The following is a 118,220-nucleotide window of genomic DNA, read 5'->3' on the forward strand; positions in this document are numbered from 1 at the left end:
ACCAGCAATGAAAAGGCATTTTATTCCCCTCATCTGTAGTTTCAACCAGCAGTTTTTCAGAAGTGGAGCAGTTTGTGGACTTTGTTTTTGTTGTTGTTCTAATTTCTACGCTTTGCCCACTAACAAAAACATTCGTAATATATAGTGCTGTCACAGTCTCTTATGTGAAGGATGAGAAACCTCTCCAGGGAGTGGACTCCCTTTCCTCAGTGTTGGTGACAGGCTCCAGTGCCTTGAAGTGCATATTATAGAAAATGGATGAATGCACATTTTCTTTTGCCCAGAGACAAATTTTGTGTGCCACATATTGATATTGGATATGTTTGGCTCATCAAGAGAACACTTTAAGTTCAAGTCTGGTTGGGCTTGAGGGCCTTTTTGCTTTGAGTTTGCATGTTTCCCCTGTATGTTTTCTTCTTCTTCTTTCTGTGGGTTCTCAGGTTCTCTCAGGTTGCCAATCCACCGACTTCTGGTTAGTGAGTATGAGGTATTTGTGAATGTGTGGTTGTGTGTCTCTCTATGTTTGCCCTTGCCTGGCAACATGTCCAGTGTAAATCCTGTTTTATTTCAGCTAGGATCAAGTTGAGCAACCTAGGTTTAATACTTGAAACGAGATTATTCTCAGTTTTCACAACCATGTTCAATCTGCCTATCATTTGTAACCTCACTCTTTCTTTTAAATTGGCTGTGTTACATTTTTTTCAGAAGAAGCATTTTTTAAAAATCTTTCTAAATCTTAATAAGTAGAGTACAGTATAGTATAGTAGAGTGTTACTTTATTAATCCCAACTCTAAATAATCTTTTCTTTTTTTGTTTTTTTTACCTGTCCAGCAGATTGGGAGTCTGGCTGCTGTTCTATGCTTTGTTTTTCCAAGATGAGCTTTTAAGTGTAAAGCTCCTCCTGTTAACATGGTTTTTTTATTATTATTATTTTATTTTATTTATTTTGGGTACTAATCTAATACATGATATTGCTGGACCTGACAGGGGGACAGAAAGTCAAAGAAACAAAACAAGTGAACAGACAAGCCAACACCAACAAAAATGTTGAAGAGAAGGAAGAGGTACGACAAGGGTACGACAATTTATATACATATATATATATATATATATATATATATTATATATATATATATATATATATATATATATATATATATATATATATATATATATATATATATATATATATATACTCTGGAGTCTAGACAATCGGTCTGCACTGTTTTTCAAGTAAGGAGTCCTTATATTGTTACATGTAAAAACCTGAGGAGTCCCCATTTTTGTAATCAGGATTAATAAATAACCCAAGAAGAAGTTTGTTATGCTTTGTAGCAGCAGAGTTTTGTTTCACAGGACGGGGGCATGTGAACACGAGGGAGGACAAAGATGGAGCTCACTCTCTCACCTTTGACTGTTGTGATGCATTAATCTTTTCTCAGGCGGGGACGCTGCCGCCCACACCAAACCGGATGCTTAGGGCCTGCACAAGCTCCAATTCTGAGTTGTGGATATCTATATTACCAGTGTAATGTTTTGTTTTAGTTCCTAAATATGGAAAATATAAAGCATAGTTAATTGTGGCACAACACTAATTAAAGTATGGTGGAGTAATCCTCATGATTTGTAGCTGTTTTCATGTCTCGGGGCCTGAGCAAATTGTCTCCATGGAGGGTAAAAATCCTCATTACTAATAAAGTAGAGTGAACATGAAAACGTGAAACACATGTTTAGATCTTATCTGCTTCTATTAAATGCAATTAATTTGTGCTGTTTTTGTTAAAATGAGATTAAAAAATACAGGGATCCCTTATTTTTTTAAGATTTTGTTGATGTTTAATGCTGTAATGTTTTTCTGTGATTGGATTTATACTTGTGAGAAAGATATCAATCAAATTCACATTGTGTAACAAACCTGTGACTAAAACTGAACAATTTCAAGGATTCACATGGTATTCTTGCTCTTGTATATATTACTTTCTATTTCCAGAGTTGTCTCAGCCCAGCTCTGGCTCTTTAAGCCACCCACATGTTTGGTTTGGTCTGTAAATCAAAAATAATAAGAGTGATGGTGGTGATGAAACAACACTTCATGTCCAGTTATGGATACATCAGACACGAGCCTGCCGGTTCCCAGGCAACACGACAGGAGAAAACATACTCACTCTATCGGTGGTGAATCACAGCTAATCACTGGCCCCAGGGAGCAGATCCCAGCAGACACCAGTGTTACAGCACTGGACTGTAATGAACTGCGTTTTGTTTCACTGCGAGCAAATTCTGCAGTTTAAACAAATTTATCTACAGATTAAACTTGATGCTCCCCAAATAACATCTTTAGGTCCATTATATTGCTTTTTAGTGAAAAATTATAAAATAAGCATCTGCAGAAAGTATGTCTTTTTTCAAAAGAAGAAGTTATATAATCAAGCAAGCATGCATCCCTAATGCAAGTTTTGTAAAGCTACCAGCAGGTGGCGCCACTTAACTGTACAAAGGAAGAGCGAGGTAAACCATTGAGTTGCAATCCTTTCATCAGGGCATGTTTATGTTAGGGCATTTTGAAAATGGGTTTACAAACATCTATTTGAAAGTAGCTCTATTCATTCATTCATTTGTTTATTTCATTTTCCTGATTCCAGCCTCTTTGGGAAATTATAACCAAAGCAATGACTTAAATACTGCAGTTATTGAATTGATTTTATCTCTGCTCAGTTCAGAATTTACAGATTGAGTCATTTTAACTTTCATAATTAAGTTGAGTGTTTAGCCTGCACACCTTTATTATGAGTGGAAGTGGAATTTTAACTTGATTTTGACACACTAATGCAATTAACCACTCTGGAGTCCAAACATTTGCAGTAGACAAAACATGGTTTGATTATTCTGAGATAAAGCACAATATTGCAGCAGAAACACGAGTAATCATATTACAACTGTTTATGTTATTTAGCAGGACAGTGTCTCATAGGTGTGGAATGCTGGTTTCTTGGAGAAAAAAAAAGATATTTGCCCCCACTCTGCCCCAAATACATCATCTGAGGACCTCCCAAAGGATAATCTTGAGAAATATTTCCAGTAATTCTCCCTTATCTCCCTAAAGATACCGACTAAACGTATGGATTTACACCATACTTCCCCTCAGAGGCCTGCTAGCAAGCAGAGATAAACATTGTAAGGTTTTACCAGATCCTGACCTTTAAATTGTGTTTAAAATGAAAGAATAAATGTTGGACTGTTAGTGCAGAGGAATCTTATCCTGAGGGGACACAGTTCATCTTCACAGCAGCAGCTCCGTTCATGTTTGCCTTGTGACTCTGCAGAGAGAGATCAGAGTCTGTGTGCAAACTTTCATCCCCAACTCATGATCTGCTTTCATACATCAGCGTTACATGAAACCACATGTTGAGTTTGCATGTTTTTCCTGTAAATTCATAAGGTTTCCACGAACGTGAGGTTATTTGCTACAGTTTCGTTTTGAGTATGGCACTTTGTGTTTGTCCTGAGCAGCACTGCACTGTCCACCAGGGTGTGCCATGCAAACTTCTATATACACTCAATAAGTCCAGTAAGTCACATTTTTTAAAAAATACTTTATTGAGATTTTACATTTAGAAAACATAAAACAGAACACATTATCCCCAAAGATACCACCCTCCCCGCTCACTCACAAAAAAAAAACATTCTGTGAATTTTCTTTTAAAAAGGAGGAAAGTCACAATCGTCTTTCCCCAATCCTGCCCTGTAGTAGACATGAGAAAAATCACAGTCATCCAAACATTAGGAATCATTGTTTGAGGCTCACAATTGTTCATGCCAAATGTAGTGTAAACCTTGGTATTGACTTCATTTCCTTTTTTTAATTGATGATGGTAAAGGAGACGTTTTGGGGATGGTGTTCATTCTGCACATAGGGGTCAGAGGGCACTGAAACCCATTAGGCCTAATGGAGGCCTGTGAACATTAAAAGTGATGACAGAGTGACCTGGAGCCACTCAGATGACAGGACCCAAGTGTTAGACGGGTGACTGCCCGTCCCTTACTGCAGCACAAACAGCTCAGAGTTGAGCTAAATTACCAGCATGCACCTCATTATCCCAGCTGGAGCCGAGTCTGATAGCCTCCATGGCATGCCTGTGGTGATTAGTGTATGGTACAGTGCTTTGTGATATTGTCCTTTACATAATGTTTCAGTCAAACGTGGGGCACGGGGCTCTGCTGCCAGTAACTGGCCCATGGTTTGATGGACCACTGGCTGGAGTCCAAACCTCCTAATACAGCTCCAGTTGTCCCTTTTTTGGACCTCCTGCACAAGATTCCAGGAAGTATTGGAAACTATCATCAAAAGACAGGTGACTGCTGTCTAAATATTGGAAACAGTAGTGCAGTCAGTGGAAGTAAGATACAAACACACAAAAAGTTGTAAAAATGATCTATATTCTTCTTACAGCTCAAATCTCTTCCTTAATCAACTTTTTAAATCCCTGTTGTTTTGATGTGAAGTGCTCCAAGTGAGTAAACAGACCCGGAGCATACCAGCCCACATGCAGCAGCACATAGTTCCAGGAATTTGTTTTAGTAACTGCACGGAAAGAAAAGTATAGGCTACCTCTCATTTTCTCCCCAGCGCTGGAGAGCTGCGCTCCGCCCCGTCCAGGACCAGCAGATTCCATGTACCACTCGCTCCTCTGACACAGGACTGCTCAGCCGCCTCTCCGGGACGAACAATGGGTTGGCAGGATCAAGGATGGCTCGTGTGTGCGAGTTTTCTCGGATTCGTGGCCGCCGTGCAGAGCATTAAACGGGACGACTTCTTCCCGTACGGCCCCAGCGCGAGAGACCAGCTGCTGGACCCGGGGACGGACCAGACGCACCGACTGGAGCTGAGCAAGCCAGTGCTGTTTTATGATGGCACTTTCGACAGCATCTATGTAAGTTGATCCGTAACTTGGCACACTTTTTTTTTTTGTCTTTAAAACTGTACCGTCAAAGCAAGCGCGTGGGATTCACTGGCCCGGCTGCGCTCCTCGCTGATTTGCGCAATTGCGCACACATTACAAATCGAAATGGGGTTAACATTCACAGCCTAAAACAATTCCTGGAAGTTGCTAAATGTAGCGCGGGTCGAGTATGAGTTTGCTCTGTGGATTTGGAGGAGTTGAATATATTGATTTCCTTATCAAGGAGGCTGCGGTATCTCCAGGAATGCGCGCGTCTTACCGCTTCCCTTGAGTTTATCATTTTACTATTGACTCCAAGACCTAAAACTAGAGGAATCCCATTTTGTAATCCTCCTCGAAAACATCTATTGATGGTCCCCTGTCAGCGTGATCACTGTTACATGTTTATTTAAACTCAAAAACGCTGCTGCAGACTTCACGTGTTTATTATTTGCCGGCATTTTCACCCCGCGGAGCTATTAAATGAATCTGCACCATTGTGTTGGACGGACAAGCAGCCCTTTATTCCCTGCAATTCTGGGTTTCAAAGGAAAGTGCTACATCTCTGTTTTAATTGTGCTGCACGTCGTTTCCTCACAATCAGAGCATAATTACACTGAAAGAACTTAACATTTCACGAGGTTTGGCACATGTTTGAAACATTATGGAGTCTGAAGCAGATGGCATGAAGCAATTAAAAGTGGTATTCTACAAAGAAGTGCCATCACTTTTTAGTAACCTCTGTGGTAAATATCTTTTGAAATCAGTTATCCAATAGTCTCACTCCAGCAGATGTAATGGGAGAGGCCATGCCCAGGCGAAAAGTAGTTACAGCATGAGCCTGAAGCTGAAAATAAATATTGGATTCCTTGTTAAAACAATCAGTCTTGTGGGGTTTCCCACTGCTGACTACATCAAAATTATCCCGTATCACCAACCACAAACATTTCTCGACTGCATTCAAGATGGTCCAAAGGTTTATTCTTGTTTTTCATTCATGAAACTTGCTGTCTGCCCTGAGCTGCCTGTGCCTTGAGGGGACAGCAGTAATGAATTTGGTTCCAGACATAGTTACAGAAAAATGTCTCCTCTGATCGGGAGATTTCATTACCTCTTCATTCATGTGATTCAAATGACTGAGCCCTATTTTGTTAACCACTAAATTACATATCTCAGTATCATCCAGTGAGATACGAATCACTGATCATTCTCTCATTCTCATTCTGTTTCATTTTGGCAGGAAGTTTCTGTGATGAAGATTAGTACGCAATCGTCTGGCTCTCTGGGGCTGCTTGTGAGGGGCAAGAACAGGAAAGAGTATGGCCTGGGCCAGGAATAGTGCTGTTTCCCTTTGCTCAGGAAGTGAAGGAGCCACACATGCAGCGTGTGTTTTTGACATAAGCTCAGGATTTAGTTGTTTTAACAGCTCTTGGATGTTTTCACAGTAAACCATTAGAAGTGTGAGTCATGTGTTACACAGGATGATATTTACTCTTGAGCGCTGCGGTGGAAAAATGATGGCCAACACAGATACTTAGTTTGGACCAAGAACCAGAACAAGACTGACTAATCTGAGTTCACCTCACTTGACGTAACTCTCCAAGCTATCTCTGACACGAGCGTTTCATTTCAGGTCAACACCAATGGCTTTGTGGCCACAACAGAGCCAGCGGGCGAGTCGACATATCATGGCAAAATGCCTGCCAAATTTGGCATGATTGCAGCTCTGCAGGGGGACCTGGACACGAGCGATGGTGTGGGGAAAGTCTTCTTTCGACAGGACTCCAGCCCTGCAGTTCTGCGTCGAGCAGCCGACCACATCAACAGGGCCTTCCCCGAAGATGACGAAGTCGACCCCACCCACGCCGTGGTCGTTACCTGGGTTGACGTCGCCGCCCATGAACCTGAAGCCACAGGTGTCGGCATCAACAAAAAGGCGAGTATCACTCGGTTATTTTAGTTAGCACTCATGGAGCTGTTCATTTATGCCCTTTCTACTCTTTTTCTTTTTATTTCAGAGAAACACCTTCCAGCTGGTTATTGCATCCCTGGAGACAGAATCATATGCGATAGTGCTCTACGCCAGAGACGGGATACAGTTTACTTCCACACCTGTCAAAAGCAGTAAGGTGATCCTGCATGCTGGCTTCAGCAAGGGTCTGGTGCGAGGGTTCGTTTTTTCCAGTCAAGGACCGTACTACCGCACGACCAGTGATGACGAACCATCGGTACAGGCTTTAGCAGAGTGAGTCAAGCAATACTCTCACTATTTTTGCCATTTTTACAAATTACTACTGTGCTTTAAAAAAGCTTTTTAACTGAGAAAACATTTTTTTCTTCACAGGGAGACTAACTCGGGTCTCCGGGGTGTGTGGGTGTATGGGATCGGAACTTCCCCGTATTTTTCCAACGTGGCACCAGGTGAGGTCACCGACCTTCCTGCTGAAACCAGTCAACCACAGGACACAGACGCAAGGCGGCTTGTGCACACCAACGGACAAGTGGAACACACTGCCTTTGAGGTGGATGCTGGACAGATCGAAGTCCAACCCGTTCAGTACCAGCCCAATAATCCAGAGGTGGTGGTCGTCGATGACACAGATATCAATGTAGATGGTGAGTTTGCAGCAGTAAAACTTCAAACTGGGTCTTGCTTGCATGACTATTAAAAAGCTGCCCAAAAGATACATTTTAAGTACTTAAAAAATTACCCCATATAGTTTAGAATAACCACTAACTTTTTGATCAGTTGATAATTGTCATTCTCTCAGAATTCCTTTTCTCTCAGTGTTTTGAAATTGCAGTCGTTTAGAAAATTATCCCTCATACCTCATAACTTGATTCTAATTGTATTTGTGTTCCGTTTCAGTGTTTTCATACAACCTTGGCACATGTGCCACCAACAGAAATAAGTGCTCGCAGTTCGCTGACTGCAGGGATTACTCTGCTGGATACTGCTGTCACTGCAGGCCTGGCTTCTACGGCAATGGGATACAGTGTGTGGCCGAGGGTATGTCTTTGTGGTTTTCTTGGTAAAATACTCCCAGATTTGTTGTTTTTTTTCAAAGGATTCGTGAAAATACAAGGTGTTTACATCACTCAATAACATGGTGAAAGTTGCTTCAATATTAGTGTGTAAAAATCTGGAAATTTTTCCAAGCTCCCGGAAGCCTTTAATACATTGCTTCTTCGTGGTAGCTGGAAGATGAGCAGTCTTGGAAAACAACTTTTTGCAGCTGTATTGCAGATTCACTCAGCCAGTTCTTGGAATCCTTTCACAAACAACACAGCTCTGGATATTATTTCAGCAAATGGAACAAATCATCCAGAAGGTTTGTTTGCTCCTTTGATGAAACTTAATTTTTTTTTTTTTTTTTTTTTTGCAGGAAAGCCACAGAGGATGAACGGTAAAGTGTATGGAAAGGTGTTTGTGGGTAACAGTCCGTCTCCAGTGGAGTTCACCAGCAATGATCTCCACTCGTATGTGGTGGTAAATGACGGCCGGTCCTACATCGCGATCAGTGACATCCCCTACACGCTCGGCCCCTCGCTGCAGCCGCTGTCGGCCCTCGGCGGCGTCATTGGGTGGGCTTTTGCGCTGGAGCAGCCTGGCTTTAAGAACGGCTTCAGCATCATTGGTGAGCAAAGGAAAGACCTCTCAGTTGTTAAATCAGTCACAGTTACGCTGGAATTCACTTTGTTCAAGGGCAAACTATGTAAAACTTAGAAGAAGAAAAAAAAAACTCTCCAAACAAAATGTCACTGTTGTTGAAAACACAGTTTGCCATACAGCTGCTGCTTCCCTAACTCTCCAGCTGAATTCCCCTCACATTACCTCAGCTGGGACAGAAGGCGGTGAGCCAGGGTTCATTTGGGGCCAGGGTCTGGAAGTTAACCTCCTCTTCTCTGTCCTCTGAAGGGGGGGAGTTCACACGGCAAGCCGAGGTGACCTTTCTGCCGGGGAATGAGAAGCTGACCATCCGGCAGGAGTTCAAAGGCATTGATGAGCACGACCACCTGGCGGTCAGCACCACCATGGAAGGCCGGGTCCCCGAAGTGTCTCCCGGCTCCACCGTGCAAATAGATCCTTACTCTGAGATCTACCAGTACAGCAACAACCGTAGGTTACAGGTTGAAAACTGTTTACAGTACGTCAGTGTGTGTTCGTCATCATTGAAGGAGTCATGATTTTATTCTGTCTCGCCTTCCAGTGATTACCTCGTCCTCCACTCGAGAATACATCGTGAACTCCCCCGACGGATCCACGGAGACCAGGACATACCAGTGGCGTCAGACCATCACCTTCCAGAGCTGCCAGCACAGCGAGGCTTTGAGAGACATGAAGCCCACCCAGATGCTCCGCGTGGACCAGGTCTTCGTCATGTATGACGCCAATAATGAACTCATCCGGTTCGCCATGACCAACAAGATCGGAGATATTAATGGTGAGGAGATTATTTATGTCTCCCTGTTTTGGTCTGGGTTCACTTCCTTCCAAAAGAAAAACATATAACATCCTGTCCAAGAAACAGTTTCAGACATGAGGGCTATTTTTGTAATTGTTGAAAGGTGAATACTCTGAAGAGTTGCTCTTGACAAATGGTGCTTGTACATGAATGAAATAATCCTTCACTTTCTTATTCAGGAGGTCAACCAGAGGAGAACCCATGTTTCACCGGGAGACACGGCTGTGACACCAATGCCGTTTGCAGACCTGGACAGGGAAACCAGTTCACTTGCCAGTGTGCCGCTGGCTTCAATGGTGACGGCCGCTCGTGTTATGGTAAGAACGACTCTTAGACAAACAGGCATTTCTTTGTCCATTGTTTTGCACCTTCTAGATTATCTCAGCCACTATGTTTTCTGCTTTCAAGTCAATCACGTCACTTCTGTCTCAGTTTTAAAACATTTTTTTTGATTAAGTCGGGTTTTCTAAAGCCTCCCTCTTCAGGGAATTGCACAATCTTGCCAATTAGCAAAGGGAGCCCCCTATATGATAAACAAAGTGCAAATGCTCTCAGACTAGATTACTATATTCAGATTGTTTTTGATTCCCAGGGCACGCTCAATACAACCAAGAGTCTTTTGGATTAGAGACCAAACAGGAAGAGCACCCACAGTAGAAGAAGGAAGGAACCACTTCAGACAGATGCTATCTTAAAACGCTTTAGAAATCTAATTAAGCCCTCTTCTTTAATGTCCCAACGTCTGATACTAATTTGGCAAATCCAGACCTCTGAACTTAGGCTAATGTGGGCGTTATCAGCACACGATAACAGACTGCTCTCTTTATCAGACATTGATGAGTGCGCAGAGAATCCTCAGATCTGTGGGCCCCATGCTATCTGCAACAACCAGCCCGGGACCTTCCGCTGTGAATGTGAAGACGGTTATCAGTTCGGCAACGATGGGCAAACCTGCGTCGGTGAGTAGTGTTTGAATAGTGTCAGGTTAGAGACAAAAATGTAGTGAAATGCAGTAAAAATATGAAAGAGAGCAACATGGAGCCATACTGTGTGTGTGTGTGTATGTGTGTGTTTGAGTGGGGGAGGTTTGAATGGAAAAACTCCCTACTTGGTGGGAGGTGAGGCACAGTGAGTGTTTCAAACTTTGTCTGAGATTTAATCACTATGCAGGGGAGAATGAGTCTATTCCCCCTGCAACAAAGATGATGAGACTTAAAGAGGGGGGACGTAGACATCACATCTCACCTAATGATAATAATAATTACTGAATTGATGTAATTTCAACGTGTGTACAAGATAAAGAGGGTGGTGGTATGAAAGCCATTGGTCACATATTAATAATGATTATTTGTCCTGTATGTGAAAACAAAAAGCAAGTAATCTAATTTAAATTCATCGTGATGTCAAGTCATGTTTGAGGTTCGCGTAAAGGTTTGGAGCTATGTAACAAGTAGTTGCAGTCAAGTCAGAGGAAGTCTCCATAAAGCTTGTCGAAATTGTCTCAGATGTCATGAATACAAGACCCCGCGTGTGCATTTGCGTTTGTAGCACCATGTGTGCTGGACTGTGTTGTGGTTTCTGGTTTCGTTTAAACTCTGCTGTCACCATGTGCTGACTAAATACTTCAAAAGAAGTCTCTCCAGAATCTCACCGAACTATTTTTAAATATTAGTGTCTGAGAAGAAAAAAAAAAAAAGAAGCTTTTCCACAAGAAATGAAGATTTGTTTGAATACTTTGAAACACATTTTTTGTGAAATAGTTATAACGATGTCGTGCAGTTATAGAAAATACATAATTTCATGAGAATCCCGGTGACTCAGAAAACAGTTTTTCTGCCGCCCGTGTCTGGTCGCACACGTCACATATTTTTCAGTGAGTTGTAAGAAGTCGCCTCGCCGCTCTCGTCTACTTCCTCTCCTCCTCAGCGGCTGATCGGGCCGTGGATGCCTGTGAGGAAGGCACACACAGCTGTGACATTGCTGAGCGCGCTCAGTGCAGCTACACCGGCGGCTCGTCCTACATCTGCTCCTGCCGAGCGGGATATATCGGAGACGGAAGAAACTGCCAAGGTACTGGAAGGACACGCTCTGATACCCAGATACAGTAAAACACAGAGAAAATTTGCCTTACATGAAAGTTCCAGGGTTCACAACATTTCAAACTGTTGGTTTATTAATCTAGACACATGTAAATTACAGTGCTCATGGTGTATTTTCCATATTTATTTTTAGAACAGATTATGAATAAAGACATAGTCCACCTTTTATATATCGGTTTACCAAGTTGAATTGAATTTTATACATCTTCTGTTTGAAAGCTGAGTGAAAAGAAGAGAAATTGGGGACTGTATATTTTCATTTGTGAGAATTGCCTTGTATCACACTATGCAAAATTGAATATTTGACAGTTTTTGACATTAGGTCAGAAAAAAGTCCAACAAACACTCCTTCCTGTAAGTTTGACAGTGTAACTCAGTCCAACAATCACAAAACTGAAATCTGTTATAATAACAAGGACTTGTGATTTCTAAACCATCTGTTTAAAGCTGTGGGAGGTATAGTATGTTATGTAACACATCTGCGCTGGCTGAACAGTCAAATATCAAAAGCAGATGGTGAATGTCATTTGCAGAATTCCTGAGCCTGTTTGTAGTTTTTTTATTTTTTTTAATTCCTCCTCAGTAGCACTCATTCATAGTTTCCATTATTCCCACGTGTTTGCCTTAAACCCTGCACTCCAGCTATAGTTTTAGGTAACCTGAGGACGACTGTGACCTCAAAAGGGAAGAGAAAATTCAACTGAAGAAAGTATATAAGATCAGGTAGTTGAGATCCTGTTTCTTTTCTGTCCTCACTAACACACTTGTGTCTCCTGAAGACGTCGACGAGTGCCAGCCAGGCAGGTGTCATCAGAACGCCATTTGTTTCAACACCCAGGGGTCATTTACCTGCCAGTGCAGGCCGGGTTACAGCGGCGATGGCTTCCAGTGCTCCTCAGGTAAAACTCTTGGAGTCACTTTCTGACAGCAGCTGAGTTTAAAGCTACACCTTTGTTGGCCAGAGTTTATACTGATCTTGGATAAATGTACCAGAGCCTGTGCTACTGCACATTCCTCATGGGAGTTTATACAACGGCAGATTCCAATACGGTCTGAGAGAGAGCTGATCATTTTCATTCACATTAATTCCACCCATTTTGGCAAAAAGAGTGTTTGGAAATGAATTTCATGCCAGAGTGTGTCAGTGCCAGCTGGAACCTGTTTTTCATTTTCTTTCCAGATAATGAGAGGAATTTGTAGTGCGCTGTAAAGGATGTGGGATTTTCTGTTAGATTCAAAACACAAGTTAGAAAAAAAAAAAATCGAATACATTGTGCTTGTACTTAAAAATGAGGTTGTGGCATTGTTTCAGGATTTCCGTCGCAGACCGTGCAGCTTATTTTGTGTTTTTTTTAATTCAGAAAGGACAAAAACCCAATGTGAGACCCACAGAGAGGGTGCTCTGGGCGTGGCGGGCCCCCGAGGCCCCCGGCCTCCAGTCGGCCAGTACGTCCCTTCGTGTAATGAGAACGGTGAATATGAACCCATGCAGTGTCACGGCAGCACAGGACACTGCTGGTGTGTGGACCGAAATGGACAGGAAATCCCTGGGACACGCTCTGGACCTGGCAACAGGCCAATGTGTGAGTAAATTTCTCCTGAAGTGAGTCTGAGGGACTTTCAGGAAGATTTGTTTTCTTTCTTTCTTTCTTTTCTTTTTTTGCTGCTGAACCACACGCCTCCACAAGACCCCTGATCTTTCAGTGCTTGTCTAATTTAGGCATTGACCACAGTGGTGTTTCACCACCTGTTGGGCCCCGCCCTCGACCGGATGTTGACTTCCTCCCCCCAGGAACGCACCTGTTGTTTGCCCAGAGCGGCAGGATCGAGCATGTCCCGCTAGAAGGCCACGACATGAAAAAGGCTGGTGCCAGGACTGTCCTTCACCTGCCTGTAAGACGCACTGCGTTACATGAGTGTTTCAAGACTCTCTGTATAATGTTGTAAATATACATAAGAAGAAACTTAAAAGGTTTAAAAAAAAAATGTTGAAGCTGCTCTGCCGTTCGTACTCTTGTCTGTCTTTGATGGGCAGATGTGTGTAAAACATCAACAACACTCAATGGCAGGAAATATTTCAGTATAACTGAGTGTTCCCAACAGACAAGTGCTGAAAAGATGTTAAAAGATAGCAGCTCTAAGTGAATCTACATATAGGGAACATAGTAGGCTGCGTGAAGGAAATGTCACTTCTCCTAGTCTGATCTGTTCTCTTGCCGGTCGAGTATTTGCTCTGGCTCCGTGGCTCCCCCATCTGCTCCATGCATTGAAGTCTCGCACTTTATTGGAGGCACATGGTGACATTCTTGCTAATTGCTAACATCAGTCCAACATCTTAGGAATTGCTATCTGCACGTCTTGTTACGCTGATTTGCAAACCAGCTGGCCCCGAAGTCCGGAGGAGTTTGTTTAGATTACTGTCTAGACGTTAATGTCAGAAAACACATCTGGGTCTTGTTTGTGTTTCTGACTGTATTTATCCGAAGAAAGTGTCCTTAAGAGAGTGTTATTTGTTGACCCGTCCTCAGGAGAAGGTAATCATCGGAGTGGCCTATGACTGTGTGGAGAAGATGATATACTGGACAGAAATCACCTCGCCCTCGATCAGCAAAGCCAGCACGCAGGGCGGAGAGCCCACTGCTGTCATCGATTCAGGTACTGCTGCTATTTCTCTTCATTTAGAAGTCAATTGTGAAACATAGAGTCAGAAACAAAACCCAACCAAACACTGCAAATGTTTTCTTTATGCAGATTTGAATAGCCCAGAGGGTATTGCCATCGACCACCTGGGACGAACTATGTTTTGGACAGACTCTGTGAAGGATAACATCGAGGTGGCGTCTCTGGACGGGTCCCAGCGGCGCGTTATCATAGACTCTGATCTTGTCAATCCCCGAGCTATCATCACTGACCCTCCCAATGGGTGTGTAATCCACTCACTAAACTTAAACTCTTCATTACTTTTCATTTTGATTTAGCATATGCATTATACAGTATATTGCCATAGAAATGTAGAGATCAGATAAATATGATTGGACTGTATATTTTTAAAGGATTGATTCGTTTATTTGTTTCTTTGGATAAGCATCTTAATGCTTCACATACTATCAGGTCTGACGTTGTGCTTATTGTTCATGTGCAGCGCAGCTCTTATCACACTTCTGTCCGTTCTACAGCAATCTGTACTGGGCTGACTGGAACCGCGATGCACCCAAGATCGAGACCTCTCACATGGATGGATCCAACCGAAGGGTGCTGGTTAAAGACGATCTGGGCCTGCCAAATGGACTGACTTATGACTCTCAGAGCTCTCTGCTCTGTTGGGCAGATGCAGGTAGATTTCAGACAGATGAGTCATGGATGAAGTGATGTCTGTGTTGTGACCGACTCTAAGTGTTTCTTTCCCTGCAGGCACACATAAAGTGGAGTGCATGAGTCCCAGCCGAGGTGATCGCAGTAAAGTTGTGGAGGGGATCCAGTACCCCTTTGGAATGACGTCTTTAGGGAAGAACATCTACTACACAGACTGGCGAAGGTTTTAAAAAAATTTTTAAGCATACATTGATGTAACTATTATTTCATATCACGACAACTCAGATTAGTTATTAAACGAGGACCAAAGGACTCAGCATCAAAGACAAAGTACTCCCTTTAATCCAGGCTCTGGAGTGTAGCGTACAAACTGAGATCTCTCACAGAACACGGAGACGAGGTTAGGTCAAAGGCTACAAAGCTCTCCGCATTTCAAGCAAGGGCCCTTGATGTTCTCTCAGGCTCTGACATTCCCACCCTGATACTGAGGTGTTGTCTTCCCTGACTCTGCGTGTTAGTTACTGAAGTTGGGGGTTGGGGTAGACTTGTGCATGTGTGTGCGTGTGCATGTTTGTGCGTGTGTGTGTGTGTGTGTGTGTGTGTGTGTGTGTGTGTGTGTGTGTGTGTGTGTGTGTGTGTGTGTGTGTGTGTGTGTGTGTGTGTGCGTGCGTGCACGGAGCAAGGAGGGACTCTAAAAAAGTGACAGCTGCTTGCAATTTCTCAGCCCAGGCATCTGTGAATGACCTACGCAGGGCCTCCCTATGATCTCGTCTGGGCTGCAGCCTCACAAGGGAAGGTTGAGAGGTGGTGTGTCGGTGGAGGGGAGGCACACTCTGCAGTGTATTACAGAAAACTATGTCAGTTATGGCTGAGGGACTGACCCCCCTCAACCCATACTCACTCTTGACAGACTTTATATTAAGGTGGGAGGATTTCCCCAGCCTTGAGGTTCCTAAACTCTTGTACCGACTTTGCTTACAACAGAGACGCCGTGGTCGCAGTGGACCGTTATTCAGGCAAGGAGTCAGACGAGTTCCAGCCTCAGAAACGGACCAAGCTGTACGGGATCGCCACAGCCTACGCCGTGTGTCCTTCAGGTAATCCAACTGTGCAACCCAATGTAGAGTAGGAAAAGTTCATTCATATGTGGATGAATGACATGAAATCTTTGACTATTTAAAAACAAGTGAGATATGGCTGTCACACAATCATTCAGGCTTTATTATTAATGTAACTCAAGGTAACAATTTGGGTGGAAATTTCAACATATAATGTGTTTGTGATCAAGTTTATCTGTTGCAGGTCCCTGATTTTCTTTATATGGGAGACAGGTGATTGTTTCGAACAGATAATTGGATTTTTAAAGTCCTAATGGGTTATTTTCTTCTCTTGTTTTGTGCTAAAAGTAAAGAATATGTGTGAATATATTATATGGATCAAACAATAGCAGGTACAAGATCAAAACCTACAACTATAAATAACGGTTGTGCAAGTGGAGTGCTATAGTTACATATTTATGACAAACAAAAGGAAGAGACAAGACAATGAACAGACAGGACATGGCAACATGAGAATAGTCTCGAGGAATGTGGAGCTCCTACTGAAATGAATTGGTCTAGTAGAGGAGAGGGGCTAGTGTTTCTTATATTTTGGAATCACAAATTATCCTCAAATGTATGTTTTGTAGCTGTAAAATGAAATTGGAACGTCCAAAAAAAGCCCCAATACAGACAGGGCAGTGCCACACAGGAAGGCTGAGAACTGAACCCATGACATCCAGTCTTTGACCTCCATGAAAAGAGAGTGCTAACCACTGCGCCAGTGTTTTCTTTTTCACCTAGAATAACAAGGAAACTGCATCCCCCAAAAAACTTTCTGGCTCCTGCCATCTACCCCCAATGCTCTTTAGCACCCCCTGCAGGAGATGCTAACCTTGCACATTGAAAACCTGGAACCAACATGATCAGAAAATGGCTTTCTTTAACCTGTTGCATTCTTTTAAACACAAGCTTTTATTTGTTCATCCCACTAAACTGCATCTCTCTTTGACCAGTTTTCACAGCAGATGTTGACAACACTCACCCTCTTTGTGTGGTGGAGGCAATTTCTGTTCTGCACTGAGCATTGATCGAGGTCGACCCTTGAGCATTTGCGGGCTATCCTTGTGTCAGGCTCATAATCCATTTTCTTTGCAGTACAGGATATCACAGCTCAGTTGAGTGACCTCAGTGCCCTCTGTAAAGAACTCTTGAGTGTGCACAACAAACAAGAAAAATCACAGGTTTGCTCCTCGGCTGGAGAGCAGCAGGAGGAACTCTGTGGCTCGATTTTATTATGATGTGAAGGGATGACAAATGGTAAAGTCAGGAACCAGGCTCCCTCCTCCCCCCCAGATAACGCTACATGCGAAAAAGCCAGGGAATGTGGAGTCAAGGGAGAGGGCCTCCAACATCTGGAGTTTGCTCTCCTTTTGAAATGTTTAGTATATGCATAACAAACAGTGAAGAGGCTGCTTCCTGCTATCCCCTGCTGTCGTGGCCCTGGAGTGTTCCACGTTAATCTGTGTGTGTGTGTGTGTGTGTGTGTGTGTGTGTGTGTGTCTGTGTTTCTCTTCCCCCTCCCGCCCAGGACAAAACTACTGTGCTGTGAACAACGGGGGTTGCACTCACCTCTGTTTAGCAACGCCGACGGGCCGCTCCTGCAAGTGTCCCAACAACGCGGCCGCAGTGGGCTGCGTGGAGAGAAACGGCGGGTACTGAGACCAGCCCGGCAAGCTCAAAACTGTTTGGATGTCTGACCGCAAATTAGGAGCCACTCAGCAATACTAAATTCTAACTGCTGAAAATGCCACTGAAAGTCAGAGGTGAATTTACTGTGCCTTTTATTGCTCAGTGTTACACTTATCAGTATATATTTTTTTACATGTCCCTTTTTTTAAAAATCACAACTGCCTATCGAAAATTGTAAATATACACAACCACTTTTTTTTTTTTTTTTTGAGTGCACATAAACTGAGAGTAAAGCTCAAGGGATACATAATTTAATGTGAAATTCCTCACAGCAGTACATGACATTATCAGTTGTGTCAGTTGTGTTACACTGTGGCATGTTTGAATTATCTCATGGAAGTGTTGCTGTGGAGAACAGAGGGTGAGATTGTCTGTGAAAGCTGGTGGGATGGGTTTACATGCCGGGCAGGAAAAAGAATAAACATTTTTCTAACATGTTGGGCCCCTGTGTTTTCTTGCCATCGATACAACAGCAGCGACACCGCGCGACAGAAAAGGAAAACTACACTGTAATTCCAGGTTTGGTGTGTTGAGCGACAGGGCGCCAAAGCCTGTTTTACACCGGATGCGGCAGTGATGAGGCGCAGCTGCGGCGCATTATGCAAATTAGCCCCCGTTGCAATTAGCAGCAGTATGTACACTGATGCAGTTTATCTGCGGCATGAAGTTGCAAGCCTCCGCAGTGAGTTTATTTTCTACGCACGCCACAGCTAACACGCAAGGAAGTGGAGGAAGACCACAGAAAACATCTGCTTTTACAAATAAAACAGCCTGAGGTTCTTATCGTGAACATACAAACTACAGTTAAAAAATGTTCTACACATTATTTATTCTGTCTCAACTTCTTCCTTAGAATATTACAATAATACAGACCCAGGTAGGTGTTTAAGTATTTATTAATATGTGCAAGAACTTATGTGGAGAATCAGTTGTTGAAGATGATTGAAGCTGTCTGTGAACATCAACTGCAATATCCACAATATGGATCAGGTTTGTGTTATATTCCGCTCATTAGAACATCCAGAAGGGGCACAAAAGCCCAACATGCTTTCCAGTCATCGTATTTCAATAGTAAAACCGGCATTTTTTTATGGATCTAAGAATCCGTGCCATAGCTAAATATGTGAAGTTCTTCAAGAAATCAAATCATTCTGAAATCGGTGACAAATTCAGTGAAATATACTTGAAGATGAGGTACAAAATTTTACCTCCATGGAATTTCATGTACTTCCGCGTCTCCAACCACCACCACAAGATGGCGGCGCATAGGCACGTCTCTTCAAGGTAAGTTTACTGAAAATGCCATGTCCCCTTGCGTACCCCTACGCCCATGATTCTATTTATTTTAGTTTTTTTTTTTAATCATCTTGTGATTTTTTTTTTTTTTTTTACAGATTAAAAAAATATATATGTTCAATTACATCCCGCCTTCTTTCCCAGAATTCATCATTTTGATTGGCTGACACGGCTTCCGTCACATGTCACTCGAAATCGGATTGGGCAAACTGTCAGGTGCTGCCAAAGGCTTGTCCAATCCGATTCAAACATCGTGATTAAGTTTCGTGATGGCGCACCTGCACTTTTTCTTTTAGAGAACATGTGTTCATTAGTGAACTGATGTCTCTGGATAGAGAAGGTAGGAGTTTATCTGGACTTTTCTGAGCATGTAAACAGGCGGCTGGGAGTAGTTTGGGTAGCGGATGAAATCGTTACACTCGTGTTTCCTCTAACTTTTCATCATACTGTAGCTTTACGTTTTGTATTTAGCTTTGATGAAAAGACAAAAAATTGGAATTAAACCGTTTAGACAACTTTACATTGGTGTTTAGAAATGATCACTGCCGATTAATGTCATGGGAAGAAGCCTCAGAGCTATTGGAGCTGCTGTTTGGGGGAGATTAGCATGCTTGCCTTTTTAAATCATGTTCAATGATTTAAAAACAAAAGAACAAGATAAAAACTATTCACATCAGGAATTATATTAATGTTTTCATATGAGTTTTAAATAATGTGAATGAGATATTATGTCACTAAATACGAACCTGTTGTGGATATTTTCTAGAACATTCTGAGTTTTTTTTTGTTTATTTCACAGTTTAATTCATAACATCACTATTGTATCATAAATATTTCTTTTACAAACATTTCCTCTTATTTTTCATGAAAATCAACTGAAGGAGATCTAGTGTTTTCTTTCTATATTAAGTAAAGGCATAATATTGAACATAATGAAATCTCTGAAATATTTTGATTAATTAATGCACTTTTTTGTATTATTTAGATATATTGTCTTGCCTATTACTGGGATTAATAAAAAATCTGATCCATTATTGCATAAATAGATAACATGTTAACATAAGCCAAGAGGATTTAAAATGTAATGTTTTATGACATATAATTTAAAAGCATCTGTTTGGACACAGAACCCTGTGAGAACCTGGATATGTATGGAGATAGACACAAAATTATCTCCATAGGATATGGACCCAAGTGCAGATGCGAGACCAAGTGACAACGGGGGCTGGCTGGTGGACGAAACCCCGCCCTTTCTGGAGTCTGCCGCTAAACTTTTGGCGGTTCTAGCTTTGAAGGAGAGGACTGGCTACAAAATGCTACAGGATAACAGACAGAGGACGTATGGTCCCCCCCCAGGTGAGACTCACAGGACATCTGGAAAGACAGCAGAAAAATAGGATGTGGTTAAAATATGTGTTCATCTGTTTCAGGGTGGGACGGCCCACCGCCCCCTCATGGCTGTGAGCTATATGTGGGGAATATTCCCAGAGACATGTATGAAGACGAGCTGGTTCCTCAGTTTGAGCGTGCTGGACAAATCTATGAGTTCAGACTGATGCTGGAGTCCAGTGGAAAGAACCGAGGCTACGGCTTTGTCAAGTTCAGCAGCAGGTGACTCCCTCTGTCTGTATCACTGATCATATGTAGACGACTGGCCTGACTGTGTGTATGTGCTTGTGTGTGTCAGAGACGAGGCATACAGAGCGATCCAGCAGTTGAATCACTCAGAGGTTCGTCCAGGAAGGTTTATCATTGTGTGTCCGAGTTTTAACAACTGCCGACTTTTCATCAAGCCCATACCCAGACACGTGACGAAGGACCACATCCTGGAGGAGATGAAGACAGTAAACACGTGCATGCAGACACACACCCACACACACACACACCCCCACACAGAGTTGTGATTGTGTTGCTTTTGTGTTGTACCAGGTGACATACGGTGTAGAGGGTGTGATTGTACCTCAGAGTTGTTCACGTGAAGGAATCAGAAATTGGGGATTTGCCTTCATCAAATATGAATCCCACAAAGCTGCAGCCCTGGCAAGGAGGAGGCTGATCACAGGTACTCCTCACTGCTCCTCAGTTGCTCATTACTCCTCACTACTCCTCACAGCTGCTCATTACCCCTCAGTGCAGCCCTGGGGACACCACATGTTTGTCGACTGGGCTGAGCTGGAGACGGACCTGTATCGGGAGGACATACGGCACGTCAAGGTCCTCCACGTGAGTCAGTCCAGCTCCCAGTCCCAACAGCCAGGTCTTAATTTATAACTGATCCAAAGCCAGTGTAAAACCAGGAGTTAAACCCATTTAAAACTACATGACTAACCTGGTTTCAAACCCAGTGTGTGTCTCGGTGTCTCCCTGCCTCAGATTGGTCAATCCTCTCCTGCCTCTCTCATTGACTGGCAGTGTAAAGGGGATGCAGTCTTTTTAAAAAAAAAAAAAAATTGAAGTTCCTCCTGGTCCTCCTGCAGGTGTGCAACCTGCAGCCTCAGACATCGAAGGAGACCCTCCATCAGGAGTTCTCCAGCTTCAGTCCAGGCTGTGTGGAACACGTCAAGAAGTGCAACAGCTATGCCTTCATCTACTACCACCGCCACAGTGATGCCATGATGGCGTTCAAGCTCATGAACGGAGCCCAAATCGACGGTGCCGTCGTGGAGATCGTCCTGTGCAAGAACGAGAGCGCCGCCAGGAGAAGGTTCATTGGGCAGGGCAACCTGGGTGGAGGTGGAGGAGAAGAGCTCGGCTTCTCCAAAGGATTCACATCTCTGCCGGCTGGCCAGGGAAACCCCCTCTACAGTGCCTCAGGAGCAACGCTGACCGGCTCTTACAAGAATGTTGAGCAGTTCTAAGCCAGTCTTGGACCAGTTCAGATCGAGTACTAGCAATAAATATGACTTGGAATTTAAATAAGTTTTTAGTTCCTTGTTCCACTTCTAACATTCCTAACTTGTGAGGTCAACTGGCACACACTGCATCTTTTGTGAAGAGTGCACCATGGCTGTTATAAACAGTTCTTCTGCACATGCACCAGTACATTAGACAAAAGGAACAATGTTTTTTGTGGATCAGGACTGTAAAACAGGAAAACCACGAAGTGTAGTTAACGTGTGTACATGCATACAGGCTAAACATTGGAGTATTGTCCGTATCTGTCAGACCTTGAGATCTACCACTGAAATGCAGTTTTTATTGTTTCCATCTCAGGAAAAGGAGCCACTGAGACTGACGCTACAGGAGGCCTGCTGTCCTTGAGCCGAGGTCCTGTCCCTCCAGATGACACGTTGAGTTTGATTATTGAGCATTTGTTTGTGGCTGTCATGTTTGAGTTTAACCATGTTTAAAAGTCACTTTTGTAAAATAAATGTTTCAGTTTGGTTTACGTCCTCTGTATGGTACTTTCCTGTAGGATATCACTCTTTCCTCATCTTCCCAAGAACAAAAAAATATTCTGCACAAATATGCAAGACACATATTCTTGACTTAAACTATAAAGAAGCTGCCAGTGAAGCTGGCTGAATTGGGATTTTTATCATTTAAATCATTTCTTCTCATTGTAGACTTAAAGTCAGAGAAAAAACATTCATTTCTTTGGATCTACAATATTACTGATCAAGGTTGAAATCACCTGCAGACATCTACCCTTAACCATTGCTTAGGCGGCAAGGATAAAATATAGCAACCATTATTTGAAGTATAGGATTCTTGAATATAGGTTGCATTTTGAGATTTTTAATGAAACAGATTTTTAAATTAAAATGCAAGTCATTTGGGGCCGCTAAGCACAACTGCTTTGTGCCATCACAGCAGACCTTTTATTCATGTTTACAAATGCCTCCTCCTTATAAATGTTTGTTGTATTTTTCTGTTAATTTCATTCTTCTATGCCTACGACAGCCACTGCTTAGCCCTGCATACAATTATTCTTTAACATTACTTAATTTTATTGTCTCATATTGATATAACTTCTGCAAAACAAGATAGAAGTGTTTACAGTTGTCTGATTTCTATTTATTTCCCCCCATATATACATAAACTCATACATAAACTTAGGTGTTAATCTTTGACCTTCAGCACCAGATTTTACCCAGTTAATTCCAGAGTGTGTGGTGACTCCATCAGAGCTGAGGCAGCTGAGGCAAGTGCTTGACCTTGTGACCTCTAGTCCGGCTGTTGCATTTCTTAAAGAGCATACTGCAGGGGGGAAAAAACACAAGTACTAAACTAATATTGGAGTCAAAAAGAAACATTAAAGCCACTTCAGAGATGAACTTAGAATTATATATCAGATTTGAAAAAACTATACTTCAGTATGAAGTGTGATTCAGACCAAATGATCTGGTTCATCAGTAGATCTGCACCTCCTCAGCTCTTCATCTGTTGTTAAAGCTCCGTCTTCAGGGTCTGAATGATGGACTGGGTCTTAACAAGAGAGCTGAAACAACACAACAGAAATTTACCAAGAATACAGAGTGGAAACCCTGCAACACAAAACAAGTCTCAAAGCTTGATCACTACTATCACCTAGTGGCCAAAGTTTAGTGCTACCGGTGTAAACAGAGCTGATGGATACTTGGAACGTCATTGATAAGTGAATCATTTTGTCAGTTATTCAAACATTCAACAACATCCATCCATTTTCTAATCCACTTGTCCGTTTCATGGTCGTGGGGTGCTGGAGCCAATCCCAGCTTCATTTGGGCCAGGCCAGGGTACTTCCCGGGCAGTTGGCCACTCTGTTGCAGGGTCATTCAAAAACATTTATTCAAAATTGTCTCAAAGGCTTTATGAGTATTATTTGATAATTAAACCATCTGATAAAAACTCTTGTTTGGAAAATATCTGATCTCACGAATTATTTTAGTGTTGAGATGCTTCATTTTTCTTCTTTCACACAGTTTCACATAGGTGTGCTCCTTGTCTCCCTCCTTGTCGATTATATTTTTTTCCAAATTAATCACAAACCTGACCCCAATCAGTCGCATCATTTGTGAATTTGGAAAGTACACTCAGAATCACCAATTTGTTACAAAGTCCAGAACACCACGGTAGGATATTTGGAACATGTTCAAGCGTGAAATGAAGAATGTAATCCTGATAATTCACCTGTACTGCACATGGACGAAAAAAAACCTTGTCCCGATAACATTAAAATTAATTTTGTCTCTTTTCTTTGAGCCAGTTGCTAACCCTAACCCTAATTCTGCGAAATCAGTACAGTTAATACAGCCATAATACAATGTTGTTAATTGTCAACAGCTTGAAAAATAGTTGTGATCTGACCTATATGCAGCATATACTGTAGAAATAGGGCTTATCTTTATGATAAAGGATCAGAGAAACGCCGCCCACGCGGTCTACGTGCAGAGGGAGACACCTACGTCACTGCTACGTTTACGAGCTACCGGAAAACTCGGATAATGTACATTTTATTCATTAACAACAGTTTACTCATTTGATCTGAGTCCAATAAAACGTTTGAATGAATAGAATGTAGATTATTGTGAGCTTAATCCAGTCCTCTCAAACAAATGGGAGGAAACAAAACTTCTGAGAGGGCTGTTTTTTTCTTTTAGCTTCTCTTCATAAAAAAGACCCAAGGGATGGCTCAGTTTCCATTGTTATTTATTACCTTGCACTCAAAATAGGTAAATTATTGAGCTACTACTTAAACTAATTCAACTGAACCCTCGGTTTCCCCCGGGGTATCTTTAGATGGGACTCGTTTTTACAGATATCTATAAACGCACCACTGGCCTCTGCGCGAAAACTTTGATCGATTGGGAATATGTGGAATTTCGTCCAATGAGAGGCCAGACTGGGGCTGTGGGCGTGGTGCCGGCTGTGAGAGCTTAGTAAGATAAAAGGCATTTTTAACCCGCATATTTGTCTGCTAGGATTAGTTTACCAGGGTCATCAGTGAATACTAAAGGTGTTTTGGATGATTTTAGGACAATCTATTTGTGCAAGCGAGAATCATTACAGATTAAAAAAAAATATTTGTGCTCTAATGTTTTAAATGATTTTTGAAGCCTGGAAAACTCTCCAGACATGAAATAGCTAGTTATGTCGCCCAACCAAGGCAGAAAAGAACACATATTTGAGACGATTTTCCTGAGATTTTTTTAAGACTAACATAGTTCATACGCCTCACTTCTGAATGCTCCAAACATTAGCAGGCAAGGGAAAGGTTGGGATTGTGGCGTAGCTGCCTTGCAGTCAATGTTGAGGGCATAACCACCTCATTTTAATACTGCTGCACGGAGGCTAGCATTAGCTGGCTTTAATTTATGGGAAACGAAGGTATGTGTGAAAATTTATTTCTCTCTCTTTGACTTTATTATTACGAACGCTAGGATGCTCTAGCCTCCTCGGGCCGTTCGTCTTTGTGGTGGTTTCGTGTCTCTGTGGTTCAGCTTTGACAGCTGCCATACAGACACAGGACGCTGCGATGCAACAAACAGCAACACAGCTACCCGCTGAGAAACAGCTGCTTGTGTTCATCCCATCAAAACACGTTGAAGGTGTCATTAAATACAACCTTTCTAGGGTTACTATTATGGGATTTATACAGATATTTTGGTTAAAGTTTATCGAGCCTGTTTGCGCGTTTCTTGTTGTTAAGCTGCTACATTACTAAACGCAGTTCTTGGGCAAGTCTTTCAAAGTAAGAGCTTCACGCTTCTCTTGGATTTCAGCCTTCAACTGGAATTAAATTACTTGTATTTTTTGTGCTGCTCTAATATGATATTCACCAGTGTTTTTTTTTTTAAATAAACAAGTTAGACTTTGCAGTTGCTTAATGAACATTGAGCTGCAATCGTAATTGATTTGTAGTCTAAACCGTCCAAACAAAGCCCAAGGCTGAGACGAGTCAAGACCCTGAAAACTTGGTTTTGAGATCCAGACTGCAATTGACTATTGCAACACTTGTTGATACGCATAAAATATTGTTAGATTCAGTTATATTATTAGAATTAGTAGACCCATAGTGAAACAAACGGGAAGTAAATATCACTGTTTGATGAATTCTATTTGTATCATTTCTGTGTGGTGTGACTGTAAATGCATTTTATTTCAGCCATCCGGGAAACACATAACACATGGGATAACTGGAGTAGTTCTTGGGGAACCCATCCATGTTTGCCTTCAGCAGCAGGGGAAATGGGACAAGGAGATGCTTTGTTCAACAGGATTTCTTCTGATTTATTTTTCCAAGTACTCGTATAACAACGCATTGCTGGAGGGCAAAAACACGAATAACTTGATTCAAGTGCACATTTATATTTCTAATGTGTTGTAGGCGTAATAGAAACGAACAAAATGATAAAATAAACTTAAGAAAGAATGATTCCTGTTTAGCTGGGCTTTAATTTTGAAAAGCGCAGTCGTCAGCGGAAGTGGGCGACTTGAACGTGCGCGCGCACTTGACGCAGCTCCTGTCGGATACCTAGCAGGCTAGCCGTGTGCAGCTGCAGTCCGCCTTGTTTTGGTCCTGATACGGTGAGCTAACCTCACCTGACTGGAATCCCGGGTTCAGGTCAGGTGCACGTTAACTGCCTCTGTGTCGCAGGTGAAGAAATGAAAGCGGAAGTGTGACGCTGACCTCTGACACGTGTGTTTTCCTGCAGGAGTTAGATTAGAAAGTGGCAGAGCTGCACAGAGAGTCATGAACCTGCGATGAGAGTCTCTGGGGGAGATTGGGGGCAGTCCGGGATGCCTGCAGCCTCCCGGGGGTGATCTGGGACTTCTGTGAACGGCCGGACCGGTGCTGATCCCGGAGGAGAGGACGACATGGCCAGTCCCGTGCAGACAGATCTGTCGTATGCATGGGAGAAGTACATGGACTGCAGGCTGCAGGGAGCGGATCTACAGGTAAGGGGCTGATGTTAGAGAGAGGTCAGGGTCAGGGGGCCATGGGTCCATGAAAAGTTTAAAAACATCTAAATGTTTAATGTTCATTGAAGACCTGGAACAAAACTGTTTGGGTTTTAGACCACATTGTTTGAGTCATTTAAATGTCAATGAATGAATAAACAAAACTTTTCATTACTCCATAATGGGATTTACTGCATGTTTGCCAATTCCTTTTGCTTTGTTCAATACTTAAGCTTCACTACATCAATAGTTGTATGACGATGATCTGAGATTAAGAGCCTGATAAAGAGGGTTCAGAGACATTCCTCGAGCCTAGTCTGCCCAAATTACTTTCCTGTTTTTCCCTTTTCTGTTCCGAGGTCAGTGACCGTGAATGCTCCTTTTACAAAGGGCTCAGATGTTGCTGTTGGCAATAATTATATTGGACATATTGTATGAGGGCATAACCTCATCCTGTATGGTGGTAATGGTAAATAAAAGAAAGGGGGAAAAACGTTCTGCTGGGGGAAAAAAAACAGATGTGTGGGACAAGACTGAAACCCTCTTCAGGATCTTGGAGGCCCCTGGATGCCATGATACTGTTACAAATTTAATGTCATGCACAGAATGGGCAGGCTCAGCAGCAAGTCATCGCACACAGAGGTGGCGGAAAGTGTCAACCACAGATTGCTCATTGTGACTGTTGACGAAGTGCGCATTCATTTATGTGTCAGCATGTCACAGAGGTGAGTTGCAGAAAAATCAGTGTCAGAACTCTGCTGCTCTTTTCTTTCCTCTCCTTCTGTCAGGAGAACCAAAAGCAGCCAGATCACGAGACTTGGATTAGATTCGGACTGCAGGCCCAGGACACACACGCACACACACACACACACACACACACACACACACACACACACACACACACACTTGGATGAGCTGATTTAGTTCTATGTTAGTTCTTTACTTTTGATTTATCCTGTGCAATTTGTCTCTTTAAGGCAGACCCACCATCATTTTTAAAGCTAATGAGTGCTGAAAAACCCCGCAGGGTTTTTTTTTTTTTTCCCCTCTTCTTGGAAATAATGACTTCCTTCCTCTGTTGTCGTCACGTCTGAGGTGGTGCGGAACGATCTGTTGCGTTGTTAATCACGGTGGTCTGTATTGGTATATGAGCCGCACAACTGGAGCTGGCTTCTTGTCAGTTTCCATAGCAATAACGCTCTGGCTGCACCAAGCCCACAAAGCCCCTCTTCTATAAATGGTAACTTCTTGTGTCACTTTTGTTGTGACGACTCCGCCGGGACAGCTGCGTTTCGCTCCTCCACCTGCCAGCTCCGCAGTGATCAAAGTGTGCCGTGTGCGTTTGTGTGTGTACGAGATGCAGCGGGCCGGCTTCGCCGAGCACAGCTGTACTCTCCGGTTTGCTGACGCTGTAGCTTTCCCTCCTGATTCGGCCTGATGGGGACACATGGCGTCAGCCTGTGGCACTCGCTCAGATGCTGTTGCGCTCTTCGCAAATGATGTTTTTCGTCTCTTGCTCACTGGATCAGTCCCACCTTCTATATAGAATCTGTAACTGTCATCTAACCAAAGGTATACAGATAACCATGGCAAAATAATTGAAATAAAATGCCCTCTTATCAGCAGCAGCAGAATTACCCCCTTTAATTCTTTTTTTTTTTTTTTTTTATTCTGTGGTTCTCTACTGTAAAGTGTTGAGGGCAAAACAAACACCTCCTGCAGCAATCAGTGTGATATGAGTGGGAAAAAAAAAGTGTGAAGCAGGCAGTGCTGCAGCCTCTCGATACTTCCCTCATCTTTTATTCCTCTCTCTCATCTCTGCTCTCCATCTTCATTTCTGTCAGGCTCACTCTCTCACGCTGGTATTTCTGTCACTTATTTACAGCATACTAACCAAGGCCAGCATTATTGCCTGGGTCTAACCCACATCTCGTTCCTCCCTCTGCGTTTCCTCTCGTGACATTATCAATAAATAATTTTCAGAGAAAGTAGGAAGTCCACAAAAAGATTCTTCGACTTTCTCAAGTGTCTTTTTCAGTCAGAGCAGAAGTGCTGTCTCATCGGCTTGAAGCGGTGTGTTTAGGAGGGCGCTGATTTCATTTGCCACTTGTTGCAGCCATTCTTCTTTCTCTGATAATTATATTTCTTCTTCCCACTCCTTTTCAGGTATCATTCAGGAAGTTTTGATTGTAAATGTGTCAATTTTGTGTTAAATTGTATTGATATGGCCTGAAATAAATAAGAATAAGATAAGATAAGATAAAAATAACCTCAGCTAACATGAATTCTTTACTTTTACTCCTGTATGTATGGTATTTATTGTAAGTATGTGTAGCTGTGGTAATGGTTTACAGTAACAGGATTACTGGCATTAAGCTTTTACACTTTCTGTCCTCACTGAGCCAAAACCGTCGCGTTGGTGTGTTCTGTTACAGAGGATGTTTGCCCTGGGCGCACCGGTATGGAAGTATCTGTGGGGACATTTTCCACTGAGTTCAGTTTCTCTGAATCCTGATGAGCAGAGTCAATTTAGCAGAATGGTTGCCTGGCCAGGAGCCAGATGGCAGGCCGTGTTGTGTTGCTGGTGAGAATTTTACTTTCGTTATGAGCCAACAGGATGTTTCAAAACAACTCAGTTAAGTGTTTGAAGCAGTTCAGTTTTTTTTTTTTTTTTTTTTGTCTTTTCTTATGCACCGTTGCTAAATGGTCTTTAGTCAAACTCGATCAGCTGAAGTTACACTGTTAACTCAAACGGGATTACTTTTTTTGCACAACTTTTCCACTGGGAGATTGGACTTGTGAGTATCATCCTGTTGCTGCTCTGTCGTCACTCCCGTCTTCGGCAGTTTGCCGTCATGACACACAGTGATGTAAATAGGCTTTTTTTAATCGCAGTCTAACTTAATTTCTGACAGCAGACTCTTGTAAATGTGATTAAATGCAGTGATTTTCCGAGGTAGGGTGCAGCCCTGGTCACATATTCCTCCCACATTACTTGTCATTACCTTCCTGAGCTCGGCGCTGCTTCACATTCTTCCTGCGGCAAAGCCCCCGAATCCTTGTCTAAAGGAGATTAAACTTGTCAAGCAAAGCATGAGGCAAAATGTAGTGAATACTAAGGAGGGAGTAAAGATGGACGTGCTGCTACACCTTCATCTGCACGGTTTATTATTTAGCTTGCCGCAACTTAAACTGTGTGAGACAGAAGTGTGATGAATCTTTTTATCTGGGAAGTTTTGCTTCCAGACTGTGCTGCAAATGTATTAACAGAAGCCCTCTGTTGTGCGGTTTGCTCAACAAGGTCGGCTGTAGTGCGTGCACAGCTCCTTCAGCTGTCCCGAGCAATTAATGATAATGTGTATAGATCACGTTTCACATCAGAGCTGCTTCGAGCGCAGAGAAGTGGGACCGAGTGAGCGCTGCATTAATTAGCGTCTCTTGTCATTTTCAGTGTTTTATTAAAAAAAAAAAAAAAAAAAGAATACCGGGATTGTAGTTCTTCCTTTTAGAGGTAAAAGTTACTGAATTGTTGCTGCCATTTCAGGTCGTTTCTTTTCCAAGCATCACAAAGTGTAATGAATTCACAGTGATTTGATGAAGAAGCCATATTTATAAAATAAGGTTATTAAATCCTCCAATTAGCTCACCTCTATAAATACTTTCATTGCCTATTGATCCCAGCAATCATTTATGACAAAAAAAATCTTTAATGCGAGCTATAGGAGGAAGTCCAACATCAGTCAAAACGTGAGCGAAATCATATATGCTGCTTCTCATCTGACATTCATTTCGTACAGCATTTTTCAGTCTCGATGCATGCGAGTTGGCATTTTGTATGCTGGTGAAGTAGCTTTCACAACTTTAATAATTTTGTGTATTTTATAAAATTCCCAGTTTTCTTATTTGGAATCAACGTAGGCAGCAGGATTCCGTCACTTGTTTCAGTAGCAGTGGCTCTTTCACTAAACCCCAAAGTGTTCTGAAAAAAGCCTATCAGGTGATGTTCAGGCTGGAAGATTCAGGTTTTCAGAGGATTTAACACATCTGTTTCTATACCATAATACACCTCAGTGTCTCTGGATTGAGGCATTGTATTGCACATGTCAGATCATATAAAACAAACCAGACACCAAGGCAAAATATTCCTGAAGGAAAATTGACAACATTTAAGCATATGTGCAGCTTCCACAGCAGTTCATCCTGCCGACTGTAAAATAGTTTTTTTTTTTTTTACCATTTTCCAGTTTTGTCCTCTGAAGGGGATACAGGAGAATTCTGAAAGGATGTAACAAAACCTCATGAGACAGTGGGTAGTCCCTCACAACCACAATCGGCTTTTTCCTCAAAGATGTTAAGAATGAACATCGCAGCCAGTCTATAACCTTCTAGTCAAACATGACTTTGTGTTCTGGCCTGTAGGTTGCACTTTGTTTCTTTCTAACTCAAGGAGTCGCCACAGTAGTTTCGCCCTGTGCAATCTAATCTTTCACATTTTTGAATGGTCTGGTTTCTTTCTTTCTTTTCTTTTTTTTTTTTTTTTAGCTTTTACAAAAGAAAAATAGTAAAAAAAAAAGTAGTTGTCTGATATCGGCCCCTGTTGAACTGTTTCCGTTACTTCCTTGTGCCATAACTGGAGCAGTGCAGTCTGAATTTCTCTGAATGCTTGTGTGAATGTATAGAAGTTGCTGTATAATGTACACAAACTCATGAACACATTCAGCTGCTTGCAGACCCAAATCCATTCGTTCATCAATGTTCGATGCCGTTTTAGCCAGCTTGGGGTCGAAGGGGTCCTGGAGCCAATGCCAGAATAATCCCTGGACAGGTTGCTAATTCCCCTAAAGGCAAATGGAGACAGACACTCTCGGGAACCTTGTCGCCTGAATAAAACCAAGGCAAGCTCAGGGAAAACATGTAAACTTTGTGCCAAGAGACCTCAAGCCTGGACTTGAAACCAAGTACATTCCTTCTGTGAAGTGTACAATCTGCAGACTCGGAGATGATGTTAATGTTTTACCTCACCTTACAGGCGATCAACACCAACAGTTGTTTTTATTACAATCTGGCAGCATGTCAGTGTGATGAAGCTTGTGTCCCGTGATTCTTGTAATTCGTGACTGAGCTCTTCATTGTTTTATATGAGTTCAGAGTAGGGCAAGGAGATTTATTCAATGCTTGTTCTCCGTGCAATGAAGAAAACGACCACATCGTGAATATTCAGGTGTAAATTGTCGTTGCTTTCAGACGTGGGCGTCAAACTACAGACTTTTGTCACTCTTTCTCAGTTGAGGAAAAAAAAAAATAATTCCAAAGAAAATGTGTGGAATCCATCGTCTTGCGGTCGTTTAGGTTCAAGAAGGAAACGTTGCACAGGCGGTGTTGGCTAAATTCGGCAGCAGTAATGTTGCCACTGAAGGAGGCAGCAGAACAAATCTATATCATCATTTGAGAATCCACCAACTAGAAAATGAGGAGTGTTTGACTCTCTGCACATCAACATTTCCCGCCAGTCCCACAACAAATCAGATGCCAAGGCAACTAGCTTAAATGTTTCTGTGACAGTCCTGTGCAGAATTTGCACTTTCTGTTTTAAAATGACAGTTTTCTGGTTGTGCTGTTTAATAAATACTGTTAAGTGTGGGATTTTCCCCCTTATGCACCAAAAATGTATATGGATAAGAAAGTTTTAATGGACATAGAATCATCACTCTTGTGTGATTGTGTGCATCAAAGTGCTATTTTAAAGCTAAGGCTAAAATGTTTAGGTATTTATTACGGTACATGCATAGGTATTATGTGATGCGTTGGGACAATCATAACTGCGTTGTTTTGAAGAGATTGTTTACCACTGTGTCCTCAGTGAAGCCTTCAGGCCGGGTGACCACAGGACAAGTTTCACATCTGCATTATTTGCTCCGCCCGGAGTTTCAACCTCTCTCCTACCCGTTCCGGTCCCCGGAGGCCGCTCCCAGACAACTGGCCAAATGGATGAATAATTCATCCCTCCTCTGGAGTCGGAGCTCAGCCATTGCTTTGGCTCAGCTTTTTCCACTCGGTGGCTTGCCACCGGTGTAATTTCACCTCAAAAACACAAATTCCAAAGCCTCCGGGGAAGGGAAAAGCCAGAGCAGGAAGTTTGGTTTGTAATCTTAACCAGTAACGGCTTCACACGCTATGTTCCATTAACGTAAACAGTGAAACAGAGAGTAACACCTTTTCGTTTCCTGCTCGCTACAGTAAAGGTTACTGTTACTTTTCGTGCGTGTGTTTGTGTGGGTGTGTGTGTGTGTGTTTCCTGACGAGGGTAAAAAAAAAAACAAAACCACAAAGTTATTTACCAGGGCCGTGCAAGGCGTATCTGCTGTGTGACTCCGTTTGAGAGGAAATGTGCAGCGTTAGGGGCTCCTCATGATGCTCATCACCCAAATGTCAAATTAGATCAGTAGGGATTTCAAACCAGGGCGGAAAAAAAAAAAAAAAGAAGAAGAAGAAACATTGCATAACTAAAGCCCCACATCCTCTCTCATCAGCACAGGATCACATCGCTTTCTCTGCCTCTGCCAAGTTGTAGTCTTCCCAATGTGCCCAAAAGCGCTTGAGTGTAAAGCCTGTACCAGCGTGGGTGACTCAGCCATCAGACTCTCATGACTCGGACTCTCATGATCGCCACATTGGGTCAAAACAGCTGCTGAATCACAGCAGTATAAGGAACTTTTTAAATACTCTAACAGGCATTGCTTTAATGTGTGACCTGTGCCGCTTTATCGTCCTCATTTAGTGGAGTAATAATTAACGGACTATTCCACTGGTGTTAATTAAATTAAATTCTTTTGGCAAAGTGTGGTACAAAAATATCCAGGAAAATTGATGTCAAAAGTTAGTATTGCAAACCTGTGAGAGTTTGACTGAACCCACTTCAAATGGCTGAATAAAGGATTTGGTCACTGCTTGGAAAAAGGTCACCGTTTTCCTTTAGTTTACCGGAGTGTGCTCGCTGAGCTTTGCGAACTGTTGATTTCCCCTCCTAAGCTGCATTAAACCGTATTGGCAGTCCCTCCATTATCAGATCACGCTGGCGGGTCAGTGCCAAGCAGTGCATTGTGTATTAGATTAAAGCCTTGGAGGGGAAAAAAACAAACTGGTTGCTGGTAAATTAGCGTTATCTTGAGCCGTGCGGTTTCTTTTTCCCCCTCGTATGAGCGGAACGCATCCGCAACACAGGTACACAGATAACGCAAGGACAGGAAAAGTCATTTTCCATACTCGTTTTGGGAGATTAATTTAATAGACGGCGTGCACAGCAGCTCCAGCATGGCTTCAGGGTGTATTTATTGAACAAATACCAGCTTTGGGGGCAACTTTGAGGCTGTGGTCTCCTGGTCTTGACTCCCCCCTCTGTTTGACTTGATCTCTTTCTCTGTTGCTTCATTTCATTTTTTTTTAACCTCTACATTGCTCACATGTTTTTGTTCATTTCCTGTCCTCTCTTGTCCCTTTTATGATCCATGCTTTTCTTTTTTTCTTCCTTTTCCCTGTCTCCTGTGTGTAATGTCGTCCAGCCCCCAGATGTGCAGTGACCCCCAAACCACCCACCCACCTCTCCCATCCCATCACTGCTTGGGTGGGTTATTGCCTCAGCCGGTGAAGCGTCACCCTCCCTGCCCCCCTCTTCCTCCTCCTCCTCCTCCTCCTCCTCCTCCTCCCCAGCCCCGGTGAGTGCGGTAAACTAAAATATGACCCCTCTTTAAAAAAAATCTTGTGACAAATGGATCTTTGGCGCTGCCAGTCATTCAGGAGCTGCTGAGGTGAACAATGAAAAGTTGAGAACAGACTCCACTTTGACAGTTGTGACACAGGAAGGAAGTTGACTCACCTCCCCAGTTTAAGGGGTCTCGGTCTCTGTCCTCGCCGCCTCGGTTCGCAGAAAAACACGAGGTCTTCCCAAACGCCGTCGGTGCCTGGCGAGCAGACCCGTTACCCCACCCCCGCCTCTTGTGTTTCGGTCATGGAGGATGAGAAAATTCGCTTTGCACATATCAAACCTATCGGCTGTTAATGACGTATGAACTCTTTAAAGTCCTGTTTTACGTCATGTGCTTTGGTCACTCTGTTCTCAGATGCGTCATGCTAGCAGGGCCCATAATGGAGCCTGTGTGGAGACCTGCGTCCATGCAGAGAAGCGATTTGTTACGGTGTCACTGTGACTTGTTGCGCAAAGATATGCGTGCAACTTTTCATGGACTTCTTTTTGTTGCTTATTATTAATAATGAAAAGATCTCTAAACTTCAATTAAAACCGTTCAGTATGTCAGAGTTCTGAAGCTAATCCCAGCTGGCTGAAGGCAGAGTGCACCCTGGGTACAACGCCGGGTTTAGCAGGGCAAACGGCTAATTTCACACAGTCATCTTCACCTGTGCGGACAGTTTAGAGATTCCAGTTAGCCTCTTTACGCATGCATATAAAGGTTCCAACTGAGATGTGTTGTGTGCACGGTAAGAACAGGACTTCATGAAACATTTCTCAAGATTTTTTTTTTCTTTCTTCTGTTTTTTCTTAAATTCAGTGTGACTCACTTGTGAAAGCAATACTGTGAATCATTGAGGGCACAACATTGGAAACTCTATCTTTTGTGGCGTCGTTGACCTTTTGAGCGTGTATTTATTTTTGAAATGTCATCTTAATTTTTGTACCTCACTGTTTATTGATGAGCCAGTTAGTTCACCTTTTGGTTGTGTCTCAGGAGAGAAAGAAGCAGGCTGAATCAATGAAACTGTAATTCAGATAAATATGTTGAATGTCCTCTTGATTTCTAATTAGAAGGATGACGCCTGACCGAGTGCACACAGGGAGTCATTTCAGAATAGAATAGCTTTATTACCACAGTACAACAGCAAAAGGCAATATGAGAAATAAATGTTAAGACCATCAAAGTGAGTTAAATTTCATCCAGTCAAGTCCCTCTCAGTGTCATCGTGTGTCAGTCTTTGTGTAATATGACTGGTGCGGTACGGTGTCTGCAGTTCGGCTTTGTGACCCAGACTCTGAGGGCAGCCGCATCAATCAGGGATCAGTGTTGCCTGAATGAATCCAGTCAGTGGTGTCAGATTAGCGGCGGCGCAAAGCTTCCTCCTGTCAGGTGTACGCCACGGCAGTACGAGGGCTTAGCGCGTCTCACACATCTGCCGCCAAGGTATTAACACACTACCCTGGAAGCGGTAATGCAGTTAAAAGCAGTCAGGAGGCTCGTCTCCCCGTTAAAGACGGTCCCGACCTGCAGCGAGGATCTGACCGCGGCGCTGTGAGCAGGCTGCTTTCACCTTCACTGATGATCTTTATCTCTCCAGATGTGGGATTAAAACAATATTATGTGTTTTAAGCCGTTGAAATTTCACACTGAACTCCAGGATCTTGGAGTCAGGGGATGCCTTTTCCTACCTTAATTTTTACTTTATACAATATTAGAAGAAGTGATTAAAAGAACTCGGTGGCAAGTAAAGCTAGTTTATTTTGAACAGCATGTGTGCATGCACATATACACACACTCGCACTCCAAAATCCCTGAAATCAGATGGTCACTCAAATGATACCGGCTTAGATTTGGGAATATGTTCTGGGAATATGTCTTCAATAGTATTTCTACTCCGTGTGGTTGAACTGATTTGTTTTTCAATTTCTCTGAAGAGGGATTAAATAAGAATATGTCTCACTTGGGCTGAAGTCGTTATATATTGGCGAGGCATTGAGCAGAAAATACAACGCACTGACTTGTTGCAGCTCTGTAACTGATCTGATAAATCAATATTTGAGGAGCACATAATGACATTAAGGGTGGGTCACGCATCACTATTCAATTACCTGCGCCTTCATTTTTAATGATTGTGGAGCCTACAGTCATCGTGGGCAACGTCACGTAGGGACTGCTTTCGCGTGAGATTTTCTTCATTTCAGTTCCTCTTTGTTTCAGTAAAAGCGATCGTCCGGAGGTGATTCACACCGCTGGCCGTGTGTCTCATTTGAGTGTCTCTGTCTTATCAGGTTAGCCTTCAGAGTCTGGAGAACTTCCTCTGTCTCTTCCACTATGTGCAGCACCACCCGGGCCTCGGCAACAGAGATGCTCTAAAATTCTGGTAAGGCTCTCCGTCTTCATCCGTTGTTTTAACTGTACTATACTGTAGAATTTGTCTCGACACCTCAACTTCATCAGCAGTGTATATTAAAATAGCGAAGGTTGTTCATATCAGATTAAAGAAAAATCAGGTATATGGCTCATTTTTGATTAGTTTACCAAAATGAGTGCCGAGAGCATAATAAGTCATGTATGCAAACTGAAATGCAGCCACTGAACCTTCACTCTTAAAAGAAGCAGTGACAGATTTAGTTTGATTATTTTATATGCTGACAATGTCAAAGAGGTGGCGAGCATTATGTAATCGCGGTGCATTAGCTGTTGAAGCGCCTCACTGCATATTGATGAAGAGTATTGTTGGGCATTAGGAACCGTGAGTGCCTCTCATTTATGTTCCATCGACTGTTAATAAGCTACACACACACACACACACGTTGTGTTTTCAGACTTTCTGAGGACGTTGCATTTGACTGGAATTTTTGGCTACAGTCTCACTTTGAAGTCGATCAAATCCAATGCGCGCCCAGTCTTAACTCTTACCCGGAGCGGAGTGTTGTCAAACCCTAATTATCGTCCAAACTTCAAGATATTCACTGAAATAAGCTTTGATGATCCCTCACTGGGCCTCGGTTTTAGTCCTCATGATTCTTGCAGGTGAGTCTGACAGACATTGCTTTGACTTTCATGTGTTTATTGCAGATTTTTTTAAGTAAATCATAACTATCCTCAGCATTAATCTAAGCATCGGATCAATCGAACCACATAAGTTTTCACCTACAATGATAAAGATGTTGTAATCTCTTCCTCTCGGTCCTCTGAAGGACAACAAGCCTATATAATGTGGGTGTGTTTAGGGATTTATGTTCCCTCAGTGATTATAGACGCCCACACACAAGGAGTCGCATTAATTTCCGGGAAACCTATTTGAACCTTACTACGGTATGTACGTTGATCTTTAACCTAAACCTCATCTTTTATTAAAGCATGTTAGAACACATTGAAAAAACCTAACATTTCCTTTCACTCACTATGTATCGTCTTAAAGAATATGTTCTCGTTTGAACTGATAATATGCTCTCAATATTCTTATTACCTGGAACTAACGCACACAGACACGCACCAGAACACAGTATCTGTTTAGAATTAAGCGGATCCATCAGCATGCATGACACACGTGCTCTTCAGCTGAAAAGCAGCTGCTTTAATGGGCTTTGGACTTGAAAGTCCTTGTTTAATGCTCGGGTTTAAGCAATCTGCTGTTTTCCTCCGTAAGATCCACCATTGAATGTTTGTTTAATTACCGGAGCTTATATGCATTGATAAAACACTTGGCAAAATATTGATCTGCAGCCTCATAATCTGCATTTTTTTTTTTTGCAGTATTGCTATCACCTCTCCTGAAGGGTGTGTGTGATTTTAGCTGTTTTTAGATAATGAACGCTGGGCGAGCTTTTAGTGTTTGATGATGTTCGAAGTGCATGACCGCGTATCAATCTATCAGTCCTTATTGACATGAAAATGAAATCTTGTTGCGTAACACCCCTTTGAACTTCAGCCGGTTTAATCATATTATCTTTACAGGACATTTCACCACCAGACATTTCATTGAATATATATCACACTACCTAATGATTTTTTTTTTTCCTCGAAGTTAGTGTTTACAAAGCTTCAATTAAAAGCTTTCTTACACACTACCTACCACTCTTTAAAAAGTTTATATACATCATTGTTTAATTCGATGCTGTAAATAAAGTATAACCCCCACAAAGTGACAGTCAATTAAATACCAACCCCAGACAGCATCGTGTCGGGGAGTTTGCAGAAAATCTGGAAACACTGGTATGAATTTTATTTTCCTCTTGCAACACATTGTGTGCAGAAATCCAAATGATGACATTGTGCTTTTTTTTTTTTTTTTTATTTTAACCCTTCGATCATGGTGAGAGCACACCATCCCAAACAGTGTCTGAGTCTTATCTAATCCTCACCAACACTGAGAAGGACGGAGGTGAACGAAGCCTTCGCTGCATAAATAACTCCGTTGGAGTGAAGAACATCGCAACATAATTGGCCTGAGGGGGAAACACAAAACTGGAAGCAGAGAGATGTCTTCAGCAGCTGGGAGATATCACGGGGCGCTTATCTTTGTTTACCAAGTCTTTTAATCACTGCAGTCTCTTGTAGCACTGAAAGGGCTGGGAGGACAAAGCTGGGGAAGCAGCTAGAGACGGTAATTGTTTCAATGGCTGACAAGCCGAAGACTGCATGAATAAAAGCTGCGGGGCATTTGTGATCCGTCCGCTCATTTTCTCAGTTTTGCTTCCTTTGTAGTTTTATGAGTTGACTTTTGTTTCATTTTAGTCAGATGACTGTTTGGTCAGTAGCTTTAAATAAAGCCTTATTGTTTATTTTGAAGACAGTAGATGAATATATTGACAGTAACTGCTGCTTGTGCTTGTTAGGAATGTGGCTGTACTTGCTGCTTGTGCTTGTCAGAGGCTCCTAAATGTGCATCTATTTCATTATACTGCAACCTCTGACCCACATATAGTGCATTCAGTATACAGAACTGTTTCGCCCAGACGAAAGCTCGTCTGTGAACTTCACTCCAGATTACACTGTCCAACCAAACACAGACAGTTTGGAGCGTGTCAGGCCAGTTCGATACTGATTAATACCGAAAGGAATGCTTTTGCTACAGATACATTAATGTGTTTACATTTTAGGCAGGAAGGGAAAACACAAATTATACCCTGTTAAAAACCGCAGTGGTGAGAGTTTCTTCCAGTCAGTTGCTTATAATGCTAATTAGATATAGTGTAGTGAAACTCAGTGTCAATTCAGCTTCGTCTTTTTGTTTTATTTTCCTTATTCAATGACAGGTAAATCAAGAGCGGAGGCGTTGGATTACATCAGGAGATTCAGTTTACACACACAATGAACTGTGTGTGGTCTCCCTGAAAGGTCAGAGGTCGTGTTCACAGCGATCTGTGATGAATCACAGATGATCCTCTTAACCTGTGGAATCACACGCTGGCCAGACAAAGCCTGAAGATTGTATTTGTCTTTCTGGCCGAATCAAATGTGTCACCTTCGACTGTGATGGCGCAGGAGGAATCCCAAACCCAAGCACACTTTCCAAAAGTAAAGCATTTTTCAAAATAAAGCTCAATGCAGACTCACCGAAATTTAAAACTGCTGTCCGGCTTTCCTGCCTGACACATGTTTTTACATTATAGCTTATTTTGCAGCTATTAAATTCATCCTTGTTACTGATAATGTATTCATTACCTTAAAAAAAAACAAAAAAGGCCAAGTATCAAAACACTGCATTTTATAACAAATAAAAATAAATTCTTCCTTGCAGCTAAAACTATCATCAAAAATCATAAGGAAGTATGCACCTTGGGAAATATTGGTCTTTTTCTTCTTTCTCTCCAGTGTGCAATCTTCTCTCTCTCTGAAGAAAGACACAGACAGCTTAGATTGTTTCCTTCACAGTGGATTTTCTTGCAAAAGTTTCCCCCTTCAGTAATAAACTAGGAGTTTTTATACACACATTTGATGGTTAGCCGGACGGTAATAAGTACTGCTGAAATCAAAATCTGAAAGTGATTTGTTCATCCAGGAGAAACTGTAGCAATCATATTGATGATAGATGAAATGAGCTGTACACCAGTGGCAAATAAGCCTCTCATTATCACAGGCGCAAATCAGAAATCATGATTGTTTTAGGTTTTTAATTAGTTTTCATCCATAATCGCTAATACTGAAATCTCCTGCCGCATTCAGAAAACGTCTCTCCACAGCCTTCGACCTGCATTTACAGGCAAAAAATATTGTTTTATGGTAATCCGTATGGAGCTTCCTGAGCTGCCTGTGTTTCTTGGCGCAGTTGTGATGAATGAGTGTGTAGCTGTATGTATGCGAAGGGACTGTACAAGTTTAACCTGCACCGCCCGCTCCTGTGACTCATTTGTTGAAGCAGCTGACTTTTTCCACAGGAGCCGCACTCCATCTTTTCCCTTTATAGTTTTATTATTCTGACCTTTCCTGTAAAACCTTATTTCTCTGACGTAAATCTAGTACGTTTATCTGGTTCACATCCTTACTGCTTCTCATCATTAGCGTTGACTTTGTGCCTTATTGTGGTGGAAATCCGTTTAAAAGTGCAAAAACTTTCTGGTGCCACAGTCTGAGCCAACTCATATTTTTTCGTAAACCTTGTGACCTCAGTTAGAGCCGCAGTGAAACGAATAGAATTCATGTGAAATACATAACTAACATGATTAAGAAAAAAAAAATGTAATTGGTATTAATAGAATTAAAATTAGAGCGTTTATTCATGACCATACAAAGTTAATTAGTAAAATTGAAAACAATGTGAACGTCTTTACATAACAAATCGGGAAGATCTCGAGTGAATAAAATGCGTCCGTTGCTTGTTGTAGTTTAGAGCAGGAGGCCTTCAGATGCATTTAAAACAATAAGATCCTCCCAGTTGCTGTAGTGGAGAAGACAAAGCCACTTACTGTGAATGGTGGTTGGTTTGAGAGGTCTTCTACGGGGCACCCGGGGGCTTCTCAGTATTCCCAAGGCCAGTCCCCCTCGCCATGTGACATCACATGCTTTCATGTGATACGCTGATCTGCTGCGAATCTGGAAGGCTTCCATTTGAAATTCCAATTTAATGGAATTTGCGCTGCAGAACAGAAAATTCAGTCAGCCGTCGTGTGAGGAGGTATGCAGATACAGCCGGCGGAGCTGCGGTCCAGCTCGGAGATAACGCAACATGACTGCGAGGCGACGGTTCAGCCCAGTAACAGTCGGTAAGAAGGGGGGCGGGGGGGGGGGGGGGGGGGGACTCTACCTGCATCCGGCTAAATCTGTCTCCATTTAAAACTTTTACTTTTACTCCGTTCATGGATTTGTTCTTAACTGTGGGACCGATAGTGACTCGGACAGAAGTGACTGCAGAACAGCAGGATTGTAAATAGAAGTTTTTTGTTGTTGTTTTTTTTTTTGTGACTATTCAATGGAATTAATTATAGCTCAGGAATATGGGGGCCATTTCCTGAATGTGTGCCGAGTTGTGTGCATCGGGGATTGTTGTGTAAAAGAGGCGTAACTAGGTGTGTATGTGTGTTCCACTAAGATCGACAGACTGGAACACGTGGTCGTGACAGACTCAAGCATGCCAGATTGGAAATGCTTTTAAAATACTTTCAGATATTAAACCTTCTTAATTTCATTTGATCAGAATTCACTTTGTTTTAGGTGTTTTGTGGTACTTATGAGGCAGACACTCCCCACATTAATGCAAACTTTCTGAGAGCGTGGATCTTCATCTCGTGCTCATATCACTGCATTTGTTATGTAGTTCTATATGTTGATGTCTGCATCAGGCTAACCTGGACACAATCGATGTTTCTGAATCAATTTATTTGTGTTAGTTTAGTTAAATGTAGCAAAAATGAATCAGTCACTGCAAAGAAGCACATGTATTTACTGAGCGAACTTTAAATAAGCAGACAAAATAGTGACATGAAAAATCTTTATTTTCAGTGAACAAACTCTTCAAAAAGTTCATTAAAAACGTTCTATTGATAACAATATGCAAGAGTATTCGATAAATGAGTTTTTTATGAGAGTTTTTCAATGTTTGTTTGAAGTAATTAAGATAATCGTCACTGCCATAAGATCCGCTCGCTTTTCAAAATCGGTGAAATCAGAAACACGCGGGTAATAAATTAAGTCTGGTAATATTAGTTTCCCCTTTTCATCTGCTCATGCTGCTTCCCAGAAATCAGGACCTCATAATTAAATACCGTTAGTTTACATGTGCGGGAAATGTGATTGTGCCGCAACCTCCTGACTTCTCTCTCTCTCTCTGTCTCTCTCTCTCTCTCTCTGTCTCTCTCTGGTTGTAGCTCAGACATGAGTGGAGCCAGTAACACACTGGCGAGGGAGTTCCTGACGGATGTACACCAATTATGCAGTGCGGTGGCCCAGAGAGCGGAAGCACGGGAGGAGGATGAGGAGGAGAGTCACATGGTGGCACTGGGCGAGTACCTGGTCAGGGGGCGAGGCTTCCTGCTGCTCAGCACCCTGGACTCAATTATTGACCAGGTAAGGAAAGGTCAATGTCACCTGCAGTTGAACCACGCTGTATTTAAAGCTATCGCGCCAGGAGTTTGTATACACACAACCACGTTAATACAAAGCTGAGATTACAGTGACTATAAAAAGAAACTCCCTGGAGCGCGACCGCAGCTGCACAAGCGGTTTGAGGTTTGAAAGACAGCTAAATGTATTTTTCGGCTTTCCGTTTCAGATCCAACACTGCATCTTACTTCATGTATTGAACTCTCTTCATTCCGTGTCTGACTGGCAAGATTAAGCTTCTGAAGATGCGTAAACTCTGCTGCAGCTAAAATGTTTGTTCATCAGAAGGAATACAGATTAAAATGTGTTTAACGCTTTATAAAGTACACACTGGTAGAAAAGAAGAGATGCATGAGAGAAGAAATGGGGTTAATGAGAGCCAGCGCTGCTGTTAGATTTGTTTAGAGATTGGGCACGGCTTACATCCGTGTCTGTCTGCTGTTTTTATAGTTGGCGTGGTGACTCTATCTAAACAGGAAATCTTCTCTGCAGTGCCCGCGGGTCTTTTGATCATGTGATTGACTTGCAGACAGGTTGTGTCTTTGCAGTGCTGCCAATGCTTCACGCAACATGCTGATGCAGATCAGCAGTGTGAATTCTAAATATAGAGCACTGGGGAAACGGTTCAGGCAGGTGGAATGTGATGCTACTTATCCACCGTGTAATACTGGCAAGTTTATTTCACAGCAGAGAGAAAAAAAATCAAAATATACAACCAGGATTTATTGAGAACTACCATCAGTAATTGTCTTCCTGGAAATGATAGTGTGGCACCCAAAGACAGATTCTCTGCTCATTCACTTTGTCATGTGCATTAGGTGATCTAGATACTTTACTAAATAAACCCGTGGACGCGTTTTATATGTTTTTGTCAAACAGCTCGTCCACTGCTATAAAGGGCAAAGGTTTCAGCTCTGTTTGGTTAACGCGGTCTACGACACCGTGCTGGAAGCACTCTATGCTGAGCTTAAATGATAGGAATGGCTGCACAGAGGCTGATATTGTTTCCTCCATTAACTGGCACCAGGCTCTGACAGAGGCCAGTGTTTCCCCTGCCTACAGACTCTTGTGTTGCTTTTCAGACTTCACCAAGTAAAGCCCACCCAGGGAAGGGTGTTTGGATCAATGTTTTGCTGAATTAAAGAATATATCTCTGAACAGATTCACTGGTCGAAACTGTAGAAATGAATTTGTTTGTGAGATCATGGTTGCGGTGGAAAAAAACATATCCTCTGAAAGTCACAGTTTTCTTCCAGGGGGAGACATGTTGTTGTTGTGTGAACTTATAATGGTTTTTAAAGTGCTCAGTGTTAATGTTTGATTGATGTGTCCTCACATTAAACCCTCGCTGGATTAAGACACTGTCACACCTTTATCCAGCAGCTGTCCTCATTTTTAACATTTACAGTCAAACATGATTGTCTTCTTAAATGTAGAAGATATTGTGTTTGTGTTTAAAGAAAAGTTTGTTGCCTTTAATATCTTATGTTCATGTCATTTAGCTTATTTTCACACAGATTCATCATATATATATTTCTTCAATAGGTAGATTCATTACAGAAGGTAGCTTTGTAAAATATATATTATCACAAGCTCCACTTTGTGTCCTGGAGGGAATTAGTATTTTTCTTTACAGCAACCAGAGACAAATTAAATTTTTTAGTAACTTGAGCTCTCATATCTGAGCTCTGTTGCTTGAATTCAGCTGAGGATTTGTCTGGAGTTGTTCTCATGTGTTTTTAAATACTCTCTCACTGTGTTGCTTCGACTCTGCCTGCTTGTTTAGATCTGCTCAGTAAAGTTGTCCTTATTTAATAGTGAAAACAATCTTCCTCGTTCAATTAGCAAACCCTTTTAACGCTGTTGAATTTGATTGTCTCATCACCAACTAATGAGAAATGCTCAATCACAAATAGATATTCCTCTGTACTACAATCAGCAAAGGAAATCAGACTGTCAGACTTCTTAAGTGTCTTTTGAAGAGACTATTTAATTAGGGACGTCCATGTGGCTAATGAGGACCTCAGAGGGCAGCGAGAGTGATTTCTAGCAGCCATTTGTGGAACATTAACGATCAAAAGTCACAAGTGGAGCTACAAATTCTTTGAATCATCATTTATACTGAATTCAGGGCAAAAATAAAATGGATGTCAACATGAAACTTAGTTTTTGTATTGTTAAGAATTTAAAAAATACCTATAAAACCTTCGATGTGTTAATGTCTGACTTACATCAACACAGTTCTGTATGTTTTTCACGGTTTCTCAAGCGGCGATCCATTTTTAATTCACACATGAAGCAGCAGGTTGATAATTTTTAATTAACACACGGAGGAGGAATGCTCTGGATAGACATGAGATCCCTGAGCTCTCGGAAGTAAGTCTGTCGAGTAGCTGCTACATTGCTTCCTGTCACACTTGCACCACAGATTTAAAAAAACATAAAAAGCTAACGCAATAAATGTGGATTTCAACAGAAATCTTGTGTCCAGCTGGAATAATTCTGTAGAGATTGTGAAATTCAGACACAACTTGGATCTCATGTGAGACGCTGAGTCACCGGGATCCAGACGGATGGCCTGGTTCAAGTGTAGTCCGGAGTGTGTCGCGGTGGGAGGGTCTTGGCGCGGCGTCACAGGGTGACCGAAGGATAAGGGGGTAAGGAGGCTTTCTAGGTAACCTCAGTGTGTTGTGTTGCACCGCCAGGAGCTGACCTGCCGGGAGGAGCTGCTCACTCTGCTGCTGTCTCTGCTCCCGCTGGTGTGGAAGATTCCCGTGCAGGAAGAAAAAGCCCCAGGTCAGTAGCCGCAAATGCTCCTGTGCTGCCGGATCCCTTCAAATTCCAGCGTTAACAGCATGCATCTCGCTCTACCCACATGTCCGACTTCTGGCTTGCAGCTCATAATTTCAATTTCCATGCTTAGTTTTCAGGGTGGAACATCGGCTGCCCAGCACAGTTGCCTCTGTTGTGTAATCAGTGATAGTGATTTTCCAACTGCAGTATTAAAAGCAAAGCTTGTTTTAGGAGCTACAGATTGATTGCATTTGATTCTCCATCCAGCCTTTACACATTTAATTAGAAATTATTCCACTCAATTGGTTTTTCAGCATTTTCCTGCGTTTTCATAAATATGTGTGCACATTGGTTCATGCTCTGTTGTTGTACCTATGATTTACTCAACAGATTACTTCATTTCATTTGGTGCTTTATCTGAATACTGCGGCAGCCTTTCCACTGCACTGATTTTGCAATGAAAGAATCAATTTGAGCCATTTGTCACTGTAGATGGTAGAGTTGCAAATATAAGCAGGCGCAGAAAAGAGACAAGCGCCTGCGGAGGACTGTGACCTCAGGATGACACCGGCATTTAGTACAGGCCTGCTGATTCACTCTAACATGGAGCCTAGACATTTTTACTTTAATTACTTCTCGCTTATGGGGTCCCTCCACAAACAGACAATGGCTGCTGATATCCCAGTGTGTATAATGTATTTATTCTCCTCTGCAGTGTAATATCTACAACCTATAAAAGCTGCCGTTCTTCGGGCCTGCAGCTTAGACTCTTAAATGTGACATGAATGGGTTTTACTTGATTCTACTTCACTGTACAGTTTGGATTTCTGCTGATGTTTAGAAATGTCTAGAACAAGACTCACTGTTCTTTTTCCTGTGTTTCCAGATTTCACCCTGCCGTCCCTACTCGAGGTATTCCTAAGCCAGGAGGTGAAGGCCGTCCCTCTCAGAACAGGACAGAAAGCGGCCACAGATGAACTGAACACTGGCAAGAGGGCCCGCGTCGGCAGCGGCACCTGGAAATCACGGCGGTCGCGCCGGACGGCGCAGCGGTACTCTGTAAAAGATGCTCGCAAGTCTCAGGTATCTACCTCAGATTCAGAAGCCAATTCTGAAGACAAACCCGTGCTGGGCCCGGGTGGTGTAAGGAGCCGACGATCCCACGGCTCCACCATCCAGGTGAGCTGCCAGCATCACCGTTCAGAGGCCTCGCACTTACCGACCAATACCAGCGCCGCCACCGAAACCATGAGTGCACCGTACCCCCACCCCCGCGCTCCCGGAGCCCAGATGGCGGACGCCGAAACCCTGACGGATCCAGCTGCAATATCAATATTCAATCGCATGGAAAACTCGCCCTTTGATCTATGCCATGTGTTGCTGTCCCTGCTCGAGAAGGTGTGCAAGTTCGACATGAGCATCAACCACAACCCAGGTCTGGCGGTCAGCGTTGTACCGACGCTCACAGAGATCCTGACAGAGTTTGGAGACTGCTGTGGTCCGGGAGGTGGCGGCGGAACAGGGGCGGAGGAGCTTGCCGGAGGCTGGACGGAGGAGCCGATCGCGCTGGTCCAGAGGATGCTGCTCCGCACCATCTTGCACCTCATGTCTGTGGATGTGAGTCAGAACGACAGCATACCGGACAGCCTGCGGCGGAGTTTGACCGACTTGCTGCGAGCCACTCTGAAAATCCGAAGCTGCTTGGACAGGCAGAGCAACCCTTTTGCTCCGCGGCACAAGAAGACACTGCAAGAGGTCCAGGATGATTTCTCATTCTCCCGTTACCGTCACCGAGCACTTCTGCTTCCGGAGCTTTTAGAGGGAGTACTGCAGGTTCTTCTGGGATGCCTTCAAGCTTCCACACCCAACCCGTTTTTTTTCAGCCAAGCTCTGGAGCTCATCCACGAGTTTGTCCAGCACCGTGGCCTGGAGCTCTTCGAGGCCACGGTGCTGCGACTGGAGGGACTCGGCCGGGCAAGAGACTCTGAAGTGGGAGGCGAGGCCTCAGAGAGGCTACGAGGTCTCATCGCTGGCGTCTTTAAGATGATCAGTGCCGTGAAGAAGGCAAAGTCGGAGCAGCTGCATCAGTCCGTATGTGCCCGCCGCCGCCACCGTCGTTGCGAATACTCCCACTTCCTCCATCACCACAGAGACCTGTCGGGTTTGCCCGTCTCTGCTTTCAAGCAGGCCGCAAGACGCAACCCCTTCGAGGAGGACGGGGACGGTAAAGATGGACTGGAGGGCGATGCGGTGCACTACCCTGAGCGCTGCTGCTGCCTGGCAGCCTGCGCCCATCAGTGTCTGCGGCTCTTGCAGCGTCTGTCCCCCAACGGGCCCGCCGTGTTGCAGGTGCTGGCCGGTGTGCAGGCTGTCGGGATCTGCTGTTGTATGGACCCTCGCTCGGTGGTAGGACCCCTGCTACATGCCTTCCAGGCTCCAGGCCTGCGTAGCTACCAGTCTCATGTACTCAGTGTGCTGGCCAGGCTGATTTTAGACCAGCTGGGTGGGGGTCAGCCTTCAGAGAAGGCCAAGCTGGCCTCCTGTAACATCTGCACTCTGGACAGCAGCCAGCTGCCCGGCCTGGAGGAGACTCTGCAGCATGGAGAACATTCAGCCATCGCTACCAGCCTCTGTTACCGCTCCCAGGGTATTCTGCCGAGCGGAGGGGGAGCCGAGGACATGCTCTGGAAGTGGGACGCTCTGGAGGCTTACCAGGAGCTCGTGTTCGGTGAGGAATGGCAGCTGAGCCAGCAGATCGCTGGCCACGTGTGCCACCTGACCCTGAGGGGCAACGCTATAGTGCAATGGCAGCTCTACACACACATCTTCAACCCCGTGCTGCAGAGAGGCGTCGAGCTGGCCCACCATGCCCAGCAGCTGGGTGTCTCAACCGTCTGTACTCAGGTCTGCAGCTATCACACGCAGTGCCTGCCCGTGGAGGTGCTCCTTGTTTACCTGCAAACATTACCTGCGCTACTAAAATCAAGGTGAGTTTATTTTAAAAACATTTTCTAACCTCCTTCCAGCGATTGCTGTTTTTGGACCAGTCTTATTTGTAACGTCAGACTTCGAATATGGATTTTACTTTTTCAATTAGCTTGTTTTTCTGTAATCCATTGCTAAGCAGGGGGCTGTTGTTGCATTTGTCTGTTCCTTTTATACCGCCACCAAAAGCAAATATCATTTGCCAGCTCCAAGTAAGACACCTAATCTAGCTGGCCGTTGTTTGTCATGAGACCTGGCTCTGCAGGTCATTGCTAATTGATGCTCATCAATAATTTACCACAACATTGTGAAGTGAGAGATGGAAAATTGCCGACCTTTTACATAACACGGGGACAAGGACAGTTGTCGGGCAAAAGCAATTGTTCGGTGTCCTTTCTGCTTGAATCGAATGGAGTAAGTCTTACCTTTGGATAGTAAAAGCAGATTGTTGGATTCTCTCCTTTGAGACTTTAATGTACTGCAGCTGAATTGCAAATACTTGTGAAAGTGTACATCTGATGGTGTTTTAACCCCCGCGTTTCATCCCGGCAGTCTCTTGGCTTTCGGCCCGTGCGTGCAGGGGATAGCTTGTATCCCTGTGCGACAGACAATAGACGGGATCAGCAAATTCAGAAAATAGATGGCGGGACGCTGTGAGACACTCTGTCAGCAGTAGGCTGATGGTTTCCTTATTTAAATTCAGTGTTTTTCTGCTCGCTGCAGGTTTGAGTGACATTCAGAGTCCTTTGTAGTTTCATCCAAACCTTTTCAAAAAGACACTTAGAGGCAATTTTTGGGCCTCGTGACTTTGTAAAAGTTAACATTATATAAAGCTCATATTCCAGGCAGTGTTACTTATTTGGAGAAATGTCATTTTATACTTTCACAAGAACACCTGACATTGTTCTTTATGTATTTTCTGCATCAATTTCTTGAAATTCCAGCCTGGTGTATGTTTAAATGACCCACAAAGTTAAACAATCCTGTAGTTTGTTAGACAAGGAATGCTGACTTCAAAAGACCTTTGTCTGGCAAAAGTTTTGTTAATGATGGCAGAGCTGTGAAAGAATCATCCTCATTAACATCAGCTCAGCAAATCTAACAATTACCTGAATTATTGATCAGTGCAAACCGAATGTATTGGCACATTATGTTGTTAGAGTTTCACTCATTACCTGAAAATCTTAGACAGCAACCTCAGCAGTCTGAGAAACTCGTTCAGTGTCCAGTTTTCACCTTGTTTTATGGGTGAATTGTGTGTCTCACGAGGACCAGTTAGCAACACTAAAGTCACTTTTTTCTTCTTCACACTAAAAGTTTCTAGACATCCCAAACAAGTAATTCTTTCAGAGTTGTACATCATCTTACATCTTGCCTATCTCTTCATCATCCTGCACCACTGCTGTAGTTTTCTGCATAAAAGAACTCATAATTTTCAGATGAGAGCATAAAATATGCAGAGTAATGGTTACTCATCTCGATGGACTTTCACGCCACTAATGAAAAGAGGAAATGTTCTGAAAAAGCAGACTTAATCAGCTCTATATTAATGTAGAGGAAGGCAGAATAAAGGAGGAGGGAGAGATAAAACCCACAAGTTCATAATAACCATTAAATGTTTTACCCATTTCACGCACCTGGCTCAAAGCTCCCAGCGAACATCTGTTTCTCGTTTTGATGCAGAAACAATTGCACGCTTAGATGAAAGTGTTTATTTTTTTTTCTCCTTGTGTTTTAATCATTGTTTAACATCTCATGGGAGTGTTGTTCTTTTTCTCACATGCTGGTTTACCCTCGACTCGAAGGTGACGCTTTATTCCAGCATAATTTACTCCGTGTTGTAATAGTGTCATTTATCATGTATCACGAGCAGTAAACACATTTGAGAGGATGAAATGTCCCTTTTGTTTTGCAGGGTAAAGACACGGTTCACCTTCAGATAACAATGACACAGTTTGAATGTTTTTGGAGTTTGGCATTCACGACGCTCCATCAAAAACTCACAACAGCGAACACAGTAGATAACACAATTAATCCAGTAAACAAAGCAGGAACATCAGTATTGATGTTGATGATCGTCTATTTGGCTGCTCCCCTTTTCGCTGCAGCAAATCATCGCACCTCGCACCACATACTGGTCTGGCTTTTTACTGCAGCTGGGACTCAAACCAGACTCGCTGACGCTAAAAGTCAAGATTTGCTCCATTAACACAGAATTCCAGTCCATTGTTCATTTTGCAGAAACATACTTATTTAGAGGTTTAGTTGTTGAATGTAGAAATTCGTCAGATGAGACTGAGTGGTGAATGTTTGTGTGCTGTTCATGTTTGTGTTGTTTGTCAGCCCGTTTTAATGCTCCTGGCCGCAGGTGGACGTGCTTTGCCAAATTTCTGTGGGGAATCATTTTAAGTGAACGTGCATTGCATTCAGATGTGGAAATTAAAGCTAAAATGCATCTGTAATTGTTTTTAACTGTTGATGTCCGCTCTCTGAATTATCTGCTTCATTTGTATTATTTTGTGTTTCAGGGTGATCCGAGATCTTTTCATCAGTTGTAACGGACTCAACCAGGTGACGGAGCTGGTCTACCTGGACCAGACTCGCTCGTTAGCTCTGAAGGTGTTTGAGACTCTTATCATCGGGATTGGACACCAGCAGACTGACGGGGTGCTTCTGGACCTGGAGGGTGCCGATGTGGAGGAGAGAGAGGCTATCCTTGGTCTGGCCGATGAGCTGGGGTCCCGGGGGGGCGGGGAGGGTCCGCAGAGCCTCAGCAAGTTCTACGAGGGCCTGAGGGAGGCACATCCCCGTCACAAGACCCGCGGCGGGCACGGCCGCGGGCCGGGACGCAGCCGGACCGAGACGCACCTCCACGTCATCAACCTGTTCCTGTGCGTGGCGTTCCTCTGCGTCAGCAAAGAGGCCGATTCCGACCGGGACTCCGCCAACGACTCTGAGGACACTTCCGGCTACGACAGCACGGCGAGCGAGCCTCTCGGCGGGCGGCTGCCGTACCTGTCCCCCGACAGCGTGGCTCTGCCCTCCAGAGAGCAGGTGCGGCGTGCCGCCGACGTTTGGTCGGTGTGCCGGTGGATTTACCTCAGCAGCCCTTTGTTTCAGAGGCAGTTCTTCAGGCTGGGAGGACTGGATGTCTGCCTGCGCCTCATGACCATGGTCATCCAGAAACTCTCCTGTAAGACCAAGGACGGAAAAGCAAAGAAGAAGAGAGACGGTAAAGTGAGAAGCAGCCCCGAATCCTCGGCTCCAGCCGCTGCGCTGGGACAGGAGGAGGCTGAAGGAAAGACTAAAGACCCAGCAAAGAGGCTGGAGGAGGAGTGGCAGCTGCAAAGTATTCGTCTCCTGGAAGCCTTGCTGGCTATTTGTCTGCACAGCGCCAACTCCGCCCTGCAGAGGATCGAGCCCGAGCTTTCTTATCAGGTATTACTAAGAGCGTGTGCATCATCCTGTCCAAATATTCCCTCGCTGACCATAAAAAGAGGTGTTCCTGTCTGTGCCTGAGTGAAACTGTTGCATCTCCGTGTATTTGTAGCTGCAGACGGTGGAGGAGATGCTGTTCGAGGTGAGAGACCAGCTCTCTCGCTCGGGAATGGTGAACTCTGACCTTGCTGTCCCACTGTTCGACTCTCTGCTGAGAGTCGCCGTGGCCGAGGTGTCGTCCTGTCCCGACCCTCCCGAGGAGAAGCCTGACAGGGTGAGTCGGGGAATTTATCAATTTACTTTCGTGTTTTAACAGATTCTAGTTAAAATGGTTTTAAAGTCAATGGGGCATGTTCTAGATTTATTTACATTCTTTTTTAGTCTCAGTTTCAGTCAGTCCTGAAGAAGTGGCTACAGGAGTAAGCACAGTAAAATGAGTAAAACATTTGTTCTTTGCAAAACAATGAATACCCTCATATACAGAATGAGTCATCCAACATTTAACACAGATTTATAGAGAGGTTATTTTTTTCATTTTTTGTCTTGCATTGACACAGATTACGAGATTAATGAGCAGTCAGCCCATAGATACAGAATTAAAAAAGAAGGGGAAAGTATTTTTCATCTCAAGGGGCTTTTATGAGTCGGAGCCAGTCAGGCATTGATCATGACCTCTGCTTATAGCTGCCATCACTGTAAAGCATAAGACTCCTCACATTTGTTGTGCCTAAAATTAATCTTTTTAAATCTGTCATTCAATCAATAATGTTTTTCTTATGCTACTAATGTGCGTACATATTTCAAAACGAGCACAAAGAGCTTATTTTTTTCTGTACTGGCAGTAACGTCATATCTCTCATCTACCATCAGTCACTGAATTGGAGTCACTACGGCTTCATTTGCTGCAGTATAAACTGTTTGTCATTTGCGGTCTTTGCTGTCAGTTCTATAATAGAAGCATTCTTCTTTTGAAATTAAGCTGATATATAATTAAATTAAAGCTCAGATAGCTGCTTCATTTCATTTAAATCATCACATTTTTTTCCGTGCCTCTCATGGATGTTTTTCTGGCTCATTTTATCATCTCATGACGTTCCCACTGATCATAGCAAGTCGGCGGAGGGAAACTGCCTGTGAAGTTGTCAGGCAGATATGTCACGCTATTGTAAATCGAGTATGTGTGACCAGAGACAAGCAGCGTTTTTCCACACCTGACCCATTATTGACTCGTCTAGTGTCCAAGGAGGCGCTGTCAACAGGACAACTGCAGTCAGGAGGTCTGCTGCCCAGAGCAGGTGTGAACCCGTTCATTCACACAGGCTGCGCATTGTGGGTTCCACGTCCAGCTGTTTTCATCTGGAGAGAAGCACGTTGTGTCCAATTAACACATCGCAGTTTCACCCCGTTTGCCACAGACGTACCTGAACGCAGTGGCAACGCACAAATCTCACTTCATTATTCAGCGGGCGGGTGTACATCGAAAGGAAAAAGCGTTTCTTTTTTTCTTTTTTTTTTTTTTTCCCCCTGACAAGCGTTGCGAAGCATGGAGGCTGCTGTGAAAGGCCACTCGCATGACGTTGCTAAGCAGCTGTTATCTGCCTGATGTACGACAAAACAGCAGACGTAAATAATGACAGCCTCCGTGCCGGAGCGGGCTCGCCGCGGATGCTGCTCTGTTCTGATGACTTGTGCCAGTTAATATCAGGCTGTATAGCTTCACACCAGCAACGCCGGGTTTTTTATTTTTGCGAGCAATATTCACCCGTGTTGACAATATCTCTCAATGATAAGACAGATAAGTAAGAAAATCCTTTGGTCACAGCTCCTCTCACCTCTTCAGCAGAGACGGTATCGCTGGAGGCTTTGCTCAATATTACTGAAAGACAGAGCCGACCAGACATGGCTACGTCCCGCCGTGCAGCTACTATTATTTGTTATTTGTGGCTGTGTGAAGATGACCATTTTTCTCCTGGCTGTCCGCACTGAAACTTCCCTACCACCTGGCAGTGGGTGTTTTCTCTCTCGCAGCCTTCGATATATTTTTCTCAAGTCTTAAAATGCCTTTCCCAACTAAGCCTGATCCAACACAGGAGGATTTAGCTTTTTATATAATAGATTTACCTATTTCCTAAGAGCTTAGCTCTTTCTCCGTGACGCCAGCAGGGTGTGATGTTCACTTAACCATCACAAGTGCGTGCCGTGAGACTTCCAGATTAGTGTTACACCGCAAAGTTTTTCCACCTAATTGGACAATTCTGTAAAATACTCGGCCATGAGTGAGCGCCAAAGCCGCCAGGTATTACTTTAAAAGGAATAGAGGTGTTTGTTACACTAAGCTGCTTTGAAGCAGTAAACTCTCAAGACTTTGACTGTTTACTTGACTTGCGAGTATGTGTGTGTGCGCGAGTGAGCGTGCGTGCGTGTGTGTGTGTGTGTTTGCCTAAGTGCACATATGATGACTGACTGTTCACGTCAGGGAACTGGGCTGTGTGAGCGCTTTGTAAGTCAGCTGATATTTGTCTTATGACCAAAATCTTGGACTTTTTTCCCCCCCTTTCATTTTGCATTCTTCATTAGCAGTAGGGTTACGACTTGTGGGCCTGGTAGATTTTTTTTTTAGCTTGAATATTTTCTTGGTCAAGAAGTTTTATAAAACAACGCTGGTAAGCTCTTGTGTAATTTCTGTTATCTGAACAATTTCCTGTCGGCTAACCAGGCGCCGGCTTCAGCTTGGCTGATTTTATTTGAACTGGACGGACTGAAAGTCATAACTTCTTTTTTTTTTTTGTGCCTCTCTGTTCGTCTCCCCGTGTCCGTGTCTCTCTGCTGCTCTCATGTTGTGCAGAAGCTGCAGGTTCTGGTGGAGGGGGCGGCCCCAGCCGGCGATCTCTCCGAGGAGGTGGACGAGGTGCAGAGCTGCGGCGTCAAGCCCCCGGGGGAGGAGGAGGGCTACGACGCCGACAGCGAGAGCAACCCCGAGGACATGGCTAAGCAGGAAGAGGGTAGGTCCCACTCCATTATGCCGCACTCGCACACTCCCACTCCCATTTACCCCTCCTCAAGAATCCAAAGCGCACACATCTGCGCCTCACACACAGGAGGTTAAGTTGGCTTCACACGTTATTTGCTTTTCTCATGAGTCTTTATACTGTATTCATTGTGTATTTTGTTTTAATGCCCCTGTACTTATATTGGGAAACCTTTAAATCATGTCTGCTCCAGGTCCGAGGTCTTCTCCCCCGTTTGTTTTTGTATGTGATAAATGTGAGTCCACAGATGTTTATAGATTGTGGGATCATATGTCGGTCATAACCTTTGAACCTGCAGATTTTTAGCCCTGGGAAATCTTGTTTCTCCCACTGGAGAACAAACTGATCACTAAATCGAGGAAAAAAAACTATGGATAATATTAATTTGACTTTCGCCGAAAGCTTTTAAGGTTGATGAAGACATTGTGGTTTTTCACCAGTTTGCTGACTAAAGCCTTTGGTCATGTTCGTAGAAATATCTTGCACTGGTGTGTAAAAGAGGAAATTAAGCAGTAAGCTGTGGCTAGTTTTCACTGTGTGTGTATGACACAGCTGAAAACAAGCCCGAGCCTCTTAGATCCGCTTCCCCGCCGTGTTCTCGCGGGTTAAGAGCACGGCCTAGTTACACTCACCTACTTTCGCCGCCTCAGAATGGAGTTATTGTTACACATTTTACAACTGGAAGGCTTCATGATCTTGTGACTTGAAGTCTCCATCAAATGAAGGTTTTAACTTCCTAAAAAGCTGCTTGGTTATGAAAAAAGGGAATCTGTTAATTCAGCGGTGCAATGCTGAGCAAATAAACAAAATCAGCTTTAGACAGTACCCATAACGGACAGCCGAGCTTTTGGAAAATGTCCCATAAAGAAAACATGAAGTGATTTAAGGGCATATTGTTTGATTGATGTGTGTGTGTGTGAGTTTCTCACCATCGGCTGTCGCTTTGGCTTTTAACTCGCTCCACGCTCTCTCTCCTCAGGCCATCCTGAGGCTATTTATGGCCAAATTAAGGTTTTCAGCCTCTGTTGATCTCTATCTTCTCAGATCCTCTCTGTGTTTGAACAAGTCTTGACCTTGTAAAAGCTGTTTGTATTTATTCATACAGCATAAGTCACAAGTTTAATTTGAAGAATTTGCAATTTTATGATTACAGCATGAGAAATCCATAAATTTTGCAAACTTGCAGCGTTTGGCTGCAGCAGTTTATGTTAACCGAACGCGTGCAGCAGAACTCCACCACCCCTCAGGTGACAGGCCTTTTAGTTTATATTTACTGAGAGCAATATGTACCCCGGCGTGCGCGTCTCGGACGGTGACAAACTGTGTGGCCGTGCTTAGGGAGCCGAGCTCGCTTCATTAATAAAAGGAGGTCCCAGAAGCGGCGCGAGAGCCCGCTGGGCTGCTCTCCTGTAAATCATGAGGGAACTCCCATGCTGCTCGGAGGCTGAGCACAGCGCTGGAGCTAATTCATTTTTATGTGCTGCCTCCAAGATGAGAGGTGGGAGCTGAAGGAGGAGAATGCCTGTGGATCAAGAAGCCGTGCACGCGACGCGACGCGGGCTACCACGGCACGCCTCGTGTGCCTGCGTGCCAGTCAGCGTCTCCACGCACGTGTGGATGAGTCTCCTCTTGTCGTTTCCTTAGGTGTGAAGGTGGAGTCGGCGGCGGCGCGTGAGTTTGCGGCGGCGGCGGTGGCGGACGGGCCCGGGCGTGGCGTGCTCCTCTTCCCCGAGATCTGCACCATGGAGCTGCAGCTTCTTGCCTCCGGCTCGCCTGACCTGGAGGTTCTCAGTCACGTGTTGCACAGCCTGCTCGGCGCAGTGAACGCCAACCGCCGCAATGCCGCCTTACTCTATGAGCAGGTCAGGCCGACCACTTCCTTCTGTCTCTGTGTCGCCGCTCTCAACAGCCTCCCTTGTTTGTCTTCACTCAGCTGCGCTCTGAAGATAAAAACTGACCCTCTTGTTCTGATTCTTGCAGGGAGGAGTCAAAACTATTCTGTCTGGCTTTCACAACATCCTCAGTCAAACAGACCCCTCTTATCCAGGTTCGTTACATATTCTGGTTCTTTTTTTTTTTTTGTCTGAAATGACAATGTGAGCTGTATCTTGGGTCTAACGTCGATCACAGCGGGGCGGGCAGTCATGCCGTTTTTGACCCGTGGGGTTCTGGCACATGCCCAAATGAAGGAGGACTGTTTACGTAACCTGCTCTTCATTGGTCTCCGCTCAGACTGCCAGACGGTGCTGGTGGAGCTGCTGGTTGCCATGGTGAGCCAGCGGATCACAGCGGAGGAACTGGCTCTATTGATTCGCCTCTTCCTGGAGAAGACCCCACCTACTGTAAATAGCAAACCCCATCAGTCACTCAGCAGTTTGCTCACACCGGTGGCGTTGACACGGACGGCTCGTGCTCACACACACACACACACACACGCTCTGCGTTTGTAAAAACTCATTCCCTGTTAAACTCTCTTCTGATACTTTGAGTTTTTTTCTTTTTTTTTTTTTAAATCAACACGTAACACACCCGAAGGTCCTCTTCTCTCCGTATATAATTAACACCATAAGCGTGGAGAGCAGATGTGACACTACAACCTAAACCACACGTCTGTGTGTCGTTGGAATCTGGCAGCAGATGTCATTAATAAACCGTGCTCAAGAAACGCTTTTTCAGAACTAAGATGAGTGTATTTTTAGCTGCGTGAGCATGTCGACACGTGACTTTATGTCTATGAAAGAGAAACGCATCGGATGCGGTTAATGCTTGTTTTGCTCTTTTAGACGGCTACTAGACGTTCCTTTCAAACACTGAGCCTTTCTTGATCTGTTACTTTTGGACTAATCACGTTCTTATCAGTCAGGTAGCTTGAGAAGGTTTAGCTCTGAGCTTTTAAATGGATCATTACTGTGTATGGAATTTGTGAATATTCTGAAAGGATCTAATTCACACATGTAGAAGATATTCCCGTTTTTTTTTCCAATCCTTTGTAAAATTAATGATTATTTACATGATTATTTACATTATCTTCCAGGAAATTTTGCTGAAGGGCATCTTGCAAATCGTGGAAGCCAACATGTATGTGGAGCCTCTTCATTTCCTGACCTTTCCGGTAACGCTCGGGGCTTTGACGCCGGGGGGCCTGTCCCCCGGCTCCAGGCAAAACTGCACCGCCGGAGGCAAAAGCGTCGGTTTGCTGTGGAAGGGCAAACTGTCTCCCGCCCGGCGGGAGGGGGACGCCGAGTACCGACCCAGCCACCTGCGCTCTTCTCCCTGGCACATGGCCCCCCTCCACCTGCCTTTAGTGGGACAGAACTGCTGGCCCCACATGGCGAGCGGCTTCAGTGCCTCTATGTGGCTCAGGGTGGCAGAGCAGGAGGAGAAGGATGTGGACAGAGAAAAAGGTCAGACACTTTTTTTTTGGAACCGATGCCCAATAATCTGAACCTGTTTCAAAATGTTCCTTCTTTTTTTTTTTTTTTGTTTTTTTTAGAAAAAAGTAACCTGCCTCCTGGCGAGTCGCACAACGGCTCATCTCAGGCAACAACAAGATTAGTAGAGGAAGGCCTCATTCATATTCTGTCCATGGGCTCCAAAGCACTGATGCTTCAAGTGTGGGCAGACTTCTCCACAGGCGCTCTCACATTCAGGTGAGCACCGGCGTAGAAGGAAGTCTCGAAGATCTATGTGCAGAGTGTGATGCTGAAATATTCATAGTGTATGTGCCTTGAAGCCATTGCATTGTGCTTTCCAGGATTTGTATAGACCCGAACGATGAGATAAAAGCCGGGCTGCTGGCGCAGGCCGACTCTGGCGAGGGAGTGCTCAGAGGAGGCCAGTGGCAGCACCTCAGCCTCACCTACAGCCAGCAGCCGGAAGGCAAGAAGAACATCCACGGCCGCGTCGTCGTCTGGGTGTGCGGCATCTGGTGAGGAAACGAGAGGCTGAATCAGAAATGTGTATTTACCATTGCTGTTTTATTAGTTTATCTGCTCAATCATTTAAATTATCTTAAAATCCTCCATTCTTTTTGTTTTCTGAAGGAAATGTGAGGTTTCGCTGGATTACACTCTACCCAGGAAGTCTAGTTTGTCATCTGACAGCAACAAAACCTTCTGCATGCTGGGCCACTGCACGCCGTCGCCCGAGGAGCTGCTGAAGCAGGGCGGGCGCTGGAGCATGGGCACTGTGCTCCTTTTTAATGGTAGGTACAGCGTGTCTGGAAGACATCAGTGTGTGTTCAGCCTGTGTTGATGATTGAGTTATGTCCGTCCTCAGTGCTGCTCCCTGGTGGTGCGACAACCTTCCCTCAGTCGACAAGCCAGGAAACATAAATGGTTTATGATGCAGTTTATTTTAAAAGCGTGTCCGTTGCCCATCTGGACGAGGCCGTGCCTGGCACGATCTGCGGATTCTCTGCATTCTCCCATGAGGCTCACTGAATATTTCTCTTGTTGCCTCTAATTGGCTGCGAACGGCCCGCGTCGAGGTAACCCCGACTTGTGAACGCAACTTCTGAGACAAGCTTCGTCTCGGAATTGATTCCAAGTAGCAGCCTCTTGCTTTCAAGGAAGGACCGAGGGTTTTCAGGGAATTTCGTGAAAACAAGAAATGGAGCATCCAGGTGTAACATGGCACGTCGGTGGTCTCGCGTTGCTCCAGCTCACGTTTTAGTACTTTTTGAGTGAACTCCCAATCCAACTTGGTTCAGTTATATGCACTTTTAGGGCTTCCCACTGAGGATGCATTCAAAACAGTGAGAGGTGAACTTGCTTTAGATATTTGGAGGATTTTTCTTTAGTCTCAATTTATTTATTTATTTTTTTACATTTCAGGGTCTCGAATTGGATCTGAGGAGGCCTTCTTCCTGTACGCCAGTGGGCCGGACCTCACCTCGATCATGCCCTGCAAGTACGGCAAGCCGAATGCGATCTTCTCCAAGTTTGTCACTCAGGAAGGTCTGAAGTGTGAACATGTGAGAGAGATCCTGATGAAGAGCAAGGACGTAGAAACTACAAGTTTGGTTGTAAGTTCTTTTTTTTTTTTTGTCTTGTTTTACACACATAATTATCTCACACAGGCATGTAATATAAAGTTCTCGAGTAAATGAGGCGTTATCACAGTTTTCCATTTGTTGCTCAATATTTGCATGACAGATGTTGGACCCCAAACTTGCACTTGTGATTCAAGTGGTCTGTAAGCATCGCTAATCCCTCCTATGTCTCATTTATTGTTTCATTTCACGGTGTATGAGTAATGTGCCGTTCCAATTAGCTATCATTAATGATACTGCGCGGTAGGAAGTCATTTTTTTTTTCTCAAATGGAAAAAGCTATTATAGTTAAGCTGCAGCTATTTCAGTATGACTGAAAATAGTTTTTCTCCCATTAAATTCTAATAGCTTTGTTGATAATGGCTGTGCTGGTTTTAAAAAAAAAGAAAAGGGAAGCAAAAAGAGACAAGTACAATTAATGATTTTCTGTGTTATGTTTAACTCTCAAAAAGTCTAACAGAGCTTACGTCGATAGTAATGCTGTTCTGGATGTTTTTTTAAAACTAGAAATTCGCTATGAATCCAATAGTTTTGATTTGTAGAATGATGAATATGATGTAAAAATGATAGTGTATTTTCTCCGCAGGAGAGCCTGGCGGTAGTTTACGCCCCCAGCAGTCCCAGAGTCTACACCATCTATGAGCCCGTCATCCGACTGAAAGGCCAGGCCAAGACGGTGGTCACCCAGCGGCCCTTCAGCTCCAAAGAGGTGCAGAGTGTTTCCCTGGAGCCCGGCGCCCTCAGAGCCCTGTTGCCCACTGAGACCCTCGGCCTGCAGAGCGTCCTGCACAAAATCGGAGGGACGGGAAATTTTGTCTTCCTCTTCGCACAGGTACAGTGACTGCTATTATTTCATGAAGTGCTTTTGCTTCAAATTGATATATTTCTGGCCATTCAGTTTGGTTTCCGGGCTGTGAGTCCTCTGACTTCCTTCTACAATAGAAAGACATACAGATTAGGTTAACCCTGTAGTCGGAAATTTGACTGTATTTGGTAACTTCTGCATTTTCCTTCCCCTCTTTGTTCAGCTCACACTCTAAGAATAGTGAAGGAAATAGATCTGTTAATCATCGAGGTCTGAACCTTCTGGAGATCTGGTGTTCAAATTCTCAGTGTTTCACAAATTCATAACTGGAGAAAGGATGATAAAGAGTCATAAAGGGTTAATTTGTGACTCTGAATAGTCCTCGGTGTGTGAGTCGGTGTGTTTGCTCTATAATACACTGGGAGCCTTTGCAGGGTGTGCACTGCCTTTCATGCAGATTCAATTGGACGAGACTCCAACTCCCCACTACCTCAAGTCAGAGGAAGATGGAGGAGTAATCATGTGGATATTTTAAAGTGAATCACACTAAACCAAACTAGAAGACTTTGCGATTTTAATTTTAGAAGATTTTGCTCCTATTTGTTGCTTTTTTCGGGTTGATAAACCACACAAACAAATCAGCAAGGGATTAATTAAAATGGAGACATTAAATGGATTCCACAGCCAGAAAATTCATCTTTGAGCCAAAAAGACAAACGACAGAGTCGTATCTCTTCGCATGAATGAATTCTTGCCTGTGTTTGAACTTTGTAATTAGCGAAGTTATTCCACTGACTCTGGAAAAGTGACCGTGTCGGTTGAGTTTTCTTGCCAGTAAAACTTTCACATCAAAAGAAAGCTGAAGATTGTGGTTCAATCTCAAGAAAATGTTCACACCGGCCTGCCATGTGCTCTGTGAGAACATAGGTTTGAATCAGAAGCTATAGGAAATGATGCAAAAAGAAAATTAATTGTTCTTTGTATTTTTTTTATTTCCTGTTTCTCTGCCGCTCGTGTGATCGTACGACCTTCAGACGGTGGAGCTCAGCGACTGTGAGCAGACTCAGGCTCTGGCCCTGCGTGTGCTTTTGTCTCTGTCCAAGTTCAACCAACACCGCATCCATGAGATGGACTGTTACCATGGTTACTCCATGATCCATCAGGTCCTCATCAAGTCCAAGTGCATTGTGGGATATCATATGCTGAAAGTAAGTCACTGTGAAGGTTCTTTTCTCTCTCTCTCTGCTCCCGTTAGTTAAAACATATGTAAGCGTCACTTGTTTTCACCGTGAATCCGATCCGGCTCGGCTCGGCTCGGCGGCGCCTCTCTGCGTTAATGCCGGGGGGCCCCCCGCTGTGACTTGACCCTCTAGCTGAGTCTGTAATTGAGCCGTGTGATGGCTGTGTGCCGAAATGGAGTCTGTCGACTTGATGAAATGCCGAACACCTGCAGAGTCAAACCCGCAGCCTTGATTGCCTTTGTTGCGTCGGTCTTCCACATCCTGTATTGTGTGTCGCAGAACTGCACTGATGAGCAGCATTAAATGCTGATAATCGCTCTTCTGTGGGAAGAATTCCTGCGGCAGAGTTGATGGGAGTTTCTTCTCTACTCACACCTTTCAAATTGTGTCGTTAAAAGAGATCCGTCTTTTTCTTAAAGCTCACCGAGTTTAACCTTCGAACACTGCCGTGCTGTTTAAAAAGTGTGTGTACATGCGCGAGCTTGTGCCTTACAGTCCCTCGGTCCACCGGAGACATAAAGGACTGCAAGATTTATGGCCACTGCAGTGAAGCCGGTCACAAATGATAGGCTTTGATCAATACAGACAAGGCTCCTCAGGCAGTAAATGGCATTAGATCTGACGAAGTAAAAAGCATGGCTAAAAACTCCACGAAGCCTGAATTGATTTTCTGCACTGCTGGTTTTCAATATGTTGATGCATGGGCCTGATTAGAGCGCACGGCACTCCGGAAGTTATCATGGAAACTCTGCAGAAGTGGAGATGTATTTCTGATCGACGCACTCTTGTCTTTTCAGACCCTACTGGACGGGTGCTGCAGCGGTCCCCTGCTCGTTCTCGGGGATGATGGGCAGTTCCGCTTGGACACCGAGTCCATCGCTGTGGTGCAGGACACCAGACTCCTCTCAGATGTTCTGCTCGATTGGAAAATCTGGGCCAAGGCCGAGGTAAACTCAGATCAGAAAGGTGCCTAACTGAAGAAGATCAAGCATGACAGAATGAGCACACACAGAAGAGCCAGGTGCTCTGTTATACGATCAAATTAGAGATGACAACTATAATCCAACCAAAAGAATTTGGAACTAGAAATGGCTGACAGCTCTCAGTGCCACCAGCAGATGATCACCTCCTCATGTTTACTCTCGGTCTCTCTTTTTCTGCGGTTAGCGTGGGGTTTGGGAAACGCTGCTTGCTGCCTTGGAGATCCTCATCAGAGTTCACCACCCTCACCAGGTCTTCAACATCCGTCAGTTCCTCAAGGCTGAAGTATTGCATCGCTTTCTTCTCACCTGCCAGGTGTTACAGGTGGGTCTCGGTCGTCAGGCCGCCGGCAGGACGTGCCGTTACTTTTCAGAAGCCGCTGCTCAAGGCGTTGTTGTCTGTCTTAAGGAGCATCGGGACGAGCATCTGACCGCCATACCGCAGGAAGTGTGTTTATCATTCATCAAAATCATCCAGGAGGTGCTGGGCTCACCTCCGGACATGGACCTGCTGAAACTCATCTATAACTTCCTGCTGGCCGTTCACCCGCCGACCAACACCTACGTTTGTCACACTCCATCCAGCTTCTACTTCTCGCTTCACATCGGTGAGGGAGCACTGCCGCTCTGCGCAGCACCTCTGTGTCAGGGCACCATTAGTTTCATGTGTCCTTTTTTTTTTTTTTTTTTTTAATCCTTGTTTGCCAGATGGGAAGCTGTACCAGGAGAAGGTTCAGTCCATTATGTACCTGAGACACTCCAACAGCGGAGGAAAGTCTGCCTGCAGCTCGGTGGTGTCGCTCTCCCCGACCGTCTTCAGCGACGCTGCTCATGAAGGTTCGGCTGCTTCTGCCTTCCCTGACTTTCGTGCGCTCCTGCAGCTTCCACTCAGTTCTGTCCCGTTTTCCAGGTCATCTTCATGCTCCGTCCCCTGAACACGGAGGTGACGATCAGTCGTTGCGGCCTCCCAGCATGGCTCCGTCCCCGTCCCCGTACTCCTCCCCTCTGCTGACGCCCCGACTCGGACACGGCCCCTCAAAGGAAGGGAGCGATGGCGATGGGGTGTGTCTGGCTACCCAGCAGGCTCTGGGGAGCACGGAGACTCTGAAGAAGGGCGGCGCCGACGAGCAGCTCCTGAGCAGCTGCGAGTCGGCCAAGACGATCTGCGAGTCCAAGGACACGGGCGAGGCGGCGGCCCCGCGCACCCCGTCCATCAGCGTGGAAGAGGAGCGGGACGACGCGGCGGAGGTGGACAGCTTGGCGGAGGGCAGCGTCGGGGTGGCGGAGTCCGAGGACAGGTTCGACTGGGCCAGCGACGAAGCGCCGCGCCGCCCCGACAGCCTGAAAGGCATCCAGTCCTTCCAGAGGAGCCACAGCAACCTGGCCAGCCTGGGTCTGGCCTTCCCCGCCCCCAACGGCTCGCTGACCATCGGCCGCTGGCCCAGCGCCGCCGACCGGGGCTCCGTGCCCGAAGACTGGGAGAGCTACACCTACTCTCCTGGCTACGAGAGAGCTCACAGCAAGGCCGAGTCCAATGAAAGGTAGCACCACGTTCCAAGCTATTCTCGCTCTGCGTGTGCCTCTGCAAAACTTTCTGCAAATACAGATTTTCACGCAGCATTGATGACCGCAGCGACACATTTCACAGCTTGGACATTAATTTGTATTTTAGTAATAGCCTCATTTATTTCCTACCTGTCAGGCGTCTTCTGGCTCAAGGTAGTAGGAAATGTTTTTGTTGTTTCTTATCCATCATGATCGGACACCATGAAATTATTTTCTCACATGAAAAGATCTGCTTTTTATTCACTGAGGACATTTAACCTCTGTTTTAATGCAAGTTTCAAGAATACACCCTTATCGGTGTGTACAACAGGTCTCTGCACAACCTTTCTTTGTATATTTGTTGGCCGTGTTTTAAGAGACTAGTTTCAGATGCTCTTGCGCCGTAATTCAGCTGTGAACTTGTGAGTTTTGCGTTTCAGGTCCAGCACGGAGGACTGCCTGGTGCTGATCTGCTGCGGACTCTACGACCTGTTGAGGGGGGTCCTGCTGCTGTTACCTGACCTCATGCTGGAGGAAGTGATGGACAAGCTGATCCAGCCAGAGGCGCTCATTGCTCTCGTCAATCACTCGTCACCTCTCATTCAGCAAGGAGTCATGAAGGTCAGTTTACTCTTTAAAATCCCAATTTAACAGGTGGTGGAGGGGATTTTTAATGCAGTAGAATTTTTTGCAGTGTTTGCATCCCCTGGAACCTTATTTATGAAACAAAGATTGGCGCACAGAAGACAAAAATTAAATATGCTTCAAAAATTCTAAAATATATGACACTTGCATGGAGTAATAATGAACTTGTAAGTATACACAGTTAGCTCTGCCTCATGGTCAGTCAACTGAAACAGCTCAGTGCAAAACATGATTATTATCTTCGGCGTCGTTCCTGCAGAGAACAAGGACGGTGGAGCAATCACATTTCAGCAGGCTGACTGCTGGGAAATCTCCAACGAAGTGTGAGCCAGCTGGAAAAAGTTCAGGACACCAAAGCTCACTAATTTGTTTCTATAGCCAGCAGGGACACACCAGGCATTTGAATTCACACTTCATATCAACACAGTGCTTGCTGGAATTACCTTGTAATTGGTAATTCTTCCCTCAAAGTACATATACAGAACTTTACACTGCTGTATTTTACCGACCTCATCCTGCTGTTCCTCTCTCGCAGCTCCTGGACGCCTATTTCAGCCGGGCTGTGAAGGAGCAGAAGGAGAAGTTCCTGAAGAACCACGGCTTCTCGCTGCTCGCCAACCAGCTGTACATCCACCAAGGCAGCCAGGGCCTCCTCGAGTGCTTCCTGGAGATGCTGTTTGGACGACCGGTGGGCCTGGAGGAGGAGTAAGTCCTGAGACTATATACCTGTCAAGCCGTGACGTGTCGCGCACCAGAGGCACATTATCATGTAATGTTATGCATAGAGTTTCCAAGCAGTGTGAGGGATGTAACCCATCTTTCTCGTCTTGTGTTTCTCCCCAGCCTGGACCTGGAGGAAATGGAAAACATCCCGGCTTTCAGAAAGCGCTGCATCATCCCAGTGCTGGGCCTTATCGAGAACTCCCTGTACGAGAACTCCTTGGTGCACAACATCCTGTGCATGCTGCTGCAGCTCGTCAACGCCTGCCCCAAGCTGGCAGACATCCTGCTGGACCACGGGCTGCTCTACGTGCTCTTCAACACCCTCTCCACCCTCAACGGCATGGAGAACGGGTACGGCTGCCAACGTGGAGGCTGATTCACCCGGACGCCTCCGCCGGCTTCATCTTTCGAGCGTAGAATTGAATCATCCATCTTCTCGCTGCATATCGATCTGGCACAGATGAGTGACACGCTGGCGCTCTGCGCTCCTGTTTTTCCCGTATCCTGCAGTATTCCCCTGAATGACTACAAGCTCCTGGTGTGTGACATCCAGCAGATGTTGGTCGCCGTGACGATCCATTCCTGCAGCTCCTCGGGGTCCCAGTACTTTCGCATCATCGAAGACCTCATTACCTTGTTGGGTTTCATGCAGACGAGTAAGATGCGTCGCACGCAGGGTGAGGACCGAATCTCTGGGAATCGGTGCACGTGCGGAATACATCAGTCTCGTCATCGCCTCCTTTGCTCTGCAGTTGTTGATGATATCAAGCTGTCAGTTCCTGCTGCAGAGAGAAACGAGGCCGTCGCTTTATTATCTACAACTGCAGAGTGGAAACTCATTTAAGAAAAAAATGTAATTTGGGGAAATATCTCACATTTTCATCTTCCCGGCAAATGGCTTTCTCTCATGTTTTCCTAAATTTCCTCTCGGCCATATCTCACCCATCTCTTCTCCATTAGTACCTATTTCCTTGTCATCGGAACAATCTGATATAATCATAATGTGATCACAAAAAACATTACAGGAGCAATGGGACTTCATGCCTTTATTTCTATTGGTTTTTGTTTTATTTATTGCATTTAAATGTATCACTGTCTTCAGTGACATGCAAACACATTTTGGTGTTCTTAATCCATCCATCCACCTTCAATAGCGCTTCATCCTGTGCAGCGAATTGAGCGAGGGCAGAGTTCACCGTGGACAGGCTGCCAGTCCATCATAATGATCTTTTTTTTTTTTTTTTAAGTGGGATTTATTAAAATTTGTTAACATAATATTTTTTATAAACTGCTCATCACAGCTCCATTAATCCCAGTAATTGGTGAGATCCATGTTAGAAACACACCTGAACGGATTTTCTGGCTGCATTAAAGCTGCTTGGTCTTTACTCATGTTTCAGTTACAGATAAACACAATTTATTCTGCAATATATAAAAAAGGAAAAAATATTATTTTCAAATTTCACTTTGACTTGCAGTGACTGAAAATGCCATCAATCCTTCTTAGATGTTGAATTTAATGTTTTGGAAAACAACAAGTTGCATGAAGGTTTTTCAGTCTTTGTGTCGTTTAAATGAAATTGAATTTCATGCCGATATCATTATGACATTTTTCCGAAAACCAACTTTACCGGAGTCTCTGTATTTCGTACACCACTTGATGTTTGGATCCTGGAAAATATATAAATAGACAAATTCGTCAAATTTGAAGTTTTTATTTGATATTATTGTTAATGACTGATCAGGGACAAAACTCATTTTGTGCTCGTTGTGTTTTTAATCTTAAATATCTGGTAAATCTTTCTATATACTCTGCAACTGTTGAAACTGACTAAAGCTCTTTTTCTCGTTTGAATTTGTTTCTGTTACATCTGCACTAGATTCTGTTTTCAGAATCTGAGTAGCTTCACCTGCTGCCGATTTTCTTTCCATCATGATTTCTTCTGTGAAGCCTCCTACATGAGCGTTTTTACGGTGGAGCAGTTTGAGGGTCATAAATACCGCGCTCCATCCTGATGTGCTAAAGTGGAAACTGACAGTTACTGTACAGTCGTCCGTCATCTCTGCCTCCCCCCAGAGATGGCCGTCGCCCTGCAGTTCCGTGTGCTCCAGTCCGCCATCGAGTTCATCAAGACGACGGCCAACCAGGAGCCTCAGAAGCTCAGCAGCTCCGTCAACGCCCCGAGCTCGCCGCACCACGCCATCTACCAGAAGCGCAAGAGCATCGCAGGTGAGCGCCGGCTCACGCGGCGAGACGTCCGGCCTGCCCGTGCCGGAGTTCGCCCGTAGAGTTGTGTCTGTTCAGTGACCCTCTCCTCATCCCGATCTCAAGGTTCCATTGCCATGAAAGACTCCATTATCCCCCGCATCCCCCGGCAGCACTACTGCTCCTATGGCCAGATCCCCCCCTTCACTCCCTTCAGCTTCCTGTCCCAGGACTCCCCCCTCCCCTCCCCCTCCGGGCCTCCATCCTACATGCTCCACTGCGATGCAGGTAGCTGGGGCTGCGGTCCGCAGCGGGGAGCATCCCCCGCCCCGTCCCGGGGGCATGTCTCCTGTGTTTTGCAGTGAACTCACCCCGGCGTGGTTAATCCGCCCAGTACCCTCCGCGTGTTACTGGTGCCTGTGTGTGTGCACGTTTGGACACTCAACAGAATCGGTGTTCAGCCCTTGAGCACAGATTTTTATCTTTTTATCAGCTGATGTTTGTTAATTTTCGGACAGCCGCTTCACACTCTGGTCTGGAAGTGTATTTGTGAAAAAACGGCACGTACATGGACAGTCGTCGGTGCCTAATTGACATTCCCGTGACTGAGCTGATGCCAGTGTGGTGCTTGTAGGTCGGCGGCGGTTCTCTCTGGCCCAGACTGACTCTCTCCTGATGCGGATGCGCTCTGTAGCCAGCGACGAGCTCAACCAGATGATGCAGAGGAGGATGAGCCAGGAAAACCCCATCCGTGCCAGCGAGACGGAGTTCGTCCAGAGGCTGCAGAGGCTCGTGGTCCTCGCCGTCAACAGACTCATTTACTACGGTGAACAGCCTGCTGGTTCCCCCCCCCCCCCCCCCCCCCCCCCCCAACTGCCGATTCTCACCCGCTCTGCCCCGGAGTCTAACCCCCTGGGTTTGAATGTCTCCTCCGTTTCAGACGTCAGCCAGGACTTATTCGACCTGCTGAATATTCCGGACTCTCCAGACCAGCAGCTTTTCACGCCGGACCCGGGCGATCAACCGCACGACGAGGGCGGCGCCACCTCCGTGCCGCACTCGCCGACGCCCTTCACTCTGCCCCCGGCCAGCAAGAAAAGCTTTCAGAAAGACATCCTCAAACTTATGATGGATGGAATCAAAATCAGCTTGGTAAGGCGATCAATCAATCAATCAAGGCACTTAACTCTGTGATGGGAAATGAAAACAAATCCCCTTGAGTAAGCGCGAGTGCGAGCGAGGAGGAGAAACTCGGTTTTATTAGGAAGAAAGCTGCAGCAGAACCAGACTCAGAGGTTTTATTTGACATTGAAGAACAATTAAGAAAGAAAATAACCCAATATCGATCGAGGGTAAACACTCAATACAGATCTGACACAGATCATACAGATCATATTTTCTAATTTTGCCACAGAACTGTTTTCGAGCGCTTCGTGACGTGATGGTTAACCTCTTATTGGTGGCGTCGGTCCGCAGGGCAGCACGGGCCGCAGTGGAGCTCCACATCACCAGTGGCGACGGATCCTCTGGTCCTGTCGGGACACTTTCCGAGTCCAAATCGGGCGCCTGCTCGTGCACACGCTCAGCCCTGCGCTTCCCCTGTCCGACAGAAAGGAGGCGCTGGAGTTCGTGTTTGACCCCCGACATCTAGATATCCTGAAAGAAAGCCTGAGTCTGAGCCCCAGCCTGGAGGTGAGTGTTTGGAGTCCGCAGCTTCCTGTCCGCTTGAACTCCCGGCGAGTCGCGGCGACTTGATTTACGATGAAACGAGTTCAATCTTCTGCTCAGCACGGCCCCAAGCTGTCGCTCTACCTGTACGAGATGCTGCACGACCACAAGGACGGCCTCAGCAGAGACGAGCAGAACGCCGTGGGTGTGTTCATGACCTCGCTCAAGCTCTGTGGTCACCGCTGCCTCCCGCCCAACGCCCCACACAAACAAGAACTGCTGAAGGCCATGAAAGAGGTAAATCCCTGCAAAGAGACAACGCTGAATGTTTTTGGTATTTCTAATGCAGCTATTTTAGAAAAATGAAACATATGCTCACTGATTCATTATGCTTTGTGTTTTTCACACAGGAAAAATTCAAGTATGAAGCAGAGGAGAAAACAAGTAAAGTTGCATGGGAGAAGAAAATGGCTAACACACAGAGGAAGTGAGTTTTGTTTTCTTCTTTCATGGTTTACGTTTAGTACAGACTCAGATCTGCTGTATTTATTCCACTTTTCTGTTTGTTTCTTTTTCTCTCGCGTCTCCCCCCACCGCAGTCTTATCCAGAGGCTGGACGGAAAGTCCAAGGACATCTCCAAGATCGCCGCTGATATCACTCAGAACGTGTCTCTGCGACAAGGAATGGAGAGGAAGAAAGTCATCCAGCACATCAGGGGCCTCTACAAGACCGACCTCAGCGCCAGCCGCCACTGGCAGGAACTGGTGCAGCAGCTCACGCACGACCGGTGGGTGTGGAAGCTCACCTCTCATGTGACACAGAGAGGAGGAAATGATATCGTAAATCTACATTCTCAGTATCGGTCTGTTAGTTTTTGTAACAGTTTGTGGTTTTAGATCAATGTCCGAAAAACAAATTGAGTCAGCTGAACTGGATTTGATCGGTCTTGGAAGATGTTTGGTCCCTTATCTAAATGGTTTGATCAGCCTCGGTTTGTGATTTCAAACATTTTGAGGCACAGTGTTCGCCACAACCTTCCATTCTGATGCCGACGCACAGCCTTCTCGTCTCGTAACAAATAAATCCTGTCATTTATTGGCTTATTTAGGACAATTAGGTGAATCCGATTTGACTTTGATTTAATTTGAAGAACTAATAAATTAGATTATCGGTGAATGAGAGACAATAATTGTGGCCAGGTTACAAAATATTTTACTCAAAGAAAAATAGAGTGGCACACGGGCCGAGAAGGGCCCCAGGCTGGGCTGAAGGGCTGGAGTTTGCACTTTATTCCTTTTCTTTGGGTCCTGTTTTATGCCAACAGTCAGCAAACATATATTTAAGGTTATCTGGCGACTCTACCTTGCCTGTCAGTTCAAACGTGAGCGTGGTTGGATGTCTGTCAGCTCCATCATCCCGCCTGATAAAACTTTAATCGTTTATTTAATCAATATTTTTGATGTGACTTTGTATGAATTCGTCATGATTTTCAAAACTGCACTGCTGGCTGGTAATTCGCCAGAATCCTGTAACAGACGACTTGAGCGTTCGCTGTTTTGGCGTTTCAGTGCCGTTTGGTACGACCAGACCTCCTACCCGACATCCTGGCAGCTGGACCCCACAGAGGGGCCGAACCGGGAGCGGCGGCGGCTCCAGAGATGCTACCTCACCATCCCCAACAAATACCTGCTCAAAGACAGACGCAAGGCCGAAGGTACAGGAAGGCTCATTGGTCATTTTCACTGTGGTTTTACTGTGTTTGTCTCCACTGATCTTCTGATCTGTGTATTGATCAGACACAGTGAAGCCGCCGCTGTCCTTCCTCTTCGAGGATAAGACTCACTCCTCCTTCTCCTCCACCGTCAAAGACAAAGCGACCAGCGAGTCCATCAGGTAGAACCCGTGATGTCTGCGTATGCCGGTCGTCTGTATCTACATCATGTCTGTCTCGGAAAGCCATGATGTTCACTAAGTGATGGAGCCCGTGGGAGTCTCCATAAAGCTGATGCGGTATTCCGACGGCGTGTAAGAAACGTCTCTTTTGACCTTAGATTCACCAGACGGTGCGTCAGCGTTGCCCCCTCCAGGGAGACGGCAGGGGAGCTTCTACTGGGTAAGACACTGACCAAAACTCACGGCCGGCCGCAAAGCACAGAGAATAACCTGCTCTCTGCGAGGCGGCGGAGAGCGCCGCTCTGCCCTCGCACGCTCCAGCGCTTGCTATTTATTCGCTCCCGCTCGCTGTTTGTCTTGTGCTTAGTGCACCAAATGTAACTCGCCCTGCGCTGTCTCACAGGAAAGTCTGGGATGTACTTTGTAGAGGACAATGCTGCCGACGCGCACGACAACCAGGTACGGCCGCAAGCCTCGCCCGGGCTCGTTTTCAGCGTTCGCATGTCGCGTGTGCCCGCCCGGCTGCTCCACGCCCAACACTCTCCTGTGTCCGTCCAGAGTCTCCACGGCGAGACGGAGGCGCCGTCCTTCTCCTGGACGTACGAGGAGATCAAGGAGGTGCACAAGCGGTGGTGGCAGCTGAGAGACAACGCCGTGGAGATATTCCTCACCAACGGCAGGACCCTGCTGTTGGCGTTCGACACCACCAAGGTGAGGCGGGAGCTCGGGTCAACACGGCACGGCCGACGGCGTTACCGGCGCCGGCCCGTTTGGATTTTCACTCACATTAGTCAGGAATGATGGAGGATGGGTTCAAGCCTCTTTACCTCGGCTGTCTGCCGTTATTAACGGAGAGAACCAGAGTCAGTTCGGCTTTCTGCACGGCGGACCGCAAAAGCATCAAAATCATCCCCGCGTTTTTATTTGAATTTCACAAATGCAGCTGCACGGGAGGAACGGAGAGAAGGAATATGAAACGGCACATCAGTGCTCAAAGGAGAAGATGTTGGACTTGAAGCACGAGTCCATAATCGCTTCTCTTAACTGCTTTTTCGAGGCTACTGCTGTAAAATGATGATAATGAGCAAAATTAAAAGAAAAAAAAAAACACAGGATGGTCCCGTCGATCAGCCATAACATTATGACCTCATTCTTTGCAATATCCCACCTTTTAAAGGGTAAAGTGTTGCATCTTGGGAGAATTAAAGTACCATTTACCCAGAAACATGGCCAAAGGTCAGGGTCGCTCATAACACCGTGTTCAGAGCAAACAGCAACCAACACAGCGTCTGGTGTAAGAAACAAGAATCCATGTCCTCCATATGACCGCTGTCCGCATTGGACATAAATCCTGCTTGTTCGTTATTAGAGGATGAGACAGGACACTAAAACATCAAAGTACGCCTCGAATAAAATGCCAGCAGAGCAATATGAAATTATTTATGATTTTGGAGGCCAAACGGACAAATCAGTATCACTCCAATCAGCTTGTCAGAAATTAAAATAATTGGTTTTTTTACTGTTGCTGTTAATGGTGTGGGTTTATCTCTATATTTTTTGATATTTACACATTTTACTCAAAACACTCGTACAGCTGAAACACTGCATCAGTCACGTGACATCTGTGCTCACACTTTGAATAATCCTGATCTTATTTTAAGCATCTGAATTATGAATGCACACGGTTTTGGTTTAGCTTTAGTATAATGGAGGAGGTAAACGGGAAGAAGCTTCATTTGTCAGTGGGGGAAAATGGGCCAAATTTGCTGTGATTTGTCTGCTAGCGGTTTTTTTTTTCACCATCTGATGTTCTCACTGTTTATCGATCTGATGATCTGAACTTTGCTTTGCCGGTGATTTTTTTTCTCCCTCCTCAGTTTCGGGATGACGTCTACCACAACATCTTGACCTCTGACCTCCCCAACCTGCTGGAGCACGGAAACATGTCGGCCCTCACGCAGCTGTGGGGCTCGGGCCAGATCTCCAACTTCGAGTACCTGACGCACCTCAACAAGCACGCGGGCCGCTCCTTCAACGACCTCATGCAGTACCCCGTCTTCCCCTTCATCCTGCGGGATTACACCAGCGAGACGCTCGACCTGCACGACCCCAACATCTACAGGTCGGAGATCAGAGAGAGCTCAGTCCTAATGCTTTTAAAGTTATGATTCACGGCGATTAACGTGTGAGGACGACATTTAATTAAAAGGTCGTACAGCTCTGATGGGCAACTTGGATCATTATGAAGGTCGTAAAAATGGAATCCTCGCCACTAAAGGGCCAAATGGTGACGAAGCACTTTTAATATGACGATTGATGAGAATTGCGGCTGCTTATTTAATAAGAACTAAAGTTGTCTGTTTGATCTTTTACCCTGAAATAAACTTGAGAGCAATAACGGTGACTTAGTTTAAACATACTTCATGTAACCCTAAGCTTTGCTTTCCTCTCCAGAAACCTGATCAAACCCATTGCGGTGCAGTCGAAGGAGAAGGAGGACCGTTACGTGGATAACTACAGGGTAGGGACCCCGTTGACCCGTCTGGCACGTTCTACCCCCATGTGTTGAAGGCCGAAGCAATCACACCGACACCTTTTTGTTCGCGCAGTACCTGGAGGAGGAGTACAAGAAGGGGATACGGGAGGACGACCCCATGCCGCCCGTGCAGCCGTACCACTACGGCTCGCACTACTCCAACAGCGGCACCGTGCTGCACTTCCTGGTCCGAATGCCTCCTTTCACCAAGATGTTCCTTGCCTACCAGGGTGAGTCACGCTCGAAGCCTGATATCTGATCGAACCGAGAAGCACGTTAATCCCGCTGAAATGAACAGTTACTTCATCTGTACCCTTCCCTCTGATCTCCCTTCCCTTTTTTCTTGTTCTTTCTTTTGCGGTAATTTATTTTTCATTCATCTGTCTCTCTCTCTCGCTCTCGCTCTCATCTGATCCTCTGAGGCATCTTTTTATGCGATTGTAAATGCATTCAGCAGGCGTGATGTTTTAAGGTCATGAAAGGGGATGTTTTCAATCAGCCAGTCCAGAGTGTAATTAGATTGTCTTTGGCCTTAATCAGACCAGAGCTTTGATATCCCGGACCGGACGTTTCACTCCATGAACACCACGTGGCGTTTGTCCTCCTACGAGTCCATGACCGACGTGAAGGAGCTCATCCCGGAGTTTTTCTACCTCCCAGAGTTCCTGGTCAACAGAGAGGGTAATTCAATTTTTTTTTTAACCTACATGTATTCCCGATTCTGAATAAATAATTTGTCATGTCCGCAGCTGTCGTGTCCCTATTATGATTAGAAATGAAATAAAATTTCAACACAAGTTTGAAAAAAAAAAAAAAAGAAAAGCCAAATGATTTCAGAAGCGTTAATTAAAAGATAAATGAAATGGAGAAAACAGCCTGCTGCAGCCTTCTCTGGTGTAAATGTCCCTATAGTGCAGGAAGACTGTCAGTGCAGAGCGTAGGAGGGAGGCAGGCCGCTGAAGTAGCTTATAGTCATGATCAGGGTGAATGAAGGAAAACACCCCGGACAGATTACCTTTCCATCACAGGGCAAAGGCACACCGAAAATCACACATTTCTCCTCACTCTTGGGCAATTTTGAGTCTCTATTTAATCTCATGTTTGCTGGACTGTGAGAAGACTGTTTCAGTCAGTTTTTGAGTTCCTGGGTGAAGTCTCATTTATTTATTTCCCCGGGCAGGTTTTGATTTTGGGGTTCGTCAGAATGGCGAGAGGGTGAACCATGTGAATCTGCCCCCCTGGGCTCGCAACGACCCGCGCCTCTTCATCCTGATTCACCGACAAGCCCTGGAGTCGGACCAGGTCTCCCAGACGCTGTGCCAGTGGATCGACCTGGTGTTCGGGCTGAAGCAGAAAGGCAAAGCTGCCGTCCAGGCCATCAACGTCTTTCACCCAGCCGTACGCCGTTTGCACTCTTCACCTCTGCGTGACGACCGGTTTGGTCTTTCCCTTCCTCGGCTGAAGCTGTTCACTCATTACTTTCTCGCAGACGTATTTTGGCATGGACGTCTCGGCGGTAGAAGACCCGGTGCAGCGCCGCGCCCTGGAGACGATGATCAAGACGTACGGACAGACCCCCAGGCAGCTCTTCAATGCCTCCCACATCAGCAGGGCGGGGCCCAAACTCCTGATGGAGGGGGAGCTGCCGGCGGCCATGGGCCTCCTCGTTCATTTCGCCTTCAGAGAAACCAAAGAACAGACCAAGGAAATCGTCTGCCCGGTAATCTGCCCTCTCGTCTCAGCGCCTCCGCCGCCCTCTTGAAACACCGTCCATGAATTCTCTCCCCATCCCCCCGCAGAGCCCGCTGCCGTGGATCAAAGGCCTGAAGTGGGGTGAATACGTGGGCTCGCCCTCGGCTCCGGACCCGGTGGTGTGCTTCAGCCAGCCGCACGGGGAGCGGTTCGGATCCCTGCTGGCCCTGCCGACGCGAGCCATCTGTGGCCTGTCGCGCAAGTTCTGCCTCATGATGATCTACAGCAAGGAGCAGGGTGGGCGGCCCGGCGCTCCGTCGCGGCGCGGCCTCGGCGCCAGACGCGTCCGGCTGACTGGCGGTTGTTTTATGCGTTCTGCGCTGCAGGTGTGCGGAGCATGCACAGCACGGACATCCAGTGGTCGGCCATCTTGAGCTGGGGCTACGCCGACAACATCCTGAGGCTGAAGAGCAAGCAGAGCGAGCCGCCGATCAACTTCATTCAGTGTTCGCAACTTCACCAGGTAAACTGCAGTTTGACACTGTGGGAGAATACTGACATCTAGACGGGATCGGTGAATTGTCGATGTCGCCCAATTCCACGGTTGGGATCAACCAATGAGCTTCTTCATCGCCATGCAATCGTCCCTCTCCCTCTCCTCCAGGTGACCAGCTGCGCCTGGGTGCCTGACGGCTGTCAGCTATTTACGGGCAGCAAGTGTGGAGTCATCACCGCCTACAGCAACCGCTTCACCAGCACCACGGTGGGTTTCCATGGCAACGTCCCCTTCTAACCTTCCGCCTCCGCGCGAGCACCCGATCCGCCCACCCGCCGCCCATCACACCCCCTCCCCACCCCCTCTCTCGGCAGCCTCACCGTGCTCGCACGCTCGGCTTCATTAGTCACATCACAGTTGCCCTTGAAACACATTTCCAGCGAGCCTATAAGTGGGATTAGGGGTCTGAGAGTTCAGTCATCAGAGAGGCTTTCAGTCTTTCATCGGTCCCCGCCACCAGGCAGCTACGCTTCCCGCTTCTCCGCCTCTGACGGGTCTTTCTGGAGCAATTAATCTGAAGTGTTTACAAAGCCCCGTTAGAAAATGATTAATCAAGTTTTTTTTTTTTAATACCAAGACATCTGATCCATCAGACGCACTGAAGTCGGTTTGTGCGCCGTGGCTCTGAAACGTGTGTGTTGCGTCTCCGCAGTCTTCGGAGATGGAGGTGGAATCTCAGGTTCACCTGTACGGACACACGGGAGAAGTCACCGGCCTGTTCGTCTGCAAACCCTACAGCATCCTCATCAGCGTCAGCGACGACGGCACCTGCATCCTGTGGGACCTCAACAGGTCGGTCTGCAGCCAGGCGGTGGCAGGGAGCCCAGAGGGGGTGCAGGGAAAATGGCGTCGGGCAAGGGAAGAGTCACTGGACGTAGCAGTAGTGTGGTTTGGGCCTGTGCTGTTCCTACAGCCGTTTTTTTTTTTCTTCCAAACTTGTTTTTATCTGTCTTAACTTTTTCATGATGTGCAGTGACCTTGACTGTCCTGAAAGACACATAGCAATAAATGTATTATTATTATTATTATAAAAATGGAAATGTGACAAGAGCTGAAGCTCTTAGCAACAACTCTGGAGAGGAACGGTGCAGTACTTTGCCTTAAAGCTGGTGATGGGATTTTATTGTGTGATATAAATCTCTATAATGACATTTTTTCTTAAATCGATCTCATTGCTGATGTTACTTTAACAATGAATGGAATAATCGTAGCCACAATGTTCAGTTTATAGCACAGAGTTTAAGAAGAAACTTGAACAGCTCCAGTTTTTATGTTTTCTGAGTTGCTTTGTGTGCCTCTTTCTGTTTTTTCCCCAGACTGTGTTATGTCCAAAGTCTCACCGGCCACAAAAGTCCGGTGACGGCCGTGTCCGCCAGCGAAACCACCGGCGACATCGCTACAGTGTGTGACTCGGGTGAGGAACGTCTTATCAAAACCAAAACCAGATCTCCACTTCATCCCAGCGTTATTTTTATACCGATGTGAATTATTACCTCTGTTTTGTTTTGCAAATTCCAGAGGGTGGAGGCAGCGACCTCCGCCTGTGGACGGTGAACGGCGACCTGATTGGTCACGTGCACTGCAGAGAGATCATCTGCTCCGTGGCGTTCTCCAACCAGCCGGAGGGCGTGTCTGTCAACGTTATCGCCGGCGGTTTGGAGAATGGAGTTGTGAGGTGGGCAGAGTTTTTTTGTGTGTGTTCTTCCTCCTCTTGTAAACACACTGAATTATTTACACTGATGGCTTTTACTTTTGAAATGTTTTTCAGGCTGTGGAGCACCTGGGATTTGAAACCGGTGAGAGAGATCACCTTCCCCAAGTCCAGCAAGCCCATCATCAGGTGCGTTCGCAGCGCTGCCTGCCGCACTTCTACTTCCTCTTCTTGGTTTCATGCGTGGATTTTTTTTTTTTTTTTTTTTTTTTCTAATCTCCCGTCTCATTTCGCCTCAGCCTGACGTACTCGTGCGACGGCCACCACCTCTACACGGCCAACAGCGAAGGCACGGTGATGGCGTGGTGCCGGCGGGACCAGCAGCGCATGAAGCTGCCCATGTTCTACTCCTTCCTGAGCAGCTATGCTGCAGGCTGACTGCGCGTCTGACGTTTCCTTCGGTCCACTTCTCGACACGAGGGACCCAACCCCCCCCCCCCCCTCCCACCACCACCACCTTCCTCTTTTTAGTCTTTCCTCCTCCTGCTGTCGGCGCTGACAGTCCGCATGGCCTCAAGCTCTCTGAACCCTCGCTGACTTCTAAACAGAGCCATCCCCAGCTGAGCTAACCGGACCGCCGCCACTCCCGGCCTCCACAACCGACCATGAAAATAGTATTATATGTATATAGCTATATATTTATAAACATACTGAGAAGGAATGTGGACGGATGAGATGACTTGGACGAGGCTGCAACAGACACTTTATAATATATATTTTTTGTTTTCGTAGCATTTGATTAATTTGTTGAATGTTTTATTCTTTGATTCCCGCTCTCTTTTTTTTTTTTGTCTTAACCCTTTTCCTGGATTAGCTGCTATCGTCTGTCCGGAATCGGAACATAAAAGTTTTCGGAGCCCCCCCCACCCACCCCTCCTCCCCTCCACCGGGCCCGACAAGCGTGTCCCGCTGACGCCGCAGCGGCTGGCAGGGAGGGGGCCCCTCCTCGCCGTCTGTCGCCGTGAGACGTCCGGCTCCGCGGGAGTGAGGCCGCCCCTCCGCCGGGCTGTCTGCTCCACTCAAGTCTGAACACTAGTGTCTCAGCCCGGCTTCACTTTCCATATCTCCGCGGAGAGCCTCGTGGCGGCGGGAGGCGATGGGATGAAGCGTACCTTGCACCGCCTGTTGTTCTGCCCTACTTTCTGCATGCCAGGATGATGCTGACCTTGACTGTGTGAATGTGGACGTTGCCGTTTGCTCTAATGACGTTCGTCGTTCAAGCCCTGTCCCGGTTGAACCTGACTTTTTTTTTTTTTTTCTGAAATGTTAATATATTTTATTTATTAGAAACTCCATGAAGGTTCATCTTTTCTTCCTTTCCAGTCCCTCGTTTCCTTGTCCGACACTCGACTGCACTACAACCACTTTGGCGGCTCGCTGAAACTCTGAGAAAGCAATTAACGGACAGCATTAAACGCCCGCAGCCCAAGACTTTTTCTTGACTTTCCCCCTTCATTCAATTCCCGATGCACAACACGTGCTGAGAGCCTGTGCAGAATCACTTTGAGCTGGTCGTAGGCAGGAGGGACCGACGATACCGACGCTTTACAACCGTCACACCTGTGAATCCGTGCAGTTTTTTTTCCTTTATACATTCCCCCTAAGCTTACTGCACTTACAGTCAGCGATGTGTGAAGTGGTTTCATTCAAGACGAGCCGACACATTGTGGTCTTAACACGTACTGAGCTTTGATTTAACCCCAGAAAGCAATATGAGACATAAACATGCAATAGATTTGTTATATCTGAAGTGATGATCCATGTAGGAAGAGACCAGATGTTTGTTCAGCCACAGCTGTGAAAGCGGTCGTTTTTGCCTTGGCAGCGATGCATCTGTGCGAAAACATCAAGTCTTACAGTTCACACTTTGTGTTTGATTTGTATACGACAAAGGGAATATAATCTTACTCTATCATCATTCCTTCTTGTGTCTGATTCTTTCCTCCTCATCCCACCTGGACTGTTATGTGCAGGTCATGTTGTTACTGAGTTTTGTTTACTGTGTGTCCAAAGTATTTGTGCATTCTCTTTTTGACAGTGACGGAAAAGGAAAGTGTGAACCACAAACGTTTTTTTTTTCTTTCTTTTCTTGAGCATACAAATGTTTGTACGTGTCTATTTTTAATGATGACAAAATGGCAAAGATGACTGTGTGACAGAAGGAAGTATTATTTTTCTGTTAATAACTTAAGCTATGCATAATTTAAGAGCCTCGTGTTATTTTTCACCTCTGAACGGTCTGCAGTGGCATCTTGGACTGAAGACCTCAGTGGGTTTTTCTTGTTGTTTCTTTGTATATATGTGCGTTTGTGTATGTATGGACGAGCCAAGTGATGCGTATATTATAAATATATATAAATATTTGAAGAAATACTCCACGTTGGTCGTTGTGCTTCTCTTTGTGTGTGGTGGGGGTGAAAGGTGCGTTCAGGGACACAATAAGAAATAAGAAACCTGGGCTTCAACGCGTTAGTAAAGGCGAATACTTTGCAATGAATGGGACTTTAAATGCGTCCATCTGGATGCAGATGAGGCCCGCCGCGCGGTGTGAGGGGTGGCGGGGGGACCCGGTGATGTCAAAGCTGATGTAAAGATGAAATGGGGAAGCCTGCAGATCTCTGGTGCCTTCTTCATCTTCTAATCATAATCATAATAGCCAGCTTCTTGCGGCTGCTGATTGATCGATCGGGCGTCGCCGGTGGCTCGTGGCCGCTCTGCTCCGCTCCGCTCCGTCCCGGTCCGCTGATCGAGCGCTCCCTGCCCCACTGCCTGCCTGCCTGCATCTCGATCGTCACGCTGAGGTTTCCCCCCCTTCGCTGCGTGCGTAGCATCTCTCCAAACCCAGCCGCGGCTGCTCACCGGGACCGCTCGGATCTCCTCTCTTCCCACACGGAGGGACGCACGACGCGCAGCGCGCGAGCCGCCGAGGCGACGTGAAGAACGGCAGGATTCACCTCCGCGCGCGCGCTCCAGACCTGCCCGGGATTTCCTCACACGGCGTTTCATATTTGACAGATCTCTCTCTTTTTTCTTTTTCTTTTTTTCCTCCTCTCTCTCTGTGTGTATGTGTGTACGCTCGCTCGCGTGCGTGCGTGCGTGTGTGAGCGTGTTGGGTGGAGTCAACCCGGAATTCTCCAAATTGGAAAACCGTTGGCACATTTCAGGTAGGTCGGAGGCTGCAGCCTTCGTATTTAATGCGCTCCTTGCCCAACAACGCAGCCCCGCTTCCAGAGATTTCTGCCCTTTACAGCGTTTTCTGCCGCGCAGCGCTCATTTTCCCCGTGTTTGTTCTGTTTTACATAATGTGTGCTTGGCTGTTTTCCTGCCTCAAACCAGGGCCGCGGCTCGCTCCGTGCGTCCATGTCTGACAGATCTGCATCAACAATTAGCATGGTTGCATTTGGATTTCGGATGCACGAAACCGAGGAGGGGAAGGAGGGGGGGAAACCTGCATGCATGAAGGCCCGGTGGCTCCCTGCGAGGCTGTGATTAAAAGCTATAAATTGAACCTCCCGGTGATGAATTGGAAATTCTCCGCCTGTAACCTCCTCCTCCCCCTCCTCCTGCAAACATCTGCATTAGAAAGTCTGGATTAAATACATCTGATTTCATCTGGATGCGATAGAAATGCAATAAACAAATCGATGGTGGGGGGGGGGGGGGGGGGGGGGGGGGGGGGGGGGGGATCCACAGTGGGTGGATGTGAGCGGCACCCCACCTCAGTGAGGCGCTTCATATTCACACGCATGTTATTATAAAACACATCTGCGGTCAGGTGTCACCTCCTCCTCCTCTTCCTCCTCCTCCTCCTCCTGCTCCTCCTGCTCCTCCTGCTGCTGCCTGAACTGGGACACATCAGGAGCGAGGGGGGGTCCAGGGGGCCCGGAATGAGAGCAGGATCAGGTGGATTGATCTGCAGGAGCCAGGCTGCAGCCGCACTGGGGGAGAAAGTTGAGAAGATGAATAAATGGTCAGATCTGATCCAGGGCCAGTTTCGGCTCCCACAGAGGAAGAACATGCACCATGCAATACAGTTTCCCCCTCAGATGCCTTTCGAAGTGCTTTTGAGCCTGTTTCTGTTTGTGTTTTAATCACACCCTCTCCGTCATTTCTCCTCTAGACAATTGAGACCAAAAAAAAAAAAAGAACAATGTGCCTGATCACTGACTGTAAAATTACAAACTGCTGGCCAGCTGCTGCCTTCACAGCTCTTTCTTTAGATGAAATGGAGTTTCGCCGCTTTAAAATAGCAAAATAGCCCCCTCCTCCTTGCAAAATGAGTCCATTTTAAATGCAAAAAAATGGCTGTGGTGGAGAATGCATGCCGCGAAGAGGAGGAAGGAGGGGGCCAGAGACATTGCCTGGGGGGCTGCCACTTTCTGCATTAAATGTGATGTTCATTGACTCTGTGTCCACCCCCCAACCCTTCCCACCCCACCTCTCGTCTTTGTGCCTGTTTGACGTCACAGGAGCACCATGAAGGACGGCATCGCCAACAACAGCACGGCCAGCATCTCGCAAGCCAGGAAAGCTGTGGAGCAGCTGAAGATGGAGGCCTGCATGGACAGGATAAAGGTACCGGAACTTCAGGTTTACTTCCGTCTGCAAGCCAATGCGTACGATGGTGATTTGGATATGTGTGAGAAACAGGACAGACTGTGTGCCGAATCCTGACCAGGAAGCTGGACAGCATGCATGAAAGTAAACAGGAGCTCAAACAGAAGAACATGGATCACTGTGAAAAATATTGAAAACTAGTGAAGTTTGTTTTACGCAGCTGCAGACAGTGGGAGGCTAACATGCTAACTCGCTGCTGATTGTGGTCTGTGACCTCTGGGGTCAACCGAGACAGAGACGGTAGGTCCAGTTTAACAGTTTGAGCTTTTCCGTTTTGCTCTCTGTTCTCCAGTGCTCTGATACTCTGCGTGAACTTTGGTTCTTTGCGTTCTTCAGACTGCCATTGTGCTCCGTTTGTCTGCTCAAGCCATTATGAATGCATTAACCCATTTATTGCAGGGACCGATTTCGTAGGAGTCAACCACCTCCGTCAGTCTTTTAGGGATTATCAGCTCTTTAAAGAGGCTCTGCCATTTTCAGCAGACTCACAATGGATGACTTTATAACGTAAAATAGACTCAAATCATAGTTTTTATCACACACTTTCTTATTGCCCGTGCATTTATTTCAGAATTGCAGAAACTGACTGTGCCTCAAAGTGACGTCATTTGAGATCCCTTCATCCGGATGTCTTCTCAGTCGTCCCTTTAATTCCGGGTTGTGGTTTGTTTGAGCCGATCCAGTCGACCCTGGACACTTCACAGTCCCATCAGTCCATTCAGATTTCTGGCCCAGTTTGGCCAAGTTTGGCTCCTCCTCGGGTTTCTGTGTGAAAGTCCAAGGCTTTAAATTAGTGTTTGCATCTTCTATCGTTCTGCTAATCTCCAGCGTGCTTATCATGAAGCAGTACATGATTAAAAAAACACCACTGTCCTCCAACAGCACATGGTTAAATGTTGCCCTGATACAGCCTTGATGCTGAAGGTCAGACATCCTGCTCGAAATCATCTTTTTGCTCATTTCTAAAGATGCGTTTTGACTTCATTCCCTTTCAGCGGACGCAAAGTCATTGTTTTCTAGCACTGTGGGTTCACCGCTGCAGCGAACGCAGTTATTCTTGTGCTTCTTGCTCGTCTGAAGGTTCCTAACGAACGGCTTCTCGTACGACTTAAAAGGCCGCGTCATCATCTCGTTTGCGAGCTTCTCCTGCGCTCGGGGAATGATTGCCCCGCAGGATGGAGGCTGTCCGCTCAGCATTATATAGAGGCGACTGGAAGCCCGCCATACATCATCATCTCCGCTCAGCACAGCCGCTGCTGACAAAAAGCCTCCTCGTCCAAAAAGAAAAAAAAAATCGTCTTCTAGACTACGAGTGGAGGTTATCAGAGAGCTGCGATGCTGTGCGTTACAGGAATGGTCAGTGACGGGGCTCAGGTGGGGTTAAATTGATGCTCGATTGATGAGAAGTGGTCCAAAGCGTGCCAATAGAATCTCCCTCACATCACTTCACCACTGCCAGCCCACAGCACTGTTGATGCAAAGCCAGATGGATTCAGGCCTTTATGTGGTTCTGGCCTAATTCTGACCTCTATTCTGAATGTTGGGACTCGTCAAACCATGTCTCCAGTCAGTAGGCCTGGTCTTCTGCTGCCACACGCCATCAGATCAGAGACGGTCTTCTGCATGTTGGCTGTAACGAGCATCTATTTGGGTCACTGTTGGCTTTCTATCAGCCTAAATCAGTCTGGTCTTTCTCCTCTGACCTCAGGAAAGCATTTTTGACCAGAAAACTACGAGTACCAGGATATTTTCCCTTTTTTCAAAGCATTCTCTGTGAACTCATTCAGCTCTCCAGCTGGAATATCACGTACTTCTTTTACTGCCCGCAGACACGCATGTAGCCTTGTTTTAGAAACACTGACCTTAAAAAAAGAAAGAAAAACTTCATGTGACTCACGTCATGTATGAACTGTGTAATAAAGCCAATTTGGTGGAAAAAAAATGTTCACGTGAGTTGTGATCAAGAGGAAACTTGTGGAGAAACCAGAGTAAGAGCAACATCACAGCCAGCTACACACACCAAGAACGATGAATTTGATACTAAAATACTTTTCATATTTGTATAGTATTTATCGAAAGCGGTGCTGCTGAAGGTTAGCAGTGTGGGCAGCCATGTTGGCGCGAAGCTTGAAAACTCTTAGGTCTAAATAACGAGAGGTTGCAGCCAGCTCAAAAACCTCGAGGAGTTTGGACACCAGTCTTGTCAGACTGTCCATTTTAATGACTAAATAGACTAAACAGGCAGCTTATGCTTTTTTCTCTCTGAGGCAGTCCTCTTGGTTTGGTTTGTACGGAGGTCTAAATCCGTCCTGGACTGGATTCACATTAAGTTGCCCAAATGATTATCAAGCCACTGAAAATAGACTCTCTGTGAAGAAGACAGATTTGTATTTTCTTGCTGAAAACTACGTTGGAAAGTGCAGCTTGAGGACGTCCGTTCAGACGGATTGGAACGGACTGAAGGTCAGGTGTCCAGTGCAGTGTGATGTGATCCTGTTTGAGCCGGATCAGTAATAAGGCAGCTTAATGACCCTCAAACATACTTTTTTTTAATCTTTTGCACAACTCAGAAATGTCCCCTTTGTTTATGGTTTAAGGCATTTTTAGAAAATGACAGTAAAAACACTGTTCTTCAATTATGACGTTTTTTCTTCTCAAATTCACATTAATAAAAAAAAAAAAAGTTGATTTGCCATCCGGCGAGCTGGAATGGTCACTCTGAGAGGCTGGTTTTGGCCCGTGGGCCACATGTTTGACATCCCTGTTCTAGAGAAAACTGGTTTTCCTTCATTGTTGGAGCCTCTTTATCTTTATTGTTGTTTTTTGGCTGAGATAAATATCCCTGCCGTGGGCTTTGGAGGTGCAATATGCTTAACAAACCTGCTGTAGAAGCTGCATTCGTGCCTTACGTCTATATTTATGAAAGCGATAAAGCCACCCAGGGTCATGGGGCTCGTGCTGTGAATGGGATGTTTCTCATTGGAGCTGACTGGATGTGTAAAGTTGTAAACTGTCCGCCACGCAGCTAATTCACCGTCCCAGTGAACGAGGGTTGTAAAGTGGGGTTAAGTTGTTAAAACGAGGAGTATTTGGACCACGGTGTACCTGACTCCTCAGTTTTACTGTCACTTTTTGGGGTTTTCTGGAAGACAAAGTGTCAGATTTGAATGTAAATGGATCTTAAATGTCACGGCCGATATGCATCCGAGCGGCTTTCACTCCTCTCCACAGTGGGGCTGACAAAAATGTAAGCTTTTATGAATAATTGATGTCTGTGTTCTCATTTCAGTAAAACTTCCGTCTTAAGGGAGAAAAAACACGACCTTTGAGAAGCCAACTTTTACCTCATCTAACCTTTGTTGTCCTTTTTAATAACGGGGATCACATTCATGTAATCAGTTAAAATAATGTTCAAAGGAATACTAAATGAATGCATTAAAAAGTTTGAGGAATTCAGCTGGTTTAGAAGGAAGGTTACAACAAGCTGGAGGCAGTTATAAATATTACACTTTGAAGTATTTGCATATTTTTGTGCAAATCCTAAAGGTCAACAGGAGTGCGTTCGTCTGAAACGAAAACAGCGCAGCACAATTTCAAATCTGTATTATTCTCTCAGCAGTCGTCAGGTGACTGAAGGGAAAACACTTGGCTCGACAGATGTGGAGATCCAAGTTCGTCTTCGTCTTTTTTTTTGTTTTGTTTTGTTTTTTTTTTAACGAAGAGGTATGTGGCTGAATTAAAAGCAGAGCGGAGCAGACGGACGGACCACGTCTGGCGATCCCTTAAATTTAATTAAGGGATCTGAGGAGGAGGGAGAGAGCGTGTCAGCGACGGGAGGCGCTCTCCGTGGTGCTGATTGAGGGATCGCCGCGTTCTCATTAATTGCTCAATCAGCCGAAGGAATGTGATCTGTGCTAATTGGAAGGACTCTCCTTTCCATCATGGGGCTGCAGTGTAATTACAATCAGCCTGGGCCTAATGACACACGCTGTGCAGTACCGCGCTCTGTCCTGTGGGGCCCAGGCTCTCTGCAGAAACCCGGTCTGCAGTTACATGATCATATAATTACTGCTTTTACTTTGATTATGGAAATAATTAAGCTGTTTACTTGTATGGTGAAAGAGGGCTTTGGTAATGTTTCTGCCATGTGCAGGTTTGAATCCCTTCTAATTGTAGTTAAATAATGAAGCGTTTGGCAATTCAGCACTTTTTTGAACCACTAAATTTACAACTAAATGTTGGAATACCACTTTAAAGACTTTAATGAGAGTATTATTCCTTATAATTGCTTCCTTTGTGCACCAGAAAACATTTAAAGTCACTGATGATGTGACATTTTAATGCTGTCCCGATTTTCCTCTCTGCTGTGTGTCAGGAAGTACACTCTGATGCCCCGATGCTCCAAATAATTAGCTTTTGAATAAGTTCAAGTTCAAATGAAAAAAACTTTATTTGTCCCCAGGGGACAATTGGAGTGCATTAAAAGAGTGCAAAAAAGAGCGATACAGTGCAGTGGGTTAAATGAAGGTTAATAAGGTTAAGGCGAATCTCAGGGGAGAGAGTTGTGCTTATTAACAGGTCAATGTACAGATGTGTTTATTGAGACAAATCAATGTACAAGATAAATCATGCTTGTTGGCGTATTAGTTTAATCTCTGAAAGACGGTTTTCAAAATATGCATTTGGTTATAACTTTATGCAAGTTTTGGAACATCACGATTAAGAAAACAAGAAGACAATGTGAAATCAAAATAAGAAGACTGGTAAAGCTGCATTGATCCATAGTAGCGTCACTGTCACTGAATCGGCATGTAGCAGCCAGTCCTCCAGGGGACGCCGCTCCGAATTAATATACAGAATAGGCATGTTTTGGGTTTTCTAATCATATTTTATAGAAGTAGCATATGTCCTGGTAAACGGGCAGCCTGCAACGCATTGATCTGTTCAGCGGTATTGTAAAGAATTCAGAAAAGAAAAGTTAAAAAAGTTATAATTTGCAGATCGTAGACATGTTGGGGAGAAACTGGAGCATCTGTCGACGCAAAGCAAGAAAATTCAAACCCTCCAAAGCACCTCAAACCTGGAATCCACTGAGGTTCATTATTGTGAGGAAAGACTGTTCACCACTACACTAACACAGAAATGATTAATTGAGGCTCACAGAGATGACTTTCAATCTTTTTTATTAGTTTTATGAAGCCTGATTATTAACAGTTTGAGAAAACCGGTGTTATGTCTTAATGTGACTCTCCTGAGGTTCTCAGAATTTTTGGTCTGGATGGCCACAGACCTGATTCGATCCCACAGTTTGTCAAACAGACACGAACGGGCTGAATTGAAACTGTCAAGAATCGTACTCCCGCATTGCTTTTTCACCGCATTTGAAAATGTACAAGACAAATGATCCCTGGACCTTTTTTGTTCTGGAGCTGCTTTTCATTTTCCTTCACAGATTCAGTTTCAGGAGGTTTCAAGGACTCTGAGCTGAGGACGTTTGTCAGAATTGAAAAGAACTGTACGAATTGTACATTTAAAAAAAAAAACAAAACAAAGTTTGTCATGCTTCGTGCAATATAACAACATAAGACTTTATATTAGTATATTCTGTTGAGCCCACTGAGCTTCAGTGAGGCCTGAATGTGGGAGAAATAAGTTCCCATGGTTTTTCTTCCAAGCTGCCTGCCACTGACAGATGCTTCAGTGTTTTCTCTTGTTAACCTGATTGTTTGACAAGTTCCGAAAAAAAATGGTCCCAAAAATTGCCCGTCAGAATAATGGAAATGTCAGTTTTAGTTATTCCATATTCTATTTACACTATCAATGTCAAGTTAATGAGTTGTATATTCTTTAAGGACGATTAATGATACAATAACACTGGGAAACACGTTTTTCTATATCAGTAACAACAAATATTGACATTTCTACATGAGTGGATCCATACTAAGCCATCAGAAGTATCAGCATTTTGCTATCGATCGGCACTTCACTAGAGGAAAATCAATCCGTGACATGGCGAGGACAGAGCAGGCACGGTCGGGGGCGGCGTGGCAGGTGGCGCTGCTGTGTGAGGCCGATAAACACCTTGTGGCACGTCAATGGCGGATATTGCCGTTAATTTCTCACCAACTTGGACAGCTGATCAGATCATGTCTTTTATCTGCTGCCCCTTGTGGCCTCTAGTGGTACTGCAGCTCTGGGTTCACATTGCTAACAAACAATATTTGCTCTAAATATTACCTGTCGATCCGAATATTTCCAACAGCAACATGTTTCAGTGTGAAACGGCAAAGGACGTGTGGCGTCAGCCGCCTGTTTTGTGAAATGTCCTCGCTGTCATATTGAGACTTATCACACTCCAGCAGAGCGATCCGGAGAGCAGGTGCAGCGTGGCAGACATAAATAGCGAAGACACGTTAGCTGGAAGAAGGTGGCGACGGTACAGTAGTTAGAGCAGCTAACAGAATCATGCAGCGAGGTAGCCATGCGAGATAATACTGCTGCTTTGTCGCTTCGCCTTTATTCATTTCGTTGCTCTGTTGGATGTTGGAGGGTTTTTTTTTTTCCTTCTTTTTTTCAATTCCCCTTTGGGTATTTCCAAAAGTACAGGATGGAAATCCAAGTGGAAGTGAAAGTGTAGAGGACACCGCTGTGTGTTTCTACCTTCAGCAGGATGTTGCGGCTCGGTGACGTCAGACGGACACGGAGAGGCACGAACGTTTGCCCGAAAGTTCAAATCCGCCCACCGGTCAAGAATCCGTGCGTTTGTTTAGAAACCAGTTAGCTTCAGGTGCTGATTTCCCCAAATCAATCACAGTTTACAGCAGCCTGGAAAGGTTAGAGGATGCTTGATATTTACTAAACGATGCCTTATAATTTATTCAAAGTATGCTTCCTTTGTCTGGATGGAAAGTTCACTTATATAACAAAACCTCTTTCTAACCATAGGCAGGAATGCAGTCAGCTTCTCAGAGGTTACTCAACATATAATAATCCCTCCATAGCACCATTGTGAATGGCCTCAGTCTTAGTTCTACAGACCTATTTAGAGAAAAACCAGGATTTTAGTTGATCTGTATTCATTTGCTTTTTGATTACATTAGTTATTTCTATTGTACTTATGGTTTTGTTTATCCGTCTATTTAAGTTAAAATCATTTATATGTGTTTTTCTCCCTTTATTTTTTCCCTCTGCCTCAGTGTCTTTGGCACAGGCAAGATCATTATTGAAGAAAATATGAGTCGGACCACCTCTCTGCTCTACGCTGACATATCTTGGCAGCTTTCTTTTTAAAAAAAAAAAAAAATCCTGAGAACAAGTTGTGCCTTGACTTTGACTCAGTGATGTCTTGAAGGCTATTAGCTTGATTGTCTGGATGGACCTAATCGTTTGGAAATGTGTTCTCATCAGATGTCATTTCAAAGACTGAGCGTCTTCTTCCTCGTTTCATGTTAATGTTCAGCAGGATTTCAGTCCCGATCCTGGATTTTATTCCAGATTTGTGTCATACAATTTGATTAAAATCATAGAATGTGCTCCCAGTTGCAGGTTGTATAAAGACAGTGTGTGTGTGTAATATTAATATTGTGATATATGGATAGAATTGTTCTTAAGAAATGACTAAAACAACATTTTTAACAGTATTAGTGACTTTAACTGTTGTGGATTCATACATCTCAGCAGCTCACACTAACCCTCTCTGCTGTCAGATGGTAAAAATGTGATAACTCCCATTTCGGGCGGGCGCTGAGAGGCAGCCTGATGGATCTGGTGCGTTCGTGTGTATTCTCCCGTGAGAGCAGCAGTGGGTGAGGTGAAGTGGCAGGCAGGAGATCAGATGGCTGCGTCCTCCTCGTGGATCCCTGAGCCCTCGCATCCCTCTGCTGCAGCTGCTCCTCTGCTCTCCATTTACCGCCTCGCCCTCCCATAACCTCCCACTCAGCTCCGCATTCACATACAGTCTGGCCCTACTGTAACATTTAGAGCGAGTCGGTTTGACTTTCAGGGAATTCACACAGCAACTTTTTTTTTTCTTCTTTTTTTTTTTTGCTTGGAGGGTAAGAAGTCGAACGTCAGCCTCGTGCTGTGGTCAAGGTCCCACCTCCACACCTGTCAGTCACTCAGCCAGCCGCCGCATCCTCTCGCCTCCGGCTGCAGGAGGAGGCTTCAGAGCCATCGCCACTGGCACTGACAAATAGGGAATGTGCAGCTTCAAAGAAAAAGAAAAAAAAAAAAATCCATCAGGCATCGCTCAGGTCTGATCTGGTGTGAGTTTTAACTCTGAAAACATCTGCTCTGACGGTAAACACACTGTGAACTGCAGACGAGCGGAAACCTCCGTGCAGCGCATCAAAATAAGTCAAACTGTTAAGAGTGAAAGTGGCATCACCTCAGCTATTGATCCGTACTGTGAGTGATTAATGTTGCCGGTTGTTGTCATATTCGTGTGGTTTTCCCGTCTCATGACAATAGAATAACTTTAATATTCAGAACTTGGGACTCTGCTTCCTTTAGAACTGATATTTCTTGTCATAGTTTTACCTTTACCCGTTTTTATTTATTGCCGCTTTGTAATTGCTAATTTCTCTGCGCCTGTCAGACGTACGTTTAAATCCACATCGCTGGCAGCAAAAGCAAATCGGCTTCTCCACACCGTTTTGTTCGCAGCCGTTATATTTTCAGGGCTGATTCAGGGTCAGCGTTCTGAGAGGTTTGTTGGGAAACTCAACATTTCTCACCTGCAGAGCGACGGCGGGTGAGCGCCGCAACTTTGCGTCAACTAAACCATTTAAGCCTCACATTTGTCACCTTGAAGCAGAGAGATAAGTGTCCTTTAAAAAGATGGTTTTGTGCTGCAACATTGACAAAAAAAAAAAAACAACATATTTTTGGGAAAGCTGCAGGGAGCCAGTGCAGAGGGGCTGTAGAGCCGCCGATAAATCGATGAAATGATAGAGCAGGTGTGTTGGGATCAATTAGAGGCAGGAGTGAAAACATGCAGAGAACATTTAGCATGTAAACCAGCATCCCTGCAGGTCTGTTTAACATCAGCTCTCATCACTGACAAGTATATTAAAATGTTTTTCATCCGTTTCTCTTCAACTATTAAGACTTTTAATCAAAGCCATGTCACTCTTGAAAGATCCATTTTTCAGCAACCATTTTCATGGAGTAAATAAACTCCTTATCCGAGTTTCTGCGGGCTAAAAGTGTGAAAGTTCAAATTCTGAATAGCTTTCAATTTTACCTAAACAAAGATGCTTTGTCTTAAAGGAAGAAGGATGAATCATCGGGTGTCATTAAGTTAAACTTTTTTGAAGAAAGAAACAAAAGGGTTCTGGAGGGCATTTCATGTCTGTTTCAGACAGCAACAGTGTAGTGATCAAAAAAGAATAGAAGAGATAAAACAGTGGCCTCAGGCTGAACTTAAAGCTGTAAGTCACATGACTCAGAGGCGCTATAGAAGAAAATTGGAATCAACCACAGACACAGACACAAATTATCTGCAATAAAAAGCAGTGTGGGACAAATGTTGCTGGAGCTTTGAAATCATTGAAGATTAAAGCAAAGCGTTCCTCTCTGGGAGCCTCTGTTGAAAGAAACACGTAGTTGTTTAGCTGATCAGACACAACATCAGGGCCACATGTGGGTCGTAACGGGGCTGAGATGGTTCTGGCCTGGGGAGACTCATCCCCTGAAAATGGCTCTTTGATCTGGCCGGGAAGCTGCGTTCATGGGACCACCTCGGTCACCCCGTCTGTGACCATTTCTCTCGTCTGGTCATAATGTTCAGTGTGATTAGGGCGACACGAAGGTTGAAATCCTGCATAACTAAAGCATATTTCCCATCCAGTTTGATCTCTGATGATATTTTCCCTGCGATCGCTCCAGGTGTCCAAAGCCGCCGCTGACCTGATGGCGTACTGCGACGCCCACATACGCGAGGACCCCCTCATCGTGCCCGTCCCCGCCTCCGAGAACCCTTTCCGGGAGAAGAAGTTCTTCTGCACCATCCTCTGATGAGCCGCCGCTCAGGTGCAGGCATGGCGTCGCCTGGCTTCTCTGTCTCCACCACTCCTGAAGCCACTGGCCGCGGGCGTTGAGTGGCGTTTCCCCAGGTGGACACTCTGTTGTCGGTCAGCTCTGTCCGGGTGGCTGAAGGTTTCGGGGGGAGTCGGCCACCAAACTGGCAACCCAGTGAGCGTATCATGTCTTGTTAAATAGGTTTGTTATTGCTTTGTTATTAGAGAACAGCCTTGCTCAGTGCTTAATGAGATGAGAGATGTTTTTTTTTTTTCCTTTTTAATCTTTTATTGTGCTAGATCTTAACTTGCCTCAGGAAATGGAAATTTGCCCAGTGTCTGACTTTTTTAAACATTTATACCCCTTTATCTGAATGGAGAAAAAGAAAAAAAAAAAAAGCATCAACATTTAGTTTGACCATGATTTGAGTTACTTTTGTGTTTTTGGTTTAAATGTTTGTAGCAACACTTATCAGAAGCGCTGCTGAAGTCCGGCGGTCTCTCCTCGGATCGTCCTCCACAGCAGCGGTTATCCCCGCCGGCGATAGTCGGCAGCCACATCTCGTGTCGTGAATAATCTCGGCCGCACTCGTAATGAGAATAGGTGGCGGCGCTGCGCCGCGGACAAATAAATAGACTGTTTATTGAAAGGTGCGGCGCTAATGTTTCCACAGCGAGATGAGCTCTCCGGGGTTATCGCTGTGCAAACAACCCTTAAGTCAAAAATTATTTATGAATCTCCCCTCCGCCGGCCCGCTCTAATGTCTCCTACCTTTGCTGCGCTTTTTGATTTACTCCGCGCATCCTTCATCCACTTCAAATTAGAAACGCTATCAGTTCATCCCCTGCCCTCCTCCTCCTCCTCCTCCTAATTGTAATATTTTCTTACAAGTTGCAGGACGTACCCCCCCCCCCCCCCCCGTTCATCTCCCTCACAGTCTCATTTATTTCTCTGGGCATGTTTCCTGAGCCTGATCGTTTTCTGCCTGTCCTCGAGTGAATGGCGAGGCCTTTGACATTAAAGCCAAACCGGAGGCCTGCATGTTTCTCTGCTCCTTTTCGACGGCCTCCTCTGTTTCCGAGCGGCCGTCGCTCTTTTAGAGTGTACAGTATGTTCCAGTGCCAATCTCTGTGCGAGCGGTGCGGTCCCCCCCCCTCCACCGCGCCGACGTCCCACAGCCTTCTCTTTTCCGTTTTTCGTTTGGTTTTTCAGAAAGAAAAAGCACACTGTCCAAACATTTCCTTTACATGGTAGTTGAATAGCATTTGCTAATTTTTACGATGAATTGTTATGATCGTTATTAATATTGTTATTATCAGTAGTATTATTGAATATTTGTTGCACAGCACTGACAGCTACATGACGTGTAGTGCTACTAAGCTTGTATGATACTTAGAGACAAGGGAAAAGAACATTTCTAAATCATGCAATTATTGATACTATCTAAGTATTTTTTAAGAACAATGTTGAGGGTCGTTTACATAAATGTGATCCCTTTGGTGGTCCAGGCTTTTTGCATCGTTTCTGTAAAAACGGAGAGAAATGTTCCTCCTGGTACTTGAATAGCCTTCGCATTAGGAATCAAACTGTGATACTGGACTGTCACAACACACAAAATATATCTTGTGTGGTCAAATTGTTTTCAGGATAATGATTTCTTTCTTTTTCTTCTTTTTTTTTTTTTTTGTTTCCTTTCCTATGTGAAAACCTGAGGCCGACCTCAGGGCGCTCTCACTGACCTCATGTTAAGGATGGTGCCAAATCTGAAACTAGAAATACAACAGCTAGAGATGAATATTGCATGGATTTATTTCTATCTATAACAGAGGGAACTATTATGATATGAAATATTGCCTCCTCCTCCTCCTCCTCCTCATTGACTTTCTGGGTGCTACTCTGCACATGCAAATATCACTGGGGTCCGGAATATGTCAACAATGTGCAGCTGTAATTCATGAATGGTATTATCATTTTGGGTAAAAGAAAATAGCACTTAAACAGCAGGCTTTGTAAAAAAAAAAACGAAGAAAAAAAAAGAAAGAAAAAAGAAAAGAAACTTAAAAAATCCTTTTATGGATCAAATGAATTAAAGGAAAACGGCAACCCAAATGTGTCTTGGATATCTGTGCTTCACGTCTCTCACTGCACTCCGCCGGCGCTCGCTGATAACATAAAAAGCCAGCACAAATCGCCAAGGGTCTCAGAGAGGAGCGTGGTATTGTGGCGTGTAGTGGAGACCCCCTGTGGCTGAGCTGAACCACGGGCCATCTGGATGCACTCTTCATGTGTTCTGGCTTCTTTTTCCTTTTTTTTTTTTCCCTTTAAAAGAATTATGATTCAGACCAGCCCTCAGCCACTTTGCCTTTTTACCATCTACAATTGAGAGAGGAAGAGGGGTAAAAAAAGAAAAAAAAAGAAAAAGAAAAAATATGCACAGGCTGCACTTTGCATGAAGAATAGCTGCAGTAACACAGCAGCATCTCAAAAAGGTGGAATATCATGGGGGGGAAAAAAGGATCTTTTTTGTTGTTGTTGCTTATTTTTCTGAACATAGAGATAGGAGTGAAAATAAATGTATAACTTTTGAAAGTTTCACCATTTCAGTCAAATTGTGGAAACTTGATCTTCATGTCTCTCCATCTGTGATTTATGGCCCATGCTTCCATTCACAGCCTCACACGGGAATTCTATGTTTCTGAGGCCCGGGTACCTGTTTTCACTGCCTTCGTGTCAGAGTCATCAAAATAAAATCAACTTGTAGGGTTTCTGTCAATGTAAAAAGTGTACATTGACAGTTTTGATTTATGAGGCCGATGAAGCGAATTCAAGTATTGTTTTATTGACTTTTGTGAGAATCTCAAAGGAGCAGGATGTGATTAAAAACATGGAGCGTGTTGGAGGTGTTTTTTTCTTACTTTGGGGACAGCTGTGCTGCATATGATCTTAATTTAATTCAAATTAAAGTCTTAGTGAGATGCAAATTTCCTCAATTAGCAACTTGCAATGAATGATATGGTTCTTCATGAACGCACCAGGGTCTCCCCAAGTTGTTTTCACGGATTTTTGCTTTTATCCTACTTTTTAATTACGGTGTGACAAAGTTAGAAAACAATGTTCGCCAACAGTGTTGTCACATCAATCCCATTTGTCAATAAAACGTGATCACTTCATAACCACATAGTCCCAGTAATCACATTACCTGAGTTTTGAATTTCCTTTCTTGATAATAATAATGAGGAATGTTTATTCTTAAGATATCAACTTTTGCAACCTCATCTTAAACTAATTAGCATGACAGAAATGCTTTTTATAGCGCATAACTCAAAACTGAGTTTTATCTCCAGTCTTCTGCATCCTTACTTTGGATAAAAAAAAAACAAAAAAAAAAACTTTTGTGACAAGGAAATGTACATCCATAGAGAAAGATGTTTTAAGTACAAAAAAAAAAAAAAAAAAAAACAACTAAAATTAGAAATTGAAGAAGTAGGTCTCAGTATTATGTTGCTTCTCAGTTGGGACCTGACTGGTTACAAAGAAATCTAAATAGATGTGGAGAAAAGTGGAGTCTGTCCCAAATGTTTTGAATGCAGCAAGGCAAAGGAGAAAGAGGAAGAAAAATGCACGAGTTGGAATTGTGTAAATATGTTTGAACGTATAAATAAATCCGCAAATCAGAGACATAAACAAGGCTTGAATAGATGCGGGCTGGAAAGCCACAATAAACCAGGATGTTGGGTTGTGTTTCAAGAAACCCCGAGCATGCTATGAATAGCCTTTTCCTTTCAAATGAATGATGCGTTGGAGAGAAAGAACTAAATCATTGTAATGAGTATATATCTATGAATATGAATCCAAAAAGAAGTACATAATGTGCAGGAAAGTAATTATCCCTGGGGCAGAAGGTTATCTAATACTGAGAATCTGTGCAGGGGCAATTTTCCAAATTGAGCGGCAAGCCTCCGAAGTGCACGCAAAATGCACAAGAATAGTAATATTTCTGATAACATTATTTATCTACGGGCCCACCATAGTGTTTTTCGCCGTCTCTATGTGATTTCTACTCATAACGCTGGCGTATAGTGTGCCCTGCATGCTAGTGTTTTCCAATGCATTATTATTTTTCACTCTGAAGGGTGTCGAGGTCTCTGAAATGGCATTTGTGCGACGCTGGAATTCCATTAAAATCAATACAAATGAAATGTTTACAAGCAAGACAGCAGGCGCGTTTGGTGGGGTGGCCCAATCCTCCTCTCCAGGAGAAACACTGGCGCTTTCAAAGTCAGAAGAAATCCTCCTCAAGCATCCGTCTCCATGCACAATAGATTCCACGTAAATGATTTATGCGCAGCACTGAGAAACAGCGCTATTAAAGTTACGTTCTAATCTCACAGCTAAAACATGTCACCTGGGTGTAAAGGAGGATGAAATAATTCATGTGTCAGTGTTCTGCTCCGAACATTCCCATCAGTGTGTTACAGACCCACAAGGTCAGCTGAAGGTTAAAAGAGAGACCACAAACACCAAAGGTGACGGCTCCCGATGTGATTGATGCAGGAAAAAGTCTGCCTCAATGTTTTAGTGATGTGATAAACTTTTCATCATGCTTATGTTACTATTTCTCACACAAGGGGGTGGTTTGAGTGAAAAATGAATCTGCATGAGGCTAGTTTGTTTTTTAAGAAAACATGTTTAAAGGTCAAATGTTTAGGCCAGCTGTGGCGCAGGAATTTGTCTTTGTCATACACAGAATAACCAGAGATGAAACTAGCTTCATGGGCAGTAAATTAATAAGATTTAAACATAAGAAAGATCATCTTTGGTCCCACTTATATAAGTGGTTTTGTGCAAAAGAAGATTCCAACCATGAAAATACAGCCAATGTCAACAAGAACTATTTTGAACATGAAGAAGAATAGAGGTCCGAAAAGTGAATTACTCTATTTTTGCACCAAACCAAACAAAATCTGCACAATTTCTTTCTTCAAACTGTGAGACCCTATGAACATATCATATTTTGAAGAAATGGCGTGAGAGTGGAACTCTGAGCTTGTTTGGTAAGAGAATTAAGTCAGAGGTATTTTATTTCAAATTTTAGCTATATTAAAAATACAGCAAGGAAAACAACCTCAGCTGTGTGTGTGTGTGTGTGTGTGTGTGTGTGTGTGTGTGTGTGTGTTTCCTCCAGGTAGTCTAATTTCTTCCCACAGTCCAAAAACATGCATGTGAGGCTAGTTGGTGACCCTAATTTTCCCTCAGGAGGGACTGTGAGTGTGTATGATTGTCTGTATCTCTGTTTGTCCTCCGATGGATTGGTGACCTGTACAGGTTGTACTCTTCGCTTTCCCATAATATTGGCTGCAGTGCCCAACTAGCCTGCATGAAAAAAAAAATGCATTATAAATTATTTTCAAAAGATGAAAAGGAAAAGTATTTGCAAACATACCACACACAAATACACCTGTAAATATTCGGGGAAACAAAAATGGATGAAACCAACAACCTAAAACCGTTACAAATCAGAATGAAAAAATAATGAATAAATATCTAAACTTATTACATGTTTAGTTTGGATTCTTTACTGTTTGATAGGCAATTTTTTTCAGATTTTTTTCTCTTCTGCTATTTGTCATTGTATTATTTTACAGAAAGTAACCTTTAATAAATATTTAAGGTGTTTTAAATGTTTTCCATTTTGTTTTAATTAATTTTCAATCATAATAAAGTGAAAACTCGTTTAATTTATGGAGTTCTTACTGTGTTAGCTTGAACACGAAGTTAGACGACATCTCCCAGAATGCACCGCGGCTGGACGCTCCCTTCCCATTGGTCTGTCTCTCCGAGCCGCGGAGGGAGACACGAGGCGGTGCCGAGCCCGGCGGAGGCAGACAGGAGGCGGTGCTGCGCCCGGTGGAGGGCTGCGGAGCTGAAATGAGGCGCGCACACGGAGCGGCTCACACCGTGCGGCTCACCGTGCAGCGCCGTGCGGCTCCGGCTCGGGAAGAGGCTCCGCGCCACTGAAAGCTGACGGCTGCTCCGGCTGAATGCGGAGGCTCGCGCTCTTTCTGCTGCCTTGTGCCGTGGCCGTCCTGGTGCACTTGTGGTTGGCTCACCGTCCCTCCTCCAGCCCGCTGGACTCCAACACTTACTCGGGTACTTTTTGTTTTTTTTTTAGGTTTCTTTTGAAGAAAGCCACAACCTCGAGCTTTTAACCTCCTCACTACCCCGCAACTTTTTCACATCCGGCCGGCGAGCTAACTTTGTGCCTTTCCCCGCCCCGTGGTGCTCCATGTGTTGCGTGTCGTGCGGTGTGCCGGAGCCTCACGCAGTGTTTTCCTGCGTGTTTCGGAGTCAGATGGTTCGAGTTGAATAGTGTGGGGCGTTGTTGGGATAGTGGCGGTCGGAGCATCCTCTGCTGGGTCTGACTTAGAGCCCGGATTATAACGCTGCTTATCAGATCCACAGTGCTGTGGGCAGAATGTAGTTTAAGGCACCTTCTGATGCATTCATGAAGACATTAATTTTCATGAGATGAATTATGGGATGCATCACTGTAAGTCACTGCAAAGTGATAATCAGAGGAAACCGCTGTCAGGATCAGGAATGGGATGCATGAATCAAGGCAAGCCCCCAAGTCTGTGCTTTTTATTCCCTTATTTGCCTGTAACTGTCTCCAAATGCAGGTTTTTACCTCCATCCTGCATTTATTTCTTCACTGCTGGTTCTTTTCTGTGTGTAAGCTTAGGCAACCTGTTGTCAAAGATTTCTTTTAGCCCCCATTTCAGTTTTTCTGCATTGCTCCCTGTCTCCCTTGCAGATGAACCATTACCTTTCTATGAAGTTTTGGTGGGAGTGCTGTCAGCGAGACACCATCACCAACTGCGACAAGCGATAAGAGAGACCTGGCTGGGCTACCTCAGGGATCACCCCCACTTTCAGCACAGGTCCGTCGGGCGGAGCCTCGACTTCACCCTCATCTCTTTTTCCTCTCGTCTCTTTTTTTTTTTTTATGACTCTGTCATACCATTGGAATAAAGCCCGCAGCTGGAAGCAAATAACCAACTGCACCATCAACCCTTTTATCTCCACCTGACCAGCGGGTGATATTGTTCTCTCTTTCATTCTTCTTTTTTTTTATTTTTTTGGTCCATTTCCATCTCACTCAGCGATCTGAGCACAGATAAGGTGTGATGGCCTTTAAGCAACCCTCCGTAACCATGGCAACGGAGGGTGGATAGATGGACACTCTTTAGAAATCTTGTAGCTGAATTTTGCACACACACACACACACACACATTGCAAAAAATAATGCATTAATGTCTATTTCCAGAGTGGGGGTGAAGTTTATCGTGGGTCAACATGGCTGTCCCATTCCAGAAGAGGACAGAGAGGATCCGTACTCCTGCTCCCTCCTGAACTTCACCGCACCAGGTAAAACAGAAGCGACGATGAGCATCTGCAGCTTTAATATGTTGAATTGCTCGGTGCGATCCGTTGTGTGCGTGCCCGATTGTTCATGGCGGCGCTGAAGCAGAATAGCAGAACCGCAGCTGAAAGAATGAAAAGAACGTATGTTCAGAAGGAAAGTAAAACGCCTTTTATTCACGTTCACCCACAGCTCAAGGACAACTTTTCCTTTCTGTATCCAAGGCCAAAGCTGCAGAAATGGCTTGCAGTCAACAGAGCCGCTGCGGAGGTAACCAGAAGTGCCTCCTAACGCAGGAGAACTGGAGCTGTATGAAACACAATCCTGCAGCATATGAAATAATTGAAGAAGCTTGCTGTCATATTGAACACACACAGTAATTGTGATGTCTCTCACCTTCAACAGAGCCGGTCCGATTCAGTCGTTTCTCTTCGTTTTGCGGCCACTTCAGTGTTTGGCGCCTTCATGGAAACATAATTACTGTTCATCAGAATAGGCTTTTTTCAGACACCGGCCTTCGGGGTCACGGCAGTGTTTTATTTTTCCAGCCCATTCTTCTCTCTCCGCCGTGTTAATGGTTCTAAGTGTTGACGTGATTCGCTTCAGAAAAGGATGCGGGCAGACACAGGCGGTCGACTTTGGCGTGATTGGAAGAGAAAGAGACAATGGCTGCTTTTAAACACAGTTGGGTACCTGACTCTGGGGATTCAGGTCAAAGCAAACATTAAACAGACAATTAATTGTTGCTGAAACGTGGACGTTTACCCTGCAGTCGTCACAGCGAGGTTTGTGAGAACCACAAACGGGTGAACACTAATTAACTTTTCAGACTTTAGTTTCTCGTAATCCCGCTCCCGACTCGTGTCGGTGTTCATGGTTTGTATCGGGAAGAAACACTGCAAATATTGAACACCATTCAAAGACACGGGGATCTGCTTTCAACGTCATGCTGCAGTGCTGGATTACTGTAATTTTATTTGCTGACATGTTGCAATAAAATAAAATGATGCATCGCTCACTCGAATTGATTTATTCGCAGGGAAAGTGACATCAAATTCGCCCCTCTCCGTGTAATTATATGCAGTTTTTGCTCCATGTTTATAAAACATTGTCTGTATTATCATACCTATGAATAATTACTTTAACTCAACGGTTTCTGAATCATCTTGCAAATATGGCAAGAAAATCATATCTTGTATTAATTTAATGCTAATGAAGGAAATATTGACCAAAATTTCTAAAATGCAGTGTGCATTGAATTGCAAATTAAATGTAATTTTATTTTCTTTTAATTAAGCAAGGCCACAGTGATTGGGTCTGTGCAGATATGAGCAAAAATTAACAATGACTTGATACAAACAAGTTTAATGAACTCGGCTCAGCATTTCCAGTCGCGTCTTGTTGCTGTCTGGTTGAGAAAATCGTTTGTTTTGTTTGTTTTCTCAACAAAATTAAAAATCTTTGGATCCAGGACTGTCTGTGGAGCAAAAACAGTCAATCCGAAGAGGTCACGCAGAACGTTGATTTCCTGACATTTCATTCATTGATCTGGAAAATAATCAACCAATTTTCCAATAACGAGGAAATGATTATATTTTTCCGCAATTTAATTCCGTTTGGATCATCCTGGGTCATTTGTGCTTGTTGAACATTCACTATTAAATACTAAATAAGTTTGTTGTTAATAATTGATTTTAAGTTTTATTTATTCTTCTGCCGAATAAACTCGGCGCGGAAATGGACGCTGCTGAGAGAAGCACCGCTCCTGTTTGTTTTAGCAAGTATGCACAAGCACAGTCAGCATAGGAATATTAAATGCGTCCTCGCATGCGGGTAAAAAAGAAATGCAGCTCAGTTTCATTCAATCTGTGTGAGAAACACTCGGCTTGATGAACCGCTGCGCTGCGCTTGTGCAAGATTCTCCTCTAATTGTCTTTATTTTGGACGGAGCAGAAGATCTTGTGTAGAATGCATAGAAAGTAAAAAAAAAAGGAGGAAAAAAAAAAGCCCTGCTTCTCTCCAACAGCCTTGATCTTTTCATTGATCTCCTGGGTAATAAACTGCTCTTTTGTAATTAAGAAACCAGGCTCATGAGCAGAAGCTCACTTTGAAGACAGCCGTCCCAGGAACCGGCTCCTCAAAGTGCTGATGCTGGAGCTTTAGCAGCCTTCTTCTCTGAATGCGCTCCGTCTCTCCCTGAATCACCCAGCCTTCATCGTCGGGGGGGGGGGGGGGGGGGGGGGGGGGGGGATCAGCATGCTGGGATTGTAATAAATTTTCTTGCAAGCTAGTGCAGTAACTCTGTGGTTTCTCCGTGTCCCAGTGTCGAAGCAGGATGCTGAGATCGAGATGGTGACGGTCTCTGACCCCTCGGTGCTCGCCCCCTCCGACGTGTCCGCCATCGCCCTGGACTTCAAAGTCCTCCACCCGGTGGTGATCACTCGGCTGGGGGTGTTTTCCGGCAGGACCCTCCCGGAGCTTCAGAGCAACGTGACGGTGAAGCTTCTCCAGCTGGACCAGGAGGTAACCGAGCCTCCGCCTGCGGAGTTCACAGAAATCCAGACGTAATCATTGCAGTGTTCGGGCTTTTGGCTCTGGGACTGGAACTCAGAGCATCAGTGAACCTTTTGAAGATGCAAATTTGTATCATGAGGAGAGTTGCAACTCTTTCATAGGGGGGCTCCTTGTCGACCAAACCTTGCCGTGTTTCTCACAGGAAGCCGTGGTGACCGCTCGCTTCAGCTCCATCAGCATGGGGACCCTGGTGAACTGGGTGTGGTACAAGCCGGTGGAGCAGTTCATCCTGCCGAAGGTCAGGTCTTCACATTTACTCAGGAATGACGCTGTCACGTAAAGCATTTTGTGTATTCAAAGTGTTTCAGTTATTTAGATTATCTAAAATAAATCAATAAATAGCAGTGGACTAATGTTTTATGCTGATTTTTCATCTGAACTCAGCAGAATTTTAGTCAGCAATGCTTTACTGATTAAACTTAAGCTAAAATCCTGTTTTTCAAACATATTTTCAGCTACAAACATTAAAACCGTCCTTTGCAGGTGCCTCTGGAGACTGATTGATACTTAAAAGAATGAGAAGTTGTTTTCCTGTGTTGAAGTGGTGTTTATCGGCCCTCTGGTCAGACATTAAATCAGATTAAAATTTACAATCACACAGTCACAGTCCGCAATGGATAAATTTACTTTGTTGCACCTGAAAAGGCTCCTTAGAGGCATGAGACTGAATGCAGCAGGACACATTCACAACCATTAAGAAGTGTAAAATTTGAATTTCTGGATGTCAGAACTGACAAGATGTCATCAGGATGTGAAGTTACTGTGTTTAAAATTTTGCTCTTTTCCAAAATGTGCTGCAGTTTATACACTAGATTCTTGGGGTTCGCGATGGTGTCCAGTGAAGTGATCAAGGTTTCGTGTCGACCTATGAAATACTACTTATCTCTAATGCCAGCAGGAAAGTCTGCGATTAGGGTTTTTGCAGAATAAATTTGGAGATGAACAGAGAACCAGTGTTTATTAAGAACCATCTTCAGTGTAAAGAATAGCAGGAGTCCTGGAAGGAATGGTGAGACCACCCTGCAAACCTCTGATGTTAACCTGTTCTTTCAAAAACTGTGCAGATGTGCTGAGAAGAACTGATGCTGCCTTGATAGCAAGGGTTCTTCCACCGAATGCAGATTGCTATCTTGTTAATTCACTTTGCATTTTGCATTAAGTGATAAAAATAAACTATTAACACGTCCATTTTGAAAGCACTTCTGCAGCGTTTCCACCTCCTCACAGCAGCCCAGAGAGATTTCTCTTTGTGCATTAAAGTTAACTCCAAGCAGCAGATCAGTGAGTATGATTTGTCACATCGCGGCTTCAAACACGTTTTCAAATGCCTGCGAATAAAGAAAACAACTCGGTTTTTATTCCGTCTATGGCTAAGTGTTCATTTGTTTCTTGATCTGTGCCCAATAGCTGTCATAAAAATTACTATCTGGGTACTTTCACATCAAATTCCCATTTTCCTGAATAATGATTTCAAACGCCTGATGACTCATTGTGCACTCGAGGGTTGTACCATCAAATAGACGTGTTTTATTAAATTTCTGTGCCCCTCTCTTTATTAGTGTTGAGGCATTGCAGGGGTGAAACCGAGTCATCGGCTGCTGCACCGCCTGGCAGATGAATCCATCGGCGAAACCCGCCCTGCCGCGAATTTAAGTGTGTTTACCGACGATGCAGAGATTCTCAGAACCAAATATCACCCTGACATTTGTTGCAGGGAGCCTTTAAACCTTCGCTGAAGCCCATACATGGCGAACGGAAGCCGCAGTGGAGTATGAGACATTATGTGTCCCGCAGTTAAACTTTAGGAATTAAATCTATTTGCATATTCAAAGATTGTAGAATTTCTAATGAGCAGGAAGGAGTGCACGTTGAAGATTTTTATCATTTAATTCACATGTTCATGGGGGAAAAAAGCACAGCTCACTCCTCAAAGTAGATATTTTCGTGAACTTTTTAAACGTGTCTAGAGGGGCTGTTCACTAAAATTGTGATAAAGACGCTGGAATCGGCTTACATGAAGGGTAAGTCTTGAAAACAAAACGAGAGGATTTGGCATCCATTTCCTCCCTGGGGGCTGACATGTCTTGTTTTTTTTGGTTTGCTTGTTTTTGCAGGGCTTTGAGGGGACGCTGGTTTGGGAGAGTCTGGATTCTGCTGCTTTGACCACCGTCAACTCGTCCTCCGTGGAGCTCAACGACGGAGGAGGCGTCCTCAAGATCTCCTCTGTACGCGGTGTCAAAAATATATGTATGAGGAAATTCTCTCAAGCTTAAAAGCAAAAAGGAAAGTTCAAGAAGCCAAAAACTTTCCCTGTGTGTGTGTATGTGCTTTTTCTTTTTTTTCTCATGGAATTGCAGATCGCAGAGGGCATATTGCCTCATAGAAGTGCTCTTGGATTTCCTGGTTTGGCTGGAGGGTTCACATTCACTATCTACGGTGGGTCCAGCTACCAAATTATTTCTCAGCTTCTTATGAAAACTGTTCGATCAAAATCATGTTATGACCCAACAAAAGGGGCGCCTACATTTTTTTTTAAAAAGCGTAGTTCACTCTGGCAGGTTTGGAGATTAACTCCTTTTCACCGCAGGGCTCTTGAATTTGTGCAATATGGGGAGGTGGGAGGGCTTCCCTCTCTCTTCCCCTCTCTCTTCCCTTTTGGACCCTGCTGTGTTAAATTATTGATTTCACCTGCATGCGTTTGCATTCCAGTCCATCTGAAAATGGATTTGTACGCCATTTGTGGAAAACAATTAAATTCATCATTCAATATTCCTGCAAGCAGAACCAGTGATCCCCTCTGCAAAGTGGTTTAATTTTCTGTTGTTTTGTCAGCCAGTGGTTAAGGTTATTATTTCTCAAAGGCGCTTTCATTTATTTAAACTCTGGCTGTATAAAAACTTAATGTGTTTTTTTTTTTTTTTTTTTTTATCTCATTTTTGATAAATGCTTCACAATTTCCTTCCAATTTATTCTGCTTCCCATGTTTTTTCTTCTTCTCTGTGCCTCATCCCCATACCTTTCCCTGTGCATCAGATGAGGAGGGTCTGTCGGGGCTGCTGCGCGGCCGCCCCGCCAGAATGAAGCGCCACGCCGCCGGGCTGAGGCAGGAGGACGCGGCCCTGCAGGAGGAGAGCCTCAGGCACGGCGACATGGTGTTTGTGGACGTGGTGGACACCTACAGGAACGTGCCTTCCAAACTGCTTCAGTTCTATAAATGGTACGCTGAGTGCTAATGACTCGATTCTCTTGTCTCCGAATTGCCCCGGCCCTCTGAGGAAATCAGCAACCTGAAAACGAAAGTGTGTCATCGTCTCCAAATGTCTTGCTGTGAGGATCAAGATTGCAATCACTCAGTCGGGGACGGAGTACATTTATGAGTCATGAGATGGCAAAACACAAACTGTGGTCCTAAGCTTTGACCTTAGATGTACTTTACTCCTTTGCCCTCGACTCTCTCTCTGGTATTTTAAATGGAGTCTGAAATGTTCCAAGGAAAATCAGAAAACGGGTTTTGATTAAGATTGCTCCCTTCTTCTCCGGCAGGTCTGTGGGAAATGCAGATTTTAATCTACTGCTGAAGACGGATGATGATTGTTACATCGATGTGGACTCCGTTTTAATGAAAATTGACCAGAAGGGACTCAAGCGCAGCAATTTCTGGTGGGGGAAGTAAGTACAGCTTGGTCCCGGATCCTGTCGACGGTGTTTGTTGTGGATGCAGCGATCAGGTTCTCTGCATGTGGAAGAAGAAGAATCGCGGTGAAGGACGGGTCGAGTGGAAAGTAGAAGGAGCTTGATGATTTCTGTCTGCCGTCCTGACCCAGTTTCAGGCAGAGCTGGGCAGTGGATCGTATCGGGAAGTGGCAGGAGCTGGAGTACGCCAGTCCGGCCTACCCGGCGTTCGCCTGCGGCTCGGGCTACGTGGTTTCCCGTGACCTGGTTCAGTGGCTCGCCAGTAACGCGGGGAAGCTGAAGGCGTACCAGGTGAAGTGCGGCGGACGCTGAGCGCTCACGGCACATGATCACGATCGCGAAGTGAGCGGCCTGTCCTGAACGTCTGTTCGCAGGGCGAGGACGTGAGCATGGGGATATGGATGGCAGCTGTTGGACCGCAGAAGTATCAGGTGAGAAACGGCTTGAATTACCGCTCCTTTAAGGCTCATTGATCACAGACGAATTGCTGTGTTGACACAATCCTAATGCAATTATAAATTACAGCTTATCAGACTTATGTCGCGAACGATAAGGCCCTCCATGTTGAATCATGGTGCCCAGTGTTTCCACTGCGCACCGACCTTCATCGACGAGATAAGCATTCATGGCTAAAATGAAAAAGTTTTCCAAAATACTGACAGAAATAAAAGAAAGTTGTGTGAATTTAAAACTTTTTCTTTTAAAGAAATACAGCAGCAGTACGGCAAATAAAAGAAATATTGTGATTTATGTAGTTTTTGGTGTTTACGTTACACTTAAACTTAAGTAAAGTTCTGAATGTGTGTTTTAAGAAACTGAGTCATTTCAACAAGATTTCTTCTCAAACATAAGAACATTAAAAGAAAGCCCCCCCTCCAGATTTTCCCTGCTGCCGCGCCTCCCTGAAGCTCAGTTTCCTGCCCTTCTGCTCTAAGCTGAAATATCCACACAGCTTTTATGTGACTTTGTCTCTCCGCTCCGTTACCTGCTGAGATCGGCACTGAACGATGGAGACGAGGCGCCTCAGCGCTCGGTCCGCCAGTAAATCTCGTCTATGAGACTTTTTTTTTTCAGGTAAACATCGTAAAACTGAGTAAAACTTTACAGTGTGAGGCTTAGCTTTTCATTTATTCACTGCTCGAACGGAGAGATTTAATATAACGTCGTGATGTTTAATGGAGTGGGGCAGGTTTACTCCCCTCATTTATAATTTGCGGTTGATCCAAGCTTGTACGGTGAAATTGGATAAAAAAAAAAAAACCATGAAGCTGTAAACATACACTTTAACTTCTGAGTGCATCTGCAGTATATATTAAGTTGTGCCTTACAGCTCGAATCTGTGCATATTTACCTCATTTACCTGTGACTGTCGTAAACGAGCAGGATCAGATTCTGTGTGAACCCGATCGCAGTGCCGCTGGAGCGTTTTGCTTCAATATTTGCCACACGGAGCTCATTTGGAGCGTATCGGGAGGCGCTGATTACCGCTGACCCGAACCAGCGGAGGGCCGATAATCAAATCTGCGCCTCCTCTGCTGTCGCCAGGACGCCGGCTGGCTGTGCGAGAAAGAGTGCTACCTGGACATGCTGTCGTCTCCCCAGCACACGGCCCAGGAGCTGCAGGCCCTCTGGGACAGGAAGAGGATGTGTGGAGACCCCTGCGGCTGTCCCTGGGAACCCTGACCGCGGTTAACACACACACACACACACACAAACACACACCACGTGGCACTGTGGGTAAAACTGCACTCAACACTGACCGCCAGTTGAGTTTCTGTGATTTCCTTAAAACACCAAACTGAGCCATTATCTCTTCTTCTTCTTCTTATTGCTACGATAATAATAGAAATGCTTCGACTTTTTGAGACGTGAGACTTTCTGATGGAAAATAATCTCAAACTTTGCAGGTTCTTAACTTTCACAAATTACTATATTAGGATGAAACAATTAACATCTTCAGAAGACTGTAAGCACTCACGTTTAGCTGTAGCACCCTGTTGGTCTGTATGTATCATACAACTGTTTATTGACCTGGAAAAAGGGAAAAACTAAGGGGGGAGGGGGGGGAAGTAGGACTTGGTCGGGGATGGACTGAACGATGTGCAATTCCAGCATGTGAACGCAATCATCGCTGTAAGACGCGAGTACTTTGTGTTATTCTGAATTACCAGTACACCGGATGTTGGTTAAGACTTTTTGTGAAGACGAGCGCCGTCCGCTCACCGGATCACGGTCCCGGATGTTTCAGATGTCTCCCTTCTCTCCTACACGTCTCAATGTAATGTTTGTGTCCTCTGCTGAAAGTCTGAGTTCCTCGATACATGCGGGTGTGTCGGAAGCTCGGAACCTGGCAAACATGCAGGACTGAGCAACACTGAAACAGGTCAGATGGTATTTTAACCATGAAAGCTCTACATTGCGATATATTTTGTAAATTATTGTCTTCGGCTTTTCATCCCTTTCACTATTTGTAGATTTATGACGAGCTTTCTCACAAACGCACACAGTTTGTACTGTAACCATTTACTGTGCAAATAGTGATGTGGCCTTACTGTGTTTGTTAGGCGTCATACTGTACGTACGTTAACACTTGTGACATCGATGGGCGTTGGGAACGGGACGGGACGGGACGGGACGCAGTCGGAACAACTGCGGAATAAACTCACTCATTGAAACTCACTCGTTTCATGAAGCCTCAGCGGTAATAAAGAACACTTGAGAGATTTAATGACTCACTCTTTATTTAAACCTTACCAGGCGATGTGCGTGACAGCAGTGCGGGTCCTGTCGAGTCTGTCCTGAAACGTTGGTGTCTGAGCTCTTGAGCATGAGTGGCTTTTTTTCTTTTCTTTTTCCTTGAGTTGTCCCCAATTTTCTCCCACTCAAAGTTCAATTAGTGACCCTTAAAATGCCCACAGGTGTGAATATGTCTGTCCCTGTCCGCTGGGTTCGGCTCCAGCCCGGTACCCGAAATCAAATAAAACAGAAGATGGATGGATCTGAGTGGCCTCGGTACGCTTTACGTAGTCTGTCAAACTCTGTTATTCACTCACTCACCTTTCACTGCTGTGCTCGCGCACATTCAGAGCAACTCGGAGTCCAGTGTGTTGCCCAAGGACACCGTGACGGGACGGGACGAGGGATCGAACCGCCGAGCTCGGGACTTGAAGACAAACCCCTCTAATGATCCACAACCTCATCTAACCTGCAAAGTGTTTAAGCCCCGAATTGATCTTTGTTTTTCATGTGAATCAATGGGACCGAAGCGGCTCGGCCAGATCTCAGACTTATTATAAGTCTTCTCTGAACTCATACTTTCAGGTGCTGCAGCGCACCGTTTGTTTATTACGGTGCGGCCGTGTGATTGATGCTCAGTCTCCACAATTAGATTGCCTTGCTGTACATTTTTGTGAATAATGAAAGATGATGCTGAATATTTTACTAATGGAGGATAATACAAGTCGTTTGTTTTATTTAGGCTCGTCGTACCTGCCAAGAAACTGTTCCCACAATTAAGCCGACACTGGAGCTCGCATTCCTCTGCCTCTGACCCTGCCTCTGTTCTCCGACTCCCACTCTCCCTCTCTCTCTTCTCTCCTCATCTCGTTTGTTCACCTCCTCTCTTTCAGTGAGCTGCATGACAAAGTCATCTGCGCATCTGTTCCACTCTCGCAGATAGATAAGCACGCTGCTTTTCACCCCATCAGCCTTTTACGGCTGATTCCGCTGGAAGCCCTTCGTCGTGAAGCGTGGAGATGACACGTCTTCTTCAGAAGATGAAGTTATTGAATTTGTCTAAAGTTTGATGAGCGCTGTGGGGATGTTGTCGCTCGGCGATGGTGTAAAATGTTTAAATGATTAGCATTTTTATTTCCAGAGATGTGCTCCAAATCCTCTGAATCCTTTCTTCTGGTCCTGTTCTCTCACGCAAACCCATCCAGCCACGCGATCAAATCAGCCGAGTCCGTCATAATGACTTGAAACAAACGGCTGTTTTGTATTATATCCAGGATCTCCTCAGGCTCGTCCTTTGTAATAATCCAGCAGTTCTTTTTGAATTGCTTTCCTGCCTTTTTATCTTCCACTGTGTACATTTTTAAAAATAACTTTTTTGGTGTGAGTGTGTGTGTGATCATAATTTAACTGCACCGCATCTTAAAGGGAAAGATGCTCATGTATAGGAACAAACAGAGAGTTAGAAGATGCTGTATGGAGGGGGAGCACTACTTATGAATTCCTTTGTTCTCTGAGAGATCAATACCTGCGAACATGAAGTCGCTCCCCAAAGCTCATTGCTTTAAAGACTCGAGAATCCAAAGTGGAGAAAGTACAACTGTGAGAGGGAGCATCTCGAGGAGATCGCCGCTCATGGCAGCGACCCAGAACATCCGATTCATCCATATGTTTGATATTAATACACCCGGCTCGTTTGGAAGCGTCTGTGCCCTGAAGCGCACGTATGTAATCTTCTCTAAGTGACGACAGGAGTACAATTCCCTGAACCACTGACTTATTTTCACTCTATTAATATTTTGCCAGGAAAGTGCAATCTTCCGTTTTAGCCTGTGACAAGCGCCGCTCTGAGAAAATGGAGGGAACTCAAGGCGCTGGAGTTAATTGTATTTATTAAATCCTTTTCTTGAGTTTCACCCCTTACCAAAAATCATCTCCGGTGCTGCAGATTGAATATAACAATGTGCTGACGTTAACATTTTCATTTCCTTGATTGACTCGGTAGAAATGTCGTTTTACTTATATTCTGTTCCCGTAAAACCCGTTTAAATGAGAACTCCATCAGTAAATAAAGACTTTACTGTAGGTGTGTTAAATTACTCTTTTAAAGCATGTAAACATAGTAGAGGATTGGCTGAAGTGCAGTCTCACGGGTTCGTTGGGAACGAGCCACAGCGCCTTGATGGTAGAAGCGGTCAGAGAAGAAACTCCAAAGTGGCTCAAAACAACTCAAAACAGAACCAAAGTCGCTGAAAAGCATCTCTGAACGTGAAGTAGGTCAAAGCTGGAAGCAGAGGCCCAAACGAGGCGCCACTTACATCAGCTGAAAACAAGAAACTGTTGCTGCAGCGAGCAGAAACTCTCCACAGGTACCATCACCACAGGCACAGCCGCCTGCACCGCTGCTGCATTCCCAGCATTGATATTGCAGCCAATAGGCAAACAGATCTCTTAGGTAGAAACTTCAGGGAACACTCCTTATTTATTTATTTTAAAGTTCAGGGAACATTGCTGAAGATTAGGGGAAATCTTTAGAGGATCTTCAGGGAATAATCCATGAATAATCCCCCTCCCGGATAGGGTTTTTATTTATTTTTTTTTTAGGATTAGGAAGGCTCAGCTGTTTCTAAAGTTGTGTATTTTATCTTTTGACCAACCTTTTAACATACTGGCCGGATTCATCCTGCTTCGTATTTCCCTCACATCTTGGAAATCCACGCTGCAGAGCGGAAGCAATGGGATCGTTTTACCGTCGGGGATCCCAAAGGAATACCTGGTAGCTCCAAAGTTCGTTTCAGGATACACAGTCTTTTAAATTCAAAATTTTTTGACCCTTTCAATAAGCTCTGCTACAGTGTTGCCCTTGGCAATGAAGTTGCACTGCTCTAGCGGGTGAAATGCAGCGCGGTGTTTTTATTTATACTCGGGAGAGCGAGCACAAGCGCAACTTTACTGGTCGCCTCCATAATATCTTCTGACTTGTAACTTTATATAAACTGAATTTTACAGCCCCCCCCCCCCCCCCCAATGGAATTCATTTTTAAGTTGGTGATTCCAATGTCACCTGACAAGCAGCTCTGGCCGTGGTTATACAGTGGTTAAGCACTCATGCCTCACAGCAGTGTCCCAGTTCGAGTCCAGGTTTGCTATCTTCTTTGAGGAGTTCACATCTTCGTCCTGAGCTCTCTTTTTCCCTCTGAGGTTCATTCGTGGTTACGAATCCACCGTGTGTGTTTCACAGACACACAGAGGATTGATGACACTGGTGGCATCAACAATTTAGGTTAGCCTAGAAAATAACCAGCTGCTTTATGTGAACACTCTGGTATTCTCGTGGTTTTTTTCATACTCTTGAATTGCAAAATATTTGGTTTGATTGCTGTTTTTTTTTTAATTCATGACCTGTGATGGACCGGCGGTGTACACTGCCTTCACACTTATCTGGGGTCGGCTCCAGCACCCTGTAACCCTGAACAGGATGGGTAGATGGATGCTGTCATTTTACAAGCCCTTTCCTTTGGGGAAAAAATTTAAAATGAAGCTGATTCAGTTTAATATGTTTTTTTGTTTTTTTTTTTGTAAATTTCAAGATTTCACTGTGATTAAATTCTCATCAGTTATTTTCAATTTCAGGCCAGCGGGATGTTGAGAAAAGTCAAAATACTTAAATAAGTAATGTAATCCTTTAAAAAAAAAAAAAAACAACAACCTTGTGGAGCATCTCAAAAACGAAATAATTGGCAACATTCTAAAAACGAAGTTTCTGAGTCCTTCAAGGGTGAAGAGAAAGATGTTTCTTTGAGAAGAAAAATGCAGGTAAAACGTGTGACTGTTTATGCACTTCATTGTCTGACGAAAGTGAGAACTCTGCTGTGGAAGAAGGAAACCGAATGCACAACAAAGTTCAGTCCTTCTGGCTGAAAAGCAGAGGAACCATTCGACTTTTTTAAGTAGCGTATAGTGCCAGCAGCTATTCAGGAACAGAATATACTCCATTATCAGACACACACACCTCACCATATTTCAATCAACCTCCCTCTGTAGTCACTGGAGGGTGTGTCGGGTAGCGGGGCTGCTGTCTGCTGCTCGATGCATTTAGATTTAATACCAGCACAGGGTGGGGGGAAAAGAGCATTTGTGGCGAGGCGCATGAGTGATGATCTGGTCCGTGAAAGCGTCGTTAATCCTGAAGAATACTTTCAGATTTTGGAGGCGCAGATGAGGGCTGTTTTCTGTGGGAGAAGTGCAGCGGGACGACGCCGACTGCGTGTGCTGCAGCAGCGTGCAGTGGAGCAGTGGGAGCGCTAGTTTGACTGCACAATGAAACCAAATAATATCACAGTGTAAGTAGCTTCATTTGCTTATCAAGCCATTAAAAATAAAAAAAAATAATCATAACCAAATTGATCTCAGATTTTAGTTTTTTTTTTTTTTTTTTTTTTTTTTTTTTTTTAATAACACTCGGTTGATACGATGATCGAGCACTTCATGTTTATCTTGATTTGTCTGCACCTCTGTTGCGCTGCCATAACAACCGAGTGATTTCAAGCAGCTGGGAACCGTCAGCGTTCCCATTTGGAAAAGTCCCTCTTCTGCAAGCAAGATTTTAAAATCTGCAGCTCAGGCAAATAAACCAACACTTGGATGAGTTACTGCGTGTAAAGTAAAACATGATGGGAGCTCACGTCCACACTGAAGGTCAAAGGTCATACTGCTGTTTTTTTGTTGCTAGCAAAGTGTGAACTGAATAATGTTGTTTTTTTGAGTGCAACAGTGATTGAAGCATTTAGGTAAAGTGAACTTTGTGGGCGTGTCCTGTGCAACACCTGCTCTTCTCACGTGACGGCAGCTAATAAAATGAAAACCTACCTAACGGCGTCGGAGTGAAGATGTCTCGATTCAGATCAGGCGCACAGCTGTCCCAGATCTGAGAGGGGATGGTGCAGTCTTCCGAGTGCCGTGCATCTGCATACTCATTGAAACAGCTCCAGATTCTTAGACTCTCCTCGCAGAGCCTTGCTCGCAGCTGTCAATCAGCCTCCCCTTCTCCGGCGTGCCCCCTCCTCTTCCTCCTCTGTGTGCACTAAAACGAGGAGGAAATCATTTATTCATGACGCCTCGGCATCCAAAACCAGCATTTTGTGACTGACTCTGATTCACAGGACTGAGGAGATATTATTAGACACACAACTATGCCCTAATGGGGCAACATTTTTATTCCCGGTTCGAACTCGCACCGGCAGCTCTTTCTCTCTCGTTTCCAGAGCAGCCGCGGCGCCTCTCAGCCTGCCGAGGTGAAGGCTCACGCTTCTCCTCACAAACATTTGCGGAGCCCAGCTGCGAGACGCGTGACACCGCAGATCTGTGAGGCTGACACGCTCAGTGGAAGGTCGCCTGTTAGACGGCACACGCAATTACACACATCTTTGATGAAGTGATGGAAATACAGAGCGAATCACACTTCCGTGAGGCCACTCGACCCCCGCCGGAGGAACACAGCAGATTTACTATGATGGTGTTTGTGGTGGATAATTAAGTCAGTCATTACTGACAGCGGTTCTGTCTGGGGAGGATGAGGAACTCGCTCATCGGTCTCGTGATGAGATTCTTGGAAGCTGCTCTGTCATTTTGATGTAACTTGCTGCGACACCATGTTGGAAAGAGGTGTCAGCGTGTCAGCCGAGCCAACACACACACACACACACACACACACACACACATCCCCCCTCGTTTCAGGGCTCGATCCGGCTTTTCACCGCTGCACTATCACATGGCTGGACGCCTTTCAAGAAGTCGTTTCATGCGAGGAAACGGACGCAGCAGAGGTCGAGACTTCCTGACTTTTTACTCCCTGGACTTTATGTCTCCCACAATGCAACAGAAAAGTTTCTTTTATTTACACTTCCCCTGCCTGCTGAGTCACAAGCATCCATATCTGCGGAGCTCCCAGTGGAGATAACCAAGGATCACACCGTCAGACGATGAGACAAGTGTGTTTGCTTTGCAGTGCAACACTGTCCCTTTAATCAATAGAGAACCACGTGAAGCTGGGAGAGGACTGGTTTAAACAGGCTACAGTGACTGCTGCTCGGTACAGTGAGTGGGTACTTTGTTATTCCTCTTCATCCCCGGTGGGACACGAAGACGCACTGAGGTTTTTTTTTTACAAACAACTGAGCACCAGCAGAATTATGCATGAGAACATGTGTTGTTCTGGGAACAGTGACATGAATATGATAACTACGCTGACATGAATATTAGAATCTGAAAGAAGCTTTTTTTTATGAAGCCTGTACATCAAGCTATATTAGAGTTCAGAGCCGGAATTCAGAGTGAAGTTTTTCCAGCTTTGAAGAAATGCCTAACAGCAGATTGATGCACCAACATGACCCGTCTGTGTACACAGAGCTCTACTTTCTGTCGTTCACTTCCACTGTCGTCCCAACGTTGACGATTCTGCCACTCGCTCACACTTTGTGACATGTGTTTTTTTTTTCCTTCTTTTTTGCTTTCATGACCACAAACCTTGAACGCTCTCGCTTTCTTTTGTGTCAGTCCTCTGCTGCTATTGACACTCACCGGGACGCCAGGTCTGCAGCTGAAAATAGTCCCCAACAAGCGGTCCGGCTGTTTGACTATTTGTTCAGCCTTTGCTAACCACGAAAAGCCCATTTTCACGAAAAGAAGAGAAAAAAAATAACAGAAGAAGAAAGAAATAACAGCAAAATTGCAGTCATTGGACAAATTGGACTCGGGATGAGAGCAACAAACAGACCAGAGAAGTCATGAAGTCGTGGATGACTAACTGGGGATTTTGCTCTCAGAAAAGTTTGGATTTTCTGTATAATACAAAATGCACAATATAACGTTGTTCAAAGTGTGGGGTACCAGGAGGGACACAGTAATATTTATTATTTAGAATGAATTCATGATAAAAGAAACTAAATTGAAAGTAAAACTGTTCCTTCCATCCATCCAGCTCGCAGAGTGCTGCCGCTCCATGTGTACTTCAGGTTAGCTGTGATTAGGAACAATCAAATGCAGAGAAACTGTTTCCTCACGGTGATCAAAAGGTCCTGCCTGAACTCAAACCCAAAGCATTTGTGTGGTGTTGTGAGTGCTAACCACTACACCACTGTGGTCCAGTTTCACCAGATGTCATTAAAAAGACATGGCTACAGCTGAAATTATTGGAGGCTGAATGAAGATGATCTGTTCTGTATTTTGTCTTCAAGGTTGTTTTCCCTTTTGTGTTTTTCCCTCGTGGACCTTGGGGTTTTGTGTCTTGTGATGTTGTCGTTATGACTGTTATTGTTTGTAGTTTAGCCGTCATTACAGTTGTATTTCTATGTCCTGTGTTCTGGCCCTGGTCTAAATACGACCCTGGATGAATTTCCTGACACATCTTTGCTTCATCTTCAGCTGAAGTGACGGAGCAAACAAACACACATTCACATGCGAACCTCCGACCACAATAAGAGCGGGTTCAGCCCTGAGCCAGAGGTCGATTCTGAGCCGACTTTGCAGTCCTCCCTGTGTTTGTGTGAGTTTTCTCCGGGTGCTCCTCTGTACCTCCACACTGCAAAAATGTGTATTTGGAGAATTGGTGTTCCTAAATTGCCCTTAGGTGTGAATGTGTGTGTGTGTGTAGCTGTCTCTGTATTTACCCTGTGATGGACTGGCTGTGTATCCTGGGTGAACCCGGCCTGTACCCTCCATCTGAAATTGCCTCTGGCCTCACACAACTCCAAGTTGGGCAGAGTGGTAAAAAGTTGAATTAAAAAACAAACGATTGATCATAGATCATAGGCTGATTCCGGTCGAAGTCACACCGCAAACATCCAGTATCCCACAAACCCCCGTCAAGCTGTTCATTAGGCACACCGGTTCAGATATATGCTCAATTAGCCGCTCTGTAATTAGAATCCAAAGCCGAATCGAATGCGTTTTCAAGCACAATAAAACTGATTTCTACTCAGATGTATAGTTTCATTAAATCTCACGATCTGCATTGTACCTGTGTCCTCTCTCTTTGCAAGACTTTAATTGATCACTGAGTTTTATTGATACATGTATTTTTTGCAAACGACCCAACACTCGAGTTGCTGATTCCGGCTGTGGTTGTTGGTGTGAGACTCGTCTGCGTTTTTTTTTTTTTTTTTTTTTTTTCGGAAACTGCTGATCTGCTGGGATTTTCCACACACAACCATCTCCAGGGTTTAGAGGAGAAATGCCTGACCGGTTCCAGATGATAGAAAGTAACTCAAATGACCACTCTGTGCAACCAGGGTAAGTAGAAAACCCTCTCTGACTGTTGTAGAGGAATCAAAAGCAGGCAATCTAGTGGAACAGCTCAGGCCTGAAGTTCCTCTGCTAGCTTTGACTCGTGTGCTGTTTGTGCAATCTCACTCAAAGTCTGTCCAAAAAAGTAAGAGAAGAATTAGTTAGATTTCAATTTAGCGTGAAAAAAAAAGGACGAAGGCCAACAAAACCAGCAGCACCTATTTACAGTCTCAGTGACGAGGTCTTTAAAATTTGTTGTTGCCACCGGAATATTTATTAAATATTAGTTGGAGTGCTA

At 44.8% G+C, this 118,220-nt stretch overlaps 5 protein-coding genes across 6 annotated transcripts; all 5 read left to right on the forward strand.

Moving 5' to 3' along the window:
* Positions 1–4,641: 4,641 nt before the first annotated feature.
* On the forward strand, positions 4,642–17,878 carry nid1a (nidogen 1a). Its single transcript, XM_030106853.1, has 20 exons — positions 4,642–4,932; positions 6,575–6,877; positions 6,960–7,186; positions 7,286–7,557; positions 7,811–7,951; positions 8,328–8,579; positions 8,861–9,061; positions 9,153–9,386; positions 9,587–9,724; positions 10,238–10,366; positions 11,334–11,477; positions 12,286–12,405; positions 12,868–13,089; positions 13,227–13,399; positions 14,035–14,161; positions 14,258–14,429; positions 14,683–14,840; positions 14,918–15,041; positions 15,803–15,915; positions 17,447–17,878. Exons 1-20 carry the CDS (start codon positions 4,729–4,731, stop codon positions 17,575–17,577), a joined length of 3,585 nt encoding a protein of 1,194 aa, XP_029962713.1. The 5' UTR covers positions 4,642–4,728; the 3' UTR covers positions 17,578–17,878.
* A 2,209-nt stretch (positions 17,879–20,087) lies between these two features.
* Positions 20,088–21,761, forward strand: LOC115399267 (probable RNA-binding protein 46). The gene is made up of 5 exons (XM_030106558.1): positions 20,088–20,259; positions 20,334–20,514; positions 20,591–20,747; positions 20,833–21,126; positions 21,381–21,761. The coding sequence occupies exons 1-5, from the start codon at positions 20,088–20,090 to the stop codon at positions 21,759–21,761; spliced, it is 1,185 nt and encodes a 394-aa protein (XP_029962418.1).
* Positions 21,762–26,581: 4,820 nt separating this feature from the next.
* Positions 26,582–79,289, forward strand: lyst (lysosomal trafficking regulator). Of its 2 annotated transcripts, XM_030105842.1 has the most exons (54): positions 26,582–26,784; positions 36,824–36,915; positions 42,845–43,043; positions 45,785–45,875; positions 46,759–48,859; positions 51,386–52,295; positions 52,408–52,569; positions 55,141–55,297; positions 56,969–57,186; positions 57,305–57,371; positions 57,557–57,666; positions 58,359–58,728; positions 58,818–58,974; positions 59,079–59,252; positions 59,368–59,528; positions 60,160–60,350; positions 60,964–61,209; positions 62,217–62,390; positions 63,221–63,370; positions 63,591–63,728; positions 63,813–64,011; positions 64,112–64,240; positions 64,314–64,944; positions 65,389–65,569; positions 66,129–66,298; positions 66,437–66,667; positions 66,827–66,993; positions 68,394–68,546; positions 68,649–68,810; positions 69,157–69,348; positions 69,463–69,674; positions 69,999–70,214; positions 70,311–70,487; positions 70,601–70,677; positions 70,790–70,978; positions 71,760–71,905; positions 71,988–72,084; positions 72,243–72,304; positions 72,488–72,543; positions 72,643–72,795; positions 73,962–74,206; positions 74,539–74,605; positions 74,694–74,850; positions 75,161–75,301; positions 75,801–76,018; positions 76,110–76,340; positions 76,420–76,609; positions 76,699–76,835; positions 76,977–77,075; positions 77,521–77,660; positions 78,185–78,282; positions 78,387–78,543; positions 78,637–78,708; positions 78,819–79,289. In XM_030105842.1, the coding sequence occupies exons 1-54, from the start codon at positions 26,704–26,706 to the stop codon at positions 78,955–78,957; spliced, it is 11,640 nt and encodes a 3,879-aa protein (XP_029961702.1). In that variant the 5' UTR covers positions 26,582–26,703; the 3' UTR covers positions 78,958–79,289. The 2 variants fall into 2 exon arrangements, with proteins under 2 accessions (XP_029961702.1, XP_029961701.1); XM_030105841.1 differs by lacking the exon at positions 68,649–68,810 and having other exon boundaries at positions 26,583–26,784; positions 78,819–78,957.
* A 2,349-nt stretch (positions 79,290–81,638) lies between these two features.
* On the forward strand, positions 81,639–93,600 carry gng4 (G protein subunit gamma 4). Its single transcript, XM_030105843.1, has 3 exons — positions 81,639–81,743; positions 83,049–83,154; positions 93,085–93,600. Exons 2-3 carry the CDS (start codon positions 83,056–83,058, stop codon positions 93,211–93,213), a joined length of 228 nt encoding a protein of 75 aa, XP_029961703.1. The 5' UTR covers positions 81,639–81,743; positions 83,049–83,055; the 3' UTR covers positions 93,214–93,600.
* A 5,509-nt stretch (positions 93,601–99,109) lies between these two features.
* On the forward strand, positions 99,110–108,936 carry b3galnt2 (beta-1,3-N-acetylgalactosaminyltransferase 2). The gene is made up of 12 exons (XM_030107211.1): positions 99,110–99,366; positions 100,031–100,157; positions 100,544–100,644; positions 102,963–103,162; positions 103,356–103,451; positions 105,328–105,438; positions 105,571–105,649; positions 106,247–106,430; positions 106,757–106,882; positions 107,038–107,197; positions 107,281–107,337; positions 108,452–108,936. The coding sequence occupies exons 1-12, from the start codon at positions 99,258–99,260 to the stop codon at positions 108,587–108,589; spliced, it is 1,488 nt and encodes a 495-aa protein (XP_029963071.1). The 5' UTR covers positions 99,110–99,257; the 3' UTR covers positions 108,590–108,936.
* Positions 108,937–118,220: the final 9,284 nt, after the last annotated feature.

This window comes from Salarias fasciatus, chromosome 13, assembly GCF_902148845.1.
Source record: "Salarias fasciatus chromosome 13, fSalaFa1.1, whole genome shotgun sequence".
Classification (NCBI taxonomy): domain Eukaryota; kingdom Metazoa; phylum Chordata; class Actinopteri; order Blenniiformes; family Blenniidae; genus Salarias; species Salarias fasciatus.

Bases quoted from the DNA above. Each gene is read 5' to 3' on its own strand.
- nid1a (XM_030106853.1), top strand. From the start codon at position 4,729: ATGGGTTGGCAGGATCAAGGATGGCTCGTGTGTGCGAGTTTTCTCGGA. The intron at 11,478-12,285 runs GTACTGGAAGGA...TGTCTCCTGAAG, and splicing joins AGACGGAAGAAACTGCCAAG to ACGTCGACGAGTGCCAGCCA. The intron at 13,090-13,226 runs GTGAGTAAATTT...TGTCTAATTTAG, and splicing joins ACCTGGCAACAGGCCAATGT to GCATTGACCACAGTGGTGTT.
- LOC115399267 (XM_030106558.1), top strand. From the start codon at position 20,088: ATGGACCCAAGTGCAGATGCGAGACCAAGTGACAACGGGGGCTGGCTG. The intron at 20,260-20,333 runs GTGAGACTCACA...CATCTGTTTCAG, and splicing joins GACGTATGGTCCCCCCCCAG to GGTGGGACGGCCCACCGCCC. The intron at 21,127-21,380 runs GTGAGTCAGTCC...GTCCTCCTGCAG, and splicing joins GGCACGTCAAGGTCCTCCAC to GTGTGCAACCTGCAGCCTCA.
- lyst (XM_030105842.1), top strand. From the start codon at position 26,704: ATGGCCAGTCCCGTGCAGACAGATCTGTCGTATGCATGGGAGAAGTAC. The intron at 76,836-76,976 runs GTAAACTGCAGT...CCTCTCCTCCAG, and splicing joins AGTGTTCGCAACTTCACCAG to GTGACCAGCTGCGCCTGGGT. The intron at 78,283-78,386 runs GTGAGGAACGTC...TGCAAATTCCAG, and splicing joins CGCTACAGTGTGTGACTCGG to AGGGTGGAGGCAGCGACCTC.
- gng4 (XM_030105843.1), top strand. From the start codon at position 83,056: ATGAAGGACGGCATCGCCAACAACAGCACGGCCAGCATCTCGCAAGCC. The intron at 83,155-93,084 runs GTACCGGAACTT...CGATCGCTCCAG, and splicing joins CCTGCATGGACAGGATAAAG to GTGTCCAAAGCCGCCGCTGA.
- b3galnt2 (XM_030107211.1), top strand. From the start codon at position 99,258: ATGCGGAGGCTCGCGCTCTTTCTGCTGCCTTGTGCCGTGGCCGTCCTG. The intron at 103,452-105,327 runs GTCAGGTCTTCA...TTGTTTTTGCAG, and splicing joins AGCAGTTCATCCTGCCGAAG to GGCTTTGAGGGGACGCTGGT. The intron at 105,439-105,570 runs GTACGCGGTGTC...ATGGAATTGCAG, and splicing joins GCGTCCTCAAGATCTCCTCT to ATCGCAGAGGGCATATTGCC.